The sequence below is a fragment of the Bos mutus genome, chromosome 7 (genome assembly GCF_027580195.1).
Source record: "Bos mutus isolate GX-2022 chromosome 7, NWIPB_WYAK_1.1, whole genome shotgun sequence".
In the NCBI taxonomy this organism is placed as follows: domain Eukaryota; kingdom Metazoa; phylum Chordata; class Mammalia; order Artiodactyla; family Bovidae; genus Bos; species Bos mutus.
In genome coordinates, this window is record NC_091623.1 from 102,003,509 (window position 1) to 102,145,756 (window position 142,248).

Sequence of the window (142,248 nt, forward strand, 5' to 3'; positions counted from 1 at the left end):
ACAATTGATAAAGCTACATGAGCACATTATAATCACTCAAAAGTCCATAGTTTCTATAATGGTTGACTCTTGCTGCCGTATATTCTACAGGTTTCTACAAATGTATAATGACATGTATCTACCATTACGACATCATACAGAATATATTTACCCACCTATAAAATTGTTTATTCTCTGCCATTGCTTCTCTCCCTCCCTCTAACCCCCTTGCAACCACTGATCTTTATTACCGCTTCCATAGTTTCACCTTTTCCAGAATGTTATATAGTTGGAATCATACAGTATATGGGAGAAGGCAATGGCAACCCACTCCAGTGTTCTTGCCTGGAAAATCCCATGGACAGAGGAGCCTGGTGGGGTCGCAGAGTCGGACACAACTGAAGTGACTTAGCAGCATACAGTATATAGCCTTTTCAGATTGGCTTCTTTCACTAAGCAATATACACTGAAGTTCCTTCCATGTCTTTTCAAGACTTGACAGGTCGTTTCTTTTTAGAGCTGAATAATATCCCATCATCTGGATGTGCCATTTCTCTTCAGTTCTTAGTTTATTTATCATATATTGGTGTTGAATTTTGTTGAATACATTTTTTGCCTCATATCTTGATCTCATAGTTTTTCTGATTTAGTCTGTTAATAGGATGAATTACATTGATTCATGAATGTTGGACCACCCTTGCATTCTGGGAATGAGCTGTACAAGATTTCCCAGGCTTGCAGATATTATCTTGGTTTCTCAGTGTTTTGGACATAAGCAAAAGGCAGGAGGACACTGTGTCATAAACTCTGGAGAGTAGCCTAACTCTGCTGCTTGTACACGTCTGTGACTTAGAACTCTGAGATCACACTTCCTGTTTAATGGGGAATGAGGTTCTGTTTGCAATGAAGACACCAAGCACCTACACTTCAGCTTGCCTCGTATTTTCATGGCTCCCTAAATGGCTGTTCTCCTCCAAGTCACTGAATGTAACTGTCAGTTTTGACATTCACTTACCCTCTGGTACTATTAGAATCAGCTTTTATCATTCAAGTTTAAAAGTTTCTGTCTTTGGACAGCCGCGAAGGTAGTATGGCTCAACGGTTAAGAGCACAAGTTTGGTCCTTGCTTCAGATTTTTTCAGGTATATATGTAACAGTGGAATTGTTGGATCATGTGGTAATTCTGCGTTTCATTTTTTGAGGAACCACCATACCGTTTTCCACAGTAACTGATGACCTACAGTTTTAAGTTCATATTTTTCTAATATAGCAGAAGGAAAAAGAAAAGAGAACAACCAGAAGTAAAATTGACCTTCCCCCATGGAGCCAGATATATACACTTTGGTTGAAGACTAAAAGTAGTTTTGTCCCTTTCACTGATATAAGAGTATTACTTCTTATATCGTTTAAATTTTAAGTACTAACTAACAAAAAACTTAAAAAGTACAGTCTTCGTATGTTCTGGCTATCCATTAGGTGGTCCTTGGGTGCTGAATCATTGAAAATTCCTGGGTAAAATGCTGAACAAATGTGTATGCAACTTATTTGCAACCTCTTCCAGGAACCTTCCCTGCCCCTGAACCCCTGGGAGGCTCTTTCTGTCCCCGGAGCTCCAAAAGTGCTCCTGGTCTCCAACACTTACCACATCGGTCCCCTTTCACGCTCTGGTGCTCCCCAAGTCTAGACTAGAGCCTCAGAGGATACACTTACTCACCAGTCAGTGTCTCCAGCAAGGCCTGGATGGTTTTGGCATTTTGTCTTTGGCTGTATGTCTGGCTGGTGCTGGGAACAAAGGGTCAGTTTCAGGACTTCAGATCAGCCTGGCCAAGAACAGTGGATACACAGCCCCATCGGCCCACTTCTGAGAGGCTCCCAGAACTCCAGCCTAAGATCCTTTATTCCCCTTGGATTTCCATTCCACCCTTTCCTGTCTGGGCTGTCTGCACGCAGCAGGCCCAGGGAGCACATATTGATCTGTTTTCATTTATCTTGGGATCCCCTTATCAATGGGATTCTCTGGTAGCTCAGCTGGTAAAGAGTCTGCCTGCAATGTGGGAGACTTAGTTTGATCCCTTGGTTGAGAAGATCCCCTGGAGAAGGGTTTGGCTACTCACTCCAGTATTCTGGCCAGGAGAATTCCATGGACTGTATAGTCCATGGGGTCGCAGGATTTGGACTTTCACTGCCTCTCAATGGGATTCACATACTTGGGGTTAACTCCAGGTGAACCCCAAGTGAAAAACAACTGAATTTCACTATCCAACATAAGCACTATTAACATTTAATGTATGTGTGTAGACACAAAATTGTACAATGTTTATATGTTAATAATTGGAGTTTTACTTGGAAGTGTCCCCTAGACATCTATTTCATTATATTCAAATGGCTAGATTATTTCCCTTTGTATGGTGTGCGTGCGTGCTAAGTTGCTTTAGTCGTGTCCAACTCTGTGCAGTCCTATGGACTGTAGCCTTCCAGGCTCCTCTGTCTATGGGATTCTCCAGGCAAGAATACTGGAGTGGGTTGCCATGTCCTTCTCCATGGGATCTTCCCAACCCAGGGGTCAAACTTGGGTCTCTTACATCTCCTGCATTGGGAGGTGGGTTCTTTACCACTAGGGCCACCTCCTATTGGAAGGCCTGGTTGGTTTTCAGGTTTTCAACGATATAAACATTGCTGAGATAAACTCTGGCTCCCAGATTCTTTACAGACTCACAGAATGCAATCTGAATTTTTTCCACAAGGGGGAGGCCAGCTACTCTGAGAAGGCAAACTAAGATTCAAAAAACAACTAGAAAGTTCTTACTATTTTGCTTTTGGGATGGATTGGGGGATCTGTGGTTATGTGGTACACAGAAGCTCACCCCAACCTTGTGAGGCTGGTAGTAGTATTTTCCTCATTTTATCCATAAGGAAACTGGGGGATGTGTATGGATTCTCACCAACCAGTGAGTGCCAAGGTAGAATCCAAAGCTGTCTTCTAATTCCATATAAGTGGCTCTCTTTCCTTCTCAGCACCTCCAAATGGAGAACAGTGTGTTATTCTCCTTACATTCAGTTCAGTTCTAGGCACTGTGCTGGGGACACTCTGAGGCATGCAGAAATAAATTAGAGGATCCCTGACCCTCAGGAGGTCATTATCAAGTGTGAAGACAGACTTAGAAATGGAATGGCTAAATGTCCACTCGAATAGGGAGAGCCCTGGAAGGTGGGAAAGTCCATTTGACGGTGAGACCAAGTACAGCTTTGTAAAAGAAGTGTGATGCCAGTAAGAGCTAAGGTTTATTTAGTATTTACTCGGTAGAACGCACTGTGCTTAGAGCTTCATATGTATCACCTAACTAAAAGTTCCCCACGGACCTGGACAGCATTAATGTTCTTTTTATAGGGAAGAAAATGGATGATTAGAGAGGTTAAGAAATTGGCTACTTGTGTCAGACCCCTGCAACCCAAATCCTTAATATTTATTTGGCAGGACCTAGAAGGATTGATAGACCCTTAATAGCCAGAGCTAGGAAAGAGACTTCTAGGAGAGGAAACAGAGAAACCAAGTCTTGGAGGCAAGAAATACGAGCACATTTGGGAATGCAAAAGGATCGGTGTGCCTAGAGTGTGAAAGAGGAGGGATCTGAAGAGATAAAAATTAGAGGGAGAAAACAGCCAGGCTGGAGAAGTCCATGAAGACTTCTTCAGTAGTCCAAGGAGATCCTACTGTGTTTTATACTGGGGGGAACTAACCAAAAGAGAATGACATCAACTGTGCTTTATTAAGATACATATGGTGTATTGCATAAGGGAACAAGGAGACTATTAGGGGATTTTTAAATAATCGTGGCCAAAGGTAACCAGAGGAGAAATGAGAACCAGAAGACATTACTGAGATTAACTCCACAAGATCTGACCTCTTATTAGACACTGGGGAGGAAAGAGAGAACCATGAACACAGTTTCCACCCTTGGACAACCGGGAGAACGTAGCATGTACACCAGCAGGGGCTGCTGTGGGGAGGGAAGGTCCCTTCCTGTATAGGTTTGAGGAACCTGAGGGACCTCTGGGTAGAGGGGAGTTAGGAGCAGGAAGCTGGTGATTTAAATGTGGTACCCGTGGACCAAAAGAAATGACTGGGAGTGGCCAGGGAAAATCCGTACTTAAGATTCAGCAGGGGATGTTCATACCCTGATAACCTGCATTTCTACTGTCAGATTTCTGCCATAGAGAAATAAAATCACATGTGCACAAGAAAGTGTATGAAGGATGTTCACAGCATCATTGCTTGTAGCAGTGAAATGTGGAATGAGGGGAGGAATGAGTAAATAAGCCATAAAACAGCCACATTGTACAGTGGTTAAAAATTAAGTAGATAAAAAATGCTAACAAGGACAGATCTCTAGAACATACAGTGGGTGAGAAAAGCAAGTTGTAGCACAATAATAATGTGCAATTCTACTTATGAAAAAAAGAAGAAAAGAAGCCAAACCAAAAAATGTTGCCACATATATTTTAAAAGGTGTGTGGGGGTGTGTGTGCACACAGAGAAAATTCTGGAAGGATAAACATACCATTAATTAAGCTGTAGGGGAAGAGTCATGATAAAAATGAAAAGCAAAAGGAGTGAAATGGGATTTTCAGCCTTAGTTGCCAAGTTTTAATTTTACAAGAATGCAGTTATAATGACATGAATAAAAATACCCAAACTAGGAAAACAAAATATATATAGATTCAATGGGAATAAGAGAGAATGGAAGAAACAGGGACATAGTCCAAGGCTCTGGATAAAGCAATATTATTGAAAACACCAGGAGAAGTTTCTGAAAGTGCAAAGTGGAGAGGGGATCACGATTCTCACTGACTCTGCAGAGGCAACCGGCAGGATGAGACCTGTGAGGTCAGAGAGTTTTCAACACCTCGCAATTATAACCACAAGTTGCTGTGTCCCTGAAAGGTCACCATGTCCCACCACTAGCCTTGGAATGAGATGGTGTTTGTTCTGTTCTTTCCGGAGTTGTAAATATCCTATGACTTTTCATCCAATTCTTGTGTTTGCACATGCCCTCCCTTTCCCAGAAATTCCAGCATTCTTGGTGTTGTCATTCCAGTCCTCCAAGCTGCCCGTAAAATCCACTTCCTCCCCTTCTGATCCTGGCCAATTCTTGCCTCATCTCTGGTCTCCCATTCAAAAATATTCCCACTCCTGGTTACTTATACGAACACTGTGGGAGGCCTTTTATGGAACTAAGAGTCACCTGGTGATAGATGAAGCTGAACATATAGAGGTGCTAAACTTAATTCCTCCAACAATCTAATAGGTATATATGATTACAACCCTAACTCCTTAGTGTGTGGTGCTAAGCATGTGGTGGGTGAGTGTTAAGACAAACTAGTTGAATGGGGGGCATAGAGTTTGGGGGGCTGGAGTGGAAGGGACTGGATGAGAGGATACCTTCTTAGGTGCTAGAGTGGGAGTTGGAGTTCAGTTGGAGGGAGTTCAATTTACCAAGTGTCTTTATAGCCATGATTTCATTTGGTGTCACCACAGTGATCTAATGATGGGGATCATTAGGGGAAATAATGAGTCAAGCTTTAATTCCCTCAAAGTGGCAATCATTGGGTTGAAGCCTTTGGGGGCTTATTAACCCATCATGCTGCCTTGAGTGAGTCTGCAAGGGGTGGATGCAGACCGAATGGGGGTTCTCCGTGGCTTCTTTTGGTACAGCTCTTCACTGATCATCAGGTTTCTAGCAGCTGCTCCTCCTAGTCTGGAAACATTTGGCCAGGCATCCTCTGCTCTCCAAGCCCGCCCATCCCAGGAGATAAGGCTAAGTGGCAGAAGAGCCAGTTTCCTGGGGTTAATAAACAGGCTGTTTATATCTAGAGGCAGTCACGGGGCAGGCACAGACAGGCTGGAAGGTCATGCTCCGGGTCAACGTGGAGGATTCTGATAAACATTCTCCCAGTGAGCCTTCTGAGATGCAAGAACAGTTCTGGGCTCATTGCCCTTGTAGAGTACCAAGGTCCCCACACCTCACTCCCTCCTCCTTTATCCTCCTTCTCTTCCTCTTTCCTGTCTTCTGTAATAGAGAGAACACACCCCATAACTTGGGGCAGGTAATCCATCCCTCTGAGTCCCAATTTCCTCCCTTGTAATATGAGGGTAATGACAGGGCCTTCCATGTAAGAGGTACGGGAAGGTCCCCAGCCCTGTGTCTGGCACACACAGTGGGTATTTTTCCCCCTGCACCCCATCCTTTCCCCTAATCCTGGCCCCTGCCCTTTTCCCTTTCTAATATATTTTCCTGATTCGGTCCTGCCCTCACCTCCACCCCAGGCACTTCCACCCCCTCTGACTGTGCTTCTGGGTGGATGGGAGAGGCAGCCAAGCTTAGCCCTGAGGAGGGCTGACCACTGTGGGGCCAGTCTGGCCAGGCCAGCCTTGGCACTTTCCACAAGGCCACACCCTAGCTTCTCTACTTTTAGTAAATAGCCCACAGGATTCAGGGGTGGAAGGAGGATGTAGAAAAGGAGAGGCCAAGATATTTTCCTCTTTAGCTTATTATTTATTGCCCTTGGTAGACTCTTCCAGTGGCTTAATGGTCAGAGATCATTGAGTAAGCTGCTGTGTGACTTTGAAGTTCCCATTCACTCTCTGGAGTCAGTGCAGTGTTGGGATAAAAGAGGAGAGTATCAGGCCCTGAAGCCAGATTGTCTGAGCTGGACCCTCATCTCCATCACTTACTGGCTTGGGTTACTAACCTCTCTATCCCTCACTTTCCTCGATTTTAAAATGGAATTTATATTATATGTGTTGTATAGGGTTGTTATGAGGATTAAATAAGTTAGTCTGTTTAAAACACTTAGAACAGAGCCTAGCCCATAGAAGGCACTCAGTTAATCTTAGCTCAGCGATTCTGTGTAAATGGGGAAGTAAAACAGGGCTGTGTGCGCGTGGGAAGAGCAGGACACCCTCTCAGGGTATTCCAAAGTCCTGAAACCCCACAGTCCGCCTCTGTGTTGACCTCTGAATAAGAACATTTCAGGAGCTTGTACACAAAGTACTTAACTGTCCCAGAGAGACCCTAGGAAACTGGACAAAGAATTTCAAAGCCAGATGGAGCCCTTAGAGATCATGTGGTCCAGCTTCTAATGGTTCAGAACAGGTAGGGAGGACCAGGGAGACTACAGGGACTGGTCTGAGATCACAGAGCCGTGCTGAGTTGTAGAATTGTGGATGGTGATTTGAGGGGGCAATGGGGTGGTCGGATGCTGAGGGTCAGAACCCCAGCCTCCATGCCCTCAAGGATGCTTGGTTCAGGCATGCACTGCATGGCTGGGATACTTGGGGTCATCACTGGCATCTTTAATAATGATGATAACCATGGGAATGGATCCCACACCCTGCACCAAATGTTTTCTCATGTATTCTCTCATCCACATAAAATCTCCATTTTACAAATGAGGAAAGATGTCTTTCTCAAATAGCTAGAAAAGGGCAGATCTGGGGTTTGAATATGCATTTCTCTGATGCCCAAATCAGCAAGATTCTTCTATGCTTCCCAGTGCCTAATTGGGAGCTTGAACCCACAGCTCCCAAAGACAAGGATCTTTGATTTGTCTGACAGAGCTGGCCAAGCAAATAACAGAAGTGGATGAGCCTGAACTACCAGCCATCTTTTCAGCCCCTGATCCACAAGCCACAAGAGAGCCCAAACCCTGTGTGAGAGAGGTGGATCCTTTCTTTCAGGGGCCCTGCCTTGATGCTGTCTGTTCCCACTAATTTTTTTTTACAACTTTGAAAGGTTATAATATATTCTCTGGAAAACATTCAGCAGTACAAAAGCCCTCCCTAAGCCCTCCTACCCTGTCAGAGGTCCATCACTGGTTGAATGATTCAGAAATTCTAGACCTCTGGAAAGGTCCCTGGTTGGTCCTGAGGGAACACAGGTAGATAGAGGAAAACCCTGCTCAATTAAAGTTCCTGATACCTGGAGAATTTTGAGGGCAGATCACTTCAAACTCAACCACGAGTCTCCCACATTTCTTGGACATTTGGGGGAGAAAGAGCTCTTCTCCAGGAAGTTTCTGCTGCATGCCAGGCTTGACATCCTTGAACATGATGGGGAGAAGCAGTAGCTAGTTTTGGAAGAGGTGAGAAAATAGGGCTTAGAACGTGGAGTGAAGCATCAGGACCTGACTCGCCCAGGCTTCATCCAGGGCAGGATTACAAACAGATGGAAAGTGGGAGGAGAAGCAGGCAGTGGGTAGCCTGAAAAAGAACTTCTACCTCTCAAAAACATAAAGTCTATACAGTAGCTGACATGAATTTGTCAATTTAACATTAAGAAGCACAAGAGCAGGGTAGGTGGCAGGGGGAATGTCTGTTAGTAGAGTCTAAGGACCTAAGACACTTGGAGTCCAAGGAACTAGGTGATCCCCAAGGATCCTTCTGGGCTGATAGTCTCATGAGGTTGAGAGATCAAAGCCTGGGAAGTAGGACAAGACCTGATTCTGACCCAGATGCCCTAAAATCTTTTGGAGTTCAATGTGAAGGCCAGGTTATTTCCCATGGATCACAGAGCCTTAAAGAAAAGGAACTTGGTGTCCAGACCTCAGTTAGGCTTTCAGTTTCTGGGTCAACTCACCCTGATCCTTCTCCCTAGCCCTTTTCTCACGCTCACCTGCACTTCACTTCCTGAAAAGACAAAACTTGTTGAGCTGCACCTCTCTCCTGTGGAGGGTGGGGAGGGGAAGCTTTCCCCTAAATAAAGGCAAAGTACAAAGGACACTCCCAAATCTATGTCTCCCCTTTCCTTTTTCTCATTAGTTCATTCATTCACTCATTTGTTCATTCACTCTTAAACAATTATTAATTAAATACCCTCTGTGTGTGCCTGGTACTTTTCTAGGGCTGAAGTTATCGTAGAGAATAAGACATAGTCTCTGATATCATGCTGTTTACATGCTAGGTGGAAGAAGAATGGGATAGACCATAAGTAGGTAGACAAATAAACCAGTGAGAGCATTTAAAATTGTGAAAAGGAATAAAAGAATAGCAAAACATGATGCAGCAGGGAGCTTTCTTCTGTCTACTGTCCTCAAAATAAAGTCCAAGGCTGGAAAGCCCATCTCCATCTGCCCCTGTTTACCTCTCTAGCCTTTTACCTCTTGTCTGTTTTCATCTTGAGCTCTCTGTTTCAGCCGTGAAGAACCTGCATATCAAAGTTGGAAGGGGCAAAGTAGCCCCTTGATCTGGTAGTTCTTTTAGCTTCAAACACTGTCTCTTTTCACTGCCTCTCTCATGTCTCTCACCCAGCTAACTCCTGCTCCTTCTTGGCTTACGAGCTACTTCCAGCTGGAAGCTGGTCCTACTCCCACGAATTCAGGTGCAGTGCCTCTCTCTGTGCTGCATTCTCTCCTTCAAGAGCATCCATCGTCCTCTGCAGCCAGTTTGCTGCTTTCTCCACACCAGACTGTGAGCTCCTAGAGGGCAGGAATCATATTTTACTCTCCCTGAATCATAGAAGCCTCAACAGTTGGCACAGTGCACAGTACATAGCAGATGCTTAAGAAACACCTGTTGAATTAATTAACACTTCGTTTAGTACATTTTGTTATTGTTGTTTAGTTGCTAAGTCGTGTCTGACTCTTTTGCGACCCCATGGACTATAGCTAACAGGCTCCTCTGTCCATGGGATTTCCCAGGCAAGAATACTAGAGTGGATTGCCATTTCCTTTGCCAGGGGATCTTTCTGACCCAGAGATTGAACCCAGATCTTCTGTATTGGCAGCAGGATTCTTTACCGCTGAGCCACCAGGGAAACCCTTAGAATGTTTAAAAGCTCAGCAATATGATGAAAAGGCATCAATGAAGTGTGGCTTTGGAGACAAAGAATTAATTGGGGAAAAAATATAACAATTCCTCAGTCCTTTCTTGAGTTCATATTCCAGCCTCTTTCAGCTCAAATACTTTACTAGAGCCTCCTAAAAGGCTGACCAAGCAGGAGGACAGAAATTATTGACCCTACTTAACAGCCAGGGAAGGTCATGTCCAAGAAGGGTGAATGCACTTCCAGCCAGGTGGTGGTAGAGTATATCTGGATAAGGTCGGGGCCCCAGAGACATCATACCCGATCTCTGCATCATGGAGGGAATGTGGATGGAGGTGCTCATAGACAGACTCCGAACTAAGTATCCTGGCTCATCTAAAACTCAAAATAACTGCTTCAGGGTGGCAATGACGGTTGCCACAAGGAGGAGACAATGAGATTGACCCACAGTCTACCCTCATTCTGTAACTCAACTCCAACTAGGCAGGTTCTCCGGGCCACCATTCCATTTGTTCTTAGGGACTCCTCCCTGGGGTCAGTTCATGAGACACTGTACACTCATCGACTGACTAGGATGGAAATTCTAGTCAAAATTCTAACTTCCTCATTTCAGAGTTGGGAGAGTCAGGGTTCAGAGAGATGTGATTAGTCTCTGGCATGGATAAATGTAAGATCAGGAGTCCAGATTATTGGTCCAAAACTTTCTCAAGTATCCCCTTGACATGACCCTCTGTGTTGGGAAAGGGGTGATGGTGCTGTGGACCTGACCTAGCCATTTGTTAGCTGTGGTCACGGTGGGGAAAGAGAGGCAGGAGGGGTGATGGGCTACCCACCCCATCCAGTTGTCCCACTCTAGAGTTTATTCATTCCCCAGTAGTCCTCATTGGTTTTATGCGTTGTCAGTTAACCAGAGGAAGTAGAATATGGGTTGTCCACTGTTTAGTGACTGTTTATGAAGATCATTATTCCTCCAGGAAATAGTCTCCCAGACAAACAATAACAGAGAGGATGGAGGGCAGGAGGAATGAGGCCAGCAGATAGCATAGGTAGGGCTCCCTGCTACTAAGAATCAGGGAAAAGGCTATATGTATTAGGTTCCACCAACATATAAGAACTTCCCAGAGAAGGGAAACGACATTTTGAAAGTTTCAGACTGTATCCAGCCCAGGTGTGACTCTTTATTTACTATGGGATCCTGGACAAATCATTCGGCCTTTCAGAACCTCAGCCTCTCAAATGAGAGGGTTGAATGAGATGGTTTTTAGGGACTCTTTTCCATAACTCTCCCCACAAATGAAGTGAGTTTTAAAGGAAGTGAGAGTCAGTAACTCCATTTCAGATAAACTCAATAAACCTAGTATTTGTCAGGCCAGGTCCTGTTGAAGTTTAATTGGGAGATCTGAGGAATAGAGTTAACACAGCAGGCCTGAGACTGCTATCCTTAGAAAGATGTTTGCACAATTGGCCCTGGGTTGGCATTCCGGAACTTTGATGTCAAAGGATTTCCACAATTCCCAGAACTGATAACGGTGGCTCACTTAAGCCTAGACTATTTGGATAAACAATGTGGCTCCTGCTGAACACCTGTTTTCTTCTGGGAGTCTGGCATTTTGGTACACGCTAGGCGGAGGACGCCTACAAGGCCAGCCCCCAATAAAAACTGAGCCCTGGACTTCCCTGGTAGTCCAGTGGTTGGGTATCTGCCTGCTAATGCAGAGAACATGTGTTCAAGCCGTAGTCTAGGAGGACTGCCCACGATGAGGGGCAACTGAGCCCACACGCCCCAACTATTGAGCCAGCACTCTAGAGCCCACGAGCTGCAGCTATTGATGCTCAGCACCTAGAGCGCATGCTCTGCAACAAGAAAGCCACCACAGTGAGAAGCCCACGCACCGCAACTTGAGAGTAGCCCCTGCTCACCGCAACTAGAGAAAGCCTGTGCACAGCAACCAAGACCCAGCGCCACCAAAAATAAATAAAACCGATCACTGAGTCTAATGGGGTTCCTCAGAAGACGCTTTACAGGTATTGTCATAGTCTGCTGCTAGAGAATTAAGTGCATCCTGTGTGATTCAACTGGGAGAGGCCTCTCGGAAGTTTGTGCCTGGTTTCCCTCAGTCTTTTTCCCATGCACCTTTTCCTTTTGCTGATTTATTCTGTAACCTTTTGCTGTAATAAATCAGAGTGTGAGTATGATTATATGCTGAGTTCTGTGAGTCCTGATAGCAAATCATTGAACTGGTAGGTGGTCTTGGGAACCTCAGACAGGGGATAAGCCTAGATCTCACAGAAACAACCATAATCCTAGCAATCTTTTAGGAATATACAGCTTAAAACTAGCACTATCCAACAGAAATATAGTCTCAGTTGCATGTGTAATTCAAATTTTTCTATCAGTCACATTTTACAAAGTAAAAAGAAACAAGTGAAATTAATTTCAGTATAATTTCTTTAACCCAAATATAAAAATATTAAATGTTACCTTGTAATGATATAAAAATTTATTGAGAAATTGTAATTCTTTTTTTTTCTTATTAAGTCTTCAAAAACCAGTGTGTACTTTATACTCACAGCACATCTCCATTTGGACTAGCCACATTCCAAGTGCTCACTAGTCACACTCAGCTAATGGCTGACAAGTGGAAAAGCACAGAGTTAGAGATTAATGACAAGGACTCCAGAGATCAAGATCTTGTCAGAATCTTAGTTTTGCCACCTACCAACTGGATGGCCTTAAGCAAAGCCATTTAATTAATATATTAGTTTCTTCTTCTCTAAAATGGGGATAATGTTAGCTACCTCATGAAGTTATAGGAATTCCAAAAGTATGGGATCACAAAGAGCTGGACATGACTGAGCGACTGAACTGAACTTAACTGAGTGCCTAGTATGTATAGGATGTTGGGTGAATGCTGACTGTTACTCTTATCATCCAAAAGGTTGGCCTTTGAGGTTAATTTGTTCAACTCCTCATTCCACAGATAAACTGAGGCCCAGAGTTTGGAAGGCACTGATTTCAAAAGCAGAGGCTCCAGCCACCTCTTTTCCTGTCCCCTGGCTAGCTCTAAAGATTGCATCTGCCAATATTTAGGAATCCAACAGCTTTGGGGCCCTACCTGGATTCTGCCATCCCTTCTTGATTATAAAAAAGGGCCACCATTGGAGTTGGCACAAAGTGGTGGGGCCTGGGCCTCCCTTCTGCTACCCGCCCCGATCTGGGTTGGGCTGGCTGACCTCATCACTGACTCCAGCTATTGCTCAGCACTGATAGGGTTGGCTTCCATTGTTTTCACTTTTCACTGCCCTTCTTGTTTATTAACTCATGTTCTATCTCCTTCTAAGACACAGAGCATCAGCACTTTTTAAAAACCTCTTTTTAATCATCTACAGTCCCTCTTCACCCACCAAGCAGGTCAGTAGTGAATGTGCCTAAAAAAGAGAAAGTGAAGAGGGACTTGGTGCTCACTTATCTGAGATGCAGTAGAGCAGCTCCTCAGGCTGGAAACAAAACTGGCTTATGATTCCTCTGCAACATCTGTCTCCACCCTTCCTTTCCTGAAACCCAAATGCAAATCATCTACTCTCCTCTGACAACTTCACTCAGCATAACTCACGTATCTCAAATCTTCCCAGCAGCTGGAATCAGACCAGTTTTGTGGGCTCAGAGCTAGACTAAAATTCTACTTATTCAATTTGCCAAATAGTGTTATTTGGCATTCATTTATTTAATGTTTACTGAGCATCTACTGTGTATTAAGCCCTCTGCAAAGTGGTGAGAATGAGACCTTCGTGGACCTTAAGATTTAGTGTGAAAAGGTGACAAATAAGAAATAATGGTAAAGTAAGTGGTAAACAAAAGGTTAATGTATAAAATGTCAAATGCTCTAGGAGTTATAATAAATCAAGGGGACCCGAACAAAACTCTTTCCTTAAGAAATGACATCTGCACTGAGACCTGAAAATGGTAGGAGAGAACCAGTGAAAGAGAACACAGAGAGTTCCAGGTAGAGGCAACAACATAGCTGAAGGTAAGAGAGAATGGCCTGTTGGAACAACTGGAGAACAGCCCAGTACAGCTGGGTAGTGAGAGCAAGAGGAGAGTGGCAGAGACAAGGAAGCAGCCAGATTTGGAGGATATTGTCCTAAGGGCTAAGGAATTTGGACTTTAACCTGAAGGCCAGGGGAAACAGCCTGGTGCAGAATAACATCTTTCAAAACAGAATTCCAGGGAACAAATCAACCAAATGTGCTAAAAAGGCTGATGGTGAAAAAGTTAGCAAGTATGATATTCATTCTTGTCTTCGAGGTCTTTGTACTGAGGCTCGAACTGTCTTTGAAAGTAGTACACAACAGGAAGGCCCAGTCCACTGGCAGGCTATGCTCCCTAACCTCCCACCCACTGTTCATGAGATCAGTACTTCTAAGTCTGGTTCAGCCCAGGTTTTCCTTAGACCCTTGGAGCTGCAGAGCCCACCATGGAGAGATTGTCAAGGACCCTTTTTTAACAGATGGGCCAGAGAAGGAAAGTCATTTGTCTATGGCCCTACTGCAAGCCTAAGGTTCTGACTCCTTGTTTTCCCCAAAGAAATTGAACACGAGGGCTAGGATTAGGGTAAGGCAATTCAGGCACTCTGGGTGCACCATATAAGCAGGCACTCACTCACGGGTGCCATCTCTGCACTCGCCTCACCCTAGTCCTGGCTCTGTTGGACTCACTTTGAAGGCAGGGATTGTAACTTCCAGAAAACTCTCTGGCATCTTTCATGGTTTTTGTTTGTTTAACATTTTTTGTTTTGATGTGGACCATTTTTAAAGACTTTATTGAACTTGTTACAGTACTGCTTCTGTTGTTTATCTTCTGGTTTGTGGCTGTGAGGCATGTGGGATCTTAGCTCCCTGACCAGGGATCGAACCCATGCCTTCTGCATTAGAAGGTGAAGTCTTAACCCCTGGACCACCAGGAAAGTCCCCTCTTTCATGGTGTTGACAAGGTGCTAGGCACATATTATGAGGAATTCTAGATACCTACTGATGCAAATGAATAATGGATTTCTGACAAACTATGTATACAGATGTTTGTATCTTTGGGTAAATATGACCTTCAAGATACAACAGAACGAAGTCCAGAGGGCCCAAGAATGTACTCTAGGCTTGGATTCTGGTCCCCTCTTCGCCACCAATTTGCTGTGGGTGAATTGTTCCCCATCTCTAGGCTTCAGCAAAATGAGACAATTGAATAAATAATATTTGTTGACTACATACTCTGTGTCAGACACTGTTCAAATGCTTTTGTGCTTTAACTCATTTAAAGTTAAAGGCCTTCAAGACTCCCTTCACTTCAATAGGCTGTGGTTTGAGGTAAGGAAGGCTTCACAGAGAATACGGGATCAAGACAGCCCTTCCAAATTCCCACGGGGATCATACCATCTTAAATCATGATAAAGGCATAGTATCTCAAGGCACTTGTCCATCAGAAGACACAGAATCACCTGCCTCAGAGTCAGCTCTGGAACATGGCTGAAGGTGGAATCTCAGCCTTTGCCCCTAGAGATTGTAATGCAGTGATTCTGAAAGGGGACATAGGTATCTGTATGAAAAGCTTCTCAGATGACTTTTTTAGTCTGATTTGTGAAGCACTGACTCCGACACATATCGCTGTCTGTGGATAGAATCATGCATGGACCTTGAACTGCCTGACCTGGTCATCAGCATCTCAAAGCAGAGAAACAAATTCATTGATTTTTTTTTTCATGTGGGATCTTAGTTCCCTGACCAGGGATTGAACCTGCGCCCCCTGCACTGGACACACAGAGTTTAAACCACTGAAAAAGAAACTGTAGTCACTTACTCATGTCTGACTCTTTGCGACCCCATGCACTGTGGCCCACCAGGCTCCTCTGCCCATGGAATTTTCCAGGTCAGAATACTGGATTGTTGCCATTTCCTTCTCCAGGGGATCTTCCCAACCCAGGATCGAACCCGAGTCTCTCGAATTGCAGGCAGATTCTTTACCATCTGAGCCACCAGGGAAGCCTTAAACCACTGAACTATCAGGGAAACCCCCAAATCCGTTGACTAATGCCACAAATACTAAGCACCTGATGTGTCCTAGACCCTGTGCCAGCTGGTGATTATGGTCCCTACTCTCAAGGGACTCCTGGTCTAGGTCCATCACTTATTTTTAGCCTAAGAAGGGCCTTAGACAGCATCTAGCCTAAGAAGGGCCTTAGACAGCATCAACCAATCCCATCATGCCGTTCTGGGAAACTGAGACCCAGAGAGGGAAAGCAATTTGTTCAAGACTACAGAGGGAATAAATGTATTTTCTGCTCTCAAACCAGCTGAGGAATCCCAATGTTCTTCTAGGGAACGGGGCTGCATTCAAAAATTCTAGAGCAGTCAACTCGTTGCTTTTTAAGCACTAAGCCTACATAGAGTAAATATTCCTGGAGGTCTCACTCCAGATCTTGCTGACATTTTAAGTCCTTGATATCCCTTCTACCAGATTGGAGGCAGGAGGAAACAGGGAACACCAAGGGAAGTTCCATCAGTTCTTCGGTGCCTTTTAAAGTCCTTTCTCTAGCTGGGCTGAGGACACGGTGCTTGCCACTTCCAGCACTTTGGAGTCGAAAGAAGAGGGGGCTGCCTCACGTTCACAAGCACCTGGCTCCCGTCTCTCGGCCCAGACTTGCTTATGTCACTGTCGCCCAGCGGGGGAAGCGGAGGGGAAGTCATGCCCGCCCCTGAAATGCCAGGCGCCTTGCAATTGGCTACAAAGACTCAGGCCCGGCCGCGGATTGGTCATCGCTGAGGGCTTGAAAGGTAGATGAGAGCAGATGACACCTCAGACGGACCGTGGCCCGGGATCAGACAGCGTCTGCGGCGAGCCGAGACGCGCCCCCAGCCCATCATGGCCCGGCTCTTCCGGGCATCCTGCCTTCTCTCCCTGCTCCTGGCCGGCTTCATTCCCCCGAGCCAGGGACAGGAGAAGTCGAAGGTGAGTGAGCCTCGGGGGTGGGGGGCCAGGGGAAAGAACACAGCCCGCAGGTGTCACCATCTCTCAGTGAGGGCTTCCCTCTAGAAGGGTGATAACCTAGGTGCGAGAGACGCCCTTAACTCCCGTTGCCTCCGTCTTTGGCGCACTCAGACTGTCGTCAGACTCTTCGCAGTTTCATCTGCTGGAGACCTGGGTGCTCCTGGTGGGCGGAATGAATTAGGGACGAAGGTTTGTCTCTCCAGAGTTCACACTTTCTTCCCCCACGGCTACATCCGGGCTGCCTTGCTACATCCAAACCACCGTCTGTTTCTGAGACCCTTCCCTTCCAGTGGACCCTGAAGGGGGAGGGGGGCCCAGAAAATGGCGTGGAGACTCGGGGTCTGGGTGGCTGCAGAGTTCCCAGGGAGACTGGCAGGCAATGTGTGGTGCTCAAATGGCCCAAGCATAAATGCAGGCAGGATGCTGGGATACTGGTAAAAGGGGCTGACAGAACGAGCTCTGGGTTGGCAGCAAAGAACGCCCAGGACGCTGACTAGACCTCTCATCCTTTGCAGACCTCAATTTCTCCATCCACTGGAGGTAAGAGCACAGGGCACAAAGAGGCTGAAGACTTCAGAGGGGATGCTTGGAGAAGCTACAAAATCCACACACCATTCTCTGGAGGGTTTCCTGTTTGGGGCAGCCTCAGTACCCACCAGCCACAGCCCTTATTGGCCTGCCAGCTCCGTAGGAGAGGCAGAATTCTCTTGAGCCTTAGTCTACCCTCAGTAGAGCGTGTGGTCCTTAGTTAGAGTGGGGATGCTGAGGTCAGGAGCAGGGGTGACCTGACATGCTTAGACCTCTCCTCTTCCCCGGGGTGGGGAGTCAGGAGCCAGGCATAGACCCAAAGAGAGAGATTTTGTTTCCAGCCTCCCAATACATACACACAGCGACACACACACACTGGCACACACACACTGGCACACACACCAGCACACACCCCTCACCTGTATAAAATCAAGAAGCTTTGTGCGTCTGTGTTTCTCAAATCTTCCATTCTAAGGTCTTATGACTCCACAATTCCATTTCCGTAATCCTATCTATTGTTCAGGAAGCCCATTAAAAATGCAAGGTTACTTCTGCTTGTTTCTATCCCGTCCTGTCAGCCTAAATTCTAATCAGTCTGCCTCTCCTGGGAGTCAGCCTAGAGACTGGATGGTTATGGGGCCACTTCCTCCTAGCCTCTGGCTTTGTATCCAGTCTTGTTCATAACCTCCAATTCAGAAGGTATTTTCCAGGGCAGGGATGGGTCTGAGTTTTGATATTAGGGTGTGGAACTGAAGTGAGGGCAGGCCATGGGTAGGGCAGCATCATGGAGTCAGTCCTATAACCTCAGTTTGGGGAGAAGCAGAGACGGGAAGATGGGGCCCTGTTTCAAGAAGGTGGAGGTAAGAAAAATGGATCCCATGAATAGCTCATCATAGCCATGAGTTCTCTGTAGAACTCTGGGGAGGAATAGATGGATTCAGAGAAAACAGGATGGGTATGGTCTAGAAAAGCCTTAGAGTGGGGTGTGATCATATCAGATGCCACCCGCTAGGATTTGCTAGCCCATGACAGTCTGGTCCTGCCCCATCTTTCCTCCCAGGTCTTGAGAGGGTTGAAATGTCATAGCCTCCGTTTCTAGGACTCAATCACTGCTTATCTTACCCCCAGCTCCAGGGCCAAGGCAGGGGGCCAGGGGCAAGTAGAGGAAAGGATGTGACAGCCCCAGAGGGATATTTGCCTCCACTCAATTCAAAGGGAGGGGCTGGGGAACAAAGCCTTTTCTCGCTGTCACCTCTCCAGTCCATCTTAAGGCTGCCCAGGCTCCCTGTCCTTCCCCTACAAAAGGACTTCACAGAGGCTAGAAAGAATAACAGCTGCTGACGTGCATGGGCTCCTAGTAACCGCTGGTTTCTAGGTGACTAAATCAGGCAGATAGAATGAAGCACTGGCTGACAGTCAGAGCTGAAGAGCCCTCTAGACAGCCCTGAATCTGACCCCATCTCATAATCAAGGAGCCAGAGCCCCAGAGAAGAGACAGGAGTAGTCACATGTAGTTGCATGGGAGGCCTGGCCAGGCCTAGAACTCAGGTCTCCTGCCCCCAGTCCAGCTCTCCTCTCATACCTTCACACTGTTGGGAGTGGTAAGATGAGTGAGGAGAGAGACACAGGACCAGCAATGCAAGCCAGCCGGGGTCCTGGCAGGGTCTCCCCTCCCACTCTCAAGCCCTCTGAACTCTCCTGTCTTGTGCAATTGTGGGAGGATTGAGGTAACTTCCCCCGCCCCACCCCCATCTCCTCTGACCTCCTGGTTAAGGTGCAGGGGTCTGGGACTTCAGGGACCCACAAGAGGAGGGGCGGGGCCTATAAGGAGGTGGGGCGCATGCTTAGTATTGAGAGCCGGCTGTGGCTCTTTCCCCTACCATTGTCACTCTCTGACCCCTCTCCATCTGAACCCACAGCACCAGTGTTGCAGGCCCAGTAGAAAGCAGGAGGTTTTGTCACAGGTCCCTTTTCCTGCAAATACTCTGCCCAGTGCATCAGCTTCCTCATACCGACTGGGGAACATTCCAGTCTTCTTCACAGTAACACAGCAATGTCAGTGCCCTTTACCCTACCCCTTGATGAGGGGACAGGGGCTGGGTTTCTTTCCAAGGGGCTTTCAAGATGGTTTTAATCTACTAGCAAATTCCCACAGCCATTTTGGGAGACAGGTGGTTTTTCCTTCGCCCATCAACAGATGGAAACTCAGATTGAAAGTGACTTGCTCAGGGACACACAGCCAGCAAGACTCAAATCTAATGAGAGGAGATTCCCCTTGCCCCACCCCACCCTGAAAATGGGCTTAAAAGCTGATCCTCCTGCTGTTTTCAAGCTTCCCTTATTTAGACAACTTCTTGGCTTTTTTTTTTCCTCCCCATTTCACAGTTTGTTTTTCGGCCAGGGTGGAGTAGAGAGGCAGGCAGGAGGCCTGGCTAGGGTGTGTTTGTTGTGTCCTGGCTGTTTGCACTTGGAGCTGGAGCTGAGCTGGAGCTGAGACCCAGGGGCTGGAGGAATGTCAAGCTTAGGTCTCAGGCCTGTCTCTGGCACCCACCAGAAGTCACGGGCACGGAATATTAGACTCACGTGAAGCAGGGAATTCGTACCAGAGCCAAGAACACTTGCAGCAGTCAGGGAATGACCATGTGGAAGGAGTCCAGCTCCCCCAGCTCACAGGCCTACGGAGTCTCCAAGACAGAGTAGCTTTCTTACACCCACCCAGGGCTACGCCCTGCCAGCCCAGACGGCTCTCTTCACTCGGCTGGACCCAGGTGCACCTCACCTTAACAGCAAGTCTTCCAGGACTGGCCAGAACAGAGTGCGTGAATCTGCTTCTCTTAACTCCAACCACCTGCCTCTGGTCTATAATGCTAGCTTGCATTCAGTTTGTTTATTGTCTTCCTGCCTCTCCTCAGATGTCCAGGCCAGGACTGCCAGCCCACCTGCTAATTGTGGTAGTGATGCCATGATGCTCTCTCAAGACTAAACCCAGATTTTTGTAGTCTGCATCAAAAAATGGTAGAGATGAGATGAGGATAGAGTTGGGGGTGGGGTGGGTGTAAATTCCACATCCCACTTGCTGGCAGTAATCCATTCCCTCTTCTCCCACCGAAAGCAATGCTGTCAAGCCATCGTGGTTCAGAACAGCTGGTCCAGTTCAAGGTTCTCACTTTATAAATGAGGAAACTGAGGCCCAGAGAAGAGAAAGGACAAGTCCAAGACCACACAGGGAGTTAGAGGCAGAGCTGGTTCCCCAACTCACAGCCCATTGTTCACTGACTCTACTAGTCTGGAGGCGGACTGTGGAGCAACAGTTGGGCAAAGAGGAAGGCCTCAAGGTTGTTGTCACACTGCTCAATGCAGGGAACATCGGATCTATGCCAGGCACTGGGCTTTATCCTGACCATCCCATTTAATCCTCCCAGCAGGCCTGGCCCCATTTCTGGCCCCTATCCTACTTCCCTATTTTTGAACAACAGCCTCAGCTTTCCAGTTCTCCAGATTGGAAACGTCTGAATCACCATTTTCCACACTGTCGTTTCCTTGTTTCTGTTCAGCTCTTCCTTCACGACGGTCTACTTCTGGCTCTCATCACCACTTGCCTGCGTTATTCTAACAGCTTCCAGTCTCCACCATCCCATCCAGTAACACCGGCATGGCGGTAGTCTCCCTCACAGCCTGCCTGGTGGCTGTCTAAACTGACAAGTGATGCAGAAGTAATGACCATAGTTATTTCTCCAAGTTTCCATAGCACTCACCAGCTTGTTCAATGCTTTTAATATTATTATCTTGTGCAATGCATTAGGAGACTTCAGTTCTAGTCCAGTTTGAATTCTTGGGCAAGTCAAGACCACGTGGGCAAATGTGTTCCGCCACTCCCTGGTATCTTGAAAATGGTGGAGTCCAAGTTCCCTTCAGGCTCTAACCGCTCCCTGGTGCTGGTCTTTTCTTGCAGACGGACTGCCACGCTGGTGTGGGTGGCACCATCTATGAGTACGGGGCCCTCACCATCGATGGGGAGGAGTACATCCCCTTTAAGCAGTACGCTGGCAAATACATCCTCTTCGTCAACGTGGCCAGCTACTGAGGCCTGACGGGCCAGTACGTTGGTAAGAGCCACCTGCTCTTCCCCTGATGTGTTTGGGGATGTTTTTGCCAGTTGGGCACATTCCAATCACAGGAGCTTTTCTGGTGCAAGGAGAATGGGGGTGATGGTCATCATGAGATTTCAAACCCTGCACCTGAATCCTACTGTGTTCTGTGGTTCTGTGAAAATAATTATATAACCTGAGGTCTGATCCCCTATAAACACGTTCTAGAAGATTCTCAGTTGTCCTTCATCCCTGGGTATCTCAATTGCCCTAAAAGAAGAAGGATGGAGGAGACTGGGTTTGTGCCTGGAACTTCCTTTCATTGGAGTAAGAAACAGTAGCTTCCTCTTGCTGAGAAATTCTCCCCTGTCCTCAGCCCATCTGCCTCAGTGCTTCTCTTGGCCCCTGGCCTGAATCCCCAGAGTTTGTGTGTTAGTGACAGAACCAGGTTTCATGATCCCTGGTACCCCCTACTTCTTTCTCCTTAGCTGGGTCAGAGTCAAAAGCCAGGGCACAGGCAAGCCAAAGGCATCTGACAACACCCACCAGAAAATGCTTTGGGGGTGTGGGAGGGAGGCAAGGACAATCTAACTTAGAATGTTCTGCCTGAGAGTCATGGGCAGATTCCTGGAAGTGCAATGACAGTGAACTGGATGGCCCAGTGGGTAGTGAGTGCTCTGTCTAGAATGCTTCCATGTAGCCCTTGGAATAGAGCACAGTGCATTTGGGCAAGAGGTGGGCTGACCATGGATGCTGCACAAGAGACCAGGAGGCACCGAGAGGAGTGAGAGCTGGGCCAGGCTTTCCCCTGGGCCCCTGAATACCCAAAGTATAGGAGGGGTGTGAGGGCTCGATCCCACCCCAGGGAAGTCATCTGCCTTCTGCCCAGGGATGGATGGTTCTCACTCCAGGAAACTCAGTCCTGAGAGTCCTGAAGGAGCCCACAGCCTACAGGCCCAGGTGGTGGGTTTAGGCAGTGGGTGTCTGTTTACTAATTTGAGAAAGCACATTGCTCTCTTCTCCCCCAGACCTCCAACCCATCTAGGTTGGACTCCATAGGATGGGGCTTGAATGCCAGCAATGCCACACTCAATGAATTATCTTGGGCAAGTCCCTTCCCATCAGGCCTCAGTGATTTCAGCTATACAATGGGGTGGGGAGGTGGATGGTACACAGGAGGTGGGACTCCTCACCAGGGCTATCTCCATCTCTGCTCTCTCCCTGTTCCAGAACTGAATGCACTGCAGGAAGAGCTTGAACCATTTGGTCTGGTCATTCTGGGCTTCCCCTGCAACCAATTTGGAAAACAAGAACCAGGAGAGAACTCGGAGATCCTAGCCACCCTCAAGTGAGTGCTGACTCAGTGTCCTGAGAAAGCTCCTCTAACACATCCCTCCCACCCTGTGCCCCAGCCCAGGCTCCAGGCATCTTTTATGCTGGGCCCTACTCACGATGGATATTTATCAGCCACCAAGAACTACTCTCTCCTTCCAGGAACTCTGTTTAGTGGAACAAGTGGAAGAGGTACCAGGAGAGAGACAGGGTCAGGGATGGTGGCTGTCAGCCATGTTGGGGTAAGGGAAGGACAGGTTGAGGGCAGCGGTTATTGAGCAGTTACCAAATTGAAGGAAGACTGCTGACCCACATTATACCTGTGCCCATTTAACAGTCACTGGCTCCCACTGCCCATTATAGCATAAAATCCAGATTCCCAACCCCTTCCCCAGTTCTGTCCCCTCGTCTTATTTCTGAGCCCATGTATCTGGGACCCACACAAAAATATTCCTCTTAGGTATGTTCGACCAGGTGGGGGCTTCACCCCCAATTTCCAACTATTTGAGAAAGGCGATGTGAATGGGGAGAAAGAGCAGAAGTTCTACACGTTCCTGAAGGTGAGTACACAGCCAAGCCACATTCCTGAAGAGCCTCTCTCCCTGGCTGATGCTGGCTCCAGACGGGGCTGCAGGCGCTCCTGGCCCCAGGCCACGTAGACTAGGCCCGTGCCACCCTCCTTTGTTCCTGGGCTCTTGCGGAGTTTCCTGGCATCTGATTATTATTCCAACTAGAGGGCTTTGTAGACCCTAGGGGCTCACCAACTCATTTTACAGATAGGCCCCAGAAGGGACAAGCTTAGGGTCTCACAATCTGCTAGAACCAAAGTTGGTGCTGGGATTCAGTTTTCTAACTCCCAACCTGGTGCTCTTTTCTCAATGCCCGGCTATTCTCCTTCCCCCGAGAAGTCTTGGGAAGGAGGAGGGATAAGAGGGTGGGAAGGGCCCCAGGCAGAGTTGACACTTCTCTCGTCTGTGCTCCAGAACTCCTGTCCTCCTACCTCGGAGCTCCTAGGCTCACCTGACCGCCTTTTCTGGGAACCCATGAAGGTCCATGACATCCGGTGGAACTTTGAGAAGTTCCTGGTGGGGCCAGACGGCATCCCCATCATGCGCTGGTACCACCGCACCACGGTCAACTCTGTCAAGATGGACATCCTGACCTACATGCGGCGGCGGGCGGTCTGGGAGGCCAAGGGGAAGTAACTGAGGCCCACCGCCCCTCCCCCCAAGTCCACCACACGGGCTAGGGAGGACTCTGTTCAGGAAGGAACCCATTTCTCCAACTACGCCACACTCCCATGCTAGACCCTTTACTGTTACACAAGGCCCCAGCCTGAGATGAACGTTTGTGTCCATACTGCTCTGCACATGGGCGTTTGCACACATGCCTACAGGCGTGTGTACACATGAGTACAGGGCCACATGTGTCAACCTGCACAAGTGTATATGTGGCAACAGCTGTGTGCCGTGAAGAATGCCAGAGAGGAACTTCCCTTTCCTTCCAGTTCTCTGTTCCAGTGATAACCATCCACTTTCAGCTGAGTCCAAACTGAAAAACCAGCTCTAGATTCAATTGTTCTGCTTTAACCAGGACCTCACCCTACCGGGCTGGCATCTCTTACTGCCTCCAAACACCACCCAGAAGTGCCTGGAAGTTTCTGGGTCCGCCGCACTGCCTGACTCCCTCCTTCTCCACCACACAGCCTCGCTCCTTCCTGAGGGCCCTCCCCTGCCCCCCACCCCACCACCCCCACAGCGTTCCCTGAGAGTCGCCAAGGCAGACGTGAGAGCAGGGGCCACGTTCCCCGTGTCAGGGGGCGGCATCGCCATGAAGGAGGGGCCCGAAGCCCGCGTGGGCGGGCCTCCCTTGAGCCTGTCTGAGGGGCCAGCCTTTAGTGCATTCAGGCTGAGGCCCCCGGCCAGGGATGCCACCCCACTCCCTCGGGGGGTGTGTCCTCTCCCCTCACCCTGACCCACTGGCATGAGACTCACCCCTGTCTGCCTAGTAAAGGCCTTTCTGCAGCAGCTGAGCCTACTGTCATGCTTCTTCCATGGGGCTGCCCCAGCACGGGGGCAGGAAAGCTGGAGGTGGGAGGAAGGAATGAACTGAGGGCTTCAGGTCCTTGCTTTTTGGTTTCCACCTAGGCCTGCTCTGCTGCCTCACTCAGCATCTGGAGTCTATAAAACCAGCTCACATCTACGGTCACCCCACAGTTCTCTCTAAGGCAGCTAGCACTGAGATGAGCTGTTCCATTTGACAGATGAGGAAACTAAGGCTCACGGAAGGGCCAGGCCTTGCCCAGTGTCTCCTGACAAGTGAGGGGCAGGACTGGAGTGTAAACTCAGGTCACCTGACCCCCAGCTCCTGGATGCTCCACCCTCATAGAAGCTCTGAGCAGGATCCCAGGGGATACCTGGCCAGAGTAATGGTGGTGCTCTTGTGGGGGCGGATGGGGGGTTGCGTCTGGGAGGCAAAGGGCACAGAGGGAAGGGGGGCCAGGAAAGCAGCACTCTGGTTGACAAGGAGGAGCACATTAGCCAGGGCATAAAAGAAATCCGGTCACAAAATGCTCATCTCTAGCTTGGATTTATGTCCAAGATTCGTGCAAACAGCTGTCCAGGGATCAAGAGCCACCCCAGTCCAGGCCTCCACACCACAAGGCTCCAGCTGAGGGCCTGGCGGCTCCAGGCTGGGGCCCCTCGGCCGATGGGCGTCTCTCAATTGGAGATCGGCATCTGCCAGCAGTGTCCGCAGAGGATGGCAGGTCCAGGCCGATGGCACCTCTCTCCACTTGAGGGCACAGTAGTAGGCTTTTCCCAGTCACTCCAAAGGAGAGGCCCAGATGGACGCCTTCTGGATGGAGCCTCTCCAGTTTGCAGACCGTCCAGGTTTGGGCCAGGGCTCAAGCTGGCCATCCATCTCAGCCTCCCGAGTGGCTGCAGCTCTGGCCACACAGAGCCTGTGGCCTCTAGCTTTCCAGTCATCTGAAGTCAGCTGGCTCTGTGAGACGAGGTGGAGCCAAGGGACTGGTTTCACTGAGGTCCTTCACGGTCATTTTTGGTGGACTCTAAATAAACAAATTTAGGACTTAAAGATGAGGTGGTACAGTAGGTTTCAAAGTCCTATGGAAACAAATACAGTGAGAGTGGGGAAAAAACCAGGGTTGTTGGGTGTTAATGAGTGCCAGGCCATGGTCGAAGCACCTTAAGTACATTTGTCATTCAATCCTTGCCCAGACCTGGGAAGCAGGCAGATTATTACCCCTTTATGGGGGAGAGAAATGGGGCACAGGGGAGTTTTTAAAAACTTGCTCAAGGTCCCAGGTCTAGGAAGTGTTGGCACCCAGTCAGTCTGGTTCCAGATCCCAGAAATGGAGTAGTTCTGGGAGAAGGGACAGTCCTGTCCATTTGGCCACCCTCTGCCCTCATCAAAACAGACTCCTATGGCTCCACAGAACCCCTAGGGCTCCACGGGAAAACATGAGAAAGTGACTGATCAGCTCAACGCCTCCTCCTCCCAACCACGAGATCCTCCAAACCACACTCCCTCCGAGTTGCCCTGCAGCCTCTGCCCACACTATTGCAGGGGGGCCCTCGACCACCAGGCATGGCAGGCTCCATTTCTGCACAGCTGCGACCTTTAGAAAACTCCCCTTTGTGCTGAGATGGACTTGGCCTCCCCATGGCTCCCACTAGTTGCGATTCTATTCCCAGAAGCCCCCACAGGCAAGATCCCAAGAAAGCCTCACAGAAAGCAAGGGAGAGACTAAGGGCCCAGAGTCCTTTGGCAACCAGCAAACAGACCATTTTAAAATGTCCAAGGCCTGCAGGCTATCCTTAGGATAAAGACCAGCCCTCCTGCTGGGGCTTACAAGGCCCTTGTGGTGGGACCTACCAACCTTGCTGACCTTGCCTTGCCTGCCTCCCTTTTCCATCTTGTTCCTGGCTCTAGCCAAGCCAGACTTCTGTCGATCCTCAAGTCAGCCACAGTTCTTCACTCCCTCCCACCAAGGCCTTTGCACTTGTCTTGGCCTCCCCAGCATCTTACACAGAGCATGGCACTTAGAACATTAAACTATAATCAATGGAAGGAATGGTTTCAACTCCTTCATGATGCAGTCACCACCCCTTTCATCACAACACTATTGGAGAAACTTGGGCCTCTCCTCCACTGAGATCAGCAGGTAGCAAGACTGCCCCCAAACTGGGACAATCCTGGCAGATTAAAAAATTATCTTTTTATAAATCAAGACCCATTACCAGGAGTCACACTTACCTGGTTCCGTAGGCCTGGCAGTAGGTAAGTCCATCACTTGGGAGCTCTGATTACGTACCCCTCCACAGGGCAGCCGCCAGGTGTATTCTGGCTGCAACAAAACTGGTGCTTAGTAATCAATAACCATAGTAGCAGCTACTGTGCCAGAATAGTACTAAGTTCATATTAATCAACTGTAACTGAATCCTTACAACAACCCAGGTTACCAACTCCATTTTACAGGTTGGCAAACTGAGGCTCAAAGGGGTGGAGTACCTTGTCAAAGGTCATCCATCTTGGCAAGTGGTCAAGCTTTGATTTGAATCCAAGGCTCTACAGTCCCACAGTACACTCCAGGGTTTAAAGATGCATGTAAGGAATGGTCATGGGGGAGAAGTGCATGGGATAGGGGGCAGCTGGCACTGACCAGGTTGAGGGAGGGATGCCTGAGGGGCTGTAGCAGGGGCACTGCAGAGAATGAGAAAGCAGTCAGCAACTCTGGAGACAGAATGATAAGGAAAAAAAAGGAGGAAAACAGAAAAGGTAAACTGAGAAGGAAAAGAGAAGAAAAAGCGAAGGGAGAGAAAGCATGGTGAAGACTTTATACCTGCTGACATGTGGAGGTCATGAAAAAGGTCAAACTTCTGGCCTGGCTGGCAGGAGAGAGCCCTCCTGCTGGCCCTGCTTCCTTACCCAGCCTTTTCTGTCCCATACTGGGGCCCTTGAGCAACCCTGAACTGGAAGGTCCTGCCCCGGGGATGGCAGGCTGCACATCAGTCTGTTCTCAAGGGGCCAAGGATGCAGCTTCTGACCCTCTCTGTTGACCTTGCCCTTGGCATGTGTCTGGCTGGCCTGTGTGTGTGTCCTGGAGTGAGGGAGGAGGCACAGACTCACCAGACGGAAGAGGCGTGAGTTGGGAAGTGGGGGCGGGTGCTCCATGGCCGTGGGGGGTGGTGGGTAGCGGATCTGGGACCAGTCCTCAAAGCCAGGGGGTGGCCCAATGGGGGGCATGGGTGGGTAGGCATAGGGGCAGGCCCCGCAGAGGTGCTCCGGGTGTGGCTCCAGGTGGTAGCGGTCTGCCGAGGTCTGCAAGAAAGGTGGCATCTGGCTCTGGTCTGTGGCAGGCTGCATGGGTCACCTCAGTGACATTCATCCCATCTCCCATTCTCCACTTAAGAGTCTCAGCTCTCTGAAGACTGGCACGTGGCCATGGAAGGCTACACATGGGCCCAGAATATCACCTATCATGACAGCTGGTATGCCCTGAGCACTTGTTCTCTGCCATATACTGTTCTAAATGCTCTAGCTGCGTTTTTTGTTTTGTTTGTAAAGCACTTAGCACCACGCCCTAAATAAAGGGACAGAGGACCTAACGTGTAGTCGAGCTCATAATTCATTCTGTCATTTGCTGGGTGTGTGTGTGCTCAGTCACTCAATCATGTCCGACTTTTTGTGACCCCATGGACTGTGGCCCAGCCTCCTCTGTCCACGGAATTTTCCAGGCAAGAATACTGGATCAGGTTGCCATTTCCTTCTCCAGGGGATCTTCCTGACCCAGGGATCGATCCCGAGTCTCTTGTGTCTCCTGCATTGGCAGACAGATTCTTCCCCACTGTGCCACCTGGGGCCTCGTTAGCTGGACACCTGAGCAACCAATGCCTCCCGTGTCAGACTGCGGCTCCCTGAAGGAGGTAAAATGCGTAAGTACTGCCTCCTCCCTCAAGCCTGCTCACCTTTGCTTTCCTCTTCTGCTGTCTCAGGGCATCTTTCGCCTTTTCCTCATCTTTGAAGGCTTTTAGCTGAGAGAAAGAGGGAGGGAGAGAAGTCTGTCAGCAGAGGTGCTTCCTGGCCAGGCCTGGATCCAGGGCCTAAGCAGGGTGGACTGGCCAACGCATGAGGCCGCCACTCTGGGTCGTCCTGCCTGGCCCAGTGGTGGGAAAGGGCCCTAGGGGGCAGAGCGCGGCCCAGGACAGGGACCGCGGGTGAGGCCTGCTCACCATGGGTAGTCTGAACACAGGTCAGGACGGCGGCAGGAGCCTCACTGCTGCTGTGCTTCGGCATTCACACCTTTTAGCTTCAGTGTGGCAAAGAGTGCATGGCTCAGAGCTAATTCCTACTTATGCTCTTTACAGGCATCAAAACTGATTGTGGAAAATCAGGGCTAGGAGAAGTTGAGAAGGGAGAGGACTTTCTGAGGGCCACAGAAATGTATCAGCAGAGCTGGAAGGAGAATCGGTGAGTGTCCTGCCAGCCAGAGTCGCCAGGGCCCTCCAACCCATGCACCCTCCCCATGGGCACAGCCAGCTGCCCTCTCCTGGGTCCCACTCTTCTCACCTGGGCATGGGACAGGGTGACCTGGGCTTGCAGTTTCTCCACCTGCTTCTTCAGCTCTTCCTTCTCTTCATTCATGCGCTCCCGGTCACTACGCTCCCTCTGGAAGTCCTCCTCAAAGATCTTCACCTAGAGGGGAGGTGGAGGGGAAGGGAGGAGGGGGTGAGGGAGGAGGGACAGCTCTGAGTGGGGGCTCAGACCTGCTCAGACCCAGAATCCTGGGCCTCTGATAGGAGTCAGACATCAGAGCTGGTTTTACCCTGTCTTGAAAATGCCTATGGGGACAGGAAAAGGTGTACCTCTGGCCCCAACCCCAACTACAAACAGAGTATAGTTCTGGGTCCCTCGATCTTATATTTTGGGCTTCAACCTAGGGCTTTATTTGAAAAAAGGATCCATGGCTAAAAAACACAAAACTGGTCAACGGCCATCAAAACTAGTCCCATCCTTCCATTCTGCCAAGACCCATAGAGAGGTGGAGGCCACAGAAACAGTCTGAGTGGAGGAGTGGAGTTCAGGCCTCCTGGTGCCAAGAGCAGGGGGCCTACAAACCTCTCCCGAGGCTCTGGGGTAGGAGCTGGCGCCCTGGCAGGGCAGGGGCGTGTGGGGCCCTGTCTCTGCAGTGTCACATCCTCACTGCACATCAGTGAGAAGCTGACCAGGCTCGGGACGCTTTAGAAGGATCCAAAGCACGACAGCAAATAGCACAGAAGCATGTGCGAGAACCAAAGCCTTCTCAACGTTCTTTAGTATTAATTAGTATTAATTTCCCTTAAATAAAGGGACAGAGGACTCAAGCACAAAGCCATGATCAGGCAGAAGTATCTAGCTAAAGTTTAACAACACAGTTTTGCCTTTACTGTATTGATTGATTATAGTTACTTTCTAATTATGACAAATAAAAAATGGTTTTCCCATTTGCAGGAGAAATCTAAAGTTCCCTTTTAAATATATTTATTGAGTTTATTTAAACATATGCTTTCATGACACACACACTACTGTACATAAAGAGATAACTAATAAGGATCTACTGTACAGCACAGGGAACTCTACTCAATACTACACAATGACCTATATGGGAAAAGAACCTGAAAAAGAGTGGATATATGTGTATGTATAACTGATTCACTTTTCTGTACAACAGAAATTAACAGAATATAGTAAATCAAATATAGTCCAGTAACAGTTCATTTTTAAAACATAAATTTAAAAAATTTTGCTTTCAAAATATTGGGGAAATAATAGCAGAGCTGGGGCATAGAAATGTTTCAATCATGACAGTGGTAGAGGAATGACCTAGATAGGGATACACTGCTGGTAAGGATAAGCCTATACCAGACAGGAGTCCTGGCCAATGGCCAGACAGGGGACTGCAGATCACAGCTTGCATGACTCAAGGTCCGTCCTAGGCCCTCAGGGATTCTCCAACTCCCCAACTCCAACTGGGCACCACCTACCAAACCCGTTCCGCTCAACCTCACCTGCTGTTTCAGCAATTCGTTCTGCGTGAGCAGCTCCTGTTTCCTTAGCAGGCCTCCAGCTCCTTCTGGGCTCCCGAATGCTGTTGGAGAGGACGGGGAGGCCTGAATGCTCAGTGCTTCCTCCAGGGCCTGGAATCAGGAAGAAAGGAGATGGGCCCATCAGCAGAAGCCCTGGGAAGTCAGGTCCCATTGAAAGGGTCAGGCCCCACTGAAAGACCCCGATCATGATAAGGATAATAATAATAACCACCACTATTTAATAAATGCCATCTTATAGATGAACACTATACACACATCATTTTACTGAATCCTCTCCATAGTCCTATGAAGAAAAATTGTGACCTTCACCCTCATTTCATGGATGTGAAAACTGAGGTTCAGAGACTTGAAGGGATTTGTCCAAAGTCAGACAGCTAGTAAGTGGCAAAGCAGGTATTCAAAGCCAGTATGTGCTCTTAACCAGCAGCCTAAACTGTGGTCTTTATGTAGAAGGGAGAAATCTCTCTTTCCCTGTGGTTAAGTGGCTCAATTCTTAGCACCCAGACCTAGAAAGAACACGAAGTCCTTTAGGGGAAGAAGCTCAATCTCCTGGACCTGCCCAGAGATTCTCCAGCTTCCATAACCCATTCCCACCAAGCCAATTCCTCCATCCCCAAGTCTTCTGTAGTTAGATTAGCCTGGATTTTAATTTTGATGTAACTAATATTTTACCTTTCCAACCCTGAAAATGGGCTGAAACATCACCAAATAATATTTTGAGGTTTTTTTGTAAAAGCCCTGTTTTACTACCTTCACAGAATACTTTTCCTTGCATAAACAGTGTGCTCACATTCTCTTGAAAGTTATGCATTAACTGGTTTTCTCCTTCCACCCTGTTAACATGTTGCTTGAGAACTTTGGAACACCTCTCAAGACTGGCCATCCTCATCACAAGCTAGACTTTAGCGCCCTGGACAGCAGGGCCTCTGTTGGCCATGTGACAGCACTGCTCACAGCGCCTCCCTGGACCCTGGGGAAACCTTGCCCAACTTGGACTCAGGCCCCTCTTTGTCTCCTTGACTCCCCCCAGAAACAAGAGGAAATTGCAGAGCTAGGAGTAAATTCAAGGGACTTTCCTGGTCCAGCAGCCAAGACTCCAAGCTCCCAATGCAGGGGGCATGGGTTCGATCCCTAGTCAGGAAACTAGATCCCACATGCTGCAACTCAGAGTTCATATGCCACAACTAAAGATCCCACATGCTGCAACTAAGACATGCAGGCAAAGAAAATAAAATTCACGTACATGTATTTAAAGCGTAAATTCAGAATGCTCGAGGGAAGGCTATGACTGCACCTCCTCCTCCATCTGTCCCATTTTTCAGATGAGCAGACTGAGGTCCAGGGACAGGGAGAGCCTTGCGTTAGTCATCCTTACAAGTTTCTGTCCCCAGCTACAGCACAAAAACCTGGAGGGCAGTGATCCTGCCTGGGTCATCTCTACAACCAGCACCACATATAACATTCTGCCTGGATTTAGAGCCCCAAGTCCCCCAGCTTGGGCTAGATCATTCTTTTTAATGAGAACAAGTCCCAAAGCCCCACACTTGGCATCATCAATGCTTATCCAACACCAAAACCAAGCAGAGTCACCCCAGCAGGGCTGAGACCCAGTGAATACAAACTCACAACAGAGTCTACTGTGAGCAGAAAGAGCAGGCAGACAGAACAGGAGGAAAATCTGAGCCTTCGAGAAAGTTTCCTTTCAAAGCCTCTCCATCAGCTCACTCCTTTAACTCCTGCACTAGAAGGTGGACAGGGCTAGCATGATTCCAGCCAGGGTTCAGATGGCAAAACTGAGACTCGGATAGGTTACAGGGGCTATAACTGGGACTAGAACCATCCCCCAGCCCAGGCCACTGCCCCTCACCTTGGCTCAGAGCAGAGGGATCCCTTTACCTGGGCTCCCCTAGCCCTAGCCCAACCCCTGCCCCAGGCCACATCTCCCTGGATCCCCCTTCTCGAGGGTAGGAACTCAGGCCAGAGCTCACTCCCTTCAGTGAGTTTTTCCTGAACACATGTTTGGTGCCAGGTGCTGGGGGTATGTGCCCTGGTGAAGACGCACACCTCCCAACACTGGATAGGAGGGTGGCTGTCAGTAAGTAATCACAAGAAAATGCCAGAAGGGTTTGAAAGAAGCTGCTGGTGCTTTAGCTATAGAACAGAGAAACTCCAAAGGCTTTAGCTATAGAACAGGGAAACTCGAAGGAGACTCGGGAAGGCCTTCCTGGGAAGCAGTGTTAGAGCTAAACCTGAACGATGAGTGAGTGCACTGTGTGAGCAGTAAGCACATCCCAGGGCCTGCCCAGCTCATCCAGCAGGGCACTCAGCATGCGGGGAGCGGGGCAGAGGCAGTAGAAACCCTGGGGCAGCACCTAGGCCCTCAGCACCCTTACCCTGACCCAGGAGTCACCCCTCCTGAGCTGAGGATTGAGGGTACCGGCCATGGGGTGGACTCTGCAGCAGGGCTCCGGGAAGCCCTGCCCACCCCCGGACCTTGGCTGCACCCACCTTGTTGAGCCGCTGGATCTCCTTTTCCTGGTACTCCCGCTGCCGGGTGAGTGGGCTCAGCTGGTCCTGCAGGTACTTGACCTTCTGGCGCAGCTCCTTGGCCTCTGCTGTCAGATGCTCCCTGTCGGTCTGCAGGGGACACAGGGCTGGTGAGCAGGGAGCCTCTGCAGGAGGCCCGGACCCCCTGACTGCCTGCCTCGTCCCCGGGTGACCGCACCTCCCTCCCTCGCTCTCACTCCACAGCCCCACGATGCTCATGCACAAGCCCTGTGCAAGACACCCCCGTGAGAGTAGTAATGTCCACATGGTCCTGTCCTCAAGGATAGAGCAGCCCAGTTGAGTGGAAGGCCCCGGGTTCCATCACTACCTCCTCCAACAGCGAGGTGAACCCTTGGGCATTGTCACAGCCTTCTCTGGTCTAAGCTCATCTATCCACCATGGATAAGGGGTTCATAATAGGAGTCACAGATGGGCTTCAGGAGGTCCATGAGCCCCCACACTGAGTGCAAAATTTTGACTTCAATTTATAGAGAGAAAAGCCACAGTTTCTACCAGGCTCACACAGGGGTCTTCCACAACGCACAGAAAGTGATGTGATTCAGAGTCTCCAAAGGACCTCTCAGCTCTTACAGTCTCTAAGTCTAGTGGAGAAAAGACCCTCAAAGAGATAAACACAGCATGAGGTGGAAAGGCGTCCTCCACAGAGAAATAAAGTTCTGTGAGGTTAAAGAAAGAACACTCCTGCCGAAAAGAAACCAGGGAAGGCTTTAAGGTAGAAGCCCTGCTTCCATACATACTATGGAACAATCCAGGTTCTTTACCACAAACAGTCACAGCTGGAAAGGCCCTCAGAGAGCAAGTCCTAGCTCCTTTATAGGACTATCCAGAGGGGACTTACCCAAGACTACACTGAGCTAGAGCTAGACAAGAATCCAGGTCTCCTAATTCTGGTGTTCTTTGTCCCCTTGCAAGCCAAGGGGAGGGTTTAAAATAGAAGAGGGCAGTATGGAGCAAAGGCCAGGCGTACCCACATGAAACTATTTCTCTGTGTTTATGTGTACTAAGAGGCCTGGAAAAATACACCAAAGTGGAAACAGTGATGACCACTGGGGAGGGCCTGGAATTGGGGGTGGGGTGGTAAGGAGAGATGGTCTGGGGAAACGCCCAACTGTAACTGTTGTGTGAACATGCCAATATTCTACAAACTAGCTGGTGAGATGCTTTCAGCCGGCAGTGACAGAGAGCAGCCTTGGCTGGGTCTTGTGAGAATTGTTACAGGCTCCCATGTAAGAGGCTCTGGGTCCACATGGCCTGTATGGCCCCGTGTCCCTATCCACAGGGCCACAGAAGCTTTGTTCTGAAAATTCCACCTTTCCCCCAGCTGACCAGGAAGAGCATCAGATGCCAGGAACTTAGCCCACCCACTGACGGGAGCCAGGGCCAGGCCGACTGCCCCAGCTGTGACTGTGCTCTCATGAGAAAAGACTGGCAGTGTCCCCCATAACACACATCCCCAGGGACAGGGCGGTCACCAGGGCAGGCTGACTGCTTGGAGAAGGCCCCTGCTGATGGGAGAGAACTCTGAAATGCAAACCATGTTGGAAATGGCCATTTCTAAGTCAGGCAAAAGCAGCCTCTGCCTAGTTCTCATGAAGTTGAAAACATGGTGATACAAAATCTCCAAGGAGCCTGGGTGTCAAATGGCCTTTCCTCTTGAAGATGCCCTAGGATCAAGGCCTTGGCTGGTGTCAGTCACACACACACGGGTCAGATGCTCCTTCTTCAGGGGACTGTTTCTGCTCCCCAGCACACACCCCCCGAATGAACCTGATCTCCCTTCATGTTCTCTCCCTGTACCTTCTGTGTTGTACTTAACACACGTTTACTCATTCACTTCTGTAATTAGATGTTCTATGTCTCTTCCCCCAGGGGCGGGGTTGGCCGTTCACTGCTGACTCCGTTTACCCAGCTGCGCCTGGCGCATCGCTGTTGAATAGTGACCGGATGAAGGACTAAAGGAAGCTCTAATGCTGGAGCCCCTCCCCGACAACAGCCATCACCACTGTGCAGGTTCCACGGCACCCACCCCCATCGAGTGTACTAGCAGGCCTGGGGAATCTTTTCACGTTTTGTGCTTCCCTGTACAGTTCCCTAGACCATGAGACTTTAACAAAAAGCTCTCCGTATGAAAAAAGAAAAAAATGAAAAACATACCTAATCCAATCTCAATTTTCAGATGGGAAACTGAGGCAGAGCTCAGGAAAGCGCTTTTGCCTCAGGCCACACAGTCCTTGAGTACCAGAGTCAGAGAGGGAACTGGGTCTCCCAACCCCCACCCCCAGCTCCTGGCTGATGGGGAGGAGAGCAGGCCTCTGGAGCTGAGTTTGCGAGACCCACAGTCATACTTGCCTCCTCCATTTCTATCTTGGACTTGGCCAGGAGCAGCTTGCGGTCAAAGTCGCGCTGCTTCTGCTCCCGCTCAGCCTCCAGGTCGGTCACCTGCTTCTGCAGGTCCGCCAGCTTCTGTCGCAACTCCGTGATCTGGGAGCAGAGGCAGGAGAGAGGGAGTGTGTGAGGGCCAGGGTGGACACATACAGACCAAGGCTGTGGCGAGGCAGCAGCATGCGTGGCGCTGAGGATGCCCTGAGAGACCAGTGGAGAAGCAGGGGTGCGGCCTGGAGTTCCCATCACCCTCACAATACCTTCTGCTCGTACTGCTGCTTCATGGACCGGAAATGCTGGTCCCATTGCTTGTTCACTTCCAGCAGCTGTGGGGGAGAGACTGGGGTTATCAGGAGATTAGCAGAGGAGGACCAAAGAGAGCCAACGCCACCACCACCAGCTTTGCAGGCACATCGTGCAGCGTGTGTGGGTGGTGGGTCCACACGCTGCCTTGATCCTGTGCTTCTCACAACTTTTCCTCAAAGTGAGTCAGCTTTATCAACTGCCACATTTTACCCTCACCAGGAAAGCAAGACTAACACCAAGACACAGAAACAGTACATAATTCTGGTATAGAATGATGGGACCCACACCCATGCAGAGGGCAATTCGGGACTATGTATTAACTTCAAGTTCTCTTTAGCCACATAATTCCACTCTGAAAGAGGTAGCCAAGAGAAGCACTTGCACAAGTGTGTAAAAAATATGTGTATTAGTGATCATCTCAACAGCATTTATATTGCCAAAAAAAAAGATCGAGGCAAACCTGAGCATGGGAAGTAGGCTAAGGAAATGGTAGAATTAAACAGAAAATGGAGCACAGCACAGCTACTCAGAAAGCTGGGTGCCTGATACATTGCCTATGTTCTGAGATGACACTAATTACTTGCCATAATTTTGATATATCAACAATTCTTCAGTGAAGGAAAACAATCCATCATTAAATTAATAAAACAATGGAAAGGGCATCCTTTCCAATTCCAAAAACATTAAAATATGATAAAAAGTACTCAGAATTAGAGAATCACAGAGTATACTTTTATATATAAATATAATAAATACCCTCAAAGATACAGCTAATTTTAAGAAAGGAAAAAAGCAATCTGCAATGTGGTATTTTGATATCATTTTTAAAAACATCATACATCAGTAAGTACACAGACAAAATTCAGGAATATGCAAAGAACTGTTATCAACTGTGGTCATTTCCAGGAGGTGAGACACTCCATCTTTTCATAATGAGTATTTTTTTTATATTATCTTTGTAATAAAAAATATATATATCTTACAGCAATACAGAAAGAAAACTAAAATGAATATGTGCCTAAACAAAAGACCAGTGGAGCCTAACTTTCAAATGTGCTGGAGGACAAGGGAGGGCAGAGAGGCCCAGGGATTGAGACAAGGGCCTGAACTGCGTGGAAAGGAGAGGCTCAGTCAACGGAGAAGATCAGGCTCCCACCTCTGGGCCAGAAACATCAGGGCAGAACACGCATGAGACACAAGGGAAGAGCCTCCATTTCTGGAGACTCTCGGCTGATTGGGAGCAGTGCTACAAGCAGGTAAGGGGTCTCTCCTTCTGTGACAGACCCTTCCTGAACCAGCTGCATGGTGACAGGTGACAGGCTCCCCATTCCTGATGCTGCACTTGCCTCCTATCACAACCTCTCGCCACCACTCAAGGTTCACCATGGGAGCCTTTCTAAACTAAGCCCCCTTCAACAATGATAGGCCATGCCCTGAATGCCATGTCCTCAGAGCGACTCCTATGGGCAGGGGGACTGATCAGGAGACAAGAGCCCAGGGCAAGGCAGCATGTCTCATCCTTGGGCAGATGGTTCAGTGGTCACCATGACAGCTCATCACAGAGACCAGTCAGAGCCAGGGGCCAGGAAGGGCCTTTGTCCTGCTGGCCCTGGAAGGGGGAAAGGATCTTCCCTGACCCCCACCACCCCCTCCAGCCACTTACCTCTGTGCGCTGCTGCTCCAGCATCCTCACCTTCTTCTCAGCCGCACCCAGGGCCCCCACCTCTGGGATTTTACTTGTCGTCACACCAGCCTGAGGAGGAACACAGAGGGGCCTGCAGCAGAGCCTCACACAGCAATTCTCTCGCCCACTCAGTGCTCCTCCAAGGCTACTCACCCCTGAGACCCAGCCTCCTGTCTCCTGCCCCTCTACCCTCTCACCCACCAGTCCCAGCCATAACTGAGCCTCTTACATCCACACAGACCATTATTCCCCTTCCCCAATCCTCAGTGGCTCCGAGGCCCTTTTTACCCCACCCCCCTCCCCACAGACACTTCTTTCCCTGTTCAGGCTCTATCTCTATGGCACTGCCAGCTGCCCTCCCCTCCTCCACGCATCAGCCAAAAGTCCTCTGAAGGCAAGAGTTAACTATTTTTAAAAATACTTTATAAAGTGTTTATTTTTTAAATGTTTTATTTAAAAATATACAAGTAATGACACGTGTGCATGTGTGATCAGTACATGTATTTCCTTGCTCTGGCCTCTGAGGGCCTAAAGCAGTGTCACTCAGGTAACAATGAGCACAGATCTTGGTTTCTAAATAGCATTCTCCAACAAAAAGAAACAGGGCTCCTTGGAGAAGTGGTTAACGTCATGGCTGGGGCAGAGAAAATATAAGGTGAGTATGGAGCAACTTGTGACACTATAGAAAGTAAGGAAGTGTTCAATCATCATCAGAAGAAGAAAGGCATGTCAAATGGGCATAGGAGACAACTTGGAAGAACTTCCTATGACCAAAGCAGGAAGAATTTGAACAAGAAAATAAATCACGGCGGTGTTGGGTTATAAGCCAAAGGATAAAATATCCTTGAGTCCACATTAATAGAAACAGATGAATAAAAAAATAAATGGGGGAGAAGGGACAAGAAGAATTCCAATTAGTAAACAGAGAAGGAATGAGGGAAATCCAAAATCACCATAAGAAGGCTGTAGTGATAATCACGGCAGTCAAGATCTGCCAGTGTTTACTAAAATAAGTATAAAGAGAAACAGCGCATTTGCAGTCTCAAGTATACCCTGGAAAATAAATATTAATTACAAAAGAAAAATTAGTCCCTTTATTATGGAGAAACCTGACAGACAGACCCTTAGCCAAATGGTCAAGACTGGGTGTAAATGGACATACTGACGTCACGTACCCTTGACGTGTTACAAGATGTCACTCCTGTGGTCTTCTTGTCCAAATCCACAACATCAGTCTAATTATAAGAAAACACCAGAGGAGCCCAAATTGAGGGACATTCTACAAAATAGCTGAAAGCCTCAAGCTCATGAAAGACAAGAACCACTGGAGCTGTCACAGGCAGAGGAGACTAAAGAGTTGGTACAACTAAATACAATGTGAGATCCTGGATTTGATCCTAGTACAGAAAAAGGGCACGAATGAGAAACAGGTGAAATCTGAACCAAGTCTGCAGTTTAGCTAATAGTATCGTGGCAATGGTCATTTCCTGGTGTTGATCACTGAACCATGGGTACATAAGATGTCAAGGCAATCGGGAGATGGGCACTCTCTGCACTATTCTGCTACTCTTCTGCACATCTACAGTTACACCAAAATAAAAAGTTTAAAAAAAAACTTTTTAAAAATATGAAGCGTTGAGGTGAAACAGCAGGAGGATGTCATCAATTCAGAAATTGAACACCAAAAAAAAGAAAAGGAAAGAAACTGAACAGCAGTTCTACCTCTAAGGCCCTGCATGATGTAGGCCAAGGTCCACACTCTCAGTACAAGATCAAACAGGACAGGCCCCAACCTTTGACATCCTGTAGGCCTGACAGCATTTGTCCTGGAGTCACTGTCCACATTCTCTCCACTCCTTACCCTCCCACTGCCCCCCCATCACACACACACGCACACACACACACACACACACACACACTCCCCTGTGACTTGGCAGGGTTGTCCCGAATGAACTGGTGAGGCTCAAGCGCTCCTGCAGGCTAAGGTCTATAAGTACACCACAGAACCCAGAAGGAAGGGGAGAGGGCTAGGGGAGTTCTCCAGGGACGCCACCTCCTTTAAGAAAAGTGAGAGATGGGCCTGCCCCTAGAAGCCTGATGCCTCCTGGAGGGGAGCTGTGCTTAACATTACTGGGGGAGGAAGAAGAGGGGGGTGCTCCTGGAGATGCACCCTTAAGCTACACAGAGAATGAGTGAGTGTGAATGAAAGTCGCTCTGTCGTGTCCGACTCTTTGTGACATCATGGACTGGACTCCAGGCCAGAATACTGTGTGGGTCCCCTTCTCCAGGGGATCTCCCCAACCCAGGGGTCAAACCCAGGTCTCTGGCATTGGAGGTGGATTCTTTACTAGCTGAGCCACCAGGGAAGCCCCTGTCCACAGAGAAGAGAGACCAAATCTGTCACTAGAAGTGACCGTCAGTGTTCAGTTTACCACTTGCCAAGTGCTAAATCTACTTCACAGGCATCACATCACTGAACTCTCCAATCATCCTCTGAGGTAGGTGTTATTATCTCCATCTCACAGAGGAGGAAACCGAGATCAGAAAGTTCATGTAACCTGTCCAAGGTGGCAGCGCTGACAAGAGGTGGGTTGAACCTGCATTTAACCCACATGTAACTGCAAGGCACAGGCTTCACCAACACCTGCTATGCAAGCCTCTTATGGCACCTTCCTCCCTGGCAAGGCAGTAAGAGCATCTGGCCTTCCTAGACACCAGTGATGTCAAGGGCTTTGGAAAAGTGAAGAGGGCTGCCTATACACCACTGTGAATCCAGAGGAGATCAGGAGAATCCACAAGGCACTCCCACAGGAGGACAGACAAGGCAGGCCCTGATGTGAGGCATAAGCAGAAGAAGAGAGGGGCTTCATGAGCTGTGAATCAGAAGGCCATTCATCAGCATGTCATCCTGTCACCCCACGTCTGCCTGATAGCAGCAGGTGGATACAGGAATCTGGACAGTGTGATGTCACACGGCCTCTCCAAACCTCCTGCCATAAACAGCCATGGCAGTCTCATGGATTAAGAGTCCCTGCCTTGCCTCCCTGACATGTAGAGAGGAAGTCCAAACCAGATAATGAATTTGCAAATCCTGGGTTAATTCTACCTTGTCACATAGTAATAAGGAATTAAGTTATTAGGATAATTATTGCTATTACACAAGTGTGGGGATTGTTAAAGACACTGATGGCTGTGCAGCCATTAAACCTCATTAGAGAAGAAAAATATGTCAGTAAAAAGCTGCTACTCAGCTCTGCAGGAAGACACAGACCAGGCGAGGGGCCAGCCAGCTCCCATGCAGGAACTGGATGTGACCCAGCACTGGGAGCAGCAGTGGGGAGGAGGCAAGTGGGCCCAGGGTATTCGAAGGCCTTGCTGAGTCAGCCCACACCCTCTTCTCTGCATGTCAGAGGCTCCCGGAGCACGACCACAGGAGCTTAACACAGTCCCCTCAGGGGCTCTCTCAACCTAACCTCCTAATTCCACTAGGAGTATCTGAGACATTAAACTGATTCTGGGAGCCACCCTATAAGAGAGACTGACAAACTGGAATGAGTTTAGGGGAGATGCCCAGACAGCACAAATGACTGAAGGAGTTGCAGCTATTCAGCCTGGAGAAGGTATGGGGACCCCACAGAACCACAGTCACAGCCCACAGGCCAAGCGTATGTTCCAGGGAATGGGACGCTCCCTGTGGCTGGCAGCAGAATATGGGCTGAGAAGTGGAAGCTCCAGGGAGGTGGACTGTCAGAACAAGCCAAGGAAATGCTGTCTAACAACTAGAACCTTCCAGCAGTGGGACTGGCTCGCTGCCCCGGAGGCTGGGCACTGGCCATCGGGCTCTGGGGAAGGAGTTTCTGACCACGTACCTGCTGCGGTGCTGCCGCCCCCTTCTTGCCTGCGCCTTCCATCTTTGGTGAGCCTGGCCGCCCGGAGGCACCGTCTTTACTGCTGCTCATCAACAACTTCCTAAGTTCCAGGTTTTCCTCCCTGGGTTGGAGGCAAACAGAGAGGTCATACTGCCGGCCCCAGGTAGAGGAGACAGGGCGTCTCAGACATCTCACTTGTCTGAATTGAAGCTGAGTCCTGGGGAGTAAGGAGAGTCCTTGAGACCTGCCCTCAGGTGGAACTACAAATGGCATCCTCACGCCACTCTGCAGGACCTCTCTGGAATTCTCTGATCGTCACCAACAATCCATCCCCAACTATGGGATGTCTGTATACGTGAGATCTTCAGGATACACCCACACTGCATTAAATAACCCTGGACTGGGACATCCTGGTGGTCCAGTGGTTAAGACTCCAGGCTTCCACTGCGGGGTGTGGGCTTGATCCCTGGTCAGGGAACTTAAGATCCTGCATGCTGCATGGTGTGGCCAAATAAAGAAATAATTCTGGATCACACTCCCTGAGAAACTTCCACCCTTTCCAATTATCCTCAGACATCCTGCACAGGGTAAGTCTCAGTTTGGTGCTCAGGTCCTGAGCGCCTCTCCAGCGCTTGCAAATGTCCCGTGTTGACTGAGAAAGAGCAGCCTTCAAGGTTCAGAGCCTTTAGTGGGCAATTCACCAGAATTAATCGTCTTTCCATTTTTGTTGTATTTATTGTTGGAGGCATCTTCTATTTATTCCAAGTAATGTTGTTTTCCAGTTACTCTAGTGTAAGTTTTCTTTATAATAATCTTCAGTAAAAACATGATGCAAATTAAATTATTAAGTAAATAATAAAGTAGGTGATAAAAGATACAAGACAAACGGTGATGTGGATTCACGCATGACTGAAATATGGATTTCTTCGTATTCTGTTTGCCAGCTGGGTTTCATGTGAAAATAGCCTCAGTTTCCCTCTGCAGGGTGAGGGGTTTGGCCCACATGATCTCAAAGGGCTGAGCTCTGATGGTCAAGACCAGTGTTTCTCTGGGGTGATCCTTGACCCACTTATATACTCCAACTACAGAAAATGTGCTTATGGGCCCACTGGAAAATGCAGACACCTAGGTCTTGCCCCAGACCCACTGAATCAGAATCTCAGCACAGGAGAGAGGGTGGAGAGTGCAAACTTGCAATGCCTTTCCTGACCCTTGGTGATTCTGACGTACAACTAAGTCTGAGACCAGGAGCCAGCCCAGAAGAGCATTCCCTGACAGTTCTCAGGAAACAGAGCAGGACAGGATGGTGACCAGCAGAGGGCAGCAGAGTCCAGAGCTCCGTCTCCAACAGCCAGCAAGCTGTTGCTAACAGGCAGGTTCCCAAGGTAGGAGTGCACTTTCGTCCAGACCTTCTGAAGCTCTGAAGGCACTTTATACACAAACACTCCTCACGGTATTAAATGGACCAGAGAGGAAATACTTGACGAGGAGGACCAAGACACCTGACATCCAAAGCAGAGCTGGGCACAGGGCTCAGCGCTCTCAACCCAGAAATCAGTTCCACACACCACTGCCCGCCTTTCCCACCCAGCTCCTCACACCTTCTCTGTGGAGCCTGGACTTACCGCAGCCTCTCAGCAGCCTGATCCCGCTGTTCCAGGCCCTTATCCAGCTTGGACTTCAGGGCCTCATTCTCTTTCCGAAGCTGCTCACAGAGCGTCTGCAAGGCAGAGAGAGGGAGATGGGGGCAAAGTAAGGGAAGGAGTGCACCCCAAATGCAGAATGATGCTGGAGGTCGGGGGAGGCACTATAACCACACCACGTCCCAACACGATATCCCCATTGCATGGCCTCACCCAATTCCTCTTGGGACAGCAGGAGTCAAGCCAAAGTCCCACCCAGGCTCCTCTTGGCATCAGCTCCCTCAGGAGCCAGCCATGAGGAGGCCTGACCAAGAGTCAGCCACAAGGCCTTCTGGTCCTCCAAGGTCATCCCTCCCCCTGTTCCCACAGCCTAAAATGCTCTTCCACACCAGCTGTCCCCTGGCTGACTTCTACTCCTGCTTCCGGCCTTGGCCTAGATGTCAAACCTCCTCCGAGAAGTCCTCCTTGACTCCCACATCTCAGGTAAGCCAGGTCACCTCCGTTATCCTTGCCCACAGTCTCCTGCCCTCACCCTCCTGGTACCTGTGACAATTACAGCCACAGAATCATCAGTGTCACTACTTTCTTTGTGTCCACCCACCCCACCCCTACTAGTCCACAAGCTTCCAGAAGGCTGGGGTCCCCTCACCACTCTCTTGTCCCCTGCAGGACCCCCACCTAGCCCAGGGTCCAGCTCAGCTCAACACTCAATCCCGCTGAAGGAACATACAACCGAATGACTGAACTGCCAAATTAATGAAGGACCGTGAAGATCTGAGTCCTAAGAGACCTAGAGCTTAGGCGATTTGGAGAATGAATGAGGCATCAGAGGGGGGCCGGTTGTGAGGTTGTCAGCTGGCAAGTGGGAAGACAGGGTATCGGGTCAAGACCTCACCAATTTCCAGTGTGGCTCAGGATTCCCTCACTTTTGAGGCACATTTCCTTCCCTTACAAAGTGGAGAAACTGCACCTCTCCTGCCTCCCTTACAGGGCTGCTATGAGGACCTACAAGACTGGGAGAACACAACAGCCTCGTCAGCTGCCAGGCCCTCGATAACCTTTGAGGATGCGTGTTTGAAGTGCTGTAAGGTGGGGGACGTGGAAGACAGGCAGCCAGATTCAGGGCCTCACAGATGGAAGGAAGGGAGTGGCTAACGAGTAACGGTGACACACCAGGTCAGGATGAAACGACTCAATCTTTCAACAGATATCTAGTGAGCACCTAACCTGTGACCCATACACAGTGGGGTGCTCTGCCACTCACCACCTCAGTGGAGCCTCACAGCTTTCCCAAAGCTACACAATTCAGCTTACAAAGCAGAAACAAGCCCCTGCCACACAGAACAGGAGGGAAAATGTTTATAGTATGCAGGGAGATTTCAGAGCTGCTTGTTTCCACAGCCAAATCCAGCCCCTGTAACAGCCTGGAACTCGACGGTGATCAGACGTGAAGGAGCAGAAAACCATTATGTCTGACTGCAATGCCCAGCAGAGGCCTCATGCCATGCCTGGCCTTGGAAATGCTGAGGGAACCAAGAAACGAATCAATGAAAGAATGAGGAGGGACCTGATTAATCTACCTCCACCCACAGGCTGGGAAAATACACAGGATGCCACGGCCCTGGGTGGGGCCTCCAGGGAACAGAACATCCTGCTTTGGGCACTAAGAGGTCAGGACGAGGCCTCACGTGCTATCCTTCTGGGCAAGAGGCAAATACCCTGGGCACAAAGCAGATCGAGAGAGGTCATCATGAAGGTCACTATCTTCCCTCAAAGTGGCTAAGAGAGCTCATGTGTGAGTCCATCTGTTCGTTAATTCATTCATTTACCAAATGCACATCCCGCACCAGGAAGTGCCAGACACCAGCAGTGGTGGACATATCCAAGGCGCTGCCCCTTTTGCGAGGCCTACATTCTAGCAGGGAGCATAGGGAAAACAAATACAAAGAAACCACTTAATAAAACTATTACAAACTATGCTAAGAGCTAAGAATGAAACAAACAGGAACCTGACAGGAAAATAAGGGATGGGGCTTCCTGGAGGCCCAGTGAGTAAGACTCTGTGCTTCCAGCGCAGGGGCATGGGTTCAATAACTGGTCGGGGAACTAAGATCCTGCATGCCGCACAGCATGGCCAAAAAAAAATCTGAAAAAGAATATGTGTGTGGGTCTGTGTGTGTGACAATCACTCTGCTGTACACCTGGCCTAGGAAGGAAATATAACTTCATTCTCACAGCACAGGGAAGGTTATGAAGGAGAAGCCTCCTCCACTGGGGGCAGGCTGGGACGGTAGTTAAGAGCATGGACTTTGGAATAAGACATAGAGGTTCAAATTCTAGCTGTACCATCTACTAACTGGGGGATCTTAGGCAAAAAAAAAAAAAAAAATCACCTCTCAAGGGCTACAGCCCCCCCTGTGAGGTGGGGATAATGATGCTCCTGCTTCAGGGGGCAGGGCAGTAACATACAAGGGGCCTGTCCCCTCCCTGTCCACACCTGTATGTGAAGAACAAAAGCAAGGATGCTGCCAACCTGCCGCATCCACTGCCTCCACAGTCACCCCCACCATGAAATTTGCATCACCCACCCCACCATTTCCCAATTTCCTTCCTCGTCCCCTCACACAAGTTCCTTACCCCGCTCACCACCTTGAACAAGAAGCCCGAGACGGGTCCCCAGCCATGCCCTCGGAAGTCCCTGTGGTCCCCTGGATGCCCCAGGAGAGCTGGAGGAAGCAGAGGGGGACCACACGGCCAATCCCGGGCCGCCCGCCCCGGGCCCAGCCTCACCTGCAGGATGGAGGTGCGCTGCTCGTTCTTGTGCACCTTGGAGGCCAGCCGGTTGAACTCGAGGGCCATGCGGCCCAGGTGCGTGAAGAGCTGGCTGTGGTCGGGCTCCTCGGCGCACACACTCAGGGTGGTCTCCAGGCGCTGCAGGTGCAGCATCAGGGTGCTGTCCTCCTGGGGCAGGGGGCCCAGCTCCTGGGGGTGGAGGGTGGGGGCGGACCGCTCTTCACCACGGTCTGAGCAGGCCTCTCCAGCCTTTCTCCCTCTGCTTCCCCATTCCTCATGACTCAGTTTCCCCCTCTGATCCCAGCTCAGCCTGGGGAAATTCTCCAGTTACCCAGGTTCCCTGTCTGGGGCTGACTCACAGGGCAGGCCCCAGGACTCCCGGCCACTGGCTGTCTCACCAGTAATGGAGCCGCGTTCCTCCCACACTCTGGCCTTGCCAAGGGCCTCTGGGTCAGTCACGTGTTTATGGGGCCTCAGAATCCTCATCTCCTGCACGCACACACACCCTTTCTCCCCTTCCGCCCTACAGGGTCCCCTGGAGGTGAACTGACTGACACATGAAAGCAGCAAGCCCAAGGAACAATATCCCTCTGTCTACAGCACTGCTGCTTCCACTCAGCAAGGCTCGGCCAGCAGACATTGAGACTGTCCGTCATGTCTGTACCAGCGTCTTCTGGGCAATGGTCCAAGCATTCACCAACTTCTCAAAGGACCCGAGACTCAAAACACACTAAGAAGCATAGCTCTAGAACCTCCCTGGTGGTCCAGTGGTTAAGAGCCCATCTGCCAATACACAGGACTCAGGTTTGGTCCCTGGTCTGGGAAGACCCCACACGTTGCAGGGCAACTAAATCCATCTGAGCCCATACTCTAGACCCCATTAGCCGCATCTATTGAAGACTGCATACTGACAGCCCATGCTGTGCAACGAGAAGCTACAGCAATAAGAAGTCTGTGCACCACAACAAGCGCTTAGTTCCTGCTAACCACAACTAGAAAAGCCCGTGCGCAGCAACAAAGACCCAGCACAGCCAAAAATTATTAATTAATTTAAAAAGAGAGAATCATAGCTCTATATAGTTCAAAGATACCCAGTCTAGGAGAGAATTAAGATAGGAAGGAAACTATGGGCAAGATAGTCCAGTCTCAGAACCGGTCACTCTCTCTCTCTCCTCTGTCTAGAACACAGACTGTCTTAGCTATGCCAACACCATGTCCAAGGATCCACAGGGGTACCTGACAGCTGAGTGTCTTAAGCCCCCAGCTCCCCAGCCAGGCACCTGAGTGCCCACCTTCCCCTGCCTGAGCCCCCAGGCCCCACGTCTCCTCAGCCTTCATTCCCCTGGTGTCCCCTCTGTTCATCCTTCCTGGCCCTGCCTGCTGTAAGCGGCTCTAGCAGGCCCTCCATCACACTGATGCGAGTCACAGGACGTCAGAGCTACATGAAGCCTCAAGGTTCGGGTCTAGAAACCAAAGTGTGGGGAGAAGAAGGCTGCCCAAAGAAGGCTGCTCATGAGTCAGTGGCAGAGCCAGGGCCAGACCGTGGGCTCCCTGATACTCCATCTGCAGCGACTTCCCTCGTCTGAACTCTGCAGCAGTAGAAATGCCCTGAGGGCCACAGCACGGTGTCCAGTGAATGGCTCCCTCATACCGTCAGCACCTCACTCTAACAGGTGCTGCTGCTGCTTCAATTCTGCCTTCATTCCCGCACTGCCTCTTTCCACACAGGGTCTGAGGCGGCCAATGGTACTCTTTTTAAAGCTGGTGACCTGTGTCATCTTTCAGACCTCTCCGACTAGCCTGCAAGCTCCCAGAGGACAGGGAGGCTGTCTTGTCTTTGCTCAGCACAGACTAAGCTCATGGTGGGGCGAAGGACGAACCTACTGAGGAGATGAAGTTCAGGGTCATAGAGTGAAATGCTTCCACAGCAGGCGGTAGGGGGCGGGGTAGGGGCAGGGGAATCGTGCCTCCTTGGCCAGCTTCTCAGAACCCTCAGGGACACAACAGGACCAGGGGCTGACATTCCCAGAGGATGAAACACAGAACCTTCCCGATACCCAGAGCTGCCCTGTGTCCCCAAAGCCTCGCTAGTGTAAGCTGTGTGGGCCTGATGGAGACCTCACCCCGGGGACTGACACATACAAGAGACAATCAGTGAACCAAAGAGCAACCTTTTTGTATCTTGCCTTGCTAATTCAATATTTTTAATTTTTATATGTTAATGTATTTTCCGGCATTTAACTTGAAATTTTAACATTTTAATCAACTGTTCACAGCTTAAAGAGTCACATTGTTCTCCAAGGTTTGTAATGGGAACCGTAGTTTCTGCCTCACTTCCCTCCGCTCCCCAGTTCCCACTTCCCAAAGCCTTTCACTTTATTTTTTTTTTTTTTTTTTTGTGAATTCGTTGTTCAGTCTTTTTTTTTTTTTTTTTTTTTTTAGATTTTTTTTTCTAATTTTATTTTATTTTTAAACTTTACATAATTGTATTAGTTTTGCCAAATATCAAAATGAATCCGCCACAGGTATACATGTGTTCCCCATCCCGAACCCTCTCCTCCTCCCTCCCCATACCATCCCTCTGGGCCATCCCAGTGCACCAGCCCCAAGCATCCAGCATCATGCATCGAACCTGGACTGGCAACTCGTTTCCTACATGATATTTTACATGTTTCATTGCCATTCTCCCAAATCTTCCCACCCTCTCCCTCTCCCACAGAGTCCATAAGACTGTTCTATACATCAGTGTCTCTTTTGCTGTCTCGCATAATCGGGTTATTGTTACCATCTTTCTAAATTCCATATATATGCGTTAGTATACTGTATTTATGTTTTTCCTTCTGGCTTACTTCACTCTGTATAATAGGCTCCAGTTTCATCCACCTCATTAGAACTGATTCAAATGTATTCTTTTTAATGGCTGAGTAATACTCCATTGTGTATATGTACCACAGCTTTCTTATCCATTCATCTGCTGATGGACATCTAGGTTGCTTCCATGTCTTGGCTATTATAAACAGTGCTGTGATGAACATTGGGGTACACGTGTCTCTTTCCCTTCTGGTTTCCTCAGTGTGTATGCCCAGCAGTGGGGTTGCTGGATCATAAGGCAGTTCTATTTCCAGTTTTTTAAGGAATCTCCACACAGTTCTCCATAGTGGCTGTACTAGTTTGCATTCCCACCAACAGTGTAAAAGGGTTCCCTTTTCTCCACACCCTCTCCAGCATTTATTATTTGTAGACTTTTGGATCGCAGCCATTCTGACTGGTGTGAAATGGTACCTCATAGTGGTTTTGATTTGCATTTCTCTGATAATGAGTGATGTTGAGCATCTTTTCATGTGTTTGTTAGCCATCTGTATGTCTTTTTTGGAGAAATGTCTATTTAGTTCTTTGGCCCATTTTTTGATTGGGTCGTTTATTTTTCTGGAGTTGAGCTGTAGGAGTTGCTTGTATATTTTGAGACTAGTTGTTTGTCGGTTGCTTCATTTGCTATTATTTTCTCCCATTCTGAAGGCTGTCTTTTCACCTTGCTAATAGTGTCCTTTGATGTGCAGAAGCTTTTAAGGTTAATTAGGTCCCATTTGTTTATTTTTGCTTTTATTTCCAATATTCTGGGAGGTGGGTCATAGAGGATCCTGCTGTGATGTATGTCGGAGAGTGTTTTGCCTATGTTCTCCTCTAGGAGTTTTATAGTTTCTGGTCTTACGTTGAGATCTTTAATCCATTTTGAGTTTATTTTTGTGTATGGTGTTAGAAAGTGGTCCAGTTTCATTCTTTTACAAGTGGTTGACCAGATTTCCCAGCACCACTTGTTAAAGAGATTGTCTTTAATCCATTGTATATTCTTGCCTCCTTTGTCGAAGATAAGGTGTCCATATGTCGTGGATTTATCTCTGGGCTTTCTATTTTATTCCATTGATCAATATTTCTGTCTTTGTGCCAGTACCATACTGTCTTGATAACTGTGGCTTTGTAGTAGAGCCTGAAGTCAGGTAGGTTGATTCCTCCAGTTCCATTCTTTCTTTCTCAAGATCGCTTTGGCTATTCGAGGTTTTTGTATTTCCATACAAATTGTGAAATTATTTGTTCTAGCTCTGTGAAGAATACTGTTGGTAGCTTGATAGGGATTGCGTTGAATCTATAAATTGCTTTGGGTAGTATACTCATTTTCACTATATTGATTCTTCCAATCCATGAACATGGTATATTTCTCCATCTATTAGTGTCCTCTTTGATTTCTTTCACCAGTGTTTTATAGTTTTCTATATATAGGTCTTTAGTTTCTTTAGGTAGATATATTCCTAAGTATTTTATTCTTTCCATTGCAATGGTGAATGGAATTGTTTCCTTAATTTCTCTTTCTGTTTTCTCATTATTAGTGTATAGGAATGCAAGGGATTTCTGTGTGTTGATTTTATATCCTGCAACTTTACTGTAGTCATTGATTATTTCTAGTAATTTTCTGGTGGATTCTTTAGGGTTTTCTATGTAGAGGATCATGTCATCTGCAAATAGTGAGAGTTTTACTTCTTCTTTTCCAATTTGGATTCCTTTTATTTCTTTTTCTGCTCTGATTGCTGTGGCCAAAACTTCCAAAACTATGTTGAATAGTAATGGTGAAAGTGGGCACCCTTGTCTTGTTCCTGACTTTAGAGGAAATGCTTTCAATTTTTCACCATTGAGGATAATGTTTGCTGTGGGTTTGTCATATATAGCTTTTATTATGTTGAGGTATGTTCCTTCTATTCCTGCTTTCTGGAGAGTTTTATCATAAATGGATGTTGAATTTTGTCAAAGGCTTTCTCTGCATCTATTGAGATAATCATATGGTTTTATTTTCAATTTGTTAATGTGGTGTATTACATTGATTGATTTGCGGATATTGAAGAATCCTTGCATCCCTGGGATAAAGCCCACTTGATCATGGTGTATGATCTTTTTAATGTGTTGTTGGATTCTGATTGCTAGAATTTTGTTAAGGATTTTTGCATCTATGTTCATCAGTGATATTGGCCTGTAGTTTTCTTTTTTTGTGGGATCTTTGTCAGGTTTTGGTATTAGGGTGATGGTGGCCTCATAGAATGAGTTTGGAAGTTTACCTTCCTCTGCAATTTTCTGGAAGAGTTTGAGCAGGATAGGTGTCAGCTCTTCTCTAAATTTTTGGTAGAAGCCTTTCACTTTAAAGAGCAACATTCGTGCCCAAAATAAGGCAGCGGAAACCAAGACATCAGTGAAGGGTTAGACGACCTGCTGCCTGTATAACAATCAAAATATCTCCAAGGGAGGAGGGAGGGAGAAGGAGGAGAGGGTGAGAAGTGGAAGATTTCTAAAGAATGTTCCATGCCTTTCTCAATGGTTCTCCAGTAAGTCTGCCATTTTGAGAGAGAGCAGGGCGACATAGTTGGAATAAAGGCAGCAAAGTAGGGTAAAGTGGGGACCAGGTAGACACCTCAGAGCTGGTGGACTGTGTATGCTTGTGTGTGTGTGAGCGCAAGGTTTAACCTCCTACCTACATGCCCCAAAGGGGAGCCTGGGGGGACCCAAGAGCCTGCACAAAATGCCAATCACCTGCCTCAAGCTGCTCTGGGTTCCTCTGACCCTTTCTACTCTACCCGGGCTACAAGCCTACAGGCCCAAAGGCTGAGTCATAGTGTGCAGAGGTGCTGGGCGCTTGGCGGAGGCAGCAGGGCTGGCAACGTGCCTGGACTTTCACAATGGTTGGTACTCGTGTGGCCCACGGGGAAGTCACCAGTCACGTATTTGCATATGTGAGCGAGAAACACCCCCCGGCGCTGGCCGCTCGAGCCTATCCCAAGTGACTCCGAGTTGCCCAGGGGATGTGAGCGTGTCCTGTGCCTCTCACCCGGGGCCAGGTGACTGAAACAGAGAGGAGATGCAGGATGTTCCCAGGGACCTGCCATCCACTCACCATCGTATTTCTGGTGTGGCCGCTGCTCTCCGGTGAAGAAGGCCCCTCGGCGGGGACCACTTCAAATTCAGAGGAGGTGTTCTGTATAGAAAAAGGGAGTCAGGGGACGCCTGGGAGAAAACCCCTCGCCCCTCCTCTATGGACCTTATAGCTGAGACTATGGAGGGGGCAGAGAATGGAGGGACAAAAATCCCTTCTCACATCCAAGTCCTCTGGGCAGCCCCTCCATGTGGGAGGAGCCAGCCCAGGCTGAGCTTACAAACCACGAAGCAGGAATAAATCCCAGCAAGTCTGCTGGGCAGCCCACTGTGTGACTTGAGGTCACATCCTCCATGGCCAGTTTCCTCATGTGTAAAACAGGGATACTGGGCTAGCTGACCTTCAAAGTACTTAGCATTTTGGGATCTTATCTTTTTTAAATGGCCATGCACTTAAAAAGTGTTTTCATGACTTCCCTGGTGGTCCAGTGGTCAGGACTCTGTGCAGGGGGCACAGGTTCTTGGGAACTAACATCCCACATGCTGTGCAGCACAGCCAAAAAAAGAATAAAAATAAAATTCTTTCATGAACTCCATTTTTTCTCCAAGCAACCTGCGAGAGTGGTCAGAAGTTTATATCCCCATTGGACAGAGGAGAAAACTGAGGGCCTCCCACCAATAAATGCAAAAGTAGGACTGCATTTCAAGGACCACAAATCCAACATCCCTGTGATGGCACCTGAGCCATGTCCCAGACCCGGGAGTCTCCGACTGGTCATCTGGGAAACACAGGCAGCAGTCAGCGTGGCCACGGCCACAGCAGTCCTGTGCCCGCCTTGCCAACCCAGTTCCAGAGATCCCAGGGGAGGTAAGTCTTATGAGAAACTGGCAAACTTAGAGAGACTTTTGCAGGACACATGCAAATCTAGGGTGAACCAGGACTCCAGACTTTGCCATGTCTCCCAGCCACTCCAAGTAGCAGATACTGGTTGTGCAACCAACCGATGGGCTGCTGGACCAACAGCTGGCTCTGGGACTGCTGCTAAACCTGGCTGAACAAAGGTTAATTCAGCCTTCCCTTGTCCCAGGAAAGGGCAGGGATCGAGGGATCTCTGTGCTCAGCTTCTGCTGAGCCCCCAGCCTCCAACTTTCTGGGCCTCGGCACTGCCCCAGAAAGTTTCCCTTTCCCTTCTACTCTTCCTCAGCTGTCCTATATGACCTAGGAAAACATTCTTCTCTCTTTGAATCTCCTCTGTGGGATGGAGACTCTAAATGATATGACCACCTGAGTGCCTTCCAGTCCTAGGATACCAAGTCGACCTTCTCAAGGCAAATCTGCAGAAGACAGTTTTGGAGCCCCTGTTGAGAAGGTGAGCTACCTGTCACATCTGCCTACTTTCCGAGCACTGTGCAGTCGATACGTGCTTAACATTACACAACCAGGCAGATGGGAGGAACTCCTTGTGCATATCAGGGTTTTCCTGGTCAGACTGAACTCTGACCTTCATTTGCAAATGAGGAAACCAAGGCCCCAGAGAGACCGAAATCAACTCGTCAATATCACCCAGCAAGTCGGAGGTATCCTGACCCCAAACATCTCTCTTCCTATTCTGCCAACGGGAACTTGAGATCTATGCAACTTTCTGTCATGACTCCAAATGCAACTTACACTGGATGGAGGTTTGGGGACTGGCTCTGGCTTGTCGCTTGGGTGTGCCGGGTCAGCAGGAGTTGCTGGGACAGCTGTGTCTTTTCCTGGAGAAATGAGAAAACATGTGTGAGAAGCAGAGAAAGAGGAAAAGCCCAGATGCCACCCCCTTAAGAATGGCCTTGGCACGGAGAGTTCTCAGAGTTCCTTCCATGAGTCTGGGGAGATGGGAGGTGGTCCTGGGATGATGGCCCTGGAACAACAGGGCAGAACCTGGGCAGAGACCATCTTGCCTGCTCTCACTGGGAAAATCCCAAGGTGATCATTGCTCCTTGCTACTTTGGACCTACCTCAATAATGACACGGATGACAATTTACAATTAACAAAGTGTTTTTATATTTACTATCCTGGCCAATTCTCAAGACAGCTTTGTATCCCCATTTTAAAGGTAAGAAAACAGGCACAGAAAGGTCACCCATTGACCCCGCTGGCAACTGCAGAACTGAGATCTCCCTCCCTGAATTCCTAGGGCTCTTGCCCCAGGGAGCCCCTTGAGGGTAGCTGCATGGTTCCTTCCTGAGGTGAGCCTGGCATCCATCCAGGACTCAGAAAATACTACTGAATATAGTAGAATTATATGTAACCTTGTTTTGTATTTTCCTAGTCTCCTGTAAATGTGTTATCATACTTTCATAATTTTTTAAAAAAAGAAAATACTATTGAATGGACAAGTGGAAGCTGGCAATGCCCACTGCCTGCAGCACAGCAGACTCTGAAATCACCATCTCCTCCACGTGTCCATTCAGTAAATGTCACCAGCAGCAGAACGGAAGGTTGGCATACTGGCCTGGGCTGAGGCCGCAGGTTGGGCTGCAGCAGGAACCATCTGAGTCCTTTTCTTCCCTAGTTTCAGACCGTGCCCTGGATACAGAGACATCCCGGAGGAATGCACGTGATCACACACAGGACTTTAACCCTAAGTCACAGTCGGTGCTTTCCCTTATAGGTGGTCTGTGGACCTGACATCTGAAAGGTGCTGCTGCAGGCCGAGAGGCAAAGCCGGTTCTGCCTCAGCCTCCCCACCTGTAAAATGGAAGCGGGGCAAGGCAGACCAGAAAGCTTCTGACTCAGATGCCAAGTCTAGAGACCCGAAGGTGTTGCCTGGAGCGCGATCCTGGCATATAGTAACTGCTCATCAAATATGCGCTAAGTAAGTTATATTGATAAAGATCCTGAGCCCACATCCTGGAAGGAGCAGATTGTTGCTATCCATTTCTAATATCTGCCAGGGTCTCAAGACTGCTGAGTCACCAGCCATTTTTGGACAAGATTATTTTGAGGTCCTTTCCAAATCTGACCTTCTGGGGGATGCTGTAGCCAGAACATGATTGGGAGGACAGCCTGCAGCCTAAGGATAAACGAAGGAGCGGCGGATTTCTGACTCAGAAGGGAGTGCTCGGTTAAGGGCCTAGAGAGTGAGGTTATGGGCAGAGGACTGCCTGGGCTCCCCTCGTACCTGCGAGCTCAGCCAGGTCATTGAAGGAGGCCAAAGAGGGAGATGATGGTGGCAGTGGCTCACTGTCCTTGACCAGCTCCTCTGCCTTCTGCCGCAGCCTGGATGCTTCCATCTGGGACTCTTCCAAAAGTTCCCCTGGGGAGACAACGGGGGAAGGAGGAGCAATATTACTCAGTTAAGCATGCCGGCTCTCCCACCCTGATCCCCTATGCCTGCTTCTGCCTGGGTTTGGTGCTCCAGGTCCTGGGCTTCACTCCCTACATCACCTCGTGGGCTCAGTGGGACACATATCATTCCAGCTCATGGCCAGAAATAGCCTGATAAGGAAGAGGCCCTGCAACCAGGGGGGAAGGAGCAGAGGGGAATCTGGAACAAACTTCTGGCCTCCAGCACCCTCTTCCTGCCCCATTCCTGCCACACCTGACTGAGGACTCCACAAAGCCAGGGGCTCTTTCAGGCCCACCATCATGGTCCCAAGGGGGGCTACCCACAGCCTACAGACTGCAGTCAGGGGCTCCCTGAAGAGAGGAGACCTTCCATAACATCAACCACCCACCACCCCTCTGGGCCTTGTTTGCCTTCTTGTGTAAGTGGAGACAGGGAAACACCATCCCTCCTTCACCAATCTGCCATTCCTAGGAGAGATCTGCCATTCCTAGGAGAGATCTGCCAAGCAGGGAGAAAGCATTTGGGAAATTGGGAGCTATACTAAACTCCCAAAGCCCAAGGCCAGAGAAGGGGACAGTGTGGTGAAGGAAGAGCTTTAGGAATCTGGAGGAAAGGGTCCCCTCTGCATGGGGAAATCAGTGAACACCTCGCATGGAGGAAGAGTCAGCATCTGAGCTGGGTGCTGACAGACGGGGACCGGTCAGCCATGTGGAGGGAAGCGGGCTGGTCCTGGGCAGTGGTGACAGCTTGGGTGAGAGCCAGGAAGTAAGGGGTCTCCTCCTGCCCTGCTTCAAGCCAAGCTGGACTCCCTGCTCTAACACTTGGGGACTGGCCCGTGGTTGCCCTGGTGATGCCAGTTCTCCCCACTTTTGGTACTTCTGGTAGATGGCCTATTCATGGCTATTCCCCTTGTCTGCCAACTGAGCCTGCCGGCTCCCTCTCCGCCACCCCACGCCTCCTTCTCAGTCCCTCACAGTGTTCTGAGTCTGGTCATCAGGGTCCTGGGGTGCTGGGGACGCAGGGCTGGGAAGACTGCCACCTTGCTAGAGGAGTGCACAGAGACACAGCTGTAAGGCAGGAGCCGATGCTGGGCCGGGAGGGAGAGAGGGGGCCTGGGCAGAAGCATGCGCCAGTCAGCACTGCAGGCTGAGGGAGGAGCTCTGCAGGGAGAGGGCAGGGTCTGCTTTACCTAACATCTTTATCCCTTGCATTTTTTCCTTCAGTCGGGAATTCTCCTCCACTAGGCGCTCAAAAGCTGAGGACGCCTCTCCCAGAGGCACGCCGCCCCCAGGGTCGTAGATCCGGTATGGTCCTCGCCCTTCCATGAGGGTGGCTCAGCCCCTGCCGTGGTACCCGCCTGGCTGGAAGGACAACAGCAGTAGGTCAGGGGGCTGGCCGAGCCACTGAAGCATCCTAGACAATCAAAGCCCTGGAAGGCAGTCCCCAGAACCCAGAAGAGGACACAGCATCACAGGCTGGTCTGCCCATGGTACAGCAGGGCAGGACAGTCACTTCCTTTGGTCTGGACACTCTGCCTCTATGCATGTGACCTAAGAACACCGTCAGTTTCTTTTAGCAGCCTCATTGCACCACCAGTTCATTTGGAACAGCAGTCAACTGTGAGGTGCAATGTAGAGTATAAGAAAAAGCACTGGCCTGGGAGTCAAAACACATGAGCTTCATGTCCTACTGATGGGGTCCAGAAGAAGCGGGACCCTGAATCATTGCATCCCCAGCGCCCAGCAGGGTATTAGCTCTGATGGGAATGTCCAGTAAACACTTATCAAATGAATAAATAGTCTAACTATTAACTCACTGTGGGATCGTGGGCAGTCCCTTCCCCTCTCTGCGGAGGGGAAATGAAAGTCTTACACTAAATCAGTGATCTTTAAAGTGAAATGTTGTGCCCAAAGGGATAAGCAAGTCATCCAATCCGAAGTTCCATTTATATGTACGCTAGCTTTCTAAAAGAAAGAAGAAAAAGAAAACCCCCTGACTAATATTTAATATACAAACTGACACTGTCACCTTCCTCCTTCCAGTTCTAATGAACAGATGTACTTTCCATCAAAGCACCATCTGCTTGCGCAGCAAGTGCTCTGCATTACTCTGTTCGATTTCACTGGCTTTATTTCATCTGAAACCTCTGTGCAAAATGATTTCAGGAATCTGACTTTTGTGACTTAGTTGAGCATCTGTTCTGTGCTGGATGCTAGTCTAGGTGCTAGGTAATTATCAGCAAACAAAACAGACCGAAAAAAAAAAAAAAAATCCTTTTGGAGCTTACATGGTAGTGGTGGAAGAAGCGAGACAGTGAGAGAGATGAGCACAGTATTAGGGGCAATGGAAATATCTACGGACAAAAATTAAGCAGGAAGTATGAGGTAGGGCCTTAATTTTAAATGAAGGTGTCAGGAAAGGGCTCACAGGGAAGGAGGGCTCGCCTTCAGGGCTCACCTGAAGGAGGTAAGGGAACTAGCCATGCAGATATCTGGGGGAATATCATTTCAGGCAGAGAGAACAGTAAGTGCAAAGGCCCTGAGGCTGAAAACCTGATTCAGCCTCCAGCCCTACAAAGAGCTTACCAACCACAGGAGAGCTCCAAAGGTTTCCACCACCAGGGGCTCCAGAAGGACTTGGAGCCCGATACCTCCCTCCCAAGATCACCACCCCCAGGGCCAAAATGATTCCAGTCACAAGTCCTCAAAGATCCTTTGAGCACCCACAAGTGCTTTGCTAAAAGAGTATAAAAAAAAAGACTAATAATAACAGCTCATTCATTAACCTACTTGCCAGGCACTGCATTAAATCCTTCGGCTGCATTATCTCAGTTAAGCTGTACAACAGCCCGAAAATACATAGTATTATCCTCACTTTATAATGGAGGCTCAGTGAGGTTAGGAAACTCAGCCAGGATTACACAGCCAGCAAGTGAGGCGAGATGCAGATCCAGTTCCACCTAAGAAAGCTGAGTCGAACGCCTGCTATTCTCACACAGCTCCCTCCAACAAGACTCAGGCCAGAGGGGCAACAGGCAAGTTCAAGCCTGTTTGCAAGATAACATGGAGCTATCTATCCAGTCACTCTGGGCTGTTTCCCTTGCCCTACAGCACAAGACATAACAAGGATTTTGGCCACAGGGTCCCCATTACCCTGGGATGCCACGAGCCAGAAAGAAAAACAAAGTTCTGGTGAGTGAGACCCCCGTCCCCCAAAGACTGACAAGAGAAACACACATTTGCGAGCCACCCACACCCACTGAGCCTAGAGGCACAGGACAGCTGCTCACACACCCAACATAGAAGTCACCAGCTTATGGGAGACTTATTTTTAACTCAAAAGATCAACATTACACAGCAGAGCAAAGAAAGCTCTGAAGTGTTCACTGAATTAGAAGACAGTGTGGGTGAGGCACCTGGCAGTGACTGGCATGGAGCAAGGAGCTCCAAACGTTGGCAGATGTTGGGGGGTTCCTACTTCTGCACTCCCCGTTCTCCTGTGTGCCTCTCCAGCAGGCCCTTACGCCCAGAATGGGATACGTATGACTGGGGTAAGTCTTTATGTATCTGACTGAAAATCTCCTGGAGGCGGGAGCATGCTCTCCTCATCTGTGGTGCCAGTGCAGGCCTGGCACTTGGAAAGCGAGAGGTGACTGACACTGCATGGAGTCCACAGATGGGAAGACTGAGACCTGAAAGGAACCCTAAGCACCTCTGGTGATAAGTGACAGCAGGTGTCTGGATTCCTGCTCACCACTCCACACTCACCCTACATGGAACTCACAGTTGACAATACGTGATAATTTGGGAATACTTTTACTCCACATCTGGCTTGCCCAATAGATTAGAAGCTCCAGGAGAGCAGGCGCTGAGTCCAACTGGTCTACCAAGGTATTGTCAGAGTGGTCCAAAACAGAGCCCCAGGAAATCTCTAATCAGAGCAGAGAGACGGAAAGGACCAGAGGCACCCTTAATCCTACACCTGCCTCCTGAGAAGCCATGTGCAAACATCCTGAGAGCCTAACTGTGATCCACTGACCAGAGACACCGGGACAGCCATACACATCTAGAAGTGAGCCTGGCACAACTAAGCTCCCTTGGAGATGCCCAGATGTAACACCAAGCAACAGAGCAGGATGCAGGACCCAGGAACTGAAATCCCACCTTCACATTCTCCAAACCATGCATGCTCTCCCTCAGCACTGGGGAGCCTCCAGGGAAGGGGGCTCAGGGGAAGCAGCTGAGGGGCAAGCAGGCTTATTCTCTCGACTCCAGCCTGGGTCGGCAGAACTGGGCGCAGGGGGAGAGTACAGGCTGCGGGAGCCCAGACCAAATAGCCTACTGTGAGAAAGTCCTCTCTGGAGACCAGAAGAGCTACCCAAAGGATGGCTTGGACTTCTGGAGGCAAGAAACACAAAGAGGGGAACAGGGAATTTCCATATCCCGCTGACCTCATGCCCAGATGGTCAGCAGCAGTTTCAGGATGACTTTCGGGCAGATGGGAACTCTCCTCCTGGTCTGTGTGGTTCTGAGATCTTTCTTAGAGAGGGGACTCATTCCCCGGATGACAGAGCTGGACAGGAATTTCCAAGGACAACGAGGCCAAGTCCATTACCAGGCGCCCCAAGGCTCCTGGAATGAGGGCCTGCGTCACCATCCTGTCTCCCACGCTGATGGTACATTTCCCTGCATCACAGACCAAGGGATGGGTGTGGACAGGGGAAAAGAGGCACTGACCCCACCCCCACGCCTCACTTAGGGCAGTACTGGAGCTCAGCACCTAGGCATCCTGGGACACGAGCTCATTTGACCCTCACTCAGGGTGTGAGGGCAGTAGGCAGGCCCTGGAGCATGAAGACCAAGGTCACACACGATGTCAGGATGGAGCTGGAAGGGCCCCTGCTCTCTCTCCAGTCTGCCACTGCCCCATCTCCATTTCTGCTCCTGCACTTACTCACTGCACTGCAGACCCCCCTCTCCGGGTTCTTGCCAAGTCCAGCATGGACTCTGTGTCCACATGGGCCTGGGTGTAGCAGCTACAGATCAGGTGACCCACCAGCAGGAGTTACCAACCCACTGTGCAAAAACAGAAACAGCTGGGGGTGAAGACACAGGCAGCTCAGATCTTCTTCCAAAACAAGATCCTGGTTTAAGTCCCCACAGCCCACCCCGAAAAACCTGGGGGCGCCCACTGGAACCAGAAAGGCCTGGTTTGGGGGCAGAAAAGGGCCCAGACAGATGACAGGTCAGGCAGTGACCACAGAGTGTAAAGATGGAGATGATGCTATTGAAACTGAAGGAGCCAGAAGAGAAGGAGGAGACAGCATCGAGGGGATGGAGGTGGGGTGAGGAGGGAGGGGTGGGTAGGGGTCAGAGGGTGGGGATGGGAGGATGGGAAGGAGTCGGGGTGGGGAGGGTGGGTGAGGAGACGTGAGGGGGCATGGGCCCAGATGGTAACCTCCACCCAAGACAAAGGTTGAAAAAGGCTAAATTGAAAATGAAGCCTCTGCACGGAGACACTTCAGCCCATTAGAGGCTGTCTTTCAATTAGCTGTGTGCTGCTGCTAGGAGTAGGGCTCCCAGAGTCCCCAAATGATATGAATTTGCTTAGTAACATTTGCAAAATCGCTATGATTTCCCAAGCATGTTTTTCCACTGGATTGTCACGAGAACCTGGGAAGGAGGCAGGGCTGACATCTGTTCCACAGGTGAGGAAACTAAGGCCCACTTGGGAGCTTCGCCTGATCTAATGCCACTGGGCACTGGCTGCATCCTGAGGCCAGCCAGACCCTGCGGCTCTGGGGGAAGTGAAGTTCTCGCTAGCCCAGGGAAGACAGCCTGAGTAGATCTCTGGCACTGGGAACTGGGAGGACACAGCGGCCACAAGCGACCTCCCCAGGGAACGGCAGGGGCTGCCAGGGATGCTGGTGGGTGCAGGGGACAGTGTGGCAAAGGGAAGGGTCTCCAGAAAGAAGGCAAGGACAGAAAGTCAGAAGTCCTGGCACCTACTCTACTGCACACTCTGATGGCCGTGGGCAAGCTGTCCATTCTGTGGACCTCAACTCCCTCATGGGCACAGAAGAGGAGCCTGGACTAGAGAGAAACTGGGTGACGTCTTCATGCTGGCCTAAGGATCCACGGAGACCCAAACTCTGGCAGCCAGCCACAAGGCAAGAAAGAGGAGGGGACCCAGCACACACACAGAAGATAGTACAGCCCTGGATCAGGAAGAAAGGGTCCCAACAGGGCAGGATCAGAGACGGAAGCAGATGGGGCAGGTAGGGTGCAACAAAGAAGGGGGAGCCCAAGAGCAGGATGAGACCCTGAGCCGGAAGCCTTCTCACACGTTGCCCCAGGGCCTTGCCCTGGTCCCAGCTTTGCCCACCCCTGCAGGCTGGGTGACACTGACCATCCCCTCACCTTTTCTGAGCCTCATCTGCAAAACAGAAAAAAAAACCAGAAGCCATGGACGTCAGATTAAAGAAACTAAATGAAACAATATGCGTACAATTGGAAGGGCGTTCTCACTTATTTCCTAATTATTTGATTTATTTAATAAAGAAATGTATTCATTTTGTAATAAGATTTCCTAAATGATAATAATTATAATACCTCACAAAGTACCTGGCATTTAGTAGGTTCTTACTAAAAGGCTGAGGCAGCCCCTAACAGCCCAGCTGATGGGTTGTAGCATCCACTTGGTTCTTGTGAATTGCAAATAACTGTAAGCAGGAACACTGGGACAACACCATAGCTGGTGAAACTGAAGCTATGAGAAGCCCTTGGACCAAGGCCACGTTCACGAAAGATCAGGAATCATCTGAGCCTCAATTTCCTCAACAGTAAATGGGAATATCCTGCAAGTCCCCCAAGGGCTGACAGGAAGTGAGGCATTATGAAACATCTCGCAAACTAAAACAAAAATCTTCCCACTTCCACACTTCACGATGACCTCCAGACCACTCCACCCATTTCACAATCAGGGAAACTGTGGCTCCAGGTCCATCCATCAAAGAGCGGACAGAGTCCTCCTGATGACTGTCAGCAGAGACACTGCACCTACTTTAGACAGGGTGTACCCAAGGAGCCCACCCCAGCATCTCACCAGTGAGAAGCCAAGGATTTAATCAGTCTTTCCAAACAATTCAGTAAGAAAGAGGCTACAGGCACACAGTGTAATATGAGGAATGGGTGGGGCTCAGGAATCATGGGATCTAGTGGAGGCTGTTGTTGTAGTCGCTAAGTCATGTCTGACTCTTTGTGAACCCATGGACTATAGCCCTCCAGGCTCCTCTGTCCATGGGATTTCCCAGGCAAGAATCCTGGAGTGGGTTGTCATTTCCTCCAAGGGATCTTCCCAACCCAGGGATCGAACCCACGTCTCCTGCATTGGCAGGCAGATTCTTTACCACTGACCCACCAGGGAAGCCTTCTAGTCTAGATACACCATGGCAAACATTTTCCATCACCTGGCCTCAGTTTTCTAAAAGGAGGGGTTGTTGACAATAGCAATAATACAATATAAGGGGGCAGACTAGACAATTTTTAAGGCCTCTTCTAGTTCTAACATTCCAGAACTTACAATATGTTGCCATCTGTTTCTAAAGTCTTCTGATCTTAAAAAGGCTACTCTCCCCAGCTCAGAAGCTTCCCAGGTGGTTCTGTGGTAAAGAATCCACCTGTCAATGCAGGAGATGCAGGAGACAGGGATTCGATCGCTGGAGTAGGAAATGGCAACCCATTTCAGTATTCTTGCCTGGAAAATCCCATGCACAGAGGAGCCTGATGGGTTACAGTCCATGGGGTTGCAAAGAGTAGGGCATGACTGAGCACGCACACACATGCACCCTAGCTCCCATCCCTCCCAATGCCCAAGTGGATGTCCTGCCTCACGAACCCTCCTGCAGTGCTCTCAGGGGTGTGTCGCCTTCCCAAGAGCAGTTGGAAACCCCCAGACGATGTCTGCAGCCCTTCCCCGGGTCCTGCCCTCCCCTCTGGTCTGCATCCAGGCTCCAGGTCAGCCTGAGTGTCATGTCTCTCAAGCACAGCTGGCATCTCCCATGTCCCTCCCCACTCCCATCCACTGACTCACCCCCAGAAAGAGCCCCACTGTCCCTACTTAGCCTCCAAGATCCAAGCTCTACACTACCAGCCTAGGCACAGTGGGGAGGACCAGGCCCTTAGTTGGCTGAAAACTGCATAAGAGGACCAAGGAGTATCTAACTAAAGCTGGGATAGGCCCTGACAGCTCTGTGCTCCCACATGCCAGGCGCTGTGCTGCGTCATTATGCACAGGATTCCCTTATTTTCTTCTTACCACACAGAGATGAACATTCTTATCCCTATTTTCCAGCAAGGAAACCAATCCTCTTGGCTGGATGGCATCATCTCTATTTTTCAGATGAGGAGGCAGACTCAGATAAGTCACTTGCTTGAGGAAACACAGCTGGTTAGTGGCAGAACAAAGAACCCAACCTCATTCTATCAGACTCCACACCAGTGCCTTTTCCCTGGCCTGCGCTGACGGAGAGGCACAGGCTGAAGCTCAGGGGGAGGACACCAGTCCTGTCGTTCCACTACCTGAAACACGCCCAGGTTCCCAGCCGCTGCCTCTGTGTGCCACTAACTTTGCATGAGATCAGGTGTCAGTCTGCCCTTGACTGCCAGCAGTCACCAGGGCTTAGCGCCTCAGGTTGAATGGAAGCTCAGGGGAGATTCAGACCCATGCTTATCCAGTCCGCAGGAGAGCCAGGGGACTCTGGTTGACCATCTTTAGTGACCCAAACCAACATCCTCCCCAAGGAGCACCCCCGGGCAGCCAGCACTAACTGCAGTGAAGCTACTCCCAGTTCTGCTTCCACTGCCCCTGCTCTGCCCTCTGGGGTCCCTGAGAATAAGGAACAAGATGCCCCTCTCCTCCATCTCAGCCCTGAGCAGATTCGGAACCTGCAGCACTCAAGAAGCAGACTAGCCCTTGTTCCCTGCACTGTTCTCCGCAGGGACAGGTTTCTGGACCCCTCCCCACCCCGTCCCCTCCACTCCCACCCTATCTGTATCTGACCTTGAAAATGGACAACACTCCAGATGTGGCTTGCCTGACCAAACAGAGGAACTTTCATCTCCACCCTTTTAGGTATTATGTTTCTACTGATGTAGTGAACATTTGCTTTTCTTATACCTGGGTCACCCACGGTAAAGAATGTCCTTTCTCAATTATGTCAACAATCAGGCTCGGTAAAGCAAGTATACTTCAATAAAAATTAATTTAAAAAAATCAGGTTTGTATGGCTGAGATGAAAGTTATCTTGTAAAAAAGTATGCTTGACGAAGTTTCAATTATTTAAAGGGCCAGAGGTAACTCATTCAGTGACCACCTATTTAAGAAGCTAGAAATCTCTGTATCACTGTACAGAGACTGGACAAAGATGCGCACTGACACACGGTTTCTAATAGCAAAAATGTCCTGAACGTTCGTCAAGACGGGGCTAGTTTAATAAACTGTGGTGCATTCATTCAATGGAATAGTACACAGACATCAAAAAGAATGGGCAGCCTGCTTTGCAATGACAGAAAGGTGCCCATAAAATACTGTTAAGTAAAAAAGCAAAGTATTGATGTATAATAAGGTATTATTTATCCTGTTACACACATTCGTACACACACAACTATGTGTGTGAGTGTATGCGTGTGTGTGTGTGTGTGTGTGTGTGTTAGTGTTAGTTGCTCAGTCGAGTCTGACTCTTTGCAAACCCATGGACTGTAGCCCGCCAGGCTCCTCTGTCTATGGTATTTCCCAGGCAAGAATAATGGAGTGGGTAGCTATTCCCTTCTCCGGGGGATCTTCCCGACCCAGGGATCAAAACCAGGTCTCCTTCATTGCAGCCAGAGAGCTTCACCATTTCACCCACCAAGGGAAGCCCTGTATGTGTGCATAAACATATACATATACAATAAAATCTTACATATGCATAAGAAAAGGTGGAAAGATACACACCAAACCGCTGCTAGTAGTCAGCTCTAGAGAAGGACTTGGGCTAGGGGATTGGAATCAAAGGAAACCTTTATTTTAAAACAGATTTTTTAACTCTTTACAAGAGAAATCTAGCCTGTTCTATTTTTAAAATTGATTTTAAAAAACAGGTGGAAGAGAAGAAGGAGAAACAAAGACAACTTTCATTTTCTACTTTATACCTTTGGCATCCCTTGAGTTTTTGGAGTTTTTTTCCTCCAATGAGCACATGTTATTTTGTAACTCTTTTAAAGGGGGAGTTGACTTTGTTTTTAAGTTGCTTGACAAAGTCAGAACAATAAGGAAGGGCTATTGTTCTAGCACCAAATGAGGCTGGTTGGCAGAGGGCAGGGATGAGAGCCTCCTTATTATGAATCTGCTTCCTATGCACAGACAGGCTATAGGGACTAGTTCACAAATCAGGAGGGACTTCATCACCTGAACCAAAGAACTTATTCATTAGTAAAATCAATATTTCTATGGTCTTTCTCAATTCTAACAGTCTGTGATGTATATTGTTTCATGATAAATAATTTACATATATGCAGGAAATTCCTGTCCTCTAATTTCATTCTGGGAAATATTTGACCCAAGTGAAATTAATAGAGAAAAAAATGTAGATGCTAGTTATCATATAAAGACTTAAAAAGCAGTGAACAGAATGTTTAAAAAAAAAAAATCAAGAGGTAAACTCCAGGGTTGAGTTTTCTAGTCAAGGAATTTTGCAGATGAAGAGTTGGCAACTGCAGATTGTTTCAACCTGGAACCTTCCAGAAAGGATCTAGCTTAAGGAAGGTCAAGGCTGGGTCTGAGGCGACAAAGGTGGGAGGAAAAGCACCAGACTTTGGTGTGGGAACAAAGGTGAAGCTTTCCGTCCACTGCCCGTGGGCCCTCCCATGGGGCCTTATATCGCTTTGCTGGAGAGGAAGCCGAGTCCAGACAGGTGCAGAGCTGGGCTCGAGGTGGCCCAGTTCCCAAGGACCAAGCAGAATGCCCCCTCTTGATCATCAGTCCCCAGCCTGTATTCACCACTGCCAATGCCCCCTAAGAAGGGCTGAGAAGGCAGCCCAGGCACCTCCAGCCTGCTAGCCTTCGCCTCCTCACAGCTCCTGGGATCCACTGGTGCACCTGCGCCGTGCCTAGAAGCCTGGCCTCCCCACCCACCCACCCCCCAACCCAGCAGCTGGCACCATTGACCCAGGAGGAGCCCCTCGCCTATCAGCTATAGGGTCAAAGGGCACTAGGCCAACCCTGGGCCTAAAGGGAAGGGAGACTCAACTGTCCTCCTGTGTACTGGTGCCCCAAATGCCCAAAGCTGGTTCCAACAAAGGCTTTCTCCAACCCTGTAACTTTTCTCCATGGGGGAAGATGACAACTTTTGAGAATTCCCCTCATACCAAATATGGTGAAAAGAGGGTTTCTGTGAAACCAGGGTTCAGATCCTGGTTCCGCTCCCTCACCAAGTGACCCTGAGCAGACCTCACTTTCCTGGTTTCTTCTCCCCAAGGAAATGCTGTGAGGACCAACGAGGATCCCCAGATCTCCCTGAAGACCTTGAAGGGCTAACCCAACAGGAGCCACAATGGCTAGGAAGGGAATAGCTTCCAGGGACCACCAACCAGATAAAAGCCATAGATGTCCCGTTTCAACAGTGAAGACTGGAAATAAGCTAACGAAGAAGAAAATGAATAAAGACATTGGGGCCACTTCATACCAGTGAATGTTAGTACCATGCTGTTTAGGCACTAAGTCGTGTCTGACTCTTTGTGACCCCATGGACTCTAGTCTTCCAGGCTCCTCTGTCCATGAGACTTTTCAGGCAAGAATGTTGGAGTGGGGTGCCATTTCCTTCTCCTAGGTATCTTCCCAACCCAGGGATCAAATCCACATCTCCTGTTTGACAGGCAGATTCTTTCCCACTGAGCCACTAGGGAAGCCCCTATTAATACTATACAGTTGTGAGAAACAAGTAGGCCAGAGCTAGAGATCCAAACAGGAATGAATCTCTCAGGCATAATAAGAAGCAAAACAAGCAAGCTGCAGAAGAACACAGTTGGAAACATTTAAGTAACATCTTAAAACATACAAAACAATATTACATATTGTTTAGGGATGTATATATTTATAATATCAATAAAACTGTAGAGAAATACAAGAGAATAAACTCTAAATTTATAACCCTTGCTACTTCTGGAAGAGTGGGGAAGGAGATGATCAGGGAGAAATTTCAAATGAACAGAATATGTTATTTCTTAATGTGAATGGTGGCTCTCCCAAGTGTCTGCATGTTACTCTCTGCGTCTGAAAGATTCCTTTGCATTTTCTAAAAGTTAATGCTGCCATCTTCAGACCCCTGTTCCTCTTCCCAGAGATTGGGATCAGGGTGGGGGGCTGCACCCCAGAGGCAGAAGTGGGGCTGTGGCAAGACCAGCGTTCCTCAGACCACAGAGATGAAGCTGACCAGGATCATGGTCTGCTAGCCAGCCAAGAGTGGTGTAAGCCTCCTCCACTGTGGGTGGAGACCAAACCAAGGGCCCCTGACTCATGGGACACCCCCACGCCCGCCCTAAAAATACCAGCTCTGACCGCTGAGTAGGACGCCTTGGGTGACATGACTCCTATAGCATCCCCAGCCCTCCCTCACTACCCCCTCCCCCCCACACACACACCCCTGCCTGGGCCACCGGCCTGTCCACCAGCAGGTGCTCAGGGACACAAGGAACAGCCTCAGGGTGAGGTCCCTGGGAAGACAAGAGTTCAGCCCTGCCTGGGGACAGCCCTTGGACAAAAAGCCACCGTTCCTCAGCCCAGTCATCCGTTCCTATCAGAAGAGTGACTGACTGTCCTGGGCTGATCATGGGGGGAGCGCAGATAAAAACTTCCTGCCAGCGGCCAGGCCGTGGTGGCTGTACCTTCCTTCTGGCAACACTTCACAGAGCTGCTGACACTCTCCAAAGAGGAGTAGGATAAAGGAGGGAAGGGCAGGGGGGCAGCAGCAAGAAGCCAGGAGGTGGGGCACAGAAAGGCCTGGCCCAGTAGCAGAACTCAGAAATCGCCAGGGAAGAGAAGGCAGCCCGGTCACTGGGCCACGGCCCTGAGACACCTGTCAGTGCAAGTCCCTCACTCTCCAGCTGGGACACCAAAGCCGGCCAAGGGAGGGAGACTCGCCCACGGCTGCAGGGGACAGTGGAGACAGAGAGGCGAGGAAACCCGGATCCTCTGTTGGCCAGCTGTCCACTCTTTTTGCCATACATCCTACTCCTCCCTCTCCCCCGCTCCCTCCTCTCCCTCCAACGGGTCAAGTGAGCCATGAGCAGAGAGGAAAACAAGGGGGCAAGAGAGGAGGTGGGCCTGCCGCAGCGAGCCACCTGTAACAGCACTGGAAGGGGCCGCCCACAGAGCGCTCCCTGATGCTGTGCTGCGGTCCAGGGGAGGCTGGCTCATCCCTGTGGCCCGCCCACGTATACAGTTCCACTGTTCCAAACAGGGATGGAAGCACGTCTGAGATACCACAAAGGACGATCCATCCAGAGAGGACACAGAATGGTCCAGAGGTGGCAGAGGATGAAGGGCAAGTTATGCCCAAGCCTGGAACATCTGACCTTCCTCATCATCTCCTCCTGAAATCCCTTCAACATCCTCAAGATCAGCATTGTTAATAAGACTGAATGAGGCTCAGCAGCCGGCAGCGACGGGTCACTTACACCACACCAGCCCCACGCCAGCCCTGAGCTGAGTGCTTGACAGGCACTGTCTCATTCATGTGCACCCCTCTGGAGGCAGCACTTACGTCACAGAATCTTACAGATGAGGAAGCAGGCGCAGCCCCCGTCCTGGTGTGCTAACTCTAAATCAGGCACGCCACACCATGGGTTCTCAAAGAGCAGCTGGTCTGGCGGCCCCAGCACCGCTGCCACCAGCTGGCTGAGCCGCTATGGGGACGCAGCCCTGCAGTCTGTCTAACAAGCCACCCAGGGGATTCTGATGCATGCTCAGGTTTACCAACCAGCTGCTCTGATCACTTCCCAGTGCTGCCGACGGAGCAGGGAAAAACTGACACTTCTCTGCCTGGCAGTCAAGACTTTAGGGTTTTTCCTAGCCCAGCTGGTCAGCTCCCCCAACCCAGGAGAGCCTTACCCCAAATCCTCTGCCCAGTTTCCTAAGTTCCAGAAGGAGCTCAGGCCTAGCTCTGTACCTCCTCATCTTGGCTGGGCCTGGCCTTGAAGTCACTTCCCTACAGAAGCCCCCTGACCACCTGGCACCCCCAAAATTGCATCACACCCCACCCAGACTCAGTGCCAGGCAACTGCTGGCACACTATGCCTTCCAGCTAGCACTCAGGGCACATTTCTGCCCAGTCTACAACATGTTCCTGGAGGACAGAGAACCATGAGCACCATGCCGCTCCACACAGCACCACGCCAGAGGACTGGCAGGATCCGTTTCCTGACTATCAGGAGGGAAAAATAATGTTGTGGGAAGCAACTTCTGGCTCTCACCCCAACTCTGCCACTAATTCTCTGGGACATGGGCCTTCCTTCCCATCTCTAGGTCTCAATTTTCTTATCTGTGAAATGCACCATTATTCTAGTTTCTTCTACTCTACTCATCCTTTGAACAAACCCAGCAGTCTTACCCCAGACACTCTTATCTAGTAACAGAAATGCACATGTGAACACTAAAGAGGTCGTTGCTCTCACCCTTTCACTCCAGGAAAAGAGAAAGACAACAAACAAGCAAACACTAAAAATTACTGTTTCCCAGACATATACAGTGTCTCTACACACACTTTCTCATTTGCAGATAAGCACGGTCATTTCAAGGCATGATGAATGTATCAAAAATATATATAATAGTAATATGACAGAAAGTGAAAAAATGAGTTACTTTGCATAGAAAGGTCAGGGAAGGCCCCTCTGAGGAGGTGACATTTGAGCCGAGACTTGACAGATAAGGAAGAACCAGCGTGGAAAGAGCTGGGGAAAGGTGTTCCAGGCAGAAGCAACAATATCCACAAAGGCCTAAGCAAGAATAAACTTGCCATGTTGAACGCGGAGAAAAAAGCAGGCTGCTGTGGTTAAATCACAGTGAGTGTGAGAGTAAAACAGTACCCAAAACAGTACCCGGGAGCACCCAGAGAGGGAGGCCAATAGCCAACCTCTTACAATTCTGAGGTGTTCAAATCAGGTCGGCCAACCCAACCCAGGACATCCGGGCCCAAGTCACAGGCAGGACTGGGGAGTAAGGGTATGAGTCAGACCCCATGGCTTCCTGGGGCCCCAAAGGCCCTGGTGTGGGAATAAGGGCAGGCAGCAACCCTCAGCAGGAGTCCCATGCCATACCCACGGATGCCCATGGGTGGGGGAAACAGATTCACCTAAGTATGTAGAACACAGGACACTCAGGGCTGCTGTCTCCAGAGGGACATGATCAGGTGCTTCCATGAAGTGCCAGACCCTGATCATATTATTTTTCCAGGACACAGCCAGGATAGTGGAAAGGAAATAGTGCTCAGGGTTCAAGGCTTACTAGTATCGGGCAAGTCTTAACCTTTTGGGGACTCCGTTTCCTCATCTGAAAATTAAGGCTACTAAGAGTGACTTTCTCCGAGGGTTGTTGAAAGCTTAAAAGAGATACTAAACGTAAAGCACTGTGCCTGGCACGTGGTACGTGCTGATAAATGTAAGCTGTTACTATCACCATTATTGGTTTTTCACTACTTTAGTTCTCTCTGCTGTAAAACAAGGATATTAATACATCATAGGATTGCTATGAGCCTGTGCTAACAAATATTCCAGCCTCCTAATGCAGTATACATTGTCAGGAATGGGGAAAAAAAAAAAAAAAGAGAGAGACAGTTCTCTTTCCGGATCTCTCATCAGGTGCTGAATTCCCCTCTACCATACCACATTGTTTGGAAAATGAGTAAGAGCTGATTAAATTACATTTTGACAATACTGTGAAATAAAAATGATGCATTAGGAATCCACAGATTTCTCTGTACTGTCATTCTGCAAGGGGGTGGGGATAAACATTGCTGATTTTTCTGCATCACCCATAAAAGTCCCCCCTCAACCAAAACAGTCTCACGCAGTCGCACAAAATTCCCACCCACAAAATTCCCATACAATTAATGAATGTATAATACAATCACTTTCATGTACACACAACCTCGCACTCTCCTGCAGATAAATATTCTACAGCGCAAAACTCACACATGTAGAAACTCCACACCCAAAAATCCCTCCCCCAAACTCACTACAGCTGCCCTGCAAATGCACCCAAATGTTGCCTCCAACAGAGGGCAAAATATTTTCAACAGAAACAGTAAGTATAGAACGAAATCTGGAATCAAACGCTAGAGTTCAAATCCCAATTGTGCAACTCTCTAACTGTATGACCCCAATCTCCAAATGCCTCAGTTTCCTAAACTGTAAAATACGGATAATAATAATCAAATTCACTTTGAGGGTGACAGTGACAAATGAGTTTAATACATGTAACGAGTTAAAATCAGCACTTGGAAAGCGCCCAATGAGCTATTTTCCTCTTCATTACGTGTGCACACTGCTTCCAAAACTGGTCTCCCATACTGTAAACAGATCCACGCCCGCACACACACACCCCGACGGTCTGCACGCCTTGCACACGGACTGCACGCTGGTCCCAGACACGGTCGCCCACTCAGTGCGCACGCGCGCCCACCACCCTCCGCGCGGGTCAGGGATTCCCCACTCGGCCGGACCTCGCCACCCTCGGAGGCGCCGCGTGCCTCGAGGCTAGCCCTTGAGCCAAGAAGCCAGGCCACCAGGCCGGGCCTGACCTCCCCGCGCCACGCCCGGTCACTGCCGAGACTCGGAACGGCCGGGTCTCGGGTTCCCTTCCGTTCCATTCCCGCTCCGCCCAACCGGCTTACCTGAGGGTGGGGACCCTGAGAGACAGCGCCCCGTTCTCGGCGTCCAGTCCCGAGTCCAGGGACAGGGTAGAGGCCCGCGCCAGGCTCTGGCCTCACAGCACTCAGCAGGATCCCAGCTCCTGGCTGGGGGACCTGGCCAGGGACTAGGAAGTGCTGGGGGCCGGGCCGCCCCACCCCTGGGAAAGTCCCCAGCGATTGACAGGCCGCTTGCCCAATCACGCGGCGCCGTCTGGGCTGGCCCGCAGCCGCCGGGGTGGGACGCAGCGAAGTAAACAGCAGCCACCGGAGGTCAGGGGGCCGGAGACAGTCTGCAGATTGGCCGCAAGAGTCCCGTCCCGCAGGCCGGCCCCTAGGTAGCCTCCGGGCCACCCCTCGCGGCACTCCCAGCTGCGGAAACTCCGGGCGCCAGAAAGGGGCCACCCCGAAAGCCGGAATTTCAGAGCAGAGAGGAGCCGCAGAGACCACCCACCCCTTCCTTGGGCCGAGGGGCACGCGGACCAGAGCGCGGGGAGGGGATTTGCCAAAAGGCAGTAAGCATTTGTAGCTGAGCCAAAGCTAGAGCTCCGGGTCCTAGAGTGCGGTCCAGGGCGATCCCGAGACTTCTTACAGAGCTCACGGAAATTCTGAGCTGAAAGTACCCTTAAAGAATCTTATTGTCACAGTTGACGTTTTTTGCGCCCTTACTGCTCCAGACTTGGTAAGCTTTATTTAATTTGCTCAGCCACCCTAGTGAGATGGTTTTCTATCCCCAGCCCCCACTTTTATTTTTAACCATAAATTAAGATACAAGGGACAGGGAGATTAGAAGACCTCAGTAAGTGGCTGAACGAAAATTCAAACCCAAGTGGGCAAATCCGGAGCCCACCTCCTACCGTCTACCTATACCTGGGTCAGATCATGCAGACAGGTTGTGAGAGTCCCCAGACCTGGCAGGAGCAGTAACATGGTGAAGGTTGGGAACACTTGTTTTTTTAAGCCCATCATTTTATTTAAAAGAGGGTAGGAGGGAGGAGGGTTCAGGATGGGGAACACATGTATACCTGTGGCGGATTTATTTTGATATTTGGCAAAACTAATACAATTATGTAAAGTTTAAAAATAAAATTAGGAAAAAGAAAAGAGGGTAAATTTTAATTTCAAAAAGTGGAAGGGCCTGGACTTCCCTGGCAGTCCAATGGTTAAGACTCAGAGCTTCCATTGCAGGGGGCACAGTTTCCATCCCTGGTAGGGGAATTGAGATCTCACACACTGGCCAAAAAAAAAAAATTTTTAAGTAAAATTAAAAAAAAAAAAAAAGTGGAAAGGCCTTGTAATAAAGAACAGCTTGGATAAAGAACAGCTTTATAACAGGAATAAAGAACAGCTCTTTAAATTGAGGTAATACAGCTTTATGAAAAACTTATTCTAAAAGATTCATTTCACTGGAACTATAGAAAATTTAGTGATTGACAGGCCCTCATCCTTGGAAAGGATCTGGGGACCTATTCCATATAGGCCCTCATTTTACAGGAAAACTCTGTAAATTAACTGTGACTGTACATGAACACACACACACACACACCCCTACCTAAGTACTCTCAGGCTTTGTGACATCCTGTGATGCTTTTAGTTACTTCAAAGGGGTTATCAAATTCTCAAAACAATATTAATTCTAGTTCATCTTAATTGCAAAAATAAATTGAAGACAGGGAGGGAGAGAGGGATGTGAACACCAAACAAAGCACCATTGAGTGAGACCAATTCGGAAGGGTACTGGGAGATTACAGTCTTGGGCTGATTCATACTGCAGCTCTCAGGCATCCCCTCGCCCATTAGGATCCCCCAGTCTAGTTTTTGTTCTGCTCTTGTCTGTAATTCCCAATTTGCCTTTTCCTAAAAGGCAACTTGGGTTGGGCAACCCAAGTCTTCTCATGAACACTGAAATTTATTTTAAAAAATGAAGAGTCTCCAATTATTTGCGTCTTGTTTCCAAACTACTTCAGCTGTTTTTCTAAATGTCTGACCTTAGAGAATTAGGTGAATTGTTTCATTCCACAAAGTGCAGGATGACTCCTAGAGGTGGGCTTGTTAGACAGTGCTCTAGAATGGCATAAAAAGGTCACACAGTCATCTTTTTGCCTGATTCCCTACTTTTGGATAATTTTTCTTAACATTTACAATGTGTGAGAAGAGTCATCTCTTCAAAGTGATGACTACATGCCGGGAGCCAGCATGGGAGTCCCCACCCCATGACAAGGCTTGTGGGAGAGATCTGGTGGGCACAGCAAGCCAGAACTCGAGGGGTGCCCCTCTGAGCCTGCCTGAGCGTCTACCCCAAAAACCTGAGCCTGTCTGTTTTACTGCTTCATGACTTCCACCAACTCCTCTGACAGTCATGAGGGGCTATCCCCAACCACTCTTATCTATAAGAAAGCAATTTAGAGCTCTAGTTTATAAGTCTCCAGGGTATAATAAGGTGTGTTCCAATTGTGATCCCCTCAGAAAGCCTTCTAACCAACCTAACAGGTTTCCGGACTCCTACAGCTATGGATGTGATTGTTTACGGCCTCCCAGCCATATGAGGCACAAGGAGACTTAGTTATTCTAACAATGCAGAGCCTCTCGGGGAGTTAGAAATTATTAAAATAGAACTAATAGAAGAAATCTTTATCGAGTAAATGCCTGCTGCCAAGTTTCCATATTTCTCACCCACTGTGTTCCTGGGAGTGTATTGATTAATATAGTTGATATATAAGAAATATAAGTAGAAGCTCTAATGTTAATAATAACCTTAGACCCCTAAGCTAATAAATTCTTCCCTTAATTACCCCCACAGCACCCTTGCCCTATAGGAATGCAACTCTGTTTAGTGCTTTCGGGGAGTAGTACTAAACTCTAAGAAAAGTCACCTTTGGAGAAAATAAGTTTTTCTGGTTGACTAATTCTTATCAGAAGAAAAATGCTAGCAGGTCTCCTGACCAGAAGATGATGTAAATCACCCAAAGCCTTTGTATTTGCGATAATGATTAAGGTCTGCTGACCTTACATGACTTTGCATCCCCCATTATCTTCTATGTACAACTTGAGGTATAAAAGTCCCTGCTAAAAATAAAGCTACAGGCTTTGCTCACCGAAGCTTGGTCTCCCCATGTCGTTCTTTCTCTTTCCTTTTCCTTTTCAGGCTGATTTCCCTGGAGCGCAGAGGCCCTCTGTGTTCACTTTCCTGCCTGGGCTTCTAAGACCCACTCGAGAAGGTGCCTAAGGTGGGGCACCTTTCGCGATTCGAGAGGGTGCCTGCAGCCTACGTGAACAGAGCAAGTCCCGTGCTGGGGCTTTATTGGCTTTCTGCGTAAAGCAAGGAATATCAGCCTCTTTTCTCTCCTCTGTTTTCTTAACTGAGAAATTTTTTCCTTATCTCTTTCTCTATTTCTTTAAATCGCCAACGCCGTCCTCCTGAGGGAATCCCTGAATCCAACCGGGGCTGGACCCCGGTAACTACACTCACCCCTTTCGTCCTTTCCAGTCTGACTTTCAAACATTCCACCATGTTAAAGGCCATAGGAATATTGATCATAATCCCCTCTTCGGCAGATCAGTAAACTGAGTCTTCCATGTAATAAAAGCAGGGGTCCCACATCTTCAGAATCTAATGCCTAATGATCTGAAGTGGAGCTGATGTAATAATAATAGAAATAAATGTAACACTCTTGAATCATCCCAAAACCATGCCTTCTACCCCAGTCCATGGAAAAACTGTTTTCCACGAATCCCGTTCTTGGTGCCAAAGAGGTTGGGGACTGATGTAGTAAGGATTGACTTAAGGCCACACACATTGAGTGATATAACCAGAGTTGAAACCCGGGACCTTGGCTCCAAGTCATATATACTCTTTCCACTGCATTATGTGCCCTAATTTTTCTTACTTTCTTACAGAAACTCAACACTCATGATGATCACAGACTATGGACCTAACTAATGGGCTTGTAACCACTCAAACACTGATTTCCTGGGTGGCCTCTCTAAGCCTCTGTTCCTCTCTAAAAAGTGGAGATGTGATTACCTACCCCTTAGGTGATCATGATAAATGAGATCATATAAGTCAAGCCCAGAGCTTGGCACACAGTAGGCATTCAAGAAAAGATAGTGGTTTATAGATGTGAATCACATGCATTGAGTAGAACTTCAGTGTTAAACCCAGGAATGCAGCCTCCCTAGGTTCCATCCCACTATCCACAAACTCTATGGGACCCTCAACTCTGAGGGCTCGGTGGGATGAGAGACAGGCCCCCTAGATTGGCACCCTCTGCTCCCTCCAGACCTGAAAGGAACTTGCCAAACTGGGAAGCTGAGTCTGACACTGAGAACCGAGTGACTCAGGCCACTGGGAACCTCTTGCTCTTCCAGAGTGAGGACAGGCACCTACGCAAAACCCCACCTGGGAGGAGAATCAAAAGACCTGTGTGTGGTTTCATTTTGTTTTGTTTCAAAGCATGCAGTGACCCAGTCTCCTTTCTACCACCAGCCCCTTTCTATCACCTCCACCAAGGCTGCTCCAAAGTCACACCTAAATCCACGTTTGAGAGAAATAAAATACATGCCCAAAACTATCAACCTGTGAGTGGTTAAGCTCTAAATCAAGTGCCTAAAGAGGAGTGAAGGCTGCGTATTAAAGACACGAGGAGGTTAACATCAATGAAATATTTGCTGAGTGCTAGGTCTGCACTTTCACATAATGTATCTCCCAACCAGACTCTGAGGTCAGAACCATTATAACCCCCACTTCACAGATGAAACCGGGGCTCTGAGGTGTTAGGTGGCTTCTACTGCCACAAGTCACTGGAACATGAAGATTCTGGCTCTTAAAGTCTTAACACTCTTGAGCATTAGGCTGTAGAGTCTTGCCAGCTTGCAGGGCACAGCACTCAACATGCCAGTCCTTAAAGGGTCCTGAGAAAGGGCCCTTAAATAGGGATGAAACCAGTGCCTGAGGGCCAGCATGGGCCAGGGACTTGTCAGAAGTCTTACAGCAAGTTTGGAATAGTACTTAAGTCTCCTGCTGCCAGAGCGATGCTATTTCCACACCTCAGTGATGGGAACAGAGCTGCTAAAGCAAGCAGCACCTGCCTCACTCCTGGAGGCTAATTAATGAGTCAGAGCCTTGGATAGGAGTGATGAGCAACCAATGAACTAAAAAAACATCAGTCCTGGGTCCGGGTACCTCTTTAGATCCAGTCCCACGTCTCCATAGCTTGGGGACAATCTCAGGAATGGAAAACCCTGTGATAGATTCTAGGTGCTTTTTGGTGTTGGGTGTGTGCGTATGAGAGGGAGATTTCAGTGATAAGTGAGAAATGCATGTCAAGCGCATGGTGTCAGCTGTAGTCATACGAGGTGATCATATTTGGGAGTAAAGACTAAATCAGTGAGCAGAATCTATGGCCCCTGCTTCCCACCCTCAGCCTGAAAAGGTGTTTTTAATTCTGTTTATTTCCCAAATAACCACATGAGAGGATGGATACGATGGTGCTAAGAAAGCCATAACTTTGCACATATACTCAGCACTTTAAGATGAGTTAAACCATTTCATAGTCACAGTTTGCTGCACTTTCAAGAGGCATGTCACGCAAGGGTGAGAAGGTGGGTGCTGGGGTTACACAGACCTGGCACTTCCACCTCGTGAGGACTCTCCCCCAGGGTCCTCATCAATAACAGGAAGGTTAGAACAGTGCACGGAGTAGAAAGAATGGAACACCACGGAGCGTGACATCAGTGAGAGGCGACAATGATAATCATGACCCAGTCCACAGGGCGGGCAGGGATCGTTCCTCTCCTTCCAGTGAGGACCTCAGAGCCCAGAGCTGTGGAGGAACTTGCCGTAGACCGCACAAAAGTTTCTCGGAAACAAGGCATTTCTCCAGACTGTTCCTCCAGTGTCTTTCCTATTTTTCTTTTTTGTTCCAACTGTTTCCACTGCATCCCTGGGCCTGCCTTTTACTCTGTGTTTCCTGGGCACTGCTGGAGGAGAAGCAAGGGCAAAGTGACACTGCGGGGAATTCCCAGCCGTGGCCTGTAGCAGATGTGGCCAAGCCAGGCCCCTCCCACAGTTCCTAGGAGCCCCAGGCCTCCCTTCCTCCAGGCTCTCTCGCTCTGGCCTCCCGTATCTGCAGCTCAGAATGTCAAGTGGATCTGGGTTTGGAGCCAATCTTGCCCCTTGTCAGTCTCTTGGAAGTTGGCAAAGGTCAGCCAGGCTCCTCCCAGCCCCTGAAGGAAGCAGACCCGAGGGAACCAGAGCATTTCCTAATCCTGGGAAGCCCTGACAGGGCCCTGAGAACAATCCTCCTTCAGCCTCACCCCAAGGCCTCTGCTATGCACCCTCTTCTGGGCCACTCCCACTTCTCCCTTCATTCTTCTCCAGCCCAGAAGCCACTGTGACAGTGACTTGGCCTCCACTCCTTGCCCCTCCTAGCCAGGGACTTCCCTGGGCTGGGCCTCTGACCGGCTCTGGAAAATCTGGACTGTTTGTGATCAAAGAGGAGGCTGCATCACCACTGTCTGCCAGCCGTCACCCACACCTAGTGCCTTGGGGTCTCTCTGTTACAAGCTCAGCCATAGAAAGGGCCAGCTGGCCCCGGAGGAGAGCAGGTGGGGGAGCCCCTGCAGGCCCTTTTGCCCCCTGTTAAGGAGGGCACCAGCCTTCCACTGTGTTCCCAAGGGAGGCAGGGCAGACTCCCACCAGACTCTCTTCCTGTCTAGCTTTAGATCACTGAAGTGCCTCACACACGCCCACATACCCTCAAAAACTCACCGACACACAATCATATAATGACCCAGACATTCAGAGACACATTCACACAAATACATAAACATGCTCACACGCGCTGCCTCACACGGTCATCCACATAAGCATCTTGGGAGATCTGACACACGCTCCCAAACATAGACACACATTCTTACCCCTGCTCGTGCACACACACACACACACACACACACAGACACCTGCCTTCATACTTATGAACCTGCTCCCTTCTCTTGGGGAAAGGATAAGACAAAAGCAGATCTTTCTTTTCCTTCCCTTTGGAAAAACTGCTGGCGACTAGAGAGAAAATGACTGGCTGAGAAGGCAAGGAGAGGAAGGCAGGAAGAGGAAATAAGAAATGGAGGGAGAGAGGCAAGAAGAGAATGAGGGCAGGCCAGGAGCTAGAGGTGCAGAGCCCAGAGCCCGGGGTCAGGGCAGCCACAGACACTAGCTGGCAGAAAAACCGGGCGCCAAGTGGCTTGTGGCCCAGAGCCAGAGGGTCTGGTGGCCCCACAGCCTTGTGTGGTGAACCTTGGCCCGTCCTGGCTTACCACCCTGGGCAGGTCACTCACCTGGGGAAGGGCAGGAGAAGATGATGGGGTCTATGCAGCGGGGGCTGCCGCCTGAGAAGGCGCCTCGGCTCACTGTGCTTCTGCAGGAAGGAGAGCTGGGCCGGGCTGACTTTTAGGCAGGAGGGGAATTCCCCGAGATGGAGGCGAAGGCAGCCCCACAAACTCAGCTGAGGCCCCATCCCGCCCCCTGGCAGAGCACAGGGCCCTCCTTTGTCAGTTCCCCACCTGTCACTTCCCAGACTGGCTGTCACTTGCTGTGAATTCCAGGGTGGGGAGGGGACTCCGGGGGAGTGCCGGAAGCCTGATGATTCTGTGGCTGGGCCAGGAACAAGCATGGGGGCAGAGGCCACCGGGCTGGCCCACCCCACCCCACCCCTGGGTTCTCCCAAGGATCTCAGTCTCTTCCTTTGCCTAAAATGGGGGATTCCAGTGCCCAGGGTCCTGAGGAAATCACCAGACACTCGACCCACATCCTCCTTCCCACCCCCCAGCTCCCATCATCCCATCTGTTTCCACTCAGTTTCTGTGGCTTCTCCACAGGGAAGGGAAAAGCCCACTCCTTCCCTCTGGGCTGGATCTCACTGGGATGCTAAGTGGGGCCTTAGAGATCTACCCACTGATGAGCAGCCCAGCTCTGCACTCAGTCATGAGACTCACTTCCCCATCTTGAGCCTCAGTGATCCTCTGCTATAAAACAGGATAATGAGTCCTGCTTTGCCAGCCTCCTGCAATGGTAATTAAAATGAGAGTTTACAGACATTCTTTGTAAACTGTTGACTACTTTACAAACACCACCCTTATGACAGAAAGTGAAGAAGAACTAAAGAGTCTCTTGATGAAAGTGAAAGAGAAGAGTGAAAAAGTTGGCTTAAAACTCAACATGCAGAAAACTAAGATCATGGCATCCGGTCCCATCACTTCATGGCAAATAGATGGGGAAACAATGGAAACAGTGACAGAGTTTATTTTGGGGGGCTCCAAAATCCCTGGAGATGGTGACTGCAGCCATGAAATTAAAAGATGCTTGCTCCTTGGAAGAAAAGATATGACCGACCTAGATAGCATATTAAAAAGCAGAGACATTACTTTGCCAACAAAGGTCTGTCTAGTCAAAGCTCTGGTTTTTCCAGTAGTCATGTATGGATATGAGAGTTGAACTATAAAGAAAACTGAGCACTGAAGAATTGATGCTTTTGAACTGTGGTTTTGGAGAAGACTCTTGAGAGTCTCTTGGATTACAAGGAGATCCAACCAGTCAATCCTAAAGGAAATCAGTCCTGAATATTCATTGGAAGGACCGATGCTGAAGCTGAAACTCCAATACTTTGGCCACCTGATGCAAAGAACCGACTCATTGGAAAAGACCCTGATGCTGGGAAAGATTGAAGGCGGGAGGAGAAGGGGATGACAGAGGATGAGATGGCTGGATGGCATCACTGACTCTATGGACATGATTTTGAGTAAGTTCCAGGAGTTGGTGATGGACAGGGAAGCCTGGTGTGCTGAAGTCCATGGGGTCTCAAGGAACTGGACATGACTGAGTGACTGAACTGAACTGAACTTTACAAACAGAACGTCTCAGCTAATTATCTACTGAAAAGATGCCTGAGTGGGGGGATATTTGGGGACTGTCTGGATGAACTGACTTTTCTCCAAGTTCTGGAGTTTCTTCATTCTTACACAATATTCTAGACCACTGAAGACATAGGAATGGACAAGTCAGACCCACTTCCTGCCCACTCAGAGCTCACAGACTCTGGGCTGGCTGCCCTGTCCAGTACAATTGCCATTAACCATGCATGGCTGTTTAAATATAAATTAGTTGAAATTAATAAAATTAATAATTCAGTTCCTGCAATGTAGCACCAGCCACATTGCAGGTGTTCAGTAGCCATATGTGGCCCCCACCTTAGACTGCACACGTATAGAACATTTCCATCATCGTACAAAGTTCTACTGGATAGCATTGCTCTAGGGGCTGTAGGCAAATTAATAGGTAATTACAGTCAAGTGTGGTAGAGATGTATGTTGACAGGAGAAATACAGGGAGCTATAGGAGCCTGGACAGTGGAGCATCTGGTCAGGATTTGGCATCTGGGAGGTCTTCTCAAAGGAAGGGACACCTTGGCTGAGACCTAGAAGTAGCCAAGCAAGAGTATAAGGAAGGGTATTCTCAGCAAAGAGAACAGAATATGCAAAGAGAAGAAAGAGAGTACCTTCAGGGAACTGAAAATTGTTCACTCTCAGTGGAGTGAACCATTGTTGAAACCATGGAGTCTGAAGCATGCAAGGGGGATGTCACAGAGGTGGGTCTGGAGAAACACACAGGGCTGGATATCAGGGGGCCATGTCAGCCCTGGGAAGGGCACTGGGAGATGGGGGACAGGGTGTGATGGAGTGGAGAGTCCACTGACTCTGATCCTCTACTGCTTCTGTGCCACTCAGATTGGGACTGCCCAGGGAATGCCAGAGAGAACTCCTGGCCCAACAGCCTCACTTTACAGACGTGGAAGTAAAGAACAGACAAGGGGAAGTGATTTTCCATGTGAGTAAATCGAGGGACTTCCTGACTCCTAGTCCAGGACTCTTTCCCATACCACACTCAGGTTCCCACTTGTACAGGCCACGTTTTAAATATTTCAATAGCCACAGGTGGCAAGCCGCTACACTGACGAACCTCACAGAAAGTTCTACAGAATGAATGACACCAGTCCCTGAGCTAGGCTAGGCGCAAAGGATAATACGCTTCTTTGAACATGAACTCTTTTCTCTTTGGGGAATAAAAATATACATTCTCACGCCCTTGCTGTCAGATGCTCCATCTTTTCCCTCTGATACCAGATGGCAAGGCCTCCCTTACGTCCCCAACAGCTCAGGAACAAGCATTTGGGATGATGGCAGGACTCAGCATCAGGGAGAGAGATCTCCCTCGTGGCCCCCTTTATGAAGCCTGCTGGCGGCCCCGCATAAACCCCCTGAGTCAGCCAGAGCCTTCTGGGAACTTAGAGAATGTCCCTTCATCAAGGAAACGGAGTTTCAGATTCCTCATCAGGAGATTGTGTAATCCGCCCTGATTCCTAGATTCTGATACTTCCCCGCTACATGGGATGTCCTCTCCGAGGCCACAAAAATCATAGATCCTCTATGAATTTGCCCACCCAGGACTGGTTGGAGGGAACTTAAAGAGCTAACAAGGCTCAAGGAGCTAGACCCACCTGAGCTGGAATCTCCAATTTGAACACTTGGTTTTCACACCCTGTGGGAAGATTAGCTCTTGGCTTTCCCTGCCGAAATGCTGAAAGCAATCAGCTCCTCTCACCTTCTCTTCCCCATCTTCCTTCTTCCAGCTGTAGATATCCTGAAATTGCCTTCTCTGTTTGGGTTAAGGGATAGACATTAAGGAAGAAGAGGCCCTGGGACTGGGCATCAGAAGACTTGAGTTTGAGTCGTGGCTCTGCTATGTGGCTTTGGGCAAATTCCATCACCTCTCTGGTCCTCAGCTTCCCCTTTCATAACAGGAAGGAATCAGATAGATGATCACTAAGGGATCTTCCACTCTGATACTGTAAGGAAAGCTAAAAGTTCAGAGGAAGAAGAAATCAGAGCAGGCCAAGATAGTCAGGAAATAATAACACTAATTGCTAATACTTCAGATTAATGTGTACAGGCATGGTACTGCTGCTGCTGCTAAGTCGGTTCAGTCGTGTCCAACTCTGTGTGACCCCATAGACAGCAGCCCACCAGGCTCCCCCGTCCCTGGGATTCTCCAGGCAAGAGCACTGGAGTGGGTTGCCATTTCCTTCTCCAATGCATGAAAGTGAAAAGTGAAAGTGAAGTCGCTCAGTCGTGTCCGACTCCTAGCGACCCCATGGACTGCAACCCACCAGGCTCTCAGTCCATGGGATTTGCCAGGCAAGAGTACTGGAGTGGGTTGCCATTGCCTTCTCCGAGGCATGGTACTAAGTGTTCTTAAATGCATTCCTCATCAGAACCCTGTGAGATTGGTACTGCTGTTTTACAAATGAGGAAACCGAGGCTTACAGTGGTCTAAGCCAACAGCTACTACATGGCATAGCTGGAGTTCAAACTCAGGTAATGAACGTCTCCAGAGTTCACCTGAGGGAAATGAGACCTTTGCTGAACTTCAAAAGATGAGTGAAATGTGGGTATACAGGGGGAGGCTGTCACAGAATAGGACGAATGACTTTGCTACTTAATTATCCCATGCCTCCCTCCTTAACTTCCTCTCCCACCCTGACGTCTCTGGTCTTGTTGCTAACGTTGTGGGAATAGCATTGAGTCAGCCTCATACTTGTCAATCAGTATTTATTTAGAGAATGAATGGATTTGACTCTGTGGGTTTCCTGATTCACCAATTCTGTTGAAAGTTACCCCAATGCCATTGGAACCTAGCCCAGGACTTGGGGCAGATTTCTGGATCCCGCCACGAACCTAAGATATCAGCCTCTCTGGGGGCTAGGGCCCTAGAGATGGCACTTTAAATAAGCTTTCAGGGGTGATCTTGGAACTTAGTGGAGTTTGAGAAGCCCAAGTTCCCTAAACTGGATCTTCCAACTCTGAAATGAGAATTGCCTGCTCAAATACAGGCAGCCAAGGAGAACTCACTGTCACAAACTAGTGGGAGGTACCGAGTGTGGGAGCACTTCTCTGGGTCACCCAGATGTCAAATCCATGACTTCTGCAAAAATACTTTGAGTTCAGGGGTGCTCGGCATGGGCCTAGGATGCCAGGGGCGCTAGGCACCCACTAGGTACTGAGCCCATTGCTGCTGCTGACTCGCTGTGTGACTGCAGCAGACATTTCCTCTCTCTGTCTCTCACCTTCCTCATCTGGGAAAAGGAATCAATTCTCTTTGTCCACCTGTAACCCTGGGAAGAGCTGTGTGTATAGAAGGGGTGTCCATTAGGAGGATTTCATAAAGAATATCATAGGTCAGGGGTTCGTCAACTTGAGTGTCCGTCAGAATTATTTGGCCCATTTGGTCTTGGATGGGGGCTTCAGATCAGTGACTCTCAATCCAGGCAGTACATCAGAATCACCTTAGGAGCTTTGTGGAAATACAGATGTCCAGGCCCCACTCTACAGTAATAATAGAATCTCAGGGGGCAGGGTATGGCCTGGGATTGGTATTTTAATAGCTCCCCAGGTTAATCAAAGTCACAAGTTTGCCCACTGCTTTCAAGGGTCGTTTTTTTTTTTTTTAATATTCATTTATTTGGCTGCACCAGGTCTTAGCTGCAGCAGGCAGGATCTTCCATCTTTGTTGCAGCATATGAGATCTAGTTCCCTTCACCAGGGATCAAACCCAGGCCCCCTGCATTGGGAGCATGGAGTCTTAGCCACAGGACCCCCAGGGAAGTCCCTCAAAGTTCTTTTCTAATGGTTGGTTCTGATGCAGGTGGTCGCAGGACCTCACTATTCCCCTTTCATGTATCAGGGAAGGTGTCTTTTCAGTGCCAGGGGGAGAGACCTCAAGGAGGACGGATCTGGAAGCTCTATTCCACTTTTGTGGGTCTCAGGACATCATACATGGTGAATGTGAAAGGAAACATTAAAACTCAAGCCAAGTCGGGGGAAGGAGGTGCATAGAATTCTGTAAATGTCTGAAAAATGGAATGTAGGGGTGTGTTTTGCAAAATTGTGTTTCCCAAGGAAACAGATACAGGGCAGAGTGTTGCAAGATTCAAGTCAAAGGAGGAAGATCCAAGGACAAATGTTGCAAGACTGTGCTGCTAAAGGAAGTGGCTTCTTAGCCTATCAGCTCTGGAACGGAGCTTTGAGATTATTCAGACCAACCCCCTGGCCGGAGAGAAGGAGAAACTAAGCCCCAGATAGGGGAAGGCTTATGCCCAAAGTCACGTTAGCATTACAGTCCAGGTTTCCAGAATACCTCCTGCCTTTTGCCTTTTCCTGTATCCCTTGTAACTTGTTTTCATTCCAGATACCCAGCCCACCCTCTGCCCTCACACCCTCTTGGACACCACCCAGAATGAAAGGATGGGACTAAATCTGTGAGCCTGGATCTACAGCAGCCAGATAGAAGGGACCAAAGCCACCAGGAGGCTGGGGAGAGCCAGAGAGGAAGGAGCGGGGTCTGATGATGTGGCCTGACCTCAGAAAGGAAGCCTGGTCACCAGGGGAATTTCCCCGGTGTGAGGTCTCATGTCTATGCAAATATTGCACTCCCATTAACCTGGACCCCAGGATGGGAGAAGGCCAGGGCAAGAGAAGGGACCCTGGGAGAGGCAGGGAATTGGGAAGGCAGGTAATAGGGCCTGACCGTCCTGGGTACCTAGGCATTGTGCTAGGATCTGCGTGTGCTTAATCTCATTTAGTTCCTGAAACATCCTCCTGAGGTCAGGAACCTGAGACCCAGCAGGGGAAGTCACAAGCGCACTTTCCAACCCCAGGAGGAGAGCAGGCTTCAGGCAGAGGGCACGATCATGGTGGATCTGGTACTGCAGCTGTTGACAAGGGTGACAGTAATGGGGCCCCAGGCTGGGAAGTCTGGCAAAGTTTCATTTTAGGTTTCCATCTCACTCACCTGGGGAGTTTTATCCTGGGAACAGCGAGAGGCATCAGGGCAAATCCCAGTGCTCAGGTTTTCCCAGGCCCAAGAGAAGGAGGTTGGGGAAGGGGGCGAGGGGCAGGTGGTCCTGTTAACCCTTTCACCATCAGCTTCTTCTAGAGCAGGCTAAGAAAAGTGAAGAACAGGATGAAGACTTTTAAAGGAAACTCTCTCTTCCTTCTGCAGCTTTATATTTCACTCACCTTGAGCCTCACTTCCTCTGGGAAACCTTCCTGGGGTTCTCCTTCATTGCAAGGCTGATCCCCTTCCTCCAGGGAGCTCATCTTGCCTCCCCAGAGCTCAAGGCAGGGTGCGGTTAGGCCCAAAGTCTGTCCCTCAGACAGCCTGGCTGTTTCTCCTCCTATGGAGGAACAGAACAAAGAACATACACAGGAACAAGCAGGTCACAGGTTCCTAGAGTTGTGTGCTTTACACACAGGCTGGGTGCCAAGAAAAGTGTGAACTCATCTGTGCCCTAGCGAGTGTGTGTGAAAAGCAAGTGTGCCCACGTGCGTGAGGCCCTTCCCGTGTGGCCACCAGTGCATCTATGGGCAGCGATATCTGTCTTTCTGTTTGTGATCCTCTGTGTATTTGAGACCTAATCATTTTTCTCTCTGTGGTCAAGAATATGCATTTCTGAGTCTGGGTATACAGAGTGTGTACATCATGCAGCTATGCGTGGCTATGGTTTGGAACTGTGGTGGGGGGGTGGTTAGTAGTACTTATGAGCTTTGAGTAGATGCCAGATGTAAGGGCAAGTGGAAGTGGAGATGGCTGGCCCAGCACAGGCTTGAGATTTCTGTGTCAGCCCCCACCCTCCTTGCTCTCCTGTCAAGGCCCTCCCCTCCCTGCCCATGGCTTTCTCCAGGTCAAGGTCCATGGCATCTCAGTGGAGTAGCCCTTCAGGGGTTCTGGTTACAGCTGGCAGCGTTGAGGGCAGGTGGTAGCCGGAGGAAGGAGTGGGATTATCCCACAGATGGAAGGAAGGGCCCGTTGCCAGATGGCTCTGGTCGAGGGCCTCTTCGGGCCTCACCTAGCTGAGAAGAGGGTGAAGGGATGGCTACACCAGGGTCCTTGGCTTCTTCTTGCCTTTAAAACACTTCCTGCTGCCTCTGGCTCCCAGGTGATGATGCCTGGCTTCACCTTGGCCTCCCTTTCTTGCTCCCCATAGCAGTTAGGGCAGTTTCCTTGGTTTCTTGCTCCCCCATGCATCCTTCTTTTCTCCATCTCTGCTTCCCCAACCCTGACTCGCATCCTCATCCCTCCACATCTGGGGAATTGCAAGCCCGTCCAGTGGTCTCCCAGCTGCCGGGCTGGTCTCCTCCTCCACGCTGATCCCCAGAAACAGTTTTCTAAGGATGTCTCTGATCTTACTACTCCCATCCCCAGCACCTTCAAGGGCTGACCAGGGCCCAGAGGGTACAGGCCAGACTCCAACCTGGAATCTCCATGACCCTCTTGAATGGTGTCCTCGTGCTGGGCGTGGGGCCAGGGCCCTCAGGAGCACACCCTACTGCCTCCACTTCCCACCTCTGTATCTTACCTCAAAGGACTCTCTCCTTCCTTCAATATCTTTTCTACCCATCTCTCCCGACCCCACCCCACCCCCTGCCCCCCTAACTCCCAGCCATGCTACTTGGCTTTCGGGATGTTAGTTCCCCCAACCAGCAAGCAAAGCTGCAGCCCTTGCAGTGAAAGCTCAGCATCTGAATCACTGAACAGCCAGGGAATTCCCTCTCTATCCATCTTTTGAGGTGCTTCTCACATATCCACTTTCCAGGGAGTCTTTTTCTGGCCTGTCAGTGGTTCATCTGTGGCCTCTTGGTATCCCTTGCTACTGTGTGCCTGGTTGAATTCTTCATATAAAATTTCCCACTTAGCTTTCTCTGAGAGTAAGGAGCACAGTTGCAGGGACTCAGTGAATCATCAGAGGCTCTTGAAAGAGACTCCTTCTCTGTCTTTCTCTGCTCTGAAATGGAATCCAGCCTATTGATTAATAACAAAGAGCTGATATTTATTGAGTCCTTGCTGTGTCCCAGATAGTGTGCTCAGACATGCATTGCCTTATTTCATCTTCACAACAACCCTGTGAGATAGAAATCTTGGTCGTTCCCATTTTACAGATGAGGATGTCAAGGCATAGAGAGGCCAAGTGACCTATCTACTTCCCAGTGGTTGGATGGCATTCGAATCCAGGCCGAACTGCCTGCCTCCATCCATAGACCTGACTACTGAGTGGTGGACTCAGCAGAACCAGCATTTCCCACTCGTCTAAGTGCTGCTGTGAAGTGGGGGAAGTCTGACCTGGGAAACCTGAGGTCTGAAGGGTGTGGAGAGGCCCATTGGAGTGGTGATTTACCGCTCTGGGTTCTGAACTGTGGGCCAGTCAACTCAACACTTCCCCATCTTGTTCTCAGCTCTGCTGTCAGCAGGAAGGGGAGTGTGTCAGCAGAGAGAAGAGCCGGAATCAGGACAACTGTGCGCTGGTCACAGGGGTCACCCCAGGGCCGCAGTCCAGCTCTGGGGCCTCCATTTCCCAACTTGGGAAACAGGAGGGTTGGTTCGGATGACCTCGCAGACCATTTCCAGTTCAGTCCATCCATGATGCGTTGCCTGTCTTCAGATAATTTGCATCAGCACTTGGACTCCCGGTTAGTAGCATAGTTAGCCGTCTCCTTTGCCTAACAGCAGAGGACGACTGAGGGGGGGCTTCTCCAGTGGGATCACTCTGGCGGTGACTTGGCTCTCAGCAAAGCCGGCCACAGCAAATATCGGGGTCTTGTAAATAGCCCGCACTTCCCACGGAGCTCTTCAACAGCAGGAAATAGGACAGTGGCAATCCCCAAGTCGTCACTCTCAGCTCAGGTCGAAAGGGCAATCTCCTGCCAACCAGCCACTTCCTTCACACACTTCCTCGTGGCCGTAAAGACCCGAGCGCACCCCAGACCAGAACTGCTGGGAAGTGTTTCTCTTGAGGGAAAAGGCAGGGGTCAGGCCTGGAGGGGACCATTTGGGAGCTGGAGGGAGGCTGACTTTGGGCTGAAGCCCTCTAGGGAAGACTGAAGGAAGTGGAAGGACCTGCGGGGGTGTTGATAAGTGCTGGACTGGGGTCAGGATGTGCAGTTCCGGTTGTCTGCCACTGAAAGGCTCTGTGACCAAGGGCCTGTGAAGTGTCAGCTGTCTGTCTGGCTGAGAGGGAGGTGAGAATTTCTGAGGGCCCCTCCCACACTTAGGATGTCACGACCATCCTCCCGTGCTCCCACTTTGAGACAGCAGCGGTCTGGGTTCCGTTTTCTCTTTCCTTTCGTTTTTAATTTAGACCCCACCGCTTCTCTCTGTTGAACTTTGGCCACAGAAACAAGCTCCAGTGTCGTGTGATACTGTGTTTTGGAGAGAGGTGGGTGGGAGGGACACTGGAACAGAATCTCTTAAGGATGAGGACCACAAAGGTCTAACTTTTTTTATATCTTTAGTATCTTGCAAGTGGCATGGCACATAGGAGGCATTCGTAAGCACAAGCTGCCTGAGTGGATGGTTGGAGGAATGAGGTGTCTTGGATTCAGAACAGCGGTGACTCCTTCCTTCGTCACAGATCCGAGGAAAAAGCATGGTTTCTTCTGCAGGCACCCGGGACTTAGTGGGACTATTTTAATAGCCTTCCAACTGGTCTCTCTTCCTTCATAGCCTCTCCTTTTAAAAAAAAAAATTTTTTTTTTGGCATGCTGTATGGCATGTGGGATCTTAGTTTCCCGAGCAGGGATCGAACCCCTGCCCTCAACGGTGGAAGCACGGAGTCGTAACCACTGGACCACCAGAGAAGTCTCCCACTCCAAAGGCCAACCCTGGATTATGATATAGTCCTGATTTACAATCTCCTCTAATTGGACGCCAATTCCCATTTCTAATCATGTCTGCTGCTGCTGCTAAGTCACTTCAGTTGTGTCCGACTCTGTGCGACCCCATAGACGGCAGCCCACCAGGCTCCCCGTCCCTGGGACTCTCCAGGCAAGAACACTGGAGCGGGTTGCCATTTCCTTCTCCAATGTATGAAAGTGAAAAGTGAAACTGAAGTGGCTTAAGCGTGTCCGACTCTGGGCGACCCCATGGACTGCAGCCTTCCCGGCTCCTCCATCCATGGGATTTTCCAGGCAAGAGTACTGGAGTGGGGTGCCATTGCCTTCTCCCCTCAAAACACTGAGAGGGGACTTTACTGATGGTCCAGTGGCTAAGACTCTGAAATCCCAATGCAGGGGGCCTGGGTTCTATTCCTTGTCAGGGAACTAGCTTCCACAAGCTGACAACTAAGACCCTTTGCAGCCAAATAAATAAAACAAAAACAGCTGAGGGTCTCCCTCCTGCTGCCAACCAATCTCAGAAGGCAACATCCCTTAACTGAGAAAACTGCCTGTCGAGGGTTTGGAGTGGTTAGTACACAGGTAGGACTTCCTGGTTTCTAGGAATTCTAGAAATTCCTGGTTTCTCTGCTTCTGTGTTCCTCTGGGCCTATGAGGCCTTCCGACATCTATTCCCTCAGACTCCATCACTCTTTCCCTTCCACCCCCAACCTATTCGTCCCTCGGTGTGTATTTTTAGGACACTGTCGTATTTGTCTTGGGATGCCTCTGTGATCCACTGCTGACAAATTCTTGAAAGCAAAGCTCAAGGAAACATCTTGGGAGCCACCTCTCAGCTCTGACAGTGGCGCCTGGCTAAGGGTGGGTGGTCCCAGCCCCTTACTCTGGTCCAGGCAGCCCTGAACTTCCATAAACTATCTCATTTACTCCACAAAGGCTGTGCCGGAGGTAGGACTGGGCCCTGTCTTAGAGATGAGGAAACAGGCTCAGAGAGATAACATGCTCAGTCAGTGGCAAAGGTCTGACTCCACAGCTCTGAATCGCCGTGTTAATTTATCTATGGTAACAATTAAGTTGGGCAAATACCCAAACAAGTCTCAGCTGACCCTCACAGGGTTGGGCTCACAGCCTGGTGGAGGGAAGGAAGTGGGAAAGACACAAGGTAACTGCCTTTCAGACTCATTACATTCAGATGGAGAGAGGGCTCTTCAAAACTGTCAGGTCCAACCCCTCACTGCACACATGAAGAGACCCAGAGAGGGCAGCGGCTGGTCCAAGGTCACACACGACCAGACCTGGGCCTTCCCTGGTGGTCCAGGGGTTAAGACTCTGAGCTTTTGCTGCTGGGGGTACAGGTTCAATCCCTGATCACTGAACTAACATTCCCCCATGCCACACAGTGCAGCTAGGAAAAAAAAAAAAAAGACTAGACCAGCATGTTTCCCAACACCCCTCACCCCGTTCCCTGATCAGTGAATAAACATATACTGAACTGCAGGAGAGGGCAGGTCAGCTGGGACAGGGAGCAGAGCCCTCCAGCCCCTAGGCACCCACATGCCACGGTACTAGACAGTTTGAGATCTGAATCCCAGAGCAGAGCCAGAGCTGAGGTAAGGGAGATGGAGAAAGTGCAGCTGACCTGTTCATCACTGATCTTCACAAAGAGGAAGCTTTCCACAGGCCTCCCCAGATCACGATCACATCTGGTGCCCCCGAAGAGTTCAAAAGAGGAAGTCTGGGCTCAGAGGTTAACAGATGAAGATCTCACAGAGAAACATCCAGGCAGCAGAGGGGAGAGAAGGGACCTGAAACCTAGAGCCAGCTGGGCCAGCCTTCCCAGTCTGGAGCCAAGCTCTGACCCTCATTTGGGGTGGGAAGACAGAAGCCACTCCTGGGTAGCTTAACACCTTGGCTCTAATGGCGACAACTCAGGCTGCAGGTTCTACATCAAAATCACAGACCCCCCTTGGAAATGCGATTATGCGCCTGTATGTGTCTGTTTATTTAAAGAGAGAAATGGAAAGGGGACGATTTGGAGGCACATCCTAGAATGTCAATGTTAGAAGAATAAGCCAAGATCTTTTTGTCGAACCCATATTTTGTGGATAAGAAAATAGAGACTCGGGGAGGGAAAGAGACTGGTGTAAGGTCACAAAGCAGGTGTGTGGCAGGTGCAAACTTGCACGCAGGTCTCCGGGCTCCTGGCTCAGTGCTCTAGCACCACAATCGGGATGAGGTGGCAGTGAAACAGTGGGAGGACTGCCAGCTGGCTCAGCACATTTCCTCCTCTCTCCCGCCCCCCAGAACTGGCACCTGCCACCACACCCCACCATAAAAGCACACACACATCACTCACTTCACAGACAGAGGCTCAGTATGTTTTTGGCTTCAATAAAGCCCAGACCAGGGCAGGGGCTGTGACAAGAGATGGAAGCTGGGAAGGCGTGAGGAGGAGGAGGATGGGGAGTGGAGGTGGACGGGATCAATGGCTCCGGTTCTTGGCCGCTCAGACGTGAGCGGGGGTGACCGTGCCGGGCCCTCAGTGGCTCATGGGAGTGGGAGTTTCCCCTAAACCCCAGCTGAAGACAAGCGCCCACCCTGACCCCTCCCCCCACCCTGTCCCTTCTTTAGTCTCTCAAGCTGGAGCATCAGGCTGGGTCGTGGCAGGTGGTGCCGCTGACCATCTCTCAGCAGAGGTGCCCGTGAGCACCAGTGGCCTCAGTCCTCGCCTCCACAGATGGCCAGCAAGGCCTTCAGGAAGTGCCCGGAGGTGTCACCCTGGCAAGGTCAGAGGGAGAGCAGAGTGAGTGGAACAATACTGATGATCTCAAGGCCCCCTCCTCCCAGCTGCTCTCAGCCTGGATATCAAAGGCCCCCATGTCCCTTCTGTGGCTCCCTGTTATCCTCAGATGTCCAAGTTCTCAGCTTGGCCTCAAGGCCTTGTGTGGTCTGACCCTCATGAAGCTCTGTGGCTTCACCTCCCTCCTTTCCTTCTGGAAGCATCTTGAGCATCTTACTACCTAAACGCCTACCATTCCCCCATCCAGCATGCCCTCTGCACTGCCCCCAAATCCTGTCTACCATCAGGTGCCCCCTCTGCTGTGATCACAGCCCTCTATTCTGGCCTCTTCCCTTGTACTCTGCTAATACTTTTCCCCTAAGATCATTAATACATGTGTTATGGGATTCCTTATTTGAACAAACATTATTGAGCACTTGCTGGGTACCAGCCCTTGCAGAAATTTATGTGAACATCATTAGGTTTATGTTGTATGTCTGGCATGTTAGGGAAATGGAAGTGGAGGTAGCCTTATTTAGGCTTCAGAAGCAGGCCTCTGACCAACTCTGACCTTGCCTAGACTACGTGCCTGCCTGCAAGCACACCAGCAGCACTTTGGGTAAGAAAGCGGGTAGGTCTTGCACGTTCTTGAGCCCCTAATATCAAAGAAGTCTTATGATCCACAAGATGAAACAAAAAGCACTGTAAAAGTTATAGGAAAACCAGAGCTGCATGTTTGTGTACAAACTGATGATGATACCAGTCTGTAGCCTGAGATTATAATCGGGAGCACCCAGAGCTCACCTGTGGGGTGGATGCATCACCAGAGACCTTTTTCCCATTGAGACTCCAGATAGCTTTTACTTGGAACTTCCAAGTAAAAGCGCTATTCAAGTCTGAATGTGGGTTTCGGCTCAGTTTGGTGATGTATATGCTATTACCTTTCTCTATTGTTTCTATTTCTTTTCTTTTAACGACTGTACATGAAATTAAGTCAAATAATCCTCTTTTAAATATTAAAATTGTTTAATGTGTGTGTAATGAGTGGTCTCTTTTGTTAATGAATCCTTCAAACCTAAAATGAAAGTAAAACTTTCAGCCAAACAGGCCATTATGGAAAAAGTATGGAGATTCCTCAAAAAATAAAAAATAGAACCACCATATGTTTCAGCAATTTCACTCCTGGGTATTTATCCAAAGAAAACAAACATTACTTAGAAAAGATATATGCACCCCTATGTTCATAGCAGAATAATTTACAACAGCTAAGATGTGGAAGCAGCCCAAGTGCCCATCAACTGATGAGCAGATGAAGAAGATGTGGTATATACATGCAATGGAATATTACTCAGCCATAAAAATGAAATCTTGCCATTTGTAAGAACATAGGTGGCCCTAGAGATTATTGTGCTAAGTGAAATAGATCAGAAAAATACTGTATAGTTTCATTTATACTCAGAATCTAACAAAATAAATGAACAAATGTAACAAAAAAGAAAGAGCTATAGATACAGAGAGCAAATACCAATTCCCAGAGGAAAGGGGATTGAGGGAGGAAAGAAAAAGGTGAGGGAGACTGGAGGTACAAACTTCTAGTTGCCAAATAAAATGAGTCATGGGTATGAAATGTACACTGTGGTCATTGACTGTAATACAGTCAATAACTAATACTTTCGTATGGTAAGTAGACTTACTGTGGTGATCATTTTGAAATGTATAGAAAAGAAAAATCACTACATTGTATAATAGGAAATAACCCAGGGTTATAGATCAATTATAACTCAAAAACAAATAAATTCATAGAAACAGTTCAGATTTGTGGGTGGTGGGAGGAGGAACTGGATGATGTAGTCAAGAAGTACAAACTTCCAGTTAGAAGTACTAGGGATGCAACATACAACGTGAAACATATAATTAACACTGCTGTAATATATAATCTATATAAATTATATAATAATATACAAAAGTTGAGAGTAAATGCTAAAAGTTCTCATTACACACACAAAACATTTTTCTACTTCTTTAATTTTGTTTCTATATAACATGATGGATGTTCACTAAAGTCATTGTGATAAGCATTTCATGATTTTTGTAAGTCAACCATTATGCTGTACCCTTAAACTTACATGGTGTTATATGTCAATTATATCTCAATAAAACTGGAAGAAAAAATAATAAAGATGTTCTACCAATTCACATCTCCACCAAGTCTGTATGAGACTGCCTGTGAGCCTCCCCATGGTTTTGTCAACCAAGTCCAGCATCAAGCTTTAAGATCTTGGTCAATTTCAACGTCAAAGAAATGGGCTTCATAAATGAAAAAAGCAGACATATTATACCTGATTCCATTTACATGAGATAATCAGAAAAGGCAAATTTTTAGAGACAGAAAGTCACTTGAAAGTTGTCTAGAGCCGGCAGTGGAGACAGGTACAAGGGACAGCAGTGGGTTGGTGGAAACACTGAGCTGTGGAGAAGACTGTGCAATTTGTTCCATTTACTACAAATTACTGACTTATGCCCTTAAAACAGGTGAATTTTGTGATCTGTAAATTATGATTCAATAAAATTGCTTTTAAAAAGCAAGAAAAGGGGCTCGTTTTATTTGGAAATCCTAAATTATAAGCCTGCGATCCATCTGGAATTTATTTTGGTATGAACAGCAAGTAAGGCAGATCTCCTATCATTTAGCAACGTCTTAGTTGTTCTAAGAGGTGACACCCTGGGAATAAAAAGAACTTCTATGTTGGAGCATCTGACACTCCCCCCTACCCCCTGACCTCTCATCCTGCTTGCCCCTCACCTCAATGGCTTGGTGGAGAGACTTGTCGTATTTCTCGATGAACTCCCGCCGGATGTTGAGCAGGTCGATCTCACTTCGTGAGACCATGATCCTGGTGAGGGTCTTCTCATCCGTGCCGGCACCCTGGTGGAGTCAGGTGACAGGGAGACACAGGGCAGGAGGAGGAAGAGGCTAGGTCAGGTAGGAGCTCGTGGGTGTCCATCTATCTGCTCCGCTCCCTTTCCCCTGCAACCTGGGGTGGGACATCCTGCCTCTGTCTTCCATAAACATTTCTGACTCCAACTCCCCTGTGCCTAGGACTGGGCAGACAGAGACAACAATTGCCTATATGAGCTGAATAGCATGCTCCCTGAATTCATGTCCACCTGGATCTTTACAAGGTGACCTACTTTGGAAATAGGGTCTTTGCACATGAAATTAGTAGAGGACATACTGCATTGGGGTGAGCCCGAGATCCAGTGACTGGTGTCCTTACATGAAGGACACGTGGACATACACGCAGATAAAGGCAGAGACTGGAGGGACTCAGCCACAAGCCAGGAAACACGAGGGTTCCAGACAACCACCGGAAGCTGGGGGAGAGGCATGGGAGAGCTTCTCCCTTAGGGCCTCCAGGAGGAACCCATCCTGCCAACACCTTCATTTTGGGCTCCTGGCCTCCAGAATCATGAAAGAATACACTGTTGTCACTCAATTTGTGACAGCAGCCCTGGGAAATTAATACAGGATCCAAGGAGCAGACATAGAACACGGAATATATGGGCAGCCAAGGCCCACCTCTGCCCCCCAGGAAGCTCAGAACACCAGCTGAGGAGTCAGGGCTGCACATGGCCAGGGCTCAAGAGATGGTTGTCATGTTTGGGGACAGCAGGCTAAGAGGGGTCTCAGGCGCACTCCCACTAAACGGAATGTTCAGGCTCTGTCAGCAGCTGGGGCTCCACTGTTGGGTTGGGAGGCTGGCCTGAGTGGCCTGGGTTTTCAGGAAGCCAGAGCTAGTCCCAGAGTTGAGCGCTCGCTTCCTTTTGTGATCATTTGTCACAGAAGACATTGTTTCACTTGCTAGAATGGGAGTGCCAAGGGGGCAGAGACTGTCCTTTTCAAGTTCCCAGAATAAGCTTGTCAACCTTGGCATCTGGGACCAGACCATTCTCTGCTGTGGGGGCTGTGTGAGCACTGGAGGATGTTCAGCAGCATTCCTGCTCTCTACCCACCAGATGCAAAAAGCAACACTCCCCAAGTTTTGACAACCAAATGCATCAAACATTGTCCAGTGTTCCCCAGGGGGCAACGTAACCCCTGGTTGAGAACTACTATCCTAGAACCAGACCTGGGACAAAGGCTGAGAAACATCAACCAGGTGGAAGCAACCCAATTCCTGACCCGGCGGGTGGTGCCCACCTGTGCACCAAAGTGGAAGTGCTCAAAGGGAAAGGAACACACAAGTAAGTTTTCTTACCTTCATGGATTTGTAAAGTTTGTCAGCAAAGAAGAGAGGCTTGTTCTTGACACTTTGAACTGGTAGGAAGAGGAAAGAGATGCAGGGTACTTGGTCAAAGGAGGTGTGGCCAGACCATGGGCTGCTGATGCTGCTACTGAAGTAGCATAGCCTATCCCAGCAACCTGTGCCCAAGGTCGTGGCCACACCAGGCTCACCCCCAGGCCTGACACCTTCACTCCCCCTTCCTGACACCTCCTCCTCTGTCTCATCCATGGACCTGGCTCTCACTCAGTTGCATCTCGTTTCCTGCTGAGGTGCTTGTAGCTAATCAAGGCTAGCAGAGGACTCAAAGGGAAGAAACCACTTGTGAAGCCACGGTACAGGGCCTCAGACTTCTAAGTGCAACAGAATCAAAGAACTTGAGGAAAACTCAGGTTTTAGGCTCCACCCTAGAGACTCAGATTCAAGAAATATTTCAAGCAGAGGTTCTCAAAGTTTAGTTCCTGGAAGTTGTCTGCATCATCTGGAACCTGGTAGAAATGTGCATTCTCGTGTCCCACCCCTGGGATGTGCTGAATCTGTACCTTGGAAGGTGGGTGACCAGCTCAGCCCACTTTGCCTGGGGCGTTCCTGGTGTTAGCACAAACCTGGCTGGTTGCCCACCTCACTGTGGCACAGCCTAATGTTTGAGAACTCCTGATTGAGAGAAACACCACACCAAAGAGAGACTGTCAGTGTAATTCAGGACACTGCCAATCCCTGGGGCTGGGTGTTGCCCCAGAGTCTGCACATGTTTGCATCAACCTACCTAGCGCCACCCCAAATACTGCTTGCCTGATGTAACAACCTCCCACCCTCCAAGGCTGGGGAGGGTGGGTAGGTCTCTAGCCCTCAGCAGCTGCTGGATTCTAAGGCCCCAGAGCTCATAGGGATCAGAGGGGTGTCTCAGGTAGCTTAAGGAGGAGGATTCAGATGCCAGAGCCAAAACACTAGAATGACTCTAGATGTAAAAGTATCTCTATGAGGAGGGCAGGGGCCGAGAGGCTGGAGCGTGCATCCCAAGAGCACACTCATGCAGGAGACAGGCATATACCCTCCCCTGCAGCAGGTTCAGGACCCTCTGGGAAAGACTACATTATATACTGACCTTCCTGGGTCCTTATGTAGTTCCCTACCACCTCCTAAACAAAACCCAAGCTCCTTGACCTGAAAATCAAAGCTCCTGTCTCCCTTTGCTCTCTCATCGCTTCTGTTTCCCCAAGGTAAGGAGAAGTTTCCTGTCTGTCCTCCACTACTTTACCTCCCCAAATCTACATCCCCAGTCCTGTCACCTCCTCCAAGGAGACTGCCCTGACTGCAAGTGTGGGGCTCAGTCAGTGTGGCTAAGGAGGAGACTGGGCAGAAACTTCCATCCTCTATAACCAGCCCAGAAAGCCTTCCCCGGAACCTGAAGCCCGCCCAGCTGCCTCAGAGGACCCCGGGACCTGGCATGGGATGGAGTGAAGTGGAGCGGAACATCTATGCACACACTTGCACATACACGTGTTCTAGGTGGGAGAAGGGGAAAGCGGGAGCAACAAGAGCAGAGCAAGGTCGAGACGTGTCTCCAAAGATCAGTTACTCTGCGATTAATACGAGTCTGGGCTTTGGGCTCAGACGGCCTCTGGTTCCCGCCCTGCTTCCACTACTGCTACGTAACCTTGCTGAACCCCAGCATCCCACTTTGTAAAACAGGCAGATAAAAGCACTTTGTGAGCATTCAAACAAAGCTGTGTGCAACTAACTTCACACAGGGCCTGACAGGAAATAACAATAGAAGCTAATATTTATCCAGTGCCTTTTATGTGCCAGGAGGCTGTTTTTTAAGTGTCGTATAATTAACTCCTTTAAATCTGGTACTATCATCACACGCACTTTACAGAGGAGGACAACTGAGGCACAGGGTTCTCATGACCTGTGAAAGGATATAACTGCACAGCTAATAAGCGGCACAGATGGGACTTAACCTGGATTTACTATGCTATTCTGTCTCCTAAGCGTTGCTCCCAGCGGGTAAAGATCCACTATAAATCAAATAATAACATCACGACAATAACACCTCTGCTTCCCATGTTCTAAAATAACTTTTCCTCGCATTTGAAGTCCCTAAAATCAACAGGCATCCTGTAATTGATGGCAATTATGTGAAAACGTTTCACTGATACCTCAAGGTAGGATTAAAAAAAAAAGTGCATCAATACAATGCATTGTATTGTAGTCATAAAATAAGATACTGCTAATCACTAACGCTAATAAAAACAAACCTGACCTTTGCTTGTATCTACTCAGTCATTTGTATACATGGAGAATTGAGATCCAAAAGGGGAGAGATTTTCCAAAGGCAAGAGCTAATATTACGCAATAAGAGAGTAACCAAAGAGCCCAGGTGCTGGGAGGAGGAAAAGGTGTGCGCGCGTACACACACCCTAGACCTGCAGGACACTGCACCCTACCCAGCCCAGCCGTCGCCCTCCCAGCCATGTCCCCAGAGAGAGCTCTTTCCTTACACTACCCTGCCGCCTAGAACGAGTCCTCATGTTACCCCGCCAATCACACGCTGACAGACCCCAAGAAGTGGCAGTGCTTATTTCCCAGAACTAGTAGTTTAAGAAGTTACAAAGGCCACACTCATCCAGGGACTCTGGACACGCTTCCTGTCCCTCCCCAGCCCTTGCCCTTGGTCCCCGCCAGTTACCAATGGCCACAAACACGTCTCGGACATCCCCAGACATCTCCTTCTTGATGGTGTGCTCCACGTCGTAGTTGGTCATCTTGACGAACTCCTGGAAGACTGGCCCCCAGAGAAGTCCCCGAGGTGGGAGGTGAGCTCTGATGCAGGGTTTGGGGGGACATCATCCTTTCCCCCACCACCCAGCAGCAGCAGGCGTGGCTGCAGCCCAGACCTAAATCTACCGGGCAGGGCTGTTGTGGAAAGGACATTCTGACCTCAAGGCTGCCTTGAGCTCTGAGCCAAGCCTGTATCAAGTCAGACACTGCCCCAGAGCTTCAGGCAAGTTTCAGGAACTCAGGCTGGGGTAGTAGAAGGAGCATGCATGCTATTCACAGCTGTCCCCAAGCTCACCGAAGGACCTTGGGTGAACCCCTCTCCCTTTCTGGGCCCCCCTTTCCTCCCGAGTCAAGTTGGGATAGAGATTAACGCAAGTAATCACAATGATAACACTAAGAAGTTATCAGGTACCAAGCGCTTTGGTGCATTAATAATTATCTTTTGCATCCTCACAACAGTCATGTGAGGTAGAATTAAAATCCCGTATTTATAGGTAAGGGAACAAAGGCACAGATATTCAGTAACTTGCCCAGGGTCACATGACTGATTAGTGGGAGATGTGAATCAAGCCAGTCCAGCTCCCAAGTCCATTCTTTTAGTCACTGTGCTAAAGCCCCTTAAGTATTTTACTGCAAGGTACCAGGCACGTGCACGTAAAAACCTCACTGTCTCAGTAGTCAGGGCCCCTCACAACCGCCAATGTGAGGGTCGCCGCATCAGCGGCGCATGTGGCAGCCTGTGTGTGTCTCTAAGACATGCACGTGGTCTCTGTGTCATCACCACCCTTGCTCCTGGCAGATGTCACCAAAGAACCGTGACACAGAACCTTCAAATCCTTCTCAACACAGCATTCTAGGCAGCCACTACCAACCCCATAGAGTTGGCCTTGGAGGCTAAAGCCACCTGCCATCCTTTATCCCAGGCATCACACGTGTTTCCCTAAGGAGGTGAGGGAAGTTGGCCCGAGGCTCAATGATGCTGTTAGCAGCAGAGCCAGGACCAGACCCTGGGGTTCCTGAGTCCCCGTCAGCCAACAAACTCCCTTGCTGGGGTAAGGGGCGGGTGAGTGGGCAGCTGGCTCCTCTTGTCAAGGGTTGGGGATCTTCCCACTGCCTTGGGAGGGGAGGGAGTTGGGTCTCACCTCTCCGGAGGTGCGGATAGCTCCGCGTGCAGAGGATCATCATGAATCGTGTCTCCAGGGAAGACTTGTCTCCACTGGTTGTGTCTGCTATTTCCTGCAGAGCCCAGGTGGGGGCAGGAATGGGGAGGGGAGACACAAGAAAGCCTGGTTGTTTTTCACTTTCCTGTCTGCCTGCGTCGAGGACGGTGAGAAGCTGGGCTAACCCAGCCACCCAAGGAGGCCCTTCCTCGGTCTCCACATCCCCTGTCCGGCTCCCAGGGACCATGCGGACTCACCCAGAGGAGCTGAGCACAGAGCACTCCCACCTTAGCCTTGGGGACACAGGACTGGGCCCGGGGAAAGGGCAAGCGGGGACTGGGCATGGAGACTCAGATTCTTCTTCCATCTTTAAACCCCTCTGAAAGCCTCTCTGGGGAAGTGTCTGTGCATGTGTGCAAGGAAAAATGGTCTAGCCAGTGTTTCCCCAAGTGTGGTAAACAGGCAAACGTGTTTACACACCACATATTTATTTCCACAGTGATCTTTGGGTCAGTTCTATTTACATCGATATGAAATTTCCTTTAAAGTAACTCAATTTGGGACTTCCCTGGTGGTTCAGCAATCAAGACTCTGTGCTCCCATTGCAAGGGGCAAGGATTTGATTCCTGGCCAGGGAACTAGGATCCCACAGGCCACACGGTGCATCCAGAAAGTAAAAAATAAAACAACTCATTTGGGGTTAAGATGAGAGTCCATTTAAAGCACTATTCACAGTTGGTGGTATATAGCACCATTCTGGCAAGTGGTTGAGTGGTGAAGTTTGGGAAACACTTGCCCAGCCCATTTTTCATGCAGTGGGGGTTTTTGGAGGTCCTGAAGGGGAGAGAGAGAACCTGGGGGACAGGCCCCCAAATCGTGCCCACTCAGCCCCACCCAGAGGCACAGCCAGACTCAGACCACTAAAATCCACGTGAAGAACACGGCACTCACCAAGATCTCAGCAGCCACCTGAGAGCAGGGAGGAGAGAGAAGGGAGAGAGGGGAAGGCGAGAGTCAGAGGAGGCTCAGAGAGGGGGCCCTGGGGTGCAGGTGAGGTAGCCTGGATTGGCAATGGGGAGCAGGGAGGGGCTGGGGGGACACCTTCCCCTGATCTTTGAGTTGGACTCAAAACGAGGACAGGTCTGAGAATTAATGATGGATGTGCTTACTGGAGGGATAACCAGAGGGTACAGGACAGGACCCCCTGCCCCTCATGCCTACCACTGAGAAGTTCAATGTGAGAAGTGCCCTGTTCCCTTCACCCTTTACCACGTCGGGGTTGAAGGGTCCTCCAGAGACCTGTCACCACCCTCTCGTGTTACAGACAGGACACAGGAAAGCTGAGGCCTGGGGGGTGGGGACATGCAGCCAGTCGGGTGGGAAAATGCCAGCTGCCCCAGTCATCTCACAAGGGTGAACTTCCATCATTGCATCATGCTAAGCACAAAGTTCTGAGGTTAGGACACTATTTTGTTAGGCAAATGGCTGTGACTTGCAGGGCCTGAGAACGAAATACAGTCAGTCCTGCGCACCCCCCGGATGGAGTTTTGTTTTGTCTGTTTACCCAAAACCCTGCTGACTGATTTATTCTGTTGGGCAGACTGAAATCATCCTCTTTGTAAACTTCTCAATAGCCTTACTCTTTAGAAACCATTTTTGTTGCATAAATTTGTAATGTCTATCAAAATTCAAAATGCGCATGCCTTTGATCAAGCAACTATGTTGCTAGGAATTTCTCTTGCAAATAAACTAGCCAACTATATCTTTGGAGATATACTACAAGGGTGCTCACTGGTAATAGAGAAAAACTGGAAACCATCATCAGATTGCTTGTTAATTGAGCTATGGTTCATCTAGCAATGGAAATCCACTCAGCTAGTAAAAAGAATGGGACTGGTCTACAGGACTGCTAAGGAGAGAGCTTCCATTTAAATTAAGCAAGAAAGTACATTATGTTGCATATAAGTGTTTCTTTTACCTTGATAAGAAAAGATAAAGTGTGCCCACTCTTACATATTTACTGGGAAGTTGTGCTAGAGGGATAGTCAAGATACTATTGACAGTGATTACCTTTAAAGAGAAGGACTGGGGGAAGAACTTTGGCATTGTATTTTTCCTGAAATTTTATGTTTATATTTTCTCAACATGCAAATACATTATTTTAATTTTTTAGAAAAAAGTTAAATAGGAGCTGTCAGAGCCACTAGGATTATGGGATATTTCTGGGTTTTCTGTTGTTGTTTTGTTTGCTTTTTAAATGTATCTGGCTGCACCGTATCTTAGTTGCGGCATGTGGGATCTAGCTCCTTGACCAGGATGGAGCCCTGGCTCCCTGCATCGGGAGCATGGAGTCTTAGCCACTGGACCACCAGGGAAGTCCCTGCTTCCGGTTTTTATTTACACTTTCCCATATTAAAAACAACCTCGTTGAGACTTCCCTGACAGTCCAGTGGTTAGGACCCCTCGCTTCTACTGGAAGGAGCATGGGTCTGATCCCTAGTTGGGGAACTAGATCCTCCATGTGGAGCAGTACAGCAAAAATAAATAAATAAAAGCTCTTAAAGAAAAAGATCTATTAAATAAACAAACAAACCTAGTTGAACCTTGAAGACATTATGCAAAGTGAAATTAGTTAGAAAAGGACAAATACTATATGATTTCAAATATGTGAGGTACCTAGAGTAGTCAATTTCATGGAGATAAAAAGAACTAGAGCCTGTGGGGGCGGGGGGAAGAGAGGTTACTGTTTAATGAGTACAGACTTTTAGTTTTGTAGGATGAAGAGGTCAGTGGATGGATGGTAGAGATGGCTGCATAACAGCGTGAATGCACTTAGTGAGGAACCACACTTTGAAAAGGTTAAGATGGTAAATTGTAAGATGTGTTAAATGTATTTTACCACAGTTTTTTCAAACGTTATGCTAAAAAGTCTAGGATTGCTATTTTAAAAAGAGGGAGATGTTTAAAAAAATTAAACAAAAAGGAACCTAAAGTACCAAAGATTCTTCACTTTAGATCAGAGAACTCCCAGATGTATTTGTTTTTTCAAAGCATGTTTAAAATCATAATATTTGTAATATGAGAAACACAGTGAGCTACTATAATAATTTTCCAGATAGTCAACACAAGAGCTTTTCCTTATTAGCTTGGCTACTTCATGCCAAAATTAATCTGGGCGATTCCTCCAAAAGGTAGACAGAGAGTTATCACATGACCCAGCAATGCTACTCCTATATAACCAAGGGAAACGAAAATATTCATGCACATAAAAACTTGTACATACATGTTTATAGTAATATTCATAATTGTGAAAAGTAGAAACAACCCAAATATCTATTAGCTAATGGAGGTAAAATATATATATATATATCCATGAAATGAAATATTATTTGGCAATGGAAAGGAATGAAGTATTGATATATGATATGATATGGATGAAAATATATAAAAATATTACAATAAAGTAAAAGAAGCTAGCCACAAAAGCCACATATTGTAGGATTCCACTTATATGAAATGTCCAAAGTAGACAAATCTATATAAACAGACAGTAGATTAGTGGTTACACAGGGCTGGGGGTTGGGAGGAAATGAAAAGGAACGCAATTTGTACAGGGTTTCTTTTAGGGTGATGAAATGTTCTAAAATTACCACAGTGATGACTGCACAAGTCTGTGAAGATACAACCACTTAACTGTGTACTTTAAATGGGTCAGTAGTATGGTATGCAAATTATATTTCAATAAAGCTGTTGTATGAAAAAATAATCCAGAGATTGAATTATCTAAAAATGGCCACAACTCTTTATTTCACTCTGGGGCTATAATAATGAGATCATTTACATGATTTATTGCTCACATGGGAACACTAAGAGTAAAGAGGAAGCTATCTGCAATACTGTGGGGCAACAGGTAAACACCAGACATATGTCACCTGATCATAACAGAGCCAGACTCCCAGAGCTTAGGGTGCTCTCAGTGTCCTGAGCGAGAGCATGGGAAGGAAGAGGTATAAAACCATCAAGCGTTAATGTCATTATTTTTCTGGGGAACCTTGGCTCTGCATATCAAATGCCTTCGATTTTTGTATACATTTCCCTCTAGTATTCCCAACTCACCTCTAGAAATCTATTCTAAGGAAAAAAAAATAATAAAGATGATGAGAGTTGGTTACTAGGGAATGGGCTGGTTAAATAGTTCGGCAGATTCTTAGATGGAATAGTATTTAGCCATTAAATGATGCTGTTGATTTTTTTAAAATGATATATGGGATTTCCCTGACAGTCCAGTGGCTAAGATTCCGAACTTCTACTGCACAGGGCACAGGTCTGATCCCTGGGTAAGGACCTAAGGTCCCACATGCTGTGTGGTGCAGCCAAAAAACAAACAAACAAAAAAAAAAGTAACCATATTCACAAAATATTCATTTTTAACTGTTATAAACCAGGAATCTATTTCTATAAATCCATAAAGACAACTAGAATGATATACCCCATTAACAACAGTTATTACTAGTAGCAGGTTATATGGGGTTTTGTTTTTGGTATTTTCTAAAGTTTCTACAAAAGAATATGTATTACTTGAGAAACCAGTGTTCCTAGCTGTCAGACAGTGAGTCCACACTAAGATCAGGGTCCGGCATCTGTGAATCTGGAGAAGCAGCTGAGCTGGACAGGGCCTGGCTCTGGCTCCCTCAGTTGACTCCACCCAGGTTCTCTCTCCCGGCTTTTCTCCGGAAAAGGGGCTGCCAGCAAGGCCCACTATTGCCCCCTGCTGGCAGCAACTAGAAGCACAGCTTCCCAGGGAGACCCAAACACCGAGCGGAATTCCCTGGAGGATGAATTTTGGGATAGAGGATGGATTTGGGGTGAGTTTTAAGGAGGATGGGCTTCCTCGGTGGCTCAGGTGGTAAAGAATTTGCTTGCAATGCAGAAGACCTGGGTTGACCTCGATGAACTCCCTTTCGAGGGCTCCCAGGACATTCCCTTCGACCTGGATCCCATTTCAAAAATAATGACCCGAGACCTTTAGCACTCAAGCCCCCTTCCCAGTAAGCTCCAAGACCTGCTCAATCAGTGGCCCAACTCCACCTGGGCCACTGATTTGCTGTGTGAGTTTCAGGGGTCATTCACCTTCTCTGGGCCTCCATCTTCCAGTTATATTATAAGGAGTCTGACTCTGAGACACTCCTTAAGTCCTTTCCAGATCTGAAGATCTAGGGCTCAAGTCCTATTCTTCACACAGGAAATATCAGTAGAATTAGCACCACCCTCCCAAGTATCTCTCTGAAAGTTTTGGAAACTGTCACAGTCTCACTTCTAAGAGTGGAGAGTTGCAAGGGGCCAAAAGTCTTAGTGTCAACCAGTCACACCAGCCCTGCCCTGCCAGGCACCCTCCTCACTCCCAGACAGCCAGGGCTGGCATGGACAAAAGCCAGCTGGAGTCACTGGGCAGGGGGAAGGGGGTGGTGGGATGGGGTGTCTCACCTGGGCATCTTCCCGGGCCCGTTCCCGATCTTCTCCTCCCTCCTCACGGTTCCCCTGCAGCAGGACCAGAGAGAAAGGTCAGCCTCCAAACATCCGCTCTCTCCATCCCTCAGCAGCCAGAGGGCAGTACTCAGCCACTCACCTCTCTGAACGCTCTCCCCACATCTGTAACATGGGGACAGCGATCCTGCCTCCCCAGGGTGGCAGTCTTGAACATGAACATGATCACTGGGAAGGTACTTAGACCAAGGCCTGACTCGCACACAGTGAGCTTGCCATAACTGTGCCTCAGGGTGTGGTACCCGGGTTGCGAGAATTCAAGAGATGATAACAGCTGTTCCTTTCTTCCCCCCGTATTTATTTAATTTTTATTGGAGCATAGTTGCTTAGTTTCTACTGTACAGCAAAGTGGATCAGCTCTACGTATACATGTATCCCTTCTTTTTTTGGATTTCCTTCCCATTTAAGTCACCACAGAACACCAAGTAGAGTTCCCTGAGCTATACGGTAGGTCCTCGGTAACAGAAGCTCTTGGATGATGACACAGGGAAAGGTCACACACAATGGCTCTGTCCTGTCAGCTGGGGGCCAACAAGCCAGGCTAAGAGCAATCAGGGAGGGCTGCCTGGAGAAGGGGGCACTAAGTCAGCTTTGAAAAGTGAACAATGGAGAAGGCGTTGCCCAAGTAGCAACTGCCTCAGTGGTAAGAATCTTAGGAGGCAGCAGGGGAAGACACCCTCTTTTCATCAGGAGTGAACCCCCTGCCTCTCGTAGCAACCCTTTCCCCACCTAGGGCCCCAGAGGGCCAAGCAGGCCTGGAGCCGTGAATTCACCCACCGTGGCCAGAGAGATGAGGATCCTCTTGAAGTGGCCAGACGTGTCTGAGCTCAGAGCATCCTCCAGGGACTTGTGATAGTCTGAGACAGGAAAAGGAGGTGTGAGTGGCTGCTGGCCAAGAGTGGGGGAGGGGTCCAGGAAGCACAGATTTAAGCCAGAGCAGTGCTGGCAGGGTGGTGGGGATGAAGGAGTTTGTCATTGGCTCCTGGGGGCCACCAGCCACCCTGCTGTTGATTTGCCATGGGTCCATCACCTCATTCTGCCCGTCCCTGCTGAGCGCTCAGTGCATCTCCCCTCTCCCAGACAACAGCCTCCCTGTCTTCACTCTCTCCTGCATAGCAGTGGCTGAACCCAGAAGCACAGCTCTGATCACGTCACTGCCCTGCTCAAAGACTCTACCATTTTAAAGCTGCTTAGAAGACAAAAACCTTAAACATTTTTGACTGATACTCAAGGTTCTTCAGACTAATACGGAAGCACTTATTGAAAAGTTATGAAGAATTGCAAGATGGTGATAGTTAAGCATGCAAACAGACACAGGGCCTTCTGAACATGGGGCCCTGTGTGAGTGCACAGGCCACACACCCGTGAAGCCGCTCTCCCCTCTCCAGGGGCCTGGGTGCTCTCTCTCCCACTCCCAGTCAAAACCCTCCTCTACCTCCAGGCCTTTGTCCTGCTGGGACTCTCTCCGGGGCACCTTCCCCAGACACAGGGCTGGGCGCACCCAGGGGGCTTATCACAGCCTTGTGGCCTGAGGTGGGCAGGCGGGGCAGGGCTACAGGGTGAGGTCAGGAGCCGGGGGGCCTGGTTCTTCCCCAAGGCCTCCCTACAGCACCGGGCCACAGGTCTCCTGCACTCACCCTCCTTGTAGGCCTTATTGATGGCCTGGATTTCGGCGTTGGTCCGAGTGGCCAGGATCTCGATGAGAGCCTTTTCATCTGTGCCAGCTCCCTAGAGGGTCAAGGCAAAGAGGATCTGAAGCACAGCCCTGACGCCTGTGGAGAGGCCCAAGGGGCCCAGGTCAAGGAGACTCCTGTTCCAGGACACTGCAGGTCAACACCCAGACCAAGCCTCCCTCATGTCCTCTTTACCCCCTGACCAGCCCTTGGCACAATCAAAGGACTCCACCAGCTTGTAAAGATTTCCAGAACCTCCCATGAGAATTGCTTTGGACCAAAAAATTTTAAAAGCAAAGAATATAGCGTATACGGGTGTGTGTGTATAAAAACGCTTATATGCGCATATCTCAATATAAATATTTATATATAAATACATAAAAAGGACAGAGGACACGCACACAGTGTAACAGTGACCGTGGTCTCTGGGTGGGTGAGGGAATCACAGATGATTTCAACATTCTTTTTTGCTCTGCTATATTTTCTCAAGGTTTCACGGTAAACACATATTTGTCAGAAGGAAAAAAGATGTTCTGTGCTTTAAGGAACTGGATGGGATGGGCGACACATGAGGATGGGTGACAGCTGAGGCAGCTGGGGAGCCCATTATGCTAAGGTCCTCACTTCGGGGGGAGAGGAGGAAGCAGGTAAGACAGGCTGACTGACCGATGAGTTCAAGTGTCTGCTAAACACTGATTATGTGCCAGTCACTGTGTCAGCTGCTGGGGCAATTCTATAAAAATAAGACAAGTCTCTGTCTTGGGAGGTTACTGCCCAGGGGTCAAGCGTCCCTGAGTCCTCTGACCTGAAGGGTATCTTCACCGGTCTATTAAAAGTTGGTGTGGGGACTTCCCTGGCTGTTGAATTAAGACTCCACACTTCCAAGACAAAGGGCGTGGGTTCGATCCCTGGTTGGGAAACTAAGATCCTACGTGCTCATGCGGTGTGGCCAAAAAGTTAAGAAATAATGAAAATAAAAGCTGATGTGTGCTGAGGACAGCCTGATCCTCGGAGTGTCCTAAGATCCACAGTGCAGCCCAATCCTTCTCATTTTGTGTTTTAAGTCATCCACTTTTCTGTCCAGGAATTTTCAAGACAATAATCTTAATTGGCTTTGCCCAGGGAAAGTCTGTTCTTCTCTTTATCTTCAAGGAGCCTGAAACTCTAGTGGACTGATTCACGCGGTTGTCATATCAGGCTCTGGAGACAGACAGACTCGATCTGAATTCCAGCTCTGCTACTTTGTAGTGCTTTGACTCTGTGACCAAGTAACTTACGCTCTGAGCCTTAGCGTCCTCATCCATAAAATGGGCACAAAAGCAAAGCCTTACCTTGTGGGGTGACAAGACAAGGAACTACTAGCCAAGACTCTGAGCCCAGGACAGGTGTGGGAGGGGCTCCACCAAGGAGTTACACCCGCCCCACCTGGGCTCAGGAGGAGTGCCTGTGTCCCCTCAGCACCCACACAGACTGGACCCCATCCCTTTGGTGCCCACACTTTACCTCCATGGCTTTCTTCAACTGCTTGGCATCATAATGGGCCGGTGGCATCATGAGCCCCAGAATGAGCCTTGCCAGGTCTCCGGAGAGCTCAGACTTCAGGTCAGCCATCAAGTCCTGCAGAGGGCAGAGCCAAGGTCATGTCAACATCAGCATTGGCCCACACGTGACTTGGGACAGGTAGGAGACACGGAAGGAGGAGGCAGGCTCCACGAGATTTAGGAATAGTGGGCATCTGTGTCTGCTTTGGCTGATGTTGGGTTCAAAACCACCACCACCACCACCACCACCACAAAGAGGGTGGAGAAGACACCACGCAAGCGGGGGACCTGCCACTCTCCCTGGAGGCAGGAGACAGGGAAGCAAAGGGGGTGGTACCATTTCCATCCTGGGAGAAACTAGTCAGCCAAAGCCAGATGCCACTAACACAGCTCACATCCCTGATCGCAGCCCTAAGGGGAGCCAGTCACAAGCACACTGCTGATCACAGGGAACGCGGGGTGCAGCGGGAAGGAGAGGCGTGTGTCCACGCCAGGCTCCGTCAGAGGAGGAGCGTGGACGCAGGGCCCAGGGTCTAGGCTGAGGCCCTTACCCGGCCAAAGTGAGACTTGAAGGTCTGGCGGATCTGCTGCCGCTGGGCGTTGCTGCGGTGGGCGATGATGTCGATGATGGTGTCCTCGTCAGTTCCTGAGACCCCAAAGCCACAGATCAGAGCAAGGCCGTGGTCCCCACCTCCCCCAGCGATGGGCCCCAGCGTCTTTGCTGGGGGAGAGGCCAGGCTCGCCAGCTTTATGCCCCTGCAGGAGCCTTGCTTCTGGCCCAATCACTAACTTCCCCTGGATTCCTTCTGCACTTTTCTGCTGGGTCACTAATCAAGATAAAAGAGAGCCCTGGGTTGAGGGTCAGGGCCTCTGAGTTCTAGTCCTGGGATACTGAGACCCCTAGATGGGTTATGGGACTTGCTCAAAGTCACATGGTGAGTTAGCAATAAAGCCAGAGCAAAAACCCCACCTCATCACCTAGCACTTCTATACCAGGACCTGGGAGCACTGTGGTCTCTGGGAAGGTTCCTGAGAAAGCCCCTCACTACCCTCCTCTCTATACTTAAGGGAGCTGGAGGTTCCAGGGGGCTGGAGACTCAAGGTAAATAAAGTCCTCATCACCCTGCAGACTCCAGTCTGAAGCCTCAGCTCTTGCCCCTGCCGATCCCATTGCAGACCCACTACCCTCCAATGCCCCAGAGGCTACCCGACCCCTTTCAGGTGCCCCTTACCAAGCCCCTTCATGGCTTTCCGCAAGGCTTTGGCGTCTGCATCAGGGTTGAAGTCACCAGCTGGGCGCACGGTTCCTTTCAGCTACAAGAGGCACAAAGTGAGTCAGCAGGTGTCTGGAGGCCCCCCAGGGGCCAGGCCAGGTGAGGAGCATGCGAGGGAGGGGAAGCTTTCCCCAAGAGCCCCAAACCAAGCAGCTTGGGGGAAAAGGCGGGGGTGAAGGCACAGCAGACAGACTCCTGCCCTAGAGCTGAGACAGGGAGGAGGAGAGAGACAGACCCAGGCCTGGGAGCCGGGTAAGTGCTGTCAAGGGCAGAGGGGCCAGGCTCCTGCCCCAAGAGCCAGCTCTGGCTCCGCCCCACTGGAAACCAGGCTCTTACAACCCAGCCCTGCTCCCAGGGTCCTCTCATTTCATAGAGCAACGCTCTCCCTGAAAAGGTAACTGAAATGTTCTGAAATACTGGAACAGAGTGCCCAGATTTCAGTCACCCCCAAATGATTTTCCCAATGTTTTCTGTATCTGTGCATGCCCTATGCTATTTCTTAATATTTTAACTTAATTCAGCTACTTTTCTGTTTTACTTAAATGCATTCATTTTAAAGTGCACTGAATACTCCTAAAGGGCAAGGGTTTTGGTCCGTTTCGTTCTTTGATATAACGCAAGCACCTGACACAGGGGTAAGCACTCAAAAAATATCTGCTCAGTGAGTTAATGAATGAAAACAATTTTATATCACTATTATGAATAGAAAGTTGGTGTCATGTGTCATAATCAGATAATCCACAAAAATAAATGCCATAAAAACAAAAATATATGCTTTCAAATATCACCAAATTTAACAAGATACCATGGCTCGCCAAGAGCTCTGAACTTGAAGCTAGCTCTCTCAGCTCGTCATGAAAAGGGAACATTAGCGACTGTGGCACCAAACAGAGACTTCCTCCTTGACATTAACAATAATTGATTACTGATTTAAATATTGGTTAAACCAAAGTGGAGTAGCTTTCACACTGCATGAGGGTCAGTGTTATTTAATGCCATGCAGGTCTCTCCCCAACAAAAAACACAATTCATTTCTCATATGACTTAAGATCATCTTCAATGACAGCTCTTGCCTCACAACTTGGGAAACACTGTCCTAGAGCATCCGTGCACAGGAGCCCTCGGAGGGCACCCGGACCGCCATGTCCAACAGCCTCTTTTTGGAGATAGAGATAGAGAGAGGCGGGGGCCTGCCAAAGGTAGCTAGCAAGTGAGCAATGGAGTCCAAGGTTCCAAATATTTTTGTAGGGGCCAAGTGCTACCTCGGGGCTGGTTTGCCCTGAGGACTTCTGTGAAACTTTTTTTTTTTGCCCTGTGTAGACCCTGGGTCTGAGGATGCTCAGGACAACCAAGAATCCTCTAGTACACCCCGGGATGCCCATCTGTTCTCAGCTTCCATGCCTCCAAAACCCAACTATTGGACCCAGGATGGGATAGGCCCCTCCAAAGAACCAACCAAGTCTCCATCAGCAAGATCTGTACGTAGTTAGTGGGCCAGAAGGCTCCCCAGCATGTTAGAGGTGAATGCAGGAATCAGATGCCAACACCAGAGTGCCCGCCCACCAATCCATCACTCTGCAGAGAACAGGAAGCTTCAAGACGTGAGACTCAGTGTCTCTGGTTGGCCACCAGGGGGCAGCTGGGTGCCAACCAGAGCAGCAGGAAGGTGCGAGCACAAGAGTGGAAGCTGTGGTCAAGAGGCCAAGCAGGAGGCGGGGAGGGTCTGACCTCTACTCGGGCCACTGCACTAAGTTCCCACATCTGATAGGCCACCTGCGCTGCCTCCGGGAAGAACTGGCCAGCAGCACTGGAATGGAGGGTGTTAGGGAGAGGACAGGAGGGAAGGTCATCGTGGGCACACTTCACACATACAACACACACACACACACCCACACGCTTCAAGTAAACCCATCTGACTTTACCCCCTCTCCAGCCTGGGCCCCACCCACTCACCAGAGCCCTCCCTTCACCTCTGAGAACCTTCTACCCTGTTTCGACTCCCGACGGTGCTAGCTCTGACCAGCAGCCTTCCTGGCCCCCACTCCCAGGCAGGAGATTTCTCGAATCCCTCATCCTCCCCTTTCCCATATAAGTCTCCCCTCTCAAACATGTCCATGACCAGCTTCGAGCCATGTCATCTCTACCTCTCCTTCTGCCAAGCACCTTGGTTTACCAGCTGCCAGGTAAAAATCTGCTGAACTGAACCAGCTCCTAAGGCACCTACCAAAGGTAAACAGAAGGCTCTCGTATTCCCTGTTTAACTGGATCCTTAGAAGTTCCGGATAAGGGAAATCAGAGTACCTGTAGATCCCTTCCCAGCAACCCAAATCTGTTCAAGTTATGCTCCAGTTTAATCCTCATCCAGTGGCTGGTTCTCTGCTCTCCTTAGGGGAGATTCATGTGCCAGGAAGAAGTCCCAGGCCCTGCCCACCTCTCAGCCTCATATCTTCCCAGCGCGATACAAAAGTGTGACCTCAGCTACATAAATGAGCCAGGTGGCACCTTCTCATCTCCAGGCTCTCTCTCCACCCCTAACACTCTCCCTCCAGGCCCTGTCTTCACCCCATCACCTTTCTCCTTGGATCTCAGCCTCATTATCTCCAGGAGCCTCCCCACCCCCAACCGGGAGAGTGCACATAGAAACGTACACTTCCCTACCATGGACACACGCCCAGGTCTGTGTGCTTTTCTAGGCCAGAGGCTTCATCAGTGCTTCCCCTCAAGGTCTGCACGTGGAGAGTGCTTAATGCATAGATGCTGAATAAACGAGCAGCCAGGGCAGGCATCTGTACTTTTTCCATTTAACAGATGATGAACCAGAGAAGCACCTGAGAAGTTAGTAGCAGGGCCTAGACCCTCATATTGTGATTGCTGATGCACATCCCTAGACTGCTTTCCAAGTTCACACGAGCAGACATCTCCATGTATGGGAGACCACACTCATTTGCGCGTACATGGACGCTCAGACTTTCACCTGTACGGTGTTCTGACCTTCAAGGAATTCCCAAGTCCATCTAATCCATCCATCTATCCATCCATCCATCATGAAGAGGCCAAGAGAATCCTGACCAGCCACACCCGAGGCCACGCCCTCCAGCCTGGGGCCAGGAGGCCACTTACTCATCATCTCCCCCACACAGCTTCAGCAGAGTCTTCTTGTATTCGCCAGAGGTATCGTTCTGGGGAGAAAGACAGAGGGAAAGGTCACCTCTCACCCAGCCCTGGGATCCTCTCAGACAAGAAGGGGAGGTCCTGCATAGCCCCAAACAGGGGCAGGCTGACCATGTATTTACAGCAGCCCTCACTCTCAGCCTGTCTGGAGGTGACTGAGACCAAATAGCGGTGTGATGGTAAGCACTTACCAACTGGCTCTTTGGGAAAAAGAGAAAAAGTCCTAATTTGTAGTGTTTGCTAATTTCCTCTAATGGACAATTCCAAGCTACCAGTATGACTTCGCTACACGTGGAATTAAGAAAAGATGCTTTTGGGACTTCATTGGTAGTCCAGTGGCTAAGACTCTGCACTTCCAATGCAGGGGGCCTGGGTTCTGTCCCTGGTCAGGGAACTAGATCCTACACGCCTCAACTAAAGATCCCACACACCACAGCAAAGACCTGGAGTGCTGCAGCCAGACCTGGTGCAGCCAAATAAATACATGTTTTTAAAAATTAGAAAAAGAAGAAGAGATGCTTCCCAAGCCAGTGTGAGCTGGCCCCAGCACACCCCTGCCACCAGATAACCCTAGCCCAGCCCTCCTATGTTAAATAGTCCATAAAATGGACTGAGCAAAAACACTGGGAAATGCCAAAACCAAACAAATGTATGTTTGATAGACACGGCATATTCTACATCCCTCCTGGGGCCTCATAGTGAACAAACTACAGTGAAGGCTGTGAGAAGTTCTTGGTAAAGAAGCAGACTTATTTTGCTTATTCTAGCTTTTCCCAGACATTTCCCATGAGCTATTTTTGCACACAATGCCTATATAATTCTTTAGAAACACACTTTAGGGAGCACAGCTTGAACTCCGAAAGCTTTATCCCACTCACCCAGAACAAGGAGAAACCATCCAGCTTTACATCTGTCTCTGGAGCGAGTCTCATGGGCTGGCCAGCCCAGAGCCATCCCCTGGCCCAGGGCCTGGGAGTCCCCAGTGAAGCCTCCTCTGGCCTCCCGCCTCACGCTGCCTCTAGGAGGCTGGCCTCTCACCGCCCTAGTAAGGAGCCTTCATCCCAGATTCAGCCTTGCCCCTATCACGACCCAGTCCTGCCTTCCTCTGAAGAGGTGCCTCGTGTCTTAGAAGCACCTTGCCTGTCAGGTGACACTTGCTTCTCCGTAGTCGCCTTCAACTCCCTGAAGTGGCACAGGCAGGGCTCCTGCAATTCCCACCAGACTCCAGCTTTCTAGGATGACACCTTTTCTCCTGGGAGAGCACCCCAGCCCTCTCTGGAGCTCCATGAGCACCTCACCTTGATCATACTGTACAGGGACTTCTCGTACTTGGTCCGGAATATCTCCCGGATGTCGAGCATGTCCAGCTCACTGCGGGAGACCATGATGCGGATCAGGGTGTTGTCCCGAGTCCCCAGGCCCTGCAAGACGAGTGGGTTTGGGGGGTGGAGAATTGAGAGGAGGCTAGACTGCTAAGAGTCCCCTGCTCAACTGAAAATACAACGTTTGTAATAAAACATTAAAATTAAGAAGGAAAGAAGCCAGACATTGTCATTCCCTCTGAAGCTCCCTGATGTCCCTCCTGCTTTTGGTGTCTTCTTCCCCCACCTCGTGTCATTTCCATCTTTGACTTCCTCATAACTCTAAGCAAGGTATGGTTTAGATTTGCACATTTTGGAGCTCTGTAAATACACCACTATGCATTATTTGTCCATCTACTCCTGACAGGCATTGGGCTGTTTCTAGTTTTTTCATGACATGGACCATACTGCTATGAATGTTTTTATGAACACATCATAAAAATGCTTGTCTCTGGACCCAGCTGGGTCCAGTCTGGAGCTGAAGACAGAGAATGGGCCACTTGCAGGAACTTTGGGCCTGTGGCCTCTGACAACAAATGACTGTGTTCATTCACCCTGGTGCACTATGAAGATATTACCACCTTCTGTGTTGTGTGTGTAAAGTCCTGGGAAAATCTGTTCTCAGTACTCGCCAGGAGCAGAATCCCCGAGTCCCTGGGATGAACATCACAAGTCTTGGCAGGCAATGCCAAAATGTCTTTCACTTCCTATGTACATTATATATAAACATTCTAGTTAATTAGCGTTTAGAAATAAAGCATGGGCTTACAACCCAGTTGGCTGGCTGGACTGGGGGCATGATGCACCCCTGAACAATCATGAGAATAGGGTAGGTATCTGGGTGGGAAGGTGTATGACCTGGGACCAAGTGCCATCACTTGGTTTTATGGCCAATGCCTTGAATGCTCTCTTTGGCCAATGGACTCCCAAGGATTTGCCAGAGTCCTGACAATCTTTTGGGGGTGCAAAGAGCCCCTCTCCCCAACCTCGGGCGCATCAACCACACCACGCACCTTCATGGCCTTGAATAGCCTCTCAGCAAAATACTCTGCGGTGCTCCGGATACACTTCACTGAGAAGAGGAAGGAAGAGGTAGTTATTTTGGCTGCCTTGGAAGGGTGATGGGGCGGTCTGACCCGTTCTTTATTTCCATTCCTTGGGAGCCACCAAGTTCAAATCTGAGAAGAATCCTGCTTCCTGATCGTCTGAAATCCCTGAGGACCCCAGGCCCACCACTTTTATCCCAGGGGACAGAGAAATCAGAACATGGGCCTGCTGTAATGTCGGGAGTGCAAAGACCCCTTCACCTTTCTGGTCCTTTGGTGTGTGAAGGAACTGGGCTGGGTGGGGAGGACCTGAGGTGGGGCTAGGCAAGGTGGTTCTTTAGAGTCTGTTATGATAGAACATTACTGGCCCAGCCTCTGGATCTTGCTGCCGAGCGGGGCCACAACTTGATTACCTGAGATAGGGCTGGTGGGGGACAGCTCTGGGCAAGAGGATGAGTGCTGGGCCTTAGCTCGTTCCCAAGAAACACACTCATGCGACCTACCCCAGGCTCAGACACAGTGACTCTTGGAACGTCTGGCTGGCAAACTGACATTCTGGTTTTCTCCTTCCCACCTCTGTACCACAGAGCTCTCCTTTCCATTCTTAGCCCCGTGTTCCTGGCCCAGAGTCCCAGAATGCCCTGGGAATGCGGTGTCAGGATGTGCCCACAGCCTCTGGGTCAGGCGGCTACTCCCCACCCCCATTTACCAGATGAGGAAACTGAGGCCCACTGAGCATAAGTGACTTTCTCCAAGTCAACAGCAGACTGAGAAGACACCTGAGCTTTGAATCTTGACTCCACCATTGATTAGTCAGCTCCTGGCTTCCCCCATGCCCAGAGTACCCCAATTCATTACAAAACTACCCCTTGGCAAGAAATACAGCCTCTGTGAGCTGCGGTTTTCTCATCCGTGAAATGGAGACGATGACAGTGTCCACTCCTGGGTCATTTGTAAAGAGTAAACACTCAGTGGAGCGCCAGGCCCACAAGCAGATGCTCCGCAAAACCCGCTTTCCTGATCATGACTGCCTGACCCCTGACAACATGTGCTTTTCGGCCCCATCACAAACATGGGAGGAGGGAGTGGGAGGCAGCAGTGTCCAAGGCTTGACCCCCAGCTCCCAGGCCTCAGCCACAAGGCCCTAGCTAGACCTTTAGAATTCACCACCTGTCTGGTTTTCTCCTTCCCATCTCCATACCATACAATCCCCATGTTCCCATTCAGGCCAGAGTCCCTGAATCCCTCAAAGGCCCTAGAAATGAAACCTCGGACATACCCACAGCCAGCATCAGCTTCTCAAAGTCCCCAGACAGCTCCCCTCGGATGCTGGCTTCAATCGGTTTCCCCGTGGTCTTCAGATACTCATCAAACACTGAGTCAGACAGAGAGACAGGGTGTCAAAGCCACGCTCGTAACATTGGAAGCATCAGGGACTTTGGGAGGGGATACGCAGTGGCCAGGACCACAGCGCCACCGTGAAGGCAGGGCTGGCACTTAGGGAGGTGGCGGGAAGGTCGTACATGTCACCGGCCACCACGCAGCCTCACTGTGTCTGCTGTGAGGGACTGTGTACACGTCCTGCTCCAACATGAAGACAGGGACTGTACTGAGGCGGAGGGGCTGAACACCCTGTTAAGACCTCTCATAAGGGACCACAGAAGCCACGTGTTAAAATCAGGACTAGTGTTTGGGTTGTGGGTGAAGCACTATCATGCTCCTTAGCAGAAAAGGAAATGAGAAAGGAAAGCTTGGCACAACCCCCAGGGGACAGCTGCAGGTCTTCTCTGGAGCTCACCCAACCGGAGATGCTGCTTGCTGCGATTTCCCAAAATGTAAATGAACTGGGCTTCATCTGTTCCCCATTTCAGTTCCCCTGCCTCGTACAGGTCCTGGAGGGGAAGAAGTGGGACTTAATTAAGAGAAGAAACCTCAGGAAACAACTTACCAGCCAAGCCACTCAGAACCTCTGCCAGATCCTTGAACATGCTAGTAAATGCATACACCTCTCAGCCTCTTTCCTTTCTTTCTGGGGAAACTCCTATTCAACCTTCAGGGTCCAGACTAAACATCCCATTTGTTTTCAAAGCACTTCCTGATGTCCCCAGGCGGAGTTCTCTTTCCCTCACTCCCTTTTCTAGACTTTTGTGTCTTTATAGCTTTGATTCACTGTATATTATAATACATAATATTTATATGCCTGGCTTCCCACTACAGCATCGACTCCTCAAGAATAGGAATTATGTTCTACATTCTCTGTAGCTACCTACAGTATTACTGGCATATAGTGGGAGCTCAAAACACCTGGAATATATGGTGTATCCACAGAAAATGTGACTGTGTGATTGACATATGTCTGATCCCCAGTACTGTTTGACTTTGCTCACTTGTGATTCCCCAATGCTTGGCATTCAGAATGATTGGCATATAGTAAGTGTTCAATAAATATTAATTAACTGAATGAAAAATGAACAAATAATGAAAGCTCCAAAATTGATCTCACCAGCTTTACATATGCTATGTACCTTTGAAAGGTAACTTCAACCCTTCCTTCAGTGAAGTGCTGTATAATGATGGCTGTAAGTCAGTTATTTCTGGTATCTGGTGCAAATTACTTTGCCTCCACCCCTCCCCCTTCTCGGGCTGCCTGGCTGTGCCCAGCAATCTCCACTGGTGCTTATTTACCTGAACGTCCTGCTGCACCAAGTCCTCGCTCACTACGTCATCCTCCTCCCTGGTACCCTGGGAAGAAAAACAAGGGACACTGGTTCAAATACCAGAGCCGGGAGAAAGCCTGGATGCCAGTGGTGGAGACAGGGAGGACTAGGAAAACCGTGGTGGCCCGGGGTGTCCAGGGGAAGAGACTGACAGCTGCCTCCAGAACAAGACCGCAGCACCTGGGAATTCCCTGGTGGTTCGGTGGTTAGGACTCTGCATTCTCACTGCTTCAGGCCAGGGCTCAGTCCTTGGTTGGGAAACAAAATTCCCACAAGCTGCAGGGTGCGGCACACACACAGAGGACCACAGCAGCTATTTTGCAGGGAATCACAGGGCCCCTGCCACCGGATTCTCCCCTCATCGTTTGGAGTATGGACCAAACAGTTCTCACTGCTTCAGGCCAGGGCTCAGTCCTTGGTTGGGGAACAAAATTCCTACAAGCTGCAGGGTGCGGCACACACACAGAGGACCACAGCAGCTATTTTGCAGGGAATCACAGGGCCCCTGCCACCGGATTCTCCCCTCATCGTTTGGAGTATGGACCAAACAGGGCGGTCCTGAGAAGAAGCAGGCCTGCTGTTCCCAGCACTTTTCGATTATTCAAAAGAATCCAGAGATATGATTTTGGAGCAAAATCTCTCTAGTTTTAGAAGTTAGCAACTAACTCAAAGTGTAAAAAAAACACACACAAAGGAAAATGAACAAAGGAAAAAGCAGAGCTTGAGCAGGTAGAATTCAGCTGTGACACCACTGTGCAGCCTCTTCATGTTCTTTTTTATGTTGTTATGACATCCTTGGTTGGGAGGGATCAGCAGGGCTGTTCTGTGGGGCAGGCCACTCAGGGGGCTCAGAGAGGCCACGGCCCTGCTGGCGCCCCTGCTGGGAAAGCCATGGCAAGAGAGGCTGGGGCATAGAGGAGGGGACACTTGTGGAGAGAAAAAGCAGGACAGAGAAGCACAAGAGCGACAGGGTGTGTGAAAAGAAATGCAGGTCACCTGCCTGTGCAAACCACGGGGGACAGAACAGACCCTGGACGCTCAGCTTCTACACTCAGGCAAGCCAAAGAGACCATCTCAAGTTTGAGGATAAGATGGGGAGAGGGGGAGAGGTGGCCAGAAAACACGAGGAGGATTTTACACCTGAAGAGCCACCAAGGAGCCTCTCACGAGCCACACTGTCTAGGGGAACAGGGACAAGGCGTTCCGAGCCCTCTGCACCCTGGGGGAGAGCTCAGGGAGGGCCCCAAGGTAGACCAACCTGCAGCAGGACCACGAGCATCTTCCGGAAGTGGCCAGAGGTGTCCCCAGTGATGTCAGCCTCCAGGTCTCGCTCGTAGGCTGCCAGGAAAGAACACAAGCTCTGGTCCCACCCCCAGGACATCCCAGGGAACCAGGATAGAGGTCCCCGCTGCCCCTAAATTACTCAGATATTTGTTACAAATCCCCAAATCCAGTCTCCACGCTGGCCGGTATTTTCTCAATTCTTTGTGCTGACTCATGACATGGTGAGATGGAATCTGCGCACATCTCTCCATCTTCACCTGTGGTGTCCTACTCCAGACACCACTGTCGCTCACCTGCACAGCGGCTACAGCCTTCTGACTGTTCTTTCTGCTTCTCCGATCCAGAACAACACGAGAGACTGTCTTAGAGCCCACACTCATCACAGGCTCCTCTGCTTCCCACTAGGTTTGGAATAAACATTGTCTCTTTGCCTTGGCCTGCACAGCCCTGTGTGATCCTGTCCCGCCCTCTGCTGTTCTAGCTTTGCACTGGACACCAGGCTTATTCAGCTTGGGGACCTTTGGACTTGTCCTTCCCGCTCCTGCCAGGGTCTTCTCCCCACTCTGTGTACAATTGGCTCCTGCTCGTCTCCTCCCAAGACAGGCTTCCCCAGCCACCTATCTGAAGCATGTCCTCTCCAGTTGGATGCTTGTTTTCTGTTTGTGTCCTTCTGAACTCTTTACCACATGTCATCATCCCATTTGTTTATCTGTTTATTATCTATATCCCTCATTATCTCATTAATACTTAAGCTCTCAGGCGTAAACAGTATGGATGCCCACAACCATATGCTGAGAACCCAGAAGAAAGTAGGTACTCACTAAATGAATAGATGGATGGACAGACAGATCAGAGGGAAGGAGGAAAAAAGGTGGACGGGTAGAGTCTTAGGGTCCCTGCTCTTGTGAGCACCTTCATTACACATCTGAAAAACCTTGAACGGCCCCTCTTGCCCATCTCACCATCTTTGTATGCTGCCACCAGCTGGTGGATCTGCTCGTTGGTCCGAGAAGCCAAGATCTCAATGAGGCACTTCTCATCGGTCCCAATGCCCTGGGAGAAAAGAAGGGGCGTGTGAGTCAAGGGTTGAAAAGCGAGGCCACCAGCCCCGAGTTGGGAACCTGGGGTGGTCAGAGCTGGGAAACTCCCAGCACTCAGGGTGTTCCTAACACAGGTCTTAGGCATTGATTCAGAGCTGCAGCCCTGAGAATCTAAAGACGGGGATTCTAGTGCCGCCTCTGCCTGCAACTTGCTTTGTGATGGCTCATTAAAAAAACTTCATCTTCCTGGGCCTTACTTTTCTCATCTTTAAAATGGAAATGATACTAGTTGCTCTGCTGAACTCACAGAAAGAATGAGAATGTGATACTCTTTTACACTGTTAAGTTTACTAGCTTATGAAAACAAGTTCATATAGCTCATCTGAGACAAAGATCATAGCACTTTATAAAGTGCCAAGTTACACTCAAAGGCCTTTGAGCTCTCCCTGCTTTGTAGGGAGAAACCCTCCACCTCCACTAGACTGGGCTGCCCCTCATATCCTGAACACACTTCCACAACCACTTACTCTCCAGCCTAGAATGACCTGCCCCTTCTGGTCAACCAAACCTTCTCCAGGCTTCAGGCCCAACTCGATCCCCTCATCTTCTATGATGCCCTCTCCAGCCACCCCAAGCCCAGGGCCTGTCCTCCTGATCTCCTTTACGATGCCCCCGGCCTTTGGGTGTTGGACACAATCTGTTTCCACATCCCCATGTCCTGCTTCCTCAGGACTGTAAACGACTGGGGTGGGGTGTGGGCCCAGGGCCCCCTTTCACAGGGTGGGCGTCACACCAACGCCTATGCCACCTCCATCCATCTGGAGGGACCATGGCACCCTCTGGGACAGGACTTGGGCTGCTGCCTCAAAGCAGGGCATATGTGTGGGGTGGGTATAGGGCTCACTGAATTTCTGCTGTAGAAGCTACAATCTCCCATGAACCACACCCCCAACCCTCAAACATGCACAGACCCTGCTTCTTACCGAGATGGCATCTTTAATTTCTTTGGCATCAGCATAGGCAGGTGGCCTCATAAGACCCACAATCAGGCGTTCAAACTTCCCCGTCAACTCATACTTCAAGTCTGCAATGAGGTCCTGGTTGGGGGAGGGGTGGAAGGAGGAGGAAATGGAAGAAGATGGGGAAGCGCAGTTATAATGATAAGAATTACACTGAATGAGCACTTACTCTGTACAGGCACTGAGAGAAGTAATCCAACTTAATCGTCACTCTGGGGGTACATACTCTCATTGGCCTTCAGAAATGGGCTTAGAGACATCAGGTAACTTGCCCAGTCCGCAGCACAGTGCCCCTCCCTGCCGCTACGTGCTCACTTGCTCACTGTCTCTCCCACTGTGAGCCCACAGGTTGACACCCTCTTATTTATCTGGGTAGCCCTAACCCCTAGCATAGTGCCTAGCAGGCGCTCTAGATGCAATTACGGTTGGATGATCCCTGCCTGACTGAGAGAAGAAAAAAGGAGGGCAGAAGTGCCAGCATAGAAGCTGAGCAGGAGTAAAATACTCAGGAAAGGGCCTGGATGAATCAGAGCATGCCTCCTCCGCCCCCAACCCTCTGGTTGTCATGGTTACCTTGCCATAGAGGGACTTGTAGTTCTGGCAGATCTCCTGCCTCTGCCTGTTGCTCCGGGAAGTAATCAACTCCAGGATGGCCTCCTTGTCACTGCCTACAAGAGGGGAGGCACCCGTCACCCTACCCAACCTGCCTCCAGGAAGCCCAACAGGGGTGCTCCCTGCAGTCCTTGGCATCAGCCTCCTGCTCACGAGAGGCACTGGCATCAGACGGGGGCTCTGTGGGGACCTGACGAGCCCCCCTGAGAGAGATGCTAGCACATGTAGTATCTCAGTTCAGACGGCCCATGATCTAGCTCCTCGTCACACACACGAGGAAACTGGGGCCCAGAGAGGAGCATGGAGTCCCCCGCGGTCTCCCAGTGAGCTTGGCTTAGAAAAACCCAGGTGTCCTAACGTCCAGGATGGGTTCTTTCACTGACAGGAAAAATAAAAGGAAATAATAAGCTGCAAATTGAGGGTAGTGCTTACCCGCAAGACAAAAGGCAAAGTGATGTTATCAGGAGGGGGACCTACCATGATGTTGCAGCTACGTGAGCGAGCAAGTGCCAGTTCTCAAGCTGGGTGGCAGGTCTACTGGTAAAGCTTCTTCTACTCATGAGACTGTTTTATTAGCCTGGAGTGTGCATGTGTGCCAAGTCGCTTAAGTCATGTCTGACTCTGCGACCCTGTGGATCATAGCCCACCAGGTTCCTCTGTCCATGGGATTCCCCAGGCAAGAAGACTGGAGTAGGTTGTCATGTCCTTCTCCAGGGGATCTTCCTGGGCCAGGGATTGAACCTGCATCTCTTGTATCTCCTGCATTGGCAGGCGGGTTCTTTACCACTAGCGCCATTGGAAGAGTCCATTATAAAATTATAAAAAGAAGAGACAAGGGAATGTGCTGGCAGTCCACTGGTTAGGATTCTACACTTCCACTGCAGGGGCCCAGGTTCAGTCACGGCTTGGGGAACTTAGATCCCGCATGCCATGTATCATGGCCAAAAAAGAGAGACAAAAGAATGACTGAATAACCAAAAGGGGGGGACACCCCCAAGCCTAGGTGAATCCTGCTTCCTTTCCTGTGGGTCCCTTTCCCCACAGTGGCTGAGCACCCACCAAAGCCCTTCATGGCATTGTACAGAGTCTCGGCATCCTGGCTGGGGTTGAAGTCGGGGAAGTCACGAATGGAGCCCCGGTACTTGGCACCCTGTGGAGAGACGAGCAGAGGGTGAGCTGCTGACCTGGCCCTGAATGGGGCTCCCAGCCCTAACCCCAGCTTACCTCCCAACCCTGGCCATGGGATAAAAGTCCCTGCTGCTCCTAGAATGCTCAGATATTCGTTACAAATCCCCAGACTCAGTCTCCATAACGGCATGGCAAGAGCCAAGGTGTGTTTTCACAGTCTTTGGACTGAACAAAGACGATGCGACAGAATCTGCCACGTCTCTCCATCTTCACCTGCACTGCCTCGCCCCAGACTGCGACCGCTCACCTGGACAGTGGCTCAGCTCCCTGCCCCTAAAGTGGAGAGCCGGCTACACAAAGCCGCAACCAGGGTAGGGAGGGCTCTCCCCGTACCTCCTGCCACCACCTGCCCCAAGGACAGTGCCTTTTCCCTGTGGCAGGAAGGCTCAGCCAAGCCCCCAGCTCTGCACCACTTTCTCAGAACCTGGGAGAGATAAGAGCCCAGACAGAGTGCAGGGGGTGGGAGTCGTTTCTGCAAAACAAACAAGAGCCCCTCATGTGCTTATGTCTCTCTGTGGTGTAGAAAGCCCTTTCACCTTTATAAATTTGATTATTATAGCATTTTATAGAAGCACTTAAGATGCTCTCTGTCACAGAAACAAAGAAACCGAGCCCCACAAAGGGAAGCCACTTGCTGGGGTCACACAGAACCCACATCTCTGTCCAGTGACCCTTTGTTCTCCAGCTCCAGAAACCTTGCAGCTGCCAGCTTCCAGGGGGGAGAGGGGTGCCTTGGCCCAGAGTGGGAGGCCCAGAGTCACGCTCAGAATCTGCCCAGACGAGGTGCCGCTCTTCTAGGCCTAGTAAACTGAGCCGTGAGCTGGCATCTGAGGACAAGCTGGCTGGGTTGTTGGGGCAAAGGTGGGGAGTGAATCTTAGATGTTAAACCTGAATGCACAAAGGGCTGTTCACAGAGAAGTCAGATGTGGGTCAGACACACAGCCCTGAGAACCATGGGGCCCGGAGAGCAACCAAGAGCTGAGAGAGTGGAGGATGCCAGAGCCTGGGGCACTAGGCACACCGCCTGGTGACTGGGCACTTAGCCTGTGCCAGGCGCTTCACGAAGGGTTGAAGATTATGGGAGAAAGAAGACCCAAGCCTGACTTTCATGAGCTTCCAACCCAGGGGAGGAGAGAGACTAGCCTACAAATTAGCATAGAGCTAGTAATAAATACTCCACTAGAGGGGCAAAGGAATGCCAGGAAACAGTGGAGGGAGATTCAAGCTGGACGAGGGGATCGGGACGGGTGGGGTGGCTCACATAATCCTGTTTGAAACAATAAGAAGCGCATGGGAGCCCGTGAGCCTCTGGACCATCTCCTGGGTCTCCCAGCGCCCGCACCGCAGGGCCTGGCCAGGCACTCAGGGGCCCTGTGGTTTATGTCTGCCATTGCTGGCTCCTTCAAGGCATGCATGCGTGGGCACAGAAGTGCTATTTAAAGTTCTGGCAGAACGGACGACCAGAAAGGGACACGGCTCCCTTCCCGCCACCCGTGAATCCCCTGCAACCTAATCACACTGCTGGGCAGAGAAGGAAAGAGTAACACAGGCCAACTGCCTGGACCAGAAGAGACACTCCCTTTTGAAAGCTCCACGAGAGTCTGTCTTGCCCACTTATGTCACCCCAGCACCTAGCTCAGGGCTTGGCACAACTAGGCACTCTACTGGCTTCTTAGGTAGACAGGTGTGCGGGCGGATATGTGCCTGTGAATACACCCAGAGCAGATCAAAGAAGACTTCCTGGAAGGGAAGTCTAAGTCGAGTAGAGCGCTAAAGGATGAGCAACAGCTGGCCCAGGGGGAGGGAAGGAGAGGCTTCACACAGAGCAGCAGTATGGCAGAGGCCCAGAGCTAAGAGCAAGAGGGGCACTCAGGGAGGCGGGCCCAGACTCTGCAGTGCTTATGCGGATGTCCAAAGCTGCCAAGATGCTGGGACTGTAAGTGGCCAGGAAGGAAGGAGAAGAGGGCAAGATGGCAGCAGAGCCCCCTGGAGGAAGGGCAGAGGTCCTGGCAGCAAGTTGCCTCCTTCCCTCCGGGCCCTGCCCCTCCTCACCCCAGGGTGGAGACAGAGGCTGCAGCTGAAAGATGAGGCTGTATGGAGCAGAGGAAGTCTAATGCAGACACAGTTCAGTTCAGCTCAGTCGTGTCCGACTGTTTGCAACCCCATGAATCGCAGCACGCCAGGCTTCCCTGTCCATCACCAACTCCCGGAGTTCACTCAGACTCACGACCATCGAGTCAGTGATGCCATCCAGCCATCTCATCCTCTGTTGTCCCCTTCTCCTCCTGCCCCCAATCCCTCCCAGCATCAGAGTCTTTTCCAATGAGTCAACTCTTCGCATGAGGTGGCCAAAATACTGGAGTTTCAGCTTTAGCATCATTCCTTCCAAAGAAATCCCAGGGCTGATCTCCTTCAGAATGGACTGGTTGGATCTCCTTGCAGTCCAAGGGACTCTCAAGAGTCTTCTCCAACACCACAGTTCAACAGCATCAATTCTTCGGCGCTCAGCCTTCTTCACAGTCCAACTCTCACATCCATACATGACCACAGGAAAAACCACAGCCTTGACTAGACGGACCTTTGTTGGCAAAGTAATGTCTCTGCTTTTGAATATGCTATCTAGGTTGGTCATAACTTTCCTTCCAAGGAGTAAGCATCTTTTAATTTCATGGCTGCAGTCACCATCTGCAGTGATTTTGGATCCCAAAAAAATAAAGTCTGACACTGTTTCCACTGTTTCCCCATTTATTTCCCATGAAGTGATGGGACTGGATGCCATGATCTTTGTTTTCTGAATGTTGAGCTTTAAGCCAACTTTTTCACTCTCCACTTTCACTTTCATCAAGAGGCTTTTGAGTTCCTCTTCACTTTCTGCCATGAGGGTGGTGTCATCTGCATATATGAGGTTATTGATATTTCTCCCGGCAATCTTGATTCCAGCTTGTGTTTCTTCCAGTCCAGCATTTCTCATGATGTACTCTGCATATAAGTTAAATAAGCAGGGTGACAATATACAGCCTTGACGTACTTCTTTTCCTATTTGGAACCAGTCTGTTGTTCCATGTCCAGTTCTAACTGTTGCTTCCTGACCTGCATACAGATTAGAGATACCAAGGGAACATTTCATGCAAAGATGGGCTCGATAAAGGACAGAAATGGTATGGACCTAACAGAAGCAGAGGATATCAAGAAGAGGTGGCAAGAATACACAGAAGAACTGTACAAAATAGATCTTCACAACCCAGATAATCACAATGGTGTGATCACTCACCTAGAGCCAGACATCCTGGAATGTGAAGTCAAGTGGGCCTTAGGAAGCATCACTACGAACAAAGCTAGTGGAGGTGATGGAATTCCAATTGAGCTATTCCAAATCCTGAAAGACGATGCTGTGAAAGTGCTGCACTCAATAAGCCAGCAAATTTGGAAAACTCAGCAGTGGCCACAGGACTGGAAAAGGACATTCCGATCCCAAAGAAAGGCAATGCCAAAGAATGCTCAAACTACCGTACAATTGCACTCATCTCACATGCTAGTAAAGTAATGCTCAAAATTCTCCAAGCCAGTCTTTAGCAATATGTGAACTGTGAACTTCCTGATGTTCAAGCTGGTTTTAGAAAAGGCAGAGGAACCAGAGATCAAATTGCCAACATCCGCTGGATCATGGAAAAAGCAAGAGAGTTCCAGAAAAACATCTATTTCTGCTTTATTGACTATGCCAAAGCCTTTGACTGTGTGGATCACAATAAACTGTGGAAAATTCTTCAAGAGATGGGAATACCAGACCACCTGACCTGCCTCTTGAGAACTGCAGACATAAGTCCCAGTCAAAAGGCTCCCTTAGCGGTGGGCTTGGCCTACAGCATGGCAGTCTTTCTCCCTCTGTGGTCTTTGCACAATGATAATAAATAGCCTGCTAGCAGGATCACAGCCACTGGGAGAGGGGGGCTCCAGGGACCCCAGCACTGGTCACATTTAAACACGCAGGAACAGTCCTTCAGATCACCCAGGTTTCCCACCGTCAGTCATTCTCACACCAACCTGGTGAATTTGACATTTCCAAGCGCCACCTGCGTGGCCAACACTACTCCTTCACCTCACCCTGACTGCCTGCCACTCCCCCAGCAGACAGTTTCCTGGCCCTGTACCCCACAAAGGGAGGGGAGAGAGGAGGAGAAAGGACTTTCCACACTGAAATATTCAGCAGGCCCTGAGGCCAGCTGATGAGCAGCTGGGACCCCGGGCTGCATGCAGGCTGCTGCTCGGGCAGGCATCCTGAGGCCTCTCAGAAGCTGAAGCGACATGACTCAGAGAGATGGCTGCGTGGCAGGGACTCCGCCAGATCCAAGTTACCCAGGCCCAGCCAATGAAAACCAAACCCAGGACTTCCCCTGGAATCATGTGGTATAAATTATGTTGTTTCCTGCATGTTGCCCAGGAAGCAGAAGGGAAGCCTAGAGCTTCCGGTAGCTAGTATGAGAAATCAAGGAAGAATCTGTCCAAGAATGAAGCCACCCAGATGAGACGCAGTTCATGGAGGCAGAATCCTGACAATATCAGGTGGGCCCCTGGATCCAGCCAGACCTGAAGCCCTGGGCTTCTCAGTCATGTGAGCCAACACACACACTTTGTGTTTAGGATGTTGTGTGTTCTCATTGGTCACGTGCATCTGAAAGAGCTGTGACTTGTAATAGGAGCAAGCAAACCCTGAGACCCTCTTCAGCTCCTTTCAAACTGATGGTACTGGGGATCTGTATCGAAGCAAGTGACTCCAGGAAAAGCCCAGGCCCACGGGAAGTACTACAGAAAGGGGAGAACCTCCTTACCTGTGCTGGTTTGGCCATGGTCTCAGGTTCTGCAGCAGAAAACACTGCGGGGGAAAAAGAAATGCTGTGAGATGCCTCTGCACTCTGACTCCCTCTATTCTCTCCCCCAGATTTCCCCTCCTTTCCTTCCTCCCAAGGGAGAATGTGCTCCGCCTGCTCTTTCTCAATTGCTTCCAGCCCTTCAGGTTAAACCACAGCCAGAGATGTGGCTCAGGGACAGGCACATTTTTGGGAGGATAATAGATGGACTCTTCAGGGTCCAGGTGCTCACACCATGATGGGAAAGACTCCCAGAACTGGGAGAATTTGGAAGAGGAAGAGAGGACATGACCACTGACCAGAACGATTCCTCCAGGCCATGCAGGGCACTTTCCCAGATGCTCTCTCACCTAACCCTTCCAGCCATCCTTTCTGGCACCAAAGTCCCTTTTCTCATAGAGGAGGAAACTGAGGATGGGGAGGTTAAACAATTTGTCCAAGATCATACAGGTTAAATAGACGGCAGCCCACCAGGCTCCCCCGTTCCTGGGATTCTCCAGGCAAGAACACTGGAGTGGGTTGCCATTTCTTCTCCAATGCATGAAAATGAAAAGTGAAAGTGAAGTCGCTCAGTCATGTCCGACTCTTAGCGACCCCATGGACTGCAGCTCACCAGGCTCCTCCATCCATGGGATTTTCCAGGCAAGGGTACTGGAGTGGGGTGCCATTGCCTTCTCCAAAACTGAATTACTACATACAAAATAGATAAAGAAGGACCTACTATATAGTTAATATCTTGTGATAACACATAATGGAAAAGAATTTGAAAAAGAATATACAGATACGTTGGAGAAGGCAATGGCACCCCACTCCAGTACTCTTGCCTGGAAAATCCCATGGTTGGAGAAGCCTGGTAGGCTGCAGTCCATGGGGTCGCTAAGAGTCGGACACGACTGAGCGACTTCACTTTCACGAAAGTGGGTCACCTGCTGTCACCCCCCTTCGAGCGTTTGGAGGTATCATGAACCATGTTGCTCCCTGAGGGCAGTGAGGTCAAGGAGCTCAGTGTGGCTAGTATGGTGGCAGGGAGTGGGGTGGGGGCACTGGTAGGATGTGGCATCAAGGGACCAGTGCTTGAGGCCACTGTGAAGACTTCGGGTTTTTCTCTGATGGGACAGATCATGGGTGAGGGTGGAGAATGAACAAACAGGACACCCAATCTCATTGAAAGCGGTGTCAGGACACAGAATCTACAGGGGAGGAATAAGAAACAAACATATCTTACCCCAAAAGAAATGCAAAAGGGAATGTTAACTGCTTTGGAAAGGGGAAGAGAAGGGTGGAGGGGCTGGGCTATGAAGCCCTCTTGGCAGATGGGCAGAGATGGAAGAGATGCAATCTTGGGATTAGAGAAGAAAGAAGGACTAGGCTTTCCATTTAATTGGGACGGTACAATTTGATCTTTTTAAATCAGGTCTATGTATTACTTTTTAAAAGTAAAAGTAACAAACTCTTATCAGACTTAAATTCAGTAAGACCCCACAGGAGCTGAACCAGAAGAGAGGGTATAAACGAAGGAGACGCTTAATCTGCCTGCTTCCCAGGTCTTCACATACCATCACCCCCATCCTACACCCCCAGCCCCTGATCTCAGCGCATAATCCTGCTCTCACTCTGGGGCCACTGGAGACCTGCAAGAGAGTGGGAACACAGGTTTGGAGTCAGACAGACAGACCTGGACTCAAGTCCGTTTTGTCACTAACTCGCCATGTGACTTTGGGCACATTGCTCATCTCTGAATTCAAGGTTATCTTAAGTACAAAACTGGGGCTTTCCCCTTCCTGCCTTGGGGAGTTGGAGGATGAGACTCAACTTATGTCAAGGCCAGGCAGAGATGTGTTCTCAGGAAGTGGTGGCCTTCAGTGTGCTGGGTGATATGCTAAGGACAGGGCTCTGTTGTGTTTATCTATGTGTCCCTACTGCCTGAATTCAAGTCCCCCAAACCACAGTTAGCAGACAGACTTGAGTGAAGAGCAGAGGGCAGCGATTTGCCTGTAACCGCAGAGAGCTCAGAGTGGAGCTTGAGGAAACCCTGCTGTTTCCCTGACAACCAGGGGCCCTCCGGTACAAAATTGAGCTCGCCTCAGGAAATGGAAACTCTCCCAGCGGGTAGGGAGCCCACATCTACCCCGAGGTTCAACCAGGAGCCAGCTCTGGGTTTCCCTAGGCCAGGGGGACAGTGTGGGCAAATGTGAGGGAGCACCAAGGTCAGCAGAGGAAAGGGACCACGGGAGGGGCAGGAAGTCACCTGCATCTCCAGCTTCAAAGCATTTTCCTTTGGCCTTGTTGCTGGAAACTTTAGCAGCTGGCGGCAGCCCAGGCCCATCTGGATGGCTCAGAGGAGGGGCCTCCAAGTCTTGGGGAAAATGCTCTGGGTTTTGAGAGCAGTTTGTGTGTGCCTCTAGCGAGCGCATGTCTTGTGTATACATAGAAAGCAAACATCGTCCAGAACTGCATGTTCTGAGTGCAGTTCAAGGAAGCTGAGCTTCGGCAGCCCCTCCTCTGAGGGCTGGGGGAAGCTCTGGAGCTAATCACAGAGGCGCCATGGAGGCTTTACGAGGGGCTCTGATCCCTTCCAGGGTGACCCAGACCACACTTCTCAAATTGCCTGAATAAATGTTTTACATCCAGTGTTTCAGAATCCCAGATCTAACAACCCACTGCTTCAAGTCCCTCACTTTCTAGACAAAGATAAAGGCATGTCAGGCCCAGACAATGGCCCACCTCTCCGCCTCCCATATTCAGGTCATCACAAGCCTCCACATAGAAGTGAGCCCTCACTGCAATAGGACGTGAGGAAGAGGCCAAAGGAAAAGACCCAGGTTCGGTTCCCAGCCTGCCCCTCTGTTCAGACAAGCTCAGACAAGCCAGGTTGCCTCTCTCAACCTCAGTTTCTTCATCAGCAAAATGTGGACAATGTTACTCCATCTTTGGGAAAACCGAAAGAGTGTGGGTGTGAGAGATTTTTGCAGATACCATCCAGGGATTCTCACAGCAGAATCTCAGAACATCAGTCCTAGGAGAGTTCTCCCCCAAGGCCACAGGACTCCTCTCTATCCCCATCCCACCCTCAATATGCAAGTTTCATCATCTTGGTTGAAATAGCTTATCAAGACTGGCAGGTATGGCCACTCTACACTGGTGCCTCTCTCCTCCCAGAAGCTCTGAATCTCTTCAAACATGGATTTCCATGAAGGTTCATCAGGACAGATCATTCCAGAAACCCATTCAAGGCAGAGTGGCCTCCTGGCCTTGTGCTTCTGTGACTACCTCCTGCCTTGGTCCTTCAGGCTGCCAGCAAACAGGACTGACTCCAGGAGGAACACTCCAGGGTACAAAATACCAGGGCTGGCTCGACCACCAATGCCCAACTATAGCATTGTGGAAACTGAGAACCAGACAGAAAGTCTCGTCCAAGTCCTGCAATAGGCATGGGCTTGGAGGTCAGACTCAGTCACAGCTTTACCCCCTAGCAATTTATAACTTTGTAAGTTACCTAAACATGAATCTCAATTTCCACATCTACAAAATAAAGTCCCAAACATTTACAAAGGACACAGCATGGCATTTTGTAATTAAGACTGCAGGCTTTGCAGTCACAGCCTACATTCAAATTCTAACTGCTCATGGCCATGGGTGAATTGCATCATTTCTCTCTTACTCAGTTTCTTTGTCTCTAAATGATAATCTCATACGGTTTTTGTGAATATTCAATAAAGTAAGGCAGGTAAAATACTTAGCATGGTGACGTGCAGAGTAAATGTTGAATTAGTGGTGCTAGCTTCTGGTAAGTGGACTTCCCTGGTGGCTCAGACGGTAGACCATCTGTCTACAATGCGGGAGACCCGGGTTCGGTCCCTGGGTCGGGAAGATCCGCTGGAGAAGGAAATGGCAATCCACTCCAGTACTATTGCCTGGAAAATGCCATGGACAGAGGAGCCTGGTAGGCTACAGCCCATGAGGTCGCAAAGAGTCGGACACGACTGAGCGACTTCACTTACTTACTTAGCTTCTGTTAAAATAATCATTAGAGCAGTGATTATTAGTGTCATTAGAGCAGTGGTCTCCAAAGCGGGGTACCAGACACAATGATCCATTGGGCTGCAGGATGAGAATACTACAACTTACAACTTTTTAAATTGATCTTGGGACTTCCCTGGTGGTCCGGTGGCTATGAATCTGAGTTCCCAATGCAGGGGGCACAGGTTTAATCCTTGGTCAGGGAACTAGATTCCACACGCTACAACAGAGAGTTCACAAGACGTAGCTAAAGACCCCGAGTGCCTCATCTAAGACCTGGCACAACTAAACAGACAGATAAAAATAACAAGTTGATCTTGTCCTTTCATGCTCCATTTTTATGTCTGCTATACATGGGCGGAGGAGCCTGGTGGGCTGCAGTCCATGGGGTCGAGAAGAGTCGGACACGACTGAGCGACTTCACTTTCCCTTTTCCTTTCATGCATTGGAGAAGGAAATGGCAACCCACTCCAGTGGTCTTGCCTGGAGAATCCCAGGGACGGGGGAGCCTGGTGGGCTGCCGTCTATGGGGTCGCACAGAGTCGGACACAACTGAAGTGACTTAGCAGCAGCCGCATGCACATATAAAGTAAAAGATGCGTATTAGGGATAGAGGCTGACAGAAGTACAAAGTCAAGAATATGGACTCAATGGAATGAAGCAGAGGAAGGAGAAGAAAGAGGGGAGAAGAAGCACCAGCACGAGAAAAAGCACTTCTGTCTTCAAAATGCAGCTTGCCGGCTTTGGAGGAATTGAGTGCACTTTGGGGAGGAGAGAGATGTTGAGTATGAGGTCAGGTGTGGAGGGTAAGGGCAAATTGAGGAAAATTTTATAAATAATCTGGAAAATCATGCAAAAAAATCACCCAAACCTCTGTGCCCCAGGAGTGCCCAAGGGACTGCCCACTCCTCTCCAAAGGCCTCCTTCAATGTAGGCCCTCTGAGCTCGGCATTCAAGGCCCTTGACATCCTTCCTGATTTGCTTGCCCTCCTCTTCCTCTTCACCCACCACCACACCCTCTTTCCCCCTAAACCAGCTTCCACTAGCACTTTCCACTTTCACTAGCACTTTCTAACTAGTCTTCTGGCGTCAAAATCTGTGCTTTTTCAATTCTGACTTCATTAATAACCTCCTGGGGAGTTTTTCAAACTTAGCAAAGCATAAGACCACCTCTGGAGACTCAACAGGCCACAGATGAGGCCTGGGCTTTTGAAATTTTTGAAAACTTTCCTAAGTGACTCTAACTCTTCTAGGAAGCCAAGAGGGACTTTTCCCACCTTTGAACCACAGCGTGACTCTGAAACCATCTACTCGTGAGAGGCTTGGGTCAACCGCTGTGGATTTATCATTCCTCAATTAGATGGAGGCTGTTTGTCTTCAAGGTATTACAAGGGGAAAAAAAAATCTATAAAAACACAATTCTTAGAGACATGCTCATTCTGTCCTCTCTGATAAAAAGCTGGGTGGATTTCCCTCCCTTTCCCCTCCCCCACCTCTGGTGGAAAAACCCGTTTACCTCCATTTGCACATTCCTTTTGATATAAAAGCAACTACTTATTCTCTTCTGAGCTGGTTCTAACATCTGCCTGGGCCAGTCATTGATTATTGAATAGAATAAAATCTTTTGCACATGATCATTTTTATATCTGTGTGAGTGATATAAAGGTTGAATCACTTTACCTTTTTACCTTTTCCTGAAAATCATTGTGTATGTTTCCTTAATGCACCCCCTACTACCAAGGGTGGTTTATAAGGATTGTTGAGTGAAAGATACTGAGTAATTTCCACGCTTTAGTGACTCCTTTGAAAAAAATCATAGAATAAAAAGAAATCATCTTGCCAATCAGTTTTCAAACTCATTATACAGCCAGGACAGGAAATTACTTGAGGGGTTAAGCAACTTTCCCCGCTCATACAAAACATTAGTGATTAAGCAGGGCCTCATTTTTCAAAACCTATATATTGAGTGCCTCCTGCATGCCCATCGGCAGGAGCTGGGGGGTAAAAAAGATGAAAGGACAGATGAATCTCCCACCTCGATGAAGCTGACAAATTTTTGTGCGGTGACCTGCATTTTTTTTTTTTTGACCACATATACCACCAGTAACAGAAGAAAAAAACACATCATTCTTTACGATAAACTGTTTGAGCATGAGATTAAAAACATATATAGTAAGAGGCCTAACAGTTTCTTCTGGCATCCCAGGAAATCATCTTTAGTGTTTCCCAGGGTCTGCACACCCCTCTTGGAGGCCCCTGGGCTACAAAACCTAGATCCTCCCCTTTCTCCTTTCCTGATGGCTCCTCCCCACCACAGTCTGCAGGAAGACACCAAGGGCCGGCCCCTCCCCCTGCCAGGACCTGCCTTAATGAAGCCAGAGTAAATGCCTTTCCTGGCCCTGTGCCCGGGTACACCCCCTAGCTCACAGCACTCGGATTTCTTAGAGAGCAGTGTCTTCCCCTCTTGTGACCCAGAACCATTGATCCTCAGGCAGGATAAGGCCCCAGGAGACAATCTGGGATGGCCTAGGTTTGGAGTTGGACTGGCCTGGGTTTGAATCCCAGTTCAGGCCACTTTCGTGAGCAACAACAAAGCACAGTGTCTCCCAGCACACAGGCAGGAGCCAGACTGCCCGAGACTGGAGCCCGATCTGCCGTTGAGGAGCTTGAGTGGCCTTGGGCATGTACTTAGCTTCAAATGTAAAATAGGGGATAAAATAGTGCCTACCTCAGAGGAGTTGTGGTGAGCGTGAAAAAAGTTAACACATATCTAGAGCTTAGAAGGGGGCTTCCCAGGTGGCTCAGAGGTAAAGAATCCACCTGCACAGCAGAAGACCCGGGTTTGATCCCTGGATAGGGAAGTCCCCTGGAGAAGGGAATGGCTACCCACTGGTCTTCTTGCCTGGGAAACCCAAAGGACAGAGGAGCCTGGTGGGCTACAGCCCATAGGGTCACAAAAGAGTCGGACACAACTTAGTGACTAAAGAACAACAGTGCTTAGAAGACCTCCTGGAACACAGGACACCCTGTGTAAATGTTAGTGCTCTTTCTACCCCAAACATCTGATAACTGAGTTTCCACATATGCAGAAAGGGCATGGTAACAGCATCCAATATACCAAGGGTTCAGCCAAGAAACTGGTAAGTTAGAAGGTTCAATAAATAATAGAAGTTACTATTTTATTATTATTTACAAAAACACCCGTTTTGTAGATGAGGAACCCGAGGCTCAGGTCGTCTGTTTCCTCAAGCACCACACCCTTCTGAGATTATAGCAGTAGCACCTGATTCTCTGGGCAGGGCGCTCTCAGTTTACAAAACACTTTTTCACACCTGCCATTTTATAATTGGAGAAGGAAATGGCAACCCACTCCAGTGTTCTTGCCTGGCGAATCCCAGGGACGGGGGAGCCTGGTGGGCTGCCGTCTATGGGGTCGCACAGAGTCGGACACAACTGAAGCGACTTAGCAGCAGCAGCCATTTTATAATCTCGTGAGGGTGAATATCAACCTCACCCTCATTTTACAGATGGGGGATCTGAGGCTCAGAGAACCCAAGCTCAGGCATTCCTCCTTAGCCAGTCTCTGGGGAGAGCTTCTCAACCCCAAAAGGAAAGGGAGTGTGGCTGGATTCCAAACCAACACATTTTAAAGGATGAATAAAGGCTCCCTGACCCAAGACTTCTTCTCCTCTTTTGAGATGGAGCTAGAGGAACAGGCAAGTTGAAAATCAGGGTCGAGACCACATCCTGTGCTTTGTCCTCACCCAGGAAGCATCTTGGAGGGGTTGGGTGGGGTGAGGTTGGGGACATGACTGGACCTCTGTGGAAAATTCTAGAATGGTGCATGAAGAGCCAGCAGCTGCAAACCATTTGACCAGCCGGGTCCCCTGAGCACAGCTCTTATCCCTCTAAAGAGGAAGGGGACTAAGGCCCAGAGCGGTAGTAGTGTGCCTGGGGCCCCGCTGGCTAGTGCAAGGCAGAGGCTGGGGCTGGGTGTGGCTGGAGCGCCTCTGGGTGCTGCAGTGCAGATGTTCCAGACGCTGGCGGGCGCCCAACACCGCAGAGCTCCCCGACCCCGTCTCATGAATGAGCCCAACAGGCCAGGTCCCTGGCTTCCCAGGGGCAGCCCCCTCTTCTGCACACTCCAAGACAGAGTCTGCTTCAGTAACAGCTGCGGCCCTTACCCAGAAACCACAAATATTTTCTGTATCCCAGCAGCCTGGGCCTCAGGAACAAAGAGTGGAAGGCAAAGAAAGATGGATGAGTGACTGTCACAGCTGCCCAGGGGGATGGGTGCCTCTGCCCCACCCTATTCCCCACAATCCTAAGGCTCAGAACAGTTGAATCCTAGACCACCAGTGCAGCAAGAGGCAGTCAGTCAGTTCAGCAGACTTTCCTACAGAAGGGTAACTAACGCACAGAGCGGGAAGGGATTTGCCCAAGGACCCCGACCTGGAACTGTGACCCAACTTTTCACTGACCCCTAGGCCAGTGCCCTCTGCCTTGGTGCAGAGCTTGTCAGCCAGAAGGGCAGGGTCCATGACAACTGAAACTGGGAGGCCATTCACCTCCAAAGTGGAGGCTAAGCAGGTCATGATAACAGGCTGGGTCAGTGCGGCCGGCAATTTAAGGTGTGCTTTGGGTAGGGGAGGAAGAGGAAGTGAGAGGAAAGGGTGGACCAGGGAAACCAGAGCTCTTTTACAAACTCCGGGGCCTATGTCCAAATTTGGAATTGTCGGTGAAGACCCACCAAGGTTCAGAGGAAAGGAAGGGGAGGGAGGAAGCAAAGGACCACACCCCGCCCCTTCCCCTTGCTAGGCCGAGCTGGGTAGGCCAAGCTTCCCAAGCTTGTTATCAAGACTTCCCAAATCTGTCATCATTCTCTGCAGCCGACAAATCAATTTTCACAGTCATTGCTTCCTCTGAGAGGGGCTGGGTTTTTCAGTTCTGGACTTGGAGACAGAAACTGAGGCTCAGAAAGGGCATGCTAGGGCTTCAAGGTCACACTGCAAGCTGCTGGTGGAGCCAGGATTGGATTCAGGGAAAATCACACCCATGCTAGTATCTGAGGTGTCATCTGAGGCCCCCAAGCTTTGGAAAGGCCAACCCTGGAACGAGGGGATCAGGAGGAAGGGTGGGGCCTCCACGCCATCACAAGGCCCCTGGAGCCCAGCTGGGAGTCTCCTCTAGAAGAGAGGAGTGGTCCCTAGAGGGCGGGCGGGTCCACGGGGGCCCTGAATTGTGGACAGCCTGCCCCTCGTCGGTCAGCACACAAAGGGCCCTCCCTCGGGGACACACACAAGCCATTTCAGGTGCAGCCGCAGGGTCTGATTCTTTTTGCCCAGTCTTCGGCTCCAGCCACACCCTTCCCTGCGGGCCCTTAAACCCCCACCCAGGTGCCTCCAACCCGGGGCCTTCAAAGTCTCTCAAGCCCCGCACGGCAGGGGTCCCGGGGCCCCCCGCCCCTCCTCCACACCCTCTGCAGAGCAGCACCCCCTGTCCCCTCCCTCCTCCTCTCCTTTTCTCCTTTCCAAGCCGCAGCCCGCGCGCCCTCCGCCTCCGCTTCCCCGCCTGCGGCCGTGGATTTGCTCCACTGCGCTGCCCCAGACACGCGCTGCCCGCGACCCTCTCGGGTTACCGCGCCCTCGAGTTCCCGGTCCCCGCGCCCCTCCCCGGAGCCGGCGGCAGGCGTGGGTCAGCGATGACTGGGCGTTTACGGCTGTCCCTTCAGGTCCCTACAACCCCCACCTCCCGCAATGAGTTGGGTGGGGGGGGCTCCCCTGGAGCGATCCCGTTTCCAGCCTCAACCTACTCACCCCGCGGCGGAAGCCTCCCGTAGCGGACGGACAGACTGGCAGACCGACACGCGGACGCGGAGCTCGCTGGGTCAGAGCCCGTTAGCAGAGCTGTAGCAGCTGCAGCGCAAGGGCGGGCCAGGACAGTCTTCGGCTCCCGGGCCGGACACGTGGCGCGCGGGGGCCAATCGGGCTCGCCTCGCCTCCCCCACCCCCACCCTTCCCCCATCCCCAAACTCATTCGCTCCTGGAATCTTAGAATGTCACCAGCCGGGAGGGGCCTCTCCAGGAGAACCTCCGTCCAAGCTCAGTCCCGGGACCCGCGCGACCTGGAGGGAAGGCGGACTTGGCCAAGGTCACTCGGCCATTCAGGACCAAAAGTCAGAGCTCCCGACTCCAGTTCTGTACGCTTTCCCCCAAATTCCTACTGCTCGCCCTAGCTTTGTTGAGAAACAGGACCTTGAAGCTTAACAAAGTTAAAGCCAAGCATTTAATCTGCCTGATCAAATTCTATTCCTCAACAGCCCCATCAGGTCTGTGACATGACTTAGCCACTTTCCAGAGGAGAGCCCAGAGAAGCCCAGTTTTTAAACGAAGGTCACACAGCTAGTGAGTTGTGTAGCGGGGATTCCAACCTGGGCCAGGTGATTCCGGAGGGTCGCTTGCTCCAGCTTTGCTCTGGGGAGCGCACAGTCCCCAGGAAAGGGAAACAGACTAGTAGTTATAATTTGGGGCTGTGGGGGGAACCATAGAATAATTAGAAAGGGATAAACTTCGGGAATCCAGAGGAACTGAGAATGACTGTCCCCCAGAGGATTTGTAATGACTTCCTGCAGGAGGTGATGCTGCAGTAAAATCAGAAGTACTTCCCACCCTCACCCACCCCTTAGAAATTCTGCGTTGATGGGAAGATGGCAATCCTGGGCTGCTGAGTCTTCATAGGCAAGACTCTTAGATGCTCTGATTTTCAATTTGCTCAACCAAAAGAGGGATCATCAAAGCTCCTTCCAAATGTTGTCTTCAATCTGTCACTAGTTTAGAGAACTCTAGCAAGGAGTATGTTCATCTATTGATTCCCCCAACATTTACTGAGCACCTGCTTCATGCTGGGCACTGAGCTGGGAGACCAGGAAACAAATAGTAAATGAAGCCCAGACCTGCCCTCAGGGAGCTTCTACTCTTATGGAAGACAGATGGTTAGGTCTTTGTTAATATAAAGATTATGTAGTTACAATCTGGCAGCAATAAAAGATGCTTTAATGGCAGATGGATCCCGCCTAACCTACATCTTTGAATGAGAGTGGTGTTAAATTGTGACCAAAAGATGAATGGAATCTAGTAGGAGACTAAGAAGAAATTAAAGTAATTAATGGTTTAAATAAGTAATTACATGATTAACTTAAGATGACATCTGCTCTCAGCAGAAGTGTTACCGGACACGGGTTCCTGCAGAATAACTCAAAGGTATTGCTATGTATATTCATTCAGGAGGACCAGGACCCTGCCTCAAGACTGCACTATTTTCACTGCTCCTCCTTTGTTTCTACACCCCCTCCCTTCCCTGATTAGCAACTGTTTGAACTTACCCCCTTGGAACTCAGGGAAGGTCATGGAGGCTGATGAAAGCCTGTTTTTCTACAAACAAGAAATGGGGATGCAGAAAGGATTTATATGTGGGAGCCCCACAGGGTCCTGCTTGGCTTCAGAAGCAACACCTTCCGAGATGGAAGGAGGCTGGCTGGCCCAAGCAAGGATGGAGGTGAGGTCTCCTCAAGCATCATAACAGTATCTGCTATTTATTGAGAATTTTGTATGAGCCAGGCACCATTATAAATGCTTTACTTGCAATGCCACATTGAATCCTCACAATTCATTAGTAAATATTTATTCAGCACCTCCTCTGTAGCAGGCACTATTTTAAACTTTATCAGCAAACACAATGATCTCTGCCCTCATGGAATCTGCATTCCAGCAGAGGGGAGATAGATACACAGTAAGTAGTCATGACAGTATGTTAGAAGGTGATAAGTGCTTTGGACCAAAAGAAGAAAAAGCAGATGAAGTATCCCAGGCTGGTGGGGGAAGTTGCAATGTTACATAGGGTTTCAGCAGAGGAAACAGCTGGAACAAATGCTCCAGGGCTGGAGCAAGCCTGGAATGTTGAAGGAGCAGCAAGGAGGCCAGTGAAGTGGAGTGGGCCAGAGGGAGGCTGGGGCGGGAAGGTAGGGACAGGGATGAGCAGGGAGACGAGAAGATATAGCTTCTGACGTCTATAAAGGCAGGAACAGGGAGATTTTCCAGCTCAACAAGAGACAGTGAATTTGCCCTTCATTTGCCTTTTGTTCCATTAGGTCCCTCAATGGATTGGATGATTTCTACCCTATTGGTGAGGGCAAGCCTCTGCACTCAGTCTCCTGAATCAAACACTTATCTCTTAGCTTATCAAATATTAACCCCAAAATAATCTTTTACTTAGCTCTCTGGGCAGCCCCCTTGTGGAAGGAAAATCCAAATGGACTTAGTATTTGTTTGAGCTCTCTAAATATGGAGCCTGGATGCCATTGAAAAAGTGTGACTTATGCTTATCTTAGCCTAGATGGAATCTGATGGAATTTGTTCTTGTCCAGAACAACTATTTTCATCCAGAGGCTAATACTCAGGTACTCATCAAACCCTTACCCTAAAAGAACTTAAAACAGCCATCCCTTAAGGACAAATGCTTACTTTCTTACGTTAGAGTCCAGCCTCATGGCTTTTTAGTACAAGTGCAGTTTTTTGTTTTTTGTTTTTTCTTTTTTTGCCACACTGCACAGCTTGGAGGATCATGGTTCCCTAACCAGGGGTTGATCTTGGCTGTGAAAACACACAGTCCCAACTATTGGACTACCAGGGAATTCCCAGCTTCATCGCTTTTGCCTGTAATTATAAGCCCTTGACTCTTTCTCTTCTTTGGAACACTATTTCAGTTTTACAGGAATCTGTGTCTCCCAGGGAGAAG

General features: G+C 49.5%; 3 protein-coding genes and 1 long non-coding RNA gene across 10 annotated transcripts; 2 read left to right on the forward strand and 2 right to left on the reverse strand.

Moving 5' to 3' along the window:
- Window positions 1-16,636: 16,636 nt before the first annotated feature.
- On the forward strand, window positions 16,637-24,811 carry GPX3 (glutathione peroxidase 3). Its single transcript, XM_005897329.3, has 5 exons — window positions 16,637-16,797; window positions 21,317-21,470; window positions 22,683-22,800; window positions 23,245-23,344; window positions 23,768-24,811. Exons 1-5 carry the CDS (start codon window positions 16,711-16,713, stop codon window positions 23,987-23,989), a joined length of 681 nt encoding a protein of 226 aa, XP_005897391.2. The 5' UTR covers window positions 16,637-16,710; the 3' UTR covers window positions 23,990-24,811.
- Window positions 24,812-25,357: 546 nt separating this feature from the next.
- Window positions 25,358-72,464, reverse strand: TNIP1 (TNFAIP3 interacting protein 1). 6 transcript variants are annotated; one of them, XM_070374647.1, is made up of 19 exons: window positions 72,305-72,464; window positions 56,570-56,737; window positions 55,213-55,347; window positions 53,717-53,802; window positions 52,070-52,150; window positions 46,135-46,326; window positions 43,327-43,421; window positions 41,702-41,822; window positions 39,008-39,067; window positions 37,812-37,901; window positions 36,103-36,168; window positions 35,810-35,941; window positions 33,401-33,529; window positions 30,854-30,982; window positions 29,376-29,501; window positions 28,775-28,840; window positions 27,936-28,127; window positions 27,063-27,153; window positions 25,358-25,854 (listed from the first exon to the last, which is right to left on the reverse strand). In XM_070374647.1, exons 2-19 carry the CDS (start codon window positions 56,703-56,705, stop codon window positions 25,820-25,822), a joined length of 1,962 nt encoding a protein of 653 aa, XP_070230748.1. In that variant the 5' UTR covers window positions 56,706-56,737; window positions 72,305-72,464; the 3' UTR covers window positions 25,358-25,819. The 6 variants fall into 6 exon arrangements, with proteins under 6 accessions (XP_070230748.1, XP_070230750.1, XP_070230747.1 ...); XM_070374649.1 differs by having other exon boundaries at window positions 27,063-27,149; window positions 56,570-56,741; window positions 72,305-72,463; XM_070374646.1 differs by having other exon boundaries at window positions 56,570-56,741; window positions 72,305-72,463.
- Window positions 28,563-35,446, forward strand: LOC138988571 (uncharacterized). Its single transcript, XR_011464869.1, has 3 exons — window positions 28,563-28,741; window positions 29,174-29,276; window positions 35,330-35,446. It is a non-coding gene; the product is annotated as an uncharacterized lncRNA (long non-coding RNA).
- A 19,986-nt stretch (window positions 72,465-92,450) lies between the features above and the next one.
- On the reverse strand, window positions 92,451-139,416 carry ANXA6 (annexin A6). Of its 2 annotated transcripts, XM_005897323.3 has the most exons (26): window positions 139,272-139,415; window positions 129,397-129,440; window positions 124,442-124,532; window positions 123,344-123,438; window positions 122,735-122,848; window positions 121,674-121,764; window positions 120,686-120,765; window positions 119,396-119,452; window positions 118,509-118,602; window positions 117,990-118,085; window positions 116,678-116,736; window positions 115,602-115,724; window positions 114,253-114,311; window positions 112,861-112,939; window positions 111,091-111,172; window positions 110,410-110,504; window positions 109,821-109,934; window positions 108,282-108,372; window positions 107,422-107,501; window positions 106,585-106,638; window positions 102,052-102,069; window positions 101,083-101,176; window positions 99,849-99,944; window positions 97,133-97,191; window positions 95,677-95,799; window positions 92,451-92,872 (listed from the first exon to the last, which is right to left on the reverse strand). In XM_005897323.3, the coding sequence occupies exons 2-26, from the start codon at window positions 129,412-129,414 to the stop codon at window positions 92,813-92,815; spliced, it is 2,022 nt and encodes a 673-aa protein (XP_005897385.1). In that variant the 5' UTR covers window positions 129,415-129,440; window positions 139,272-139,415; the 3' UTR covers window positions 92,451-92,812. The 2 variants fall into 2 exon arrangements, with proteins under 2 accessions (XP_005897385.1, XP_070230753.1); XM_070374652.1 differs by lacking the exon at window positions 102,052-102,069 and having other exon boundaries at window positions 139,272-139,416.
- Window positions 139,417-142,248: the final 2,832 nt, after the last annotated feature.

Excerpts from the sequence above, each read along its gene's own strand:
- TNIP1 (XM_070374647.1), bottom strand. The coding sequence starts at position 56,705 with ATGGAAGGGCGAGGACCATACCGGATCTACGACCCTGGGGGCGGCGTG. Across the intron at positions 36,169-37,811 it reads TGGAGCAGCAGCGCACAGAG|CTGCTGGAAGTGAACAAGCA; the intron begins GTAAGTGGCTGG and ends TCTCCCCCACAG. Across the intron at positions 28,841-29,375 it reads TCACCCTGTCCCATGCCCAG|CTAAAAGCCTTCAAAGATGA; the intron begins GTGAGAAGAGTG and ends TCTTTCTCTCAG.
- ANXA6 (XM_005897323.3), bottom strand. Across the intron at positions 122,849-123,343 it reads ACAAGTCCCTCTATGGCAAG|GACCTCATTGCAGACTTGAA; the intron begins GTAACCATGACA and ends TCCCCCAACCAG. Across the intron at positions 111,173-112,860 it reads GTGCAGTGGCCCGAGTAGAG|CTGAAAGGAACCGTGCGCCC; the intron begins GTCAGACCCTCC and ends TGCCTCTTGTAG.